General features: G+C 49.5%; 5 protein-coding genes across 14 annotated transcripts; 3 read left to right on the forward strand and 2 right to left on the reverse strand.

The window, feature by feature from the left end:
• Nucleotides 1-4,043: 4,043 nt before the first annotated feature.
• NRSN2 (neurensin 2) lies at nucleotides 4,044-12,174 on the forward strand. Of its 2 annotated transcripts, none has more exons than XM_063702499.1 (4): nucleotides 4,044-4,130; nucleotides 6,563-6,677; nucleotides 6,952-7,146; nucleotides 10,513-12,174. In XM_063702499.1, the coding sequence occupies exons 3-4, from the start codon at nucleotides 6,958-6,960 to the stop codon at nucleotides 10,936-10,938; spliced, it is 615 nt and encodes a 204-aa protein (XP_063558569.1). In that variant the 5' UTR covers nucleotides 4,044-4,130; nucleotides 6,563-6,677; nucleotides 6,952-6,957; the 3' UTR covers nucleotides 10,939-12,174. The 2 variants fall into 2 exon arrangements, with proteins under 2 accessions (XP_063558569.1, XP_055228344.2); XM_055372369.2 differs by lacking the exon at nucleotides 4,044-4,130 and adding an exon at nucleotides 4,208-4,452 and having other exon boundaries at nucleotides 6,930-7,146.
• Nucleotides 12,175-38,061: 25,887 nt separating this feature from the next.
• Nucleotides 38,062-54,743, forward strand: TRIB3 (tribbles pseudokinase 3). 2 transcript variants are annotated; one of them, XM_004061635.5, is made up of 4 exons: nucleotides 38,062-38,337; nucleotides 45,224-45,514; nucleotides 48,480-48,772; nucleotides 53,398-54,743. In XM_004061635.5, exons 2-4 carry the CDS (start codon nucleotides 45,224-45,226, stop codon nucleotides 53,888-53,890), a joined length of 1,077 nt encoding a protein of 358 aa, XP_004061683.1. In that variant the 5' UTR covers nucleotides 38,062-38,337; the 3' UTR covers nucleotides 53,891-54,743. The 2 variants fall into 2 exon arrangements, with proteins under 2 accessions (XP_004061683.1, XP_004061684.2); XM_004061636.5 differs by lacking the exon at nucleotides 38,062-38,337 and adding an exon at nucleotides 39,311-39,814.
• Nucleotides 54,744-65,310: 10,567 nt separating this feature from the next.
• Nucleotides 65,311-88,168, forward strand: RBCK1 (RANBP2-type and C3HC4-type zinc finger containing 1). 3 transcript variants are annotated; one of them, XM_031004811.3, is made up of 12 exons: nucleotides 65,311-66,065; nucleotides 67,158-67,302; nucleotides 74,791-74,884; nucleotides 74,997-75,195; nucleotides 76,615-76,736; nucleotides 76,826-76,999; nucleotides 78,023-78,183; nucleotides 79,288-79,399; nucleotides 84,461-84,640; nucleotides 85,633-85,731; nucleotides 86,093-86,236; nucleotides 87,494-88,168. In XM_031004811.3, the coding sequence occupies exons 1-12, from the start codon at nucleotides 66,044-66,046 to the stop codon at nucleotides 87,572-87,574; spliced, it is 1,533 nt and encodes a 510-aa protein (XP_030860671.1). In that variant the 5' UTR covers nucleotides 65,311-66,043; the 3' UTR covers nucleotides 87,575-88,168. The 3 variants fall into 3 exon arrangements, with proteins under 3 accessions (XP_030860671.1, XP_030860672.2, XP_055228347.1); XM_031004812.3 differs by lacking the exon at nucleotides 67,158-67,302 and having other exon boundaries at nucleotides 65,330-66,065; XM_055372372.1 differs by lacking the exons at nucleotides 65,311-66,065; nucleotides 67,158-67,302; nucleotides 74,791-74,884; nucleotides 78,023-78,183.
• A 428-nt stretch (nucleotides 88,169-88,596) lies between these two features.
• LOC134757830 (uncharacterized) lies at nucleotides 88,597-92,620 on the reverse strand. Its single transcript, XM_063702501.1, has 6 exons — nucleotides 92,568-92,620; nucleotides 92,039-92,194; nucleotides 90,759-90,859; nucleotides 90,271-90,379; nucleotides 89,542-89,693; nucleotides 88,597-89,053 (listed from the first exon to the last, which is right to left on the reverse strand). Exons 1-6 carry the CDS (start codon nucleotides 92,618-92,620, stop codon nucleotides 88,668-88,670), a joined length of 957 nt encoding a protein of 318 aa, XP_063558571.1. The 3' UTR covers nucleotides 88,597-88,667.
• A 36-nt stretch (nucleotides 92,621-92,656) lies between these two features.
• TBC1D20 (TBC1 domain family member 20) lies at nucleotides 92,657-119,595 on the reverse strand. Of its 6 annotated transcripts, XR_010132278.1 has the most exons (10): nucleotides 119,384-119,595; nucleotides 105,086-105,271; nucleotides 102,243-102,323; nucleotides 99,034-99,220; nucleotides 98,765-98,866; nucleotides 97,439-97,580; nucleotides 96,298-96,485; nucleotides 95,742-96,033; nucleotides 94,634-94,792; nucleotides 92,657-92,937 (listed from the first exon to the last, which is right to left on the reverse strand). XR_010132278.1 is itself a non-coding variant. In XM_063702215.1 (9 exons), exons 1-8 carry the CDS (start codon nucleotides 119,451-119,453, stop codon nucleotides 95,778-95,780), a joined length of 1,212 nt encoding a protein of 403 aa, XP_063558285.1. In that variant the 5' UTR covers nucleotides 119,454-119,595; the 3' UTR covers nucleotides 92,657-94,792; nucleotides 95,742-95,777. The 6 variants fall into 6 exon arrangements, 4 of the variants coding, with proteins under 4 accessions (XP_063558285.1, XP_063558286.1, XP_055228349.1 ...); XM_063702215.1 differs by having other exon boundaries at nucleotides 92,657-94,792; XR_008674352.2 differs by lacking the exon at nucleotides 105,086-105,271 and having other exon boundaries at nucleotides 94,634-96,033; nucleotides 119,384-119,575.
• Nucleotides 119,596-121,896: the final 2,301 nt, after the last annotated feature.

A 121,896-nucleotide genomic window follows, 5' to 3' on the forward strand; every position in this document is an offset into this window, starting at 1 on the left:
GCCTCCGGAGTAGCTGGGACTACAGGCGCATGCCACCACGCCCGGCTGATTTTTGTATTTTTAGTAGAGACAGGGTTTCACCATGTTGGTCAGGCTGGTCTCAAACTCCTGACCTTGTGATCCACCTGCCTCAGCCTCCCAAAGTGCTGGGATTACAGGCATGAGCCACTGGGCCTGGCCCCACTGCCCTTTCTTACAGTAATAGTATTTCAATTTCCCTTTAGGGAAGCTCTTCAAGCAGGTTCTCAGTCCAAGAGGTTTCTCTGGGTTAACCACTGCCAGCCACCCAAAGGGTGAGCAAGTAACCAGCCCATCAGAGACACTCCAGTGGGTTCAGTAAATGACATATTATCTAACTGGGGTGAGGGGAATCAACATCAGGGCTTTTCCTGAGACTATAGGGAGAAACAGATTCTTTTCCCAGCAGTTAAATTTGAAGTCTGTGGCCATTTTGCTACCATATAGGGGAAATCTGCCTGACATTGAAGCCAACACAGATGAGGAAAGAGCCAAGAGATAAAGAGAAAGATCCTGAGCATCTGGATACAGCCATGCCTGAAGCCAGTGTCCCTTGACTTCTCAATTATGTGAGCCTTTATATTCCCTTTGTTTAAAGCCAGTTCAAGTTTAAAACTGCCATTTCCAGTGAGAACAATTCCCTATGTTGTATCTAAGGCCAAGACCTTGCCCCTGACTCTAGGCCAGTATGTCCTGTACAGTGCCATTCAACTCTGCCAAAAGCGAAGGGCATCAACTTCTCCACAACCTGGCTTTCCCTCATCTATTTTACATCTCTGTTAATGGGAGCATCACCCACCTGACCTATAAACATAAAAGTCAGCCTCTATCCTCTCTCTGTCAGCCTCTCTCTGTCTCTCTCTCTCTCTCTCTCTCAATCCCTGTCACTTCCCTTACTTCTTAGTAACCAAGAAGTTCTGCCAACTTAACTTTATGGACATTTTTCACACCTGCACCCTCCTTTCCATTTTTCCTGCCCAGTCCAATTCTTCATCATTTCTCACCTAAATTTTTACAAAATCAATAGATAACTAACATAGAGGTGTACAGTAAAAAGTGAATTTCGGCTGGGCACGGTGGCTCATGCCTGTAATCCCAGCACTTTCGGAGGCCGAGGCAGGCAGATCATGAGGTCAGGAGATAGAGACCATCCTGGCCAACATGGTGAAACCTCATCTGTACTAAAAATACAAAAAAAAAATTAGCTGGGCATGGTGGCATGTGCTTGTAGTCCCAGCTACTGGGGAGGCTGAGACAGGAGAATCGCTTGAACCCGGGAGGCGGAGGTTGCAGTGAGCTGAGATCGCACCACTGTGCTCCAGCCTGGTGACAGAGCGAGACTCCGTCTCAAAAAAAAAAAAAAAAAGTGAATTTCATTCCCACCCTTGCCATCAGTTACCCTCCCTCAAGACATCTACTGTTACCTCTTTCTTGTCTATTTTCCCAGAAGTTCTCTATATGTGCCATCTTTTTGAGAATTTCAAATGGAGGCATACTATCAAGACTTTTCAGAACACTGCATCCTTCTTCACTTGAAGTGTGATTAATATAAATAACTATAGACTAATTTCTTCTTTTTAATGGATGCATAGTATTCCACAAAGAGATATAATGTATATAACTTGTCTTCCATTGATGGATATTTAAGTTGTGTCCCAGTTATCTGTTAGCACAGAACAAAACCCTCCAAACCTAGTGGTATAACACAACAACCACTTGAATATCCTTGTGGGTTCTGTGTGTCAGGAATTCAGGCAGGACACAGTGAGGCCAGCTTGTTTCTACTCTGCAATGTTTGAGTCTTCAGCTAGGAAGATTTGAAGATTTGAAGGCTGAAGCTGATTCAAATGGCTGGCCACTGGAATCATCTTCCCCTTCCCCTTCCCCTTCCCCTTCCCCTTCCCCTTCCCCTTCTACAGTGCAATGGCATGATGTCGGCTCACTGCAACCTCTGCCTCCCGGGTTCAAGCAATTCTCCTGCCTCATCCTCCCTAGTAGCTGGGATTACAGGTGCACGCCACCATGCCCGGCTATTTTTGTATTTTTAGTAGAGACGGGGTTTTGCCATGTGGCCAGGCTGGTCTCGAACTCCTGAACTCAGGGGATCCACCCGCCTTGGCCTCCCAAAGTGCTGGGATTACAGGTGTGAGCCACCGTGCCCGGCCTCATTGGTTCTTCTTCACTCACTTCTTTTATGCTTGAACTGGGATGACTCAAAGCTAAGCTTAGCTGGGACTGTGGTGCCTTCATGTGTCCTCTCCTGATGGTCTTGGCATCCTCACAGCATGGCAGCCTCTAAGCAGACATGGAGCCCTAGGTAGGCATGGTGCCTCAGGCTCCAAGAGCTAGAGTTCTAGCAGAAGTTGCCTGTACTTTTATGTCTGGACCTTAGAAGTCAGAGTGTTACTTCCACCGTACTCCACTGGTTGAAGCAGTCATCAGCTCACCCAAGATTCAGAGAGGGTACAAGGATCCCACCTCTCTACAGAGGAGTGCTAAAGAATTTGCAGCTATATTTTAAAACCTCCACAGGTTGTTTCCAATCTGTAGCTATTCCTGTAGTTCATTTTACAGGCTAACATCTCTTGAATGTCTTCATTTCTCTGCACCAGGCCAAGACACTGTCATCTCTGATCTCTTCGCTGATCTCTTGCTGTCACTCTTGTGCTCAACATGCTGTTCTCTTGACAGCAGCCAGAGGTCTTTTCAGAATGAAAATCAGATCACATCCCACCCCTCTTCGTAACCCTTCCATGGCTCCCCACTACCCTTGGGCTGAAGCTCAAACTCCTTACCTTGGCTTATGAGGCCCTACAAGGTCTCACTTCTGCCTGCCTCTCCAGTGCCATCTCCTGTCACCATTTGGGGCCTTTAGTTTTGAGCTGCAAGAGTTCCTCCCATCACACACACACACACACACACACACACACACACACTTAAATGAGTAAGTAAATAGAACATACAAAACGCTTAAACACTTTGCACATAATGAGCATAATATGTTTGCTACTATTATTAGACTGTCTTCAGTAAATATTTACTGGGCTGCCTACTCAGTGCCAAGCACTATGGGAGCCTCAGAGATAAAACACGAACAAGAAATATGTGGCCTTGGCCAGACGCGGTGGCTCACGCTTACAATCCCAGCACTTTGGGAGGCCGAGGCAGGTGGATCACTTGAGCTCAGGAGTTCAAGACCAGCCTGGGCATCATGGCAAAACCCTGTCTCTATTAAAAATATAAAAAATTAGCTAGGCATGGTAGTGTGTGTCTGTAGTCCCAGCTCCTCAAGCGACTGAGGTGGGAGGATCACCTGAGCCTTGGGAGATCGAGGCTGCAGTGAGCCGTGATCATGCCACCGCACTCCAGCCTGGACAACAGAGTGAGACGCTGTCTCAAAAAAATAAAAATTAAAAAAAAAGAAAAAGAAAAACTAAAAAGGAAGATGTGGCCCTATCTTGCAGAGCTCATTCATCTGTGTGTCCCCAGCCCCTAGCACAAGGAGAAACAGAATAGATGCTCAAGACACAAAGGCATGTTTGTGCAAGGGTGCTTGATGAAGGTTGGAGGGGCACAATGACTTTCCCAAGATCACACAGCAAAAGTGGGACAAAATCAAGGCCGACAGCTCATGACAGGGTGTGAAGCAGATGCAGCTGCCTGGCACAGGCTGGCTCTCCAGGGAGATGGGCAGTGGGCACACATTGCCCAGGGCAGAACTGGGGCTAGGGGAGGAAAGAACAAGGGAGGCTGTGCCATTAGCTCCTTCCAAAGTGGAAGTCACTTCTCTCCCAACCCCGAATCCTCCACCCAAACTCCCCTCTCAAGGTACAAGGGCTGATCCTGTACCAGGGATGGGTAGGGACTCAAAGAGGAAAAGAGGATGAAAAGAGGATGGGGACTGAGTGAGAAGTGAGGACTTCAGAGAGATTAGGGGCTCTCAAGGCAAGTGGGAGGGGACTTCCCGGTAGGAGCCCGGAGAGAGATGGGAGCCTGTGAAGAGGGCGGGGGCCCAGCGAGGAGATGCCGGTTTCTACGCTGGGGTGGGGCTCCATGAGGAGGATGGAGACCTGGAAAAGGGACTGACGGTGCAGCGAGGAGATGAAGGCTCAGTTAAGGGACGGGTCTTCCATGAGAGGGGTGGGGAGCTGCGGGGGATGATGGGCGCTTCGGTGAGGAGTTTGAGGGACTGCATGAGGGGTTGGGGCCCAGGGAGTCCCAGGGGTCCCTGTGAGGGAGCTGGGGTGTCCGAGCGAGCAGGGAACTCTGGAAGGGGACAGGAGCTGGGGGAGCTGCAGGCGGCCGCTGTCTGCAGAGCCAGGCCCCGAGGCGGGCCGACGCCCCCTCCCCCGTCCCCGTGTCACCCCCGCCCCGAACTGCGGCGCAGGCGCGAGCCGAACCCGCTTTTGCTCGGCGGAGACAGCAGGCAGAGAGGTGAGCTTAGCCCTGCCCCGCGCGCGGCCGGACCCCAGCCCCAGCCCCTGGAGAATCCCCGCGCTCTGCCCGCATCCTCAGCCCGGGCTGTGTCCCGCCAGGGCCGGGACCTTTGCGCCTGAGCCTCGGCTTTGGGAGGTGGGGGGGTCTCAGGGAAGTAGCAGGGGCAGGAGACAGCAACAGCCCCATCGCCCCTCGACGCCTCAGGGTTGATAGGCTGGGTAGAGGCTTCAAAGGACACGCCCCACCCCCGCCAACTCTTCAAACCGAAAACCCATTCCTACCCCTGTCCGCCTCAGTTTCTCTCTAGGGAAAAGGACGCAGTTGGTGTGGACCGGGGGATCGGTGGTCCTGGCAGAAAGAGTGGCGCGGGTGCAGGTGGGGAAGGGAGGCGGGAAATGGCCTGATTTCCCCGGCCGACACCCCCTACCCATCCCCCTCGGGAGGGCGCCCCTTCTCCCCCGCCCAGGCAGCGCGGGACGCCGTAGCGGGCGAGTCTGAGGGTCTGGGAAGGACAACTGAATGAGGCTGCGCAGAGGCGACAGATTCCATCCATCTTCGGGCCCTGGCTCCTGTCACTTCCGCCCGTGCCTCCCGCCCCTCGCCTCCTCCCTCCGCCGCAGTCTCCCCACGTCGGACAGCGCAGCCCCCTCCTCTTCCCGCTCGCTTCCCACCAAGCTCCTCCCGGCTCCCGGCTGGGGACGCCTCCCTAGCGGTTCCCGTGGCAACCCTCGTCCCGGGTGCCTGCGCCCCGCCCCCCGCCAGCTAGACCTGCTCCCTGCAACCCTAAAACGCCAGGCGGAGGGGCCAGGCCGAGGGGGAGGCACCGTCAGGGTCACCTTCCTTCTCCAGTACCAGCAGGACTGAGTGATTACGTCTGTTTGGAGTAGGGGAAGCGGAGAACTGGAGGGGAGGAGCTGACCCAGGTCAACCGTCCCGAAGCCCCCTCCACGCCTCCTCACCTGTGGCCTTTAACAATGGTCTCCGCACGGAGGCTCCTACCGCCCCCAGGCCCCGTTTATTCCCCCCTCCCGGGCCTCCCCAGCGCCTCGCCGGGGCGGATACCGCGCTGGCCGCCCCCTCCGCACAGCCCGCCCCGCCCACCTCCTCCGGTGAGCCCTCCCCTCCAGACCTCTCGCCCTCCTCCTCCGACGGTCCTTCGCTTTCAGTCTCTGCCTTTTCCCGTGCTCTGTCATGGCTTTTGTTGTTGTTGTTGTTGTTTTTCCTCCTTTTCTTCCCCGCTCTTCTTTTCCCTGAATTGTAAGTGAGGAGGGTGTACAGCCACTATTTATGGACAGGCTTTCTTGACAGCAATCTTGTGTGCCGTGTGACTCCAAGCAGAACCTCCAACCGTGTGTGTGTGTGTGTGTGTGTGTGTGTGTGTGTGTGTGTCGTACCTATCTGGGTATGTCTCTGTGTGCTTTGTGAGCATGTCTGTGTGTTTCTCTGTGCCGTTTCGGTGAGTTTCCCTATGCAGGGATTTGAGCACCACATCTGATTGGAAGTGAGGGGCAGCTGTCAGGACCTTTATCTTACCCTTTGGAACAAGCACATTGTTTCATTTTGCAGGAGGCTGCTAATTAAGGCTGAGGGCCATCATGGAGACTGGGGTAGAAGCCCAGTCCTCCCCCAACACCTCCTGGCTTTGGTTTGGGCCAAACCTGTATATGGATATACAAGTACCTTCCATTCCCAAGATCCGTGTCCACTTTTGTGGAAAAAAAAAAAAGGTTATTTGATAGGTTTCTCTGGAAATCTAACAGCCCTTAAGCCTAAGAGCCTTTAATCCTGAGGGACCCTGACTTTCACTTCCAATGGAGTCAAAATTCATTGGAATCTGGAGGCTTTCAGGGGCAGTCCTGGGGAGGACCTTTTATAGCCTTGCAGCTTGGGAACTCCAGCCCAAGTGTCAGCCATGACAATTACCCCCAGGAGGGGGTCTGAAGGGGAGCGGAGGGTGAGGCTCTCTCATTCCGGATATGGAGACTAAAAAGTTCAAGATGGAAGTAATAACAAAAAAATTACAGTACTAATCACAACAGCTACCATTTCTCAGCATTAGACACAATAACTGTATGAAACAAGTATGATTATTAGGTCTGTTTTACAGATGAGGAAACTGAGACCCAGAAAGGTGGAAGCACTTGTCTAAGGTCACGCCTCCAGGAAGCAGTGTGTCCACGACTCCAGTCCAAGTGGTCAGGCTCCAGAGCCCACAGTCCCAGGTACTGGGTGGCCTCCAGAGTAAACATGCACATTTATTGACACCTCCAATTGCCAGGCACTGGGCTAAGGCCTTCAGTGCATTGGCTCATTCGCAGTGTGCTTTGGGAAGGACAGGCTGGGATTCCAAAAGGCCAGACTGTGCTATGAGTGTAGGGTGTCTCAAGTGGGAGGAGAAGCGGGTGGGGCACAAAGATTTAGGGGGCTTATGAAGGTCACCATGAGCAGCTCCCACTAATCCCTCCCTCCGTCAGCTGCACCTTACCTGCTCCCCAGGGGTCCATGATGCCGAGCTGCAATCGTTCCTGCAGCTGCAGCCGCGGCCCCAGCGTGGAGGATGGCAAGTGGTATGGGGTCCGCTCCTACCTGCACCTCTTCTATGAGGACTGTGCAGGCACTGCTCTCAGCGACGACCCTGAGGGACCTCCGGTCCTGTGCCCCCGCCGGCCCTGGCCCTCACTGTGTTGGAAGGTAAGGCCACATGAGCAACTCCCATGATTCCTCTGCCTTGATGGAGGAAATGAGTCTGAATTTGAGGCTCAGAGGAAAAAAGAAGAGATAGCGTAGTAGTTAGGAGTCTTGCACATTCAAGCAACAGAAAACCCAATTCAAATGGGTTTAAATAATGAAGGGAGCCTTCATTGTATTTGTATTTACATACAAATTATTTACATAATTATTTACATATTTATTGTATGTAAATAATGGTGGCTCATGCCTGTAATCCCAGCACTTTGGGAGGCTGAGGTGGGCAGATCACCTGAGGTCTGGAGTTCAACACCCGCTCTGTCAGCATGGCAAAACCCTTTCTCTACTAAAAATACAAAAATGGACCGGGTGCGGTAGCTCACGCCTGTAATCCCAGCACTTTGGGAGGCGGAGGCTGAGGCTGGCGGATCTCGAGGTCAGGAGTTGGAGACCAGCCTGGCCAACATAGTGAAACCCTGTCTGTACTAAAAATACAAAAATTAGCTGGCTGTGGTGGCGGGCGCCTGTAATCCCGGCTACTCGGGAGGCTGAGGCAGGAGAATCACTTGAAACCAAAAGGTGGAGGTTGCAGTGAGCCGAGATCAATCCATTGCACTCCAGCCTGGGTGAAAGAGCAAAACTCCCTCCAAAAAAAAAAAAAAAAGAGCCGGGCGTGGTGGCAGGCGCCTGTAATCCCAGTTACTTAGGAGACTGAGGCAGGAGAATTGCTTGAACCCAGGAGGCAGAGGTTGCAGTGAGCCAAGTTTGCACCATTGCACTCCAGCTGGGCGACAGAACAAGACTCTGTCTCAAAAAAAAAAAAAAAAAAAAAAGAAGGGAAAATGTTGCTCATTTTTTAGAAGAGAACCAAGGTCCAAGGTTGCATACTATCAGGCAAAGTTTGATCCAGCAGTTCAACCCTTTATACCAAGGACTTTGCAAGTTTTCTTAGTCTTCAGCCTCCTCATGGTGCGCCTACCCTGGTAGCCTGTTAGCTTCAGACTCTCCCCACATGTTCCCCAAATGGCCACTACTGTGTGGACTCTCAGGTCTTCACTCCACACCATCTAAGGGAAGTCAGCATTTCCTGTGGTATTTCCTTCAGAAAAGAAAATAGCCTGTAGTCCCATCATTTTGGGAGGCCAAGGTGGGTGGATCACCTGAGGTCAGGAGTTCGAGACCAGCTTAGCCAACGTGGTGAAACCTCATCTCTACTAGAAATACAAAAATTAGCTGGGTGTGGTGATGGGCGCCTATAATCCCAGCTACTCTGGAGGCTGAGGCAGGATAATCACTAGAACCCGGGAGACAGCGGTTGCAGTGAGCAGAGATCGTGCCATTGCACTCCAGCCTGCACAACAAGAGTGAAACTCTGTCTTAAAAAAACAAACAAACAAAAAATGGCCACGGGTACTGGCTCACACCTGTAATCCCAGCACTTTGAGAGGCTGAGGCAGGAGGATTGCTTGAGCCCAGGAATTCAAGATCAGCCTGGGCAACATAGTGAGACTTCATCTCTACTAAAAATAAAAAATTAGCTGGCTGTAGTGGCGCGGGCCTGTGATGCCTGCTACTCAAGAGGCTGAGCCAGGAGGATCGTTTGAGCCCAGGAGGTTGAAGCTGCAGTGACCCATGATTGTGCCACTGCACTCCAGCCTGGGCAACAGAGTGAGACTCTGTCAAGAAAAGAAAAGAGAGAAGAAAGGAAGAGAGAAAGCAAAATAGTAAGATATTAAAAACATGTTACCATTTACCTTAGCACCAAAGAAGAGAGAAATACTTAGGTGTAAATCTAACAAAATATCTGCAATATGAGAAGAACTACAAAACTCAAAAGATATCAAATAACTAAATAAATGGAGAAATAGTTCATATTCGTGGATTGGAATAGTCAAGATGTTAGTTCTTCCCAACCTGATCTTTGATTCAATGCAATGCCAATCAAAACCCCAGCACGTTATTTTGTGGACGTCAAAATGTCACCTCCTCAGGGAGGAGATCCCTGGACTGAGTCGGGTCCCTTGCTTTACTCTGGGCAAACTCTGTGCCTATTCATTCCTCAATACACTTACCACTTTGCACACTTGTAGTTTATATGGAGAGGTAAAAGATTCAGGATAGCCAGAAATTTAAAAATCATTTATAAGAAACAATGCTTTTCATTCCCAGAAGTCCTGACAAGCATTGCATTGGCTCTCATTGGGTCACTTGCCAGCCTTGAACTAATTACTATGGTTAAGAGATGGACTATGCTGACTGGCAGGAAGTGAGGTTCATCTCACTTAAATCTTACTGTGGTTTCTCAATGGTAGACTGGAGTACCTTGCCAGGGCAGAGAAAAAATGTGAAGAATTGATGTCTGTAACAGCCAAGGAGACTAGTCGGCCAGGGTGCACCAATGGGTCAAGGTGTAGAGGTGGCAATGAGCTGAGTGCCTGCTATGGGCATAGCTCTTTGCTAAATATTCTTGGGAGACTGAGGCAGAGGGTCCCTTCTTCTGCTTTCAAAGGCCTTCACTCTAGTGAGGAGGTAAGGTGCCAACCTCTGCAGAGAGGCCAACTTACATAACTTCAGGTCAGGTCTGTAGGGAACACCAGGAGAGGAAATGATCAAGGAAGACTTCCAAGGAAAGGTTAGTGTGTATCTAAAATTTTTAAGCATCTTCTTATTGCGAGGCACTGTGCTAGGCTCTTGGGAACACAGAATTTAAGACATGAGGTCCCTGTCTTCGAGGAACTCTTTTAGCTGTGGTTTATTTAATCATTCAGCAAACATTTATTCAGCCTTTGCTCTGTGCCGGCACGTGCTAGGTACAGAAGACTCCTAGTGAGCCAAAACAGGCACAGTCTGCTCTCATGGAGCTCTCAGTACTGCGGGAGAGGCAGACGTCACTTACATAGCAACCAAAATACATGTCCAAGTGTGCACAATGGTAAGTGTATTGAAGAATGAATAGGCACAGTTTGCCCAGAGTAAAGCAAGAGACCTGACTCGGTCCAGGGGTCTTCTCCCTGAGGAGGTGAGGTTTGAGATGAGATCTGATGGTGCATAGGAGTTAACCCAACAGAGACAGGGAAGGTAGAAAGGATAAAGAGATGAGTTGGGATGGAGGGAAACGCAGGGTTGGCCGGAGAAACCCACTGCTAGGTGGGAGCTGGGAAGGAAATTAAGAGGCCTCAGGATTCCAAATAAAACATGACAGTTTATGCCTCCTGTCAGTTAGACCCCAGCAAGTGTGTTCTGTGATTCCCATCTCCTGAGGATGGATCAAGGGGTTACCCTTAAGTCTGGTGAGGATCCAAGGTGATCCCTTGGTCAGGGGCCCCTGGCTGACCCTGACTGCTTCCTGGTCTGTCTGCTTCTCCCTAGATCAGCCTGTCCTCGGGGACCCTGCTTCTGCTGCTGGGTGTGGCGGCTCTGACCACTGGCTATGCAGTGCCCCCCAAGCTGGAGGGCATCGGTGAGGGTGAGTTCCTGGTGTTGGATCAGCGGGCAGCCGACTACAACCAGGCCCTGGGCACCTGTCGCCTGGCAGGCACAGCGCTCTGTGTGGCAGCTGGAGTTCTGCTCGCCATCTGCCTCTTCTGGGCCATGACAGGCTGGCTGAGCCAGGACACCAAGGCAGAGCCCTTGGACCCCGAAGCCGACAGCCATGTGGAGGTCTTCGGGGATGAGCCAGAGCAGCAGTTGTCACCCATTTTCCGCAATGCCAGTGGCCAATCATGGTTCTCGCCACCCGCCAGCCCCTTTGGGCAATCTTCTGTGCAGACTATCCAGCCCAAGAGGGACTCCTGAGCTGCCCACATGGCCTAAGGAAGAGCCAGATGTGGGTCCTGGATCCTTCCCCCTTCTCACCATAACCCCCTCTCAGTGTTTCCCCAACTTCTCCCTTTCAGCAGGGTCCCTTTAGAGCCCAACTCCAGGTCAAATCTGGAGCTCAAATCCCAGTGCTCCCTCCCCAGGGGTGGGGCCCCAACTCTTCAAAGATGCCAGCATTCCTCAAGTCCTCCCAAAACTTCCTACCCACACCCTCTTCCCAAGGCCCTCAGGGACAGAAAACATCTCCTTCAACCCGTCCCCACTCCTTCCTCTGCATGACCTTGGGCAAGCCCTTGCCCTTTCAAGCCATCAGCTCCTGCCTCTCTGCCATGAGGGCTTTGGATCAGATTCCTCTTCTCGCCAGGATGAGGACACGCACTGCCCTCCATAGACACAGATGAAGGGGTGGGGGTCATTCAGCTCGAATGGGTCCCAGATGCTCACTTGGACTTTCCCTGCAGGATGAGTGAAGATGTTTGCCTCTCACCGTGTGTCTTCTACCTGCATTTTGGCATCAGAGCCCCCCAGCCCACCCACCATAGGCAATTACTAGCCCTAGTTGATAGGTGAGGTGGGTGAAGAAGGCTGGAGGTGACATGTCCGAGGTCACACAACAAAGCAGCATGCAGGAACTAGAAACACATCTTCAGCCTCCTCCTGGGCCAGCTCTTGTGCTGCAGGTGGGGCGGAGCCAGCCTGCACCTTCCTGGTTCCCTGAGGGTCCTCAGGGTGGAGGACAGGTTTGGCCCAGAAAGACTAGCCAGAGGCCTGATGGTCCCAGGTGGCTCTGGATATACTTTGGATATGGATTTAAATGGTCTCTAAGAGCCGGGGGTAGGGGGCAGGAAAAGTGGGTTGTCTTTGCCCCTCAAAGTCCACCTACCTAGAAACCAAGCCCACAGGTCTTGGCCGTGACCCTGATAATAAATGTGCTCTCTCAGAGGCACCAGCCCCTCCCTCCCCAGCCGGAGGCGTCGTCTCTCTTCTGTACCACTAGAAGGAGCTCTGATGCAGCTGGAGAGCAGCGCTCAAGGCTCTCGCCCCCGCCCCTCCCTAACCCTTACCTTCAGTCTCCACCAGCCTGAAGGGCCTCCTAGGGGATCCTCAGGCAGTCCCCACCAGGGCACACCCTACTGTCCTTGTGCCTCACGCCCCCTCATCCTGCACCCCTTCCATCCCACCTTCCCTTTCAATAAACAGCTGGGATGGATACTGACTTTGTTTCCTTTCTCCCTGGCCACTGGGGCGTGGGGAGGAGAAAGACACAGACTCAGGAGCACCTACTGTGTGCTGGGCACGACCCATTATTTCTCATTCGCTCCTCAGGATAACCTGTTGAGAAAGGAATTATTGTCTTCTTCTTTTTCTTTTTTTAAAGATGTTGTCTCGCTCTGTCGCCCAGGCTGGAATGCAGTGGGGCGATCTTGGCTCTCTGCAACCTCTGCCTCCTGGGTTCAACCAATTCTCCTGCCTCAGCCTCCCAAGTAGCTGATATTACAGGTGCACGCCACCACGCCTGGCTAATTTTTGTATTTATAGTGGAGACGGGGTTTCACCATGTTGGCCAGGCTGGTCTTGAACTCCTGACCTCAAATGATCCACCTGCCTCGGCCTCCCAAAGTGCTGGGATTACAGGGTGAGCCACCATACCCAGACTTATTGTCTTCATTTTACAGATGCGGTAACTGATGATCAGAGAGGTGAGTGACTTATTTTTTTTTTTATTTTTAATTCTTTTTTATTTTTTTCGAGAGGGAGTCTGGCTCTGTCACCCAGGCTGGAGTGCAGTGGCACGAGCTCAGCTCACTGCAAGCTCCGCCTCCCGGGTTCATGCCATTCTCCTGCCTCAGCCTCCCGAGTAGCTGGGACTATGAGTAGCTGGGACTACAGGTGCCTGCCAACACACCCAGCTAATTTTTTGTATTTTTAGTAGAGACGGAGTTTCACCATGTTAGCCAGCATGGTCTCAAATCTCCTGACCTCGTGATCCGCCCGCCTCGGCCTCCCAAAGTGCTGGGATTACAGGCGTGAGCCACCGCGCCCGGCCTATTTTTAATTCTTTTTATTTCAGTAGCCTTTGGGGTCAAAGTGGGTTTTGGTTACATGAATTAGTTCTATAGTGATTCTGAGATTTTAGTACACCCATGACCTGAGCAGTGTATACTGTACCCAATACGCAGTTTTTTATCCCTCATCCCCTCCCAGCCTCCCTGGACTCAGTCCCCAAAGTTCGTTATATCACTCTGGATGCCTATGCATCCTCATAGCTTAGCTTCCGCTTATAGAAGTGAGAACCTACCGGATCTGGATTTCCGTTCCTGAGTTACTTCACTTAGGATAATGGTCTCCAGCTCCACCCAAGTCCTGCAGTGGATTTAAATGCTCAGCCTAGGGCCTGGAGGGGTGGCTGGGCCAGGCGAGGTGGCTCACGCCTATAATCCCAGGACTTCGGGAGGCCGAGGTGGGTGGATCACCTGAGGTCAGGAGTTCAAGACCAGCCTGGCCAACATGGTAAAACCCCATAACTACTAAAAATACAAAAATCAGCTGAGCATGGTGGTGCATGCCTGTAATCCCAGCTACTCGGGAGACTGAGGCAGGAGAATTGCTTGAACCCGGGTGGTGGAGGTTGCAGTGAACCAAGATCACACCATTGCACTCCAGCCTGGACAACAGAGTGAGACTCTGTCTCAAAAAAAAAAAAAAGTGCTTAGCCTGATTGGCCTATTGCCTGAGTGTGGAGCTCCTGTCTTTGGGTGGGAAGGAGATTTCTCAGCCACCTTGAGAACACACTTCCCCTAGTTCTGAAAGGAATGTGAGGGCCAGGGAGTGGGAGAGGGGGCTGAAGCCAAAGGTGAGATCTTTTCCAGGCCTGGAAGAGTAATTAACCCCTTTTGGCACTCACCAGGGGCTGGGCCTTGTTCTTAGTGCCTTACAGAATTCGGGAATTCATTCAACCAGGACGACAACCTCTGAGGTGGCGGCTATTATTCTCAAACCTAGTTTTTCCTAAACTCCAGGCTTGCGTTTCCATCTGCATTCACCTGGATGTTGAATTTAAACTCAACTATCTCAAACTGTTCTCCTTATTACCACCTCCCCGACCAAACCTGCCTCTACTATGCTGCCCACATCTTAGAGAGTAGCGTCCCCATTCTTCTGGCTGCTCCAGCCAAAACCTCCTCTCTTTCCTCACACCCTGTATCCAATCCATCAGCAAGTCCTGTCAACTCAACCTTGGAAATATATCCTGTACCCAACTACACCTCGACATCCCCGTGGCTGATTCCATGGTCTGAGCCACCAGCGCCTCCATCTGGATCATTGCACCAGCTTCCCCCGGTCTCCTGGCTTCTGAGTTTTGAACCCCACCCTACTCCACGCCTTGACTCCCCAAGTCTAATTACTACACAGTAGCCAGACAGATCTTGTTAGAACATAAACTAGGTCATGTTCCTCTTCCGCTCCAAACCTTCCCATGGCTCCCACCTAACTTAGAGTAGCCAAAACCCTCCCTGTGGCCTCCAAGGCCCTACACAATTTGCTGATTTCCACTCCCCCTGCACCTTCCTCTGTAACCCCAACTCCCACCACTCTCCAGGTTCCTGTGTCCTCTCCAGCCAGGATCCTGACTCAGGGCCTTTGCCTCACTGTTCCCTCTGCTGGGGTGCTCCTCCCCAGTTGACGACATGGGCAATTCCTTCAAGTCATTGCTCAAACATCACCTTCTCAGCAAGGCCTTCCCTGAGCAGCCTATTTAGAATTGCAACCAGGCCAGGCGCAGTGGCTCAAGCCAGTAATCCCAGCACTTTGGGAGGCCGAAGCAGGTGGATCTCCTAAGGTTGGGAGTTCGAGACCAGCCTGACCAACATGGAGAAACCCCGTCTCTACTAAAAATACAAAATTACCCAGGCATGGTGGCACATGCCTGTAATCCCAGCTACTCGGGAAGCTGAGGCAGGAGAATCACTTGAACCCGGGAGGCGGAGATTGTGGTGAGCTGAGATCGCACCATTGCACTCCAGCCTGGGCAACAAGAGCGAAACCCCATCTCAAAAAAAGGAAAAACAAAAAACAAAAAAATGCAACCATGCCGGCCAGGTGGAGTGGCTCACACCTGTAATCCCAGCACTTTGGGAGGCCAACGTGGGCAGATCACCTGAGGTCAGGAGTTGGAGACCAGCCTTGGCAACATGGTGAAACCCTATCTCTACTGAAAATACAAAAATTACCCAGGCATGGTGGCACGTGTCTGTAATCCCAGCTACTTGAGAGGCTGAGGCATGACAATCACTTGAACTCGGGAGGTGGAGGTTGCAGTGAGCCAAGATCGCGCCATTGCATTCCAGCTTGTGCAACAGAGCAAAACTCCGTCTCAAAAAAATAAAAGGAAGCTAACACAGAGTATAAATGGTGCAGGCAGTTTGACAATATCAAAATAGAAAATACACATGCCCTTTGATTTCTCCCTCTTATGCAGGTGGATCTATAGATTCAACTCTACATGTTGGAACACTATAGTATTATTTGTAATTAAAGCATTTGGAAACAACCTAAATGCTCATGGTAGGGGACTATTAATAAAATACGGTAAGGCTGAGTGCAGTGGCTCACGCCTGTCATCCCAGTGCTTTGGGAGGCCAAGGCAGGAGGATCACTTGAGGCCAGGAGTTCAAGACCAACCTGGGCAACATAGGGCAACATAGCAAGGCCCCATCTCTACAAAAAATTAAAAATTAGCTGGGCATGGTGGCACATGTCTGTAGTCTCAGCTATTAATATTTGGGAGGCTGAGGCAGGAGGATCACACCACTGCACTTTAGCCTGAATACTGAGTAACAAAGCAAAACCCTGTCTCTCTTAAAAAAAAAATTGGGGGGAAGGACAAGTCTTTTTTCTTTTCTTTTCTTCTTTTTTTTTTTTTGAGATGGAGTTTCACTGTTGTTGCCCAGGCTGGAGTGCAATGGTGTGATCTCGGCTCACGGCAACCTCCGCCTCCTGGGTTCAAGCAGTTCTCCTGCTTCAGCCTCCCGAGTAGCTGGGATTATAGTTATGCGCCACCACACCTGGCTAATTTTGTATTTTAGGTAGAGACGGGGTTTCTCCATGTTGGTCAGGCTGGTCTTGAACTCCCAACTCCTGGCCTCGGCCTCCCAAAGTGCTGGGATTAGAGGTGTGAGCCACCGTGCCCAGCCAGGACAAGTCTTCTTACAGAAGAATTCCAATTAGTAAATGTAGAAGGATTGAGAGAAATTGAAAAATCATCATTAGAACACCGGAATAATAATTGCTGCAGGCAACATCTACCAATGAACAATAAAATGAGTGGGTGAAACCTTAAGGAGAAACAAGGATTTTTTTTTTAGAAATGGGATCTTACTACATTGTCCAGGCTGGTCTGGAACTCCTAGGCTCAATGGGATCCTCCCACCTCATGCTCCCCAGTAGCTGCTACTACAGGCACATACCACCCCACCAGGCTTGAAACAAAATATCTGCATAGCCTCAAAGTATCTACCCCCAAATATGTATTAATTAGTATGGTGGTTTTAACATATGCATTCAAGTTCTTTGATGCTCTGCCATCTAGGAAATGGAGCTTAATTTTTCTCCTCTTGAGTGTGGGCTGGACTCAGCAACTTGCTTCTGACAAGTAGAATGTGGAAAGGCAAAAACAGTGACTTCACAGTGGAAAAATCTGGCAGACACCACCTTAACCAAATGAAGGCTGGCACCACCAGTCAAAAGTCTTGTTGATATCACAGCCTCTGAACTGATGTGGTGAGAAGGGCACTTTGCCTGAGTGGCATTCTTCCCCCAAATCCGTAACGTCAGCCTAATCATGAGAAGACACATTCTACAAAAGATCTGACCAGCACTCTTCAAATGTGTCCAGGTCACGAAAGACAAGGAAAGGACAAGAAACGGTCTCAGGTTGGAGGAGACTAAGGAGACGTGGCTGAAGGATACACAGGATCTCCCTGTACTGTCCATGTAACTCTTCAATAAATCTACAATTATTTCAAAATAGCAAAAAATACGATTGCTGGCCGGGCACAGTGGCTCACGCCTGTAATCCCAGCACTTTGGGAGGCCAAGAAGGGCAGATCACTCGAGGTCAGGAGTTGAGATCAGCCTGGCCAACATGGTGAAACCCTGTCTCTACTAAAAATGCAAAAATTAGCTGGGCGTGGTGGCAGGTGTCTGTAATTCCAGCTGCTCGAGTCGCTGAGGCAGGAGAATCTCTTGAACCCAGGAGGAAGAGCTTGCAGTGAGCTGAGATCATACCATTGCACTCCAGCCTGGGCGACAGAGCGAGACACTGTCTCAAAAAAAAAAAAAAAAAAAAAATTACTGTGGTCAAGATGGAATAACAGGGATCTGGTTTACCACACCCCAAAAAGGACCTAAGAAAGGACCATTCCCTCTCCTCTGTGAGGTGGGAAGATCTGGGAAGGAGAGGAGGCTGACCAGTGGGGTCTACCTTCTGCTCCACCCCTCTTCTATCCAAGAGTCTGAGCACCCAACCCCCACACCACCCTGGAGGCTCCCTCCCTCATGCTGAGTCTGGCATGCCCTCCCCATCCCTACTGACCCAGGGGACTAGGTTAGCTCAGAGAAGCCCTTCTAACTCACCCACAACTGGACCAAAGAAGGATTGATCTGGGGCCACTGCCTGGTCCCTGGGAGCACTGTGCCAGGGCAGGGGGCTGAGATGCCCCAGGGTAAGAGACAGAACAGTGATTTTTTTTTTTTCTGAGACAGAGTTTCGCTCTTATTGCCCAGGCTGGAGTGCAATGCGCGATCTTGGCTCACCGCAATCTCCGCCTCCCAGGTTCGAGCGATTCTCCTGCCTCAGCCTCCCCCCGAGTAGCTGGGATTACAGGCATGTGCCACCACACCCCCCGGCTAATTTTGTACTTTTAGTAGACACAGGGCTTCTCCATGTTGGTCAGGCTGGTCTCAAACTCCTGACCTCAGGTGATCCTCCCGCCTTGGCCTCCCAAAGTGCTGGGATTACAGGCATGTGCCACCGCACCCGGCCAAAAACAGTGATATTCATGTAGATGGGGGAGGGATTAATGGGGGTGGAGTGAGAGAGAGCCTGCTGGAGCAGTCCGAAAGGCAGGCATTCCCTCTGTTCAGCAACATTCCTGCCCCCACAATCTCCTCCCACAACTTATATCTAGTGCAGGCTGAGAGTGAATCTGTCTGCCAGTGTTCAAGCCACTGTGTGAACCTGAGTTTCTTAACCGTTCTGAGTGTCAGGGGTTTTTTTCATCTCCAAAATAGGAGCAACAAGGATACCAATCCCTCGAGGTTGTTTGAAGCTTAATGCACTTAACACAGCACCTGACACGTAGACATGCTCCCTAAATGCCAGCTGTTATTATGAAAGAGAGAAGTCTGAGGTTCAGAACTAGCAGGCAACACATAATCTATAATGATGGATGGCTCAGACAGGGTCCTGTCCTATAGGGACTCACAGTCTAGTGGAAAGGACAGTCCTGTGGACAGCAAATGGCAATATACCTGGGTAAGTACTGTAATAGAATAACAAAGTAATATCCTATCACAGGGGCAGTCATGGGGGCAGTGAGAGACAAGTGCTTGTCCATGCCAGGCTCTGTACTCAGTCCATTAGGTCTTGCGGTCCTCATACCACCATAAGGTGGTTACTATTATCTCCAATTCACAGAAGAGCAAACAGTATCGAGTGTTTAAGCGTCCTGTCCGAGATGGCATAGCTAGCGGAGTTGAAATTTGAACCCAAGTAATCCGGGTCCAGAATGCCCCGGATGCAGAAATGACCACACAGATTCTACCAATGAACTAACCTGATAAGGTTGGAGGTCATACTCATAACCCCTCACACAGGTCCACACAGACACAGGCAAGCACACCCATGTCTATTCAGATACACACCAATTCCTGTCTCTGACAAGCTCTCAGAAAATCCTCCACAACACCACACCAGGAATGATGTGCGTTTTGAGAAAAAAAAAGTCAGCTCTGAAGACCTCACAGACACATGCAGTGAAATGTAAATGGATGGACCCACCCAAGTTCTTGAATAGCACATTACATGCCTGGATGCACACCAGCGGGCATGTAAATGATGGCGAGGAGGTCTGCAGACACTGACACGCTGCATTTGCACTCACTCTGCTACTGAATTTTTTAGCAGCTGCACTTACTGAGCACCTACTGTATGTAAGGAAAGATAAAGCAGCCGGGAGCTGTGGCTCATGCCTGTAATCTCAGCGCTTTGGGAGGCCAAGGCAGGTGGATCATCTGAGCTCAGGAGACCAGCCTGGCCAACATGGTAAAACCTTGTCTCTACTAAAAATAATACAAAAATTAGCTGAGTGTGGTGGCACGCACCTGTAATCCCAGCTACTCAGGAGGCTGAGGCAGGAGAATCGCTTGAACCCAGGAGGTGGAGGTTGCAGTGAGCCAAGATCACACCATTGCACTCCAGCCTGGGTGACAGAATGAAACTCTGTCTCAAAGAAAAAAAGATAAAAAAGATGAAGCTCAGAGAAGTGAAGTGGCTTGCCCAAAGTCAAATGGCTGAGATTCAAACCCTGGCCCTATAATATTAGGCAATGGTGTCTCCCTCCACCACTGTGCAGATGCATCCATGAGTGAAGAGATGTGCTATGGCTGGATTCCCTCATTGACATTCCCTGTGACCTTGGACATGGCATGGCCTTGTCTGGCCCACATTCTCATGTTGAGTCCATTCACAAGTGTGCTCCATGGATGTGCATGGATGGGACCGGCAACCCTGGCCTTGCTCTGAGTCTCAGCTTGGCTTGGTGTCACCAGGGCTGTGAGCTTCCAATCCCAGCCTTGCCATGTCCCAGAGCACATGGCTCAAAACCAAGCTCTGGGCATCAGGCCAGCAGGGCCCCTGCGATGGAAGAACTGACAGGATTTCCTAAGCATCCGGCCCGGGACACGTGGTCAGGGCAGGGAGAAGGGAGAAAAACAGGGTGTCCACCAGGGTGTGCACCGGGCAGGGTCCATGGACCAGGTGTGGCAGGAGAAGAGCTGTCAGGACTTGGCATCTGATGGGCACTCAGCAGATACAGGCTGTGTGAGGGGAGGAGTTTGTGGGGAGGCAGGGCTGCAGCTTTGCTCCCATCCTGGAGGCCAGGAATGAGGGAGTAAGTGAGCCATTGACTCAATGAATGAATGAATGAGCGAGTGAGTGAAGGAAGGAAGGGGTAAGTAAGTAAGTGAAGAATGGAACGGGGGAGGGAGTGAATTTATTTATTTATTTATTTATTTATTTTGAGACAGGGTCTTGCTCTGTCGCCCAGGCTGGAGTGCAGTCTTAGCTCACTGCAACCTCTACCTCTCAGGCTCAAGGGATTCTCCCACCTCAGCCCCCAGCATAGCTGGGACTACAGGCGCGTGCCACCACGTCCCGCTAATTTTTGTATTTTCTGTAGAGATGGGGTTTCGCTATGTCGGCCAGGCTGGTCTCAAACTCCTGGGCTCAAGCGATCTGCCTGCCTCAGCCTCTGCAGGGCTGAGATTACAGGTGTGAGCCACCGTGCTGAGCTGTGAATTTATTTTTTACACAAATCTGAGTGCTCACTCTGTGCTGGCCCTGGACGGGTCTCTGTGGATGTCTGGTGAGCAGGATGGACACAGCCCGGTCATTGCAACGCTAAAAGCTTGAATGACACCAGTCAGGCTGGGGAACTGGGAGGGCCCTTGACATGCAGAGTGACTCAGCCGGTGTGAGCAGGGGTTGTCAGCATGCCTAGGGGAGCAAGAGACTGTGAGAGATGTGTGTGTATACTTGTGTGCCTGTGTGTGTCTGTGTGTACACATGTGTGCGCCAGCACAGCCAGGTGTTGGCCAATGCAGGTGTGGTGTCCTCAAGAGCACAGTGCATCCTGATTCTTCACCCTCCCAGGCCTCCCCTGCCCCTGTTGTGTGCCAGCTGGGCCTGCCCCATGTTATGCCTGACACCCACGCAAAAGCTGCTTCTTCCAGTCACAGGAGAAAGGCATTCTCAGCCCAGACCCTGTACCCCAGGGGTAAAGACCTCTCAGACCCCTAGTGCTCCTCAGCATGGACCTCTCCACCAGGAGCCCCAGAGTTGTGAGAAGCACACGCACCCAAAGCCCACCGCCCTGTGTCCATGTGCATGGAGTGTGCCCAGGTACACGCGAGGGCTGGAGATGCCCCAGGGCGGTCCAGACAGATGTGCAGATGACACACTGGCCACTGAGTTTCCACAGACACTGAGCTAAGTGCTTTCGAGACACACTGGGTGACCTTAGGCATATCACCCTCTCTGAGCCTCAGTTTCTAATCTAAAAGTAGGGTAATTATACTCACTTCCAGTCTTGTCAGAATAACTCAATGCATCATCAGCTCAACACATCATGATTATTTTTCCTGAGTTCCTGCCTTCCCAGCTATATTGTCTATTCCTCAGCAGTACCCACTGAGTCTTATATCCCCGTTTCTCCTGTGATACTCCATTACACAGGACTCAAATAACTACCTGCTCTAAGAATTGCTGAGTGACATGTAGTCCTCATAAATAGCAATAATAGTCACTAACATTTATATAACAACAAGAGCCAGCAATTTTGATTTTTTATTGTGTCAGGCATTGTGCTGAACACTTTACATTCCTTCATTCATTTGACAAACATTCACTGAACACCTGGTAGGTGCTGGGCTTTGTGCCAGACCTGCAGATGCAGCATCTCTGCCCTCAAGGTTCTTACATTCTGACGGGGAAGAAGAGACAGACAAAAGACAATTTGGCGGGGCACAGTGGCTCACGCCTGTAATCCCAGCACTTTGGGAAGCCGAGGCAGGCAGATCACTTGAGGTCAGGAGTTTGAGACCAGCCTGGTCAACATGGTGAAACCCCTGTCTCTACTGAAAAAATACAAAAATTAGCCAAGTGTGGAGGTAGGCATCTGTAATCCCAGCTACTCCAGAGGCTGAGGCACAAGAATGACTTGAACCTAGAAGGTGGAGGTTGTAGTGAGCAGAGATTGAGCCACTGCACTCCAGCCTGGGTGACAGAGTGAGACTCAGCCTCAAAAAAAAAAAAAAAAAAAAAGATAATTTAATACATAAATGGGATAATTTCAAACCTTGACAAGTGCTACAAATAAAATAAGGAAGAGTTACGGATTAGAGACAAACTGCAGGGATTAGGTGGGGCATGACGCTTGATGAGTGGTCAGGGAGGGCCTCTCTGAGGAGCAGATATTTGATCTGAGACCTGAAGAAGAAGGAAGAGCCTGGAAAGATATAGGAAAAGTTCCAGGCAGATGGCATAGCAAGGGCAAAGGCCCTGGGGCAGGAAGAACTTGGTAGGTTCGAGGACTAGGAGAAAGGGACCATAGCTGGAGGATGATTCAGCAAACCTGGCAGGTCTGTCCTGGATGACTCAGCAAGCCTGGAAGGTCTGTCCTGGATGACTCAGCAAGCCTGGCAGGTCTGTCCTGGATGACTCAGCAAGCCTGGCAGGTCTGTCCTGGATGACTCAGCAAGCCTTGCAGGTCTGTTCTGGTTTCAGAACCCAGGCATTTTGTCCTTCACTCCAGGCTGCCTCAGAGACATGCATCCCTGCCATACACAACAATGTGTGCACGTTGGCACACATGCACACGCATGCACACACACACTCTGCATGCTGACACACAACTAAGGGCCGGACCAGCCATGATAGTCTAAGACACTAACATTTTTCTCTAGTGTCTTGTGGGGCCAAGTAGAAGGGCTAGATGTCACCTTTGCCCAGCCTTCCAGAAGTTCTGGGCCAAAGAAAGATTAAATGGCAGGAAGAGAAAAATGGCTTAATAAGGAGGTGACGGGGAACTCGGGTGGCCTGTGGGGGTGCGGAGATGGGGGGAGATGATAGAGATGTGAGAGCCCATGGGCACATCCCCTCTGGGGAAGTGAGGGAGCACCGAGAACAGAGAAGCAGAGGGAGTGGAGACGGTTCTCAGAAGCACAGGGCCTCCACACTCACCACAGCCCCTACTCAGCCGACATGCCTTGCTTCCTCTCACCTCCCCTGGTTCACCTCAGAGATGGGACACTCATTGCCCACCAGGGCAGCCTGGGTGGTGCCAACTGTGAGAGAGCTCCCCTTCCACATCTGCCTTTGTGGCTGTAAAATGTGGAAAGAATAAGAGAAATACCTATGAAAGCTGCAGGAAGATACTTTCTTTTTTTTTTTTTTTTTGAGATGGAGTTTAGTTCTTGTCGCCCAGGCTGGAGTGCAGTGGAGCGATCTCAGCTCACTGCAACCTCCTCCTCCCAGGTTCAAGCAATTCTCCTGCCTCAGTCTCCCGAGTAGCTGGGATTACAGGTGCTCGCCATCACACCCAGCTAATTTTTTTGTATTTTTAGTAGAGATGGGGTTTCACCATGTTGGGCAAGCTGGTCTCGAACTCCTAACCTCAGCTGATCCACCCACCTCAGCCTCCCAAAGCGCTGGGATTACATTTTTCTAAATCAGTTTGGTAAGAATCAAAAATTTTGAGAACACCTGGTGTAGCTCTGGGAAGCAGGTACTCACACTCTCTGCTGGCAGGAGGTAGATTGATAAGTCTCTATAGAGGAGGAGCCAGAGATCTCTCTTAAAAGTGCAAATGCACAAACTTTTGACTTAGAAATTCTGCTTCTGGGCAGGGCGCGGTGGCTCACGCCTGTGATCCCTGCCTCCCAGGCCGAGGTTGCAGTGAGCTGAGATCGCGCCATTGCGCTCCAGCCTGGGCAACAAGAGCGAAACTCTGTCTCAAAAAAGAAAGAAAGAAAGAAAGAAAAATTCTACTTCTAGGAAATTAGCTCAGAACTTCTCTCCACACCCCCATGTATGAACACTGCAGCATTTTTTGTTATAGCAAAAGACTGGAAATAATTAAATGTTCATTGACAAGGGATGGTTTAAATAAACCAGCACATTCCTAACCATGGAATAGGACCAAGCTGCAAAAACTGACCAGGCAGGTCTTTCTGGACTGACACGGAAGAGTCCCCAAGATAAATTGTTAAATAGGAAGGAAAAAGGCAATCTGAAGGACATGGAGTGTGCTCCCATCTGTGTAAAAAAGTGACAATAAATCGTCATATTTTATGTCTTGAAGGAAACACGAGAAAATGGCTTGACCCCAGGAAGATGAACTAGGAGCTGGGGATAGGAGTGGGAGGGAGACTTCTCAAGTATTACCCTTCTGTGCCTTTGAATTTTGAGCTAAAATATTTAAATAAAATATTAATATAATTAATATAATACAATTAATAATTAATATTGAATAAAATAAAATATTTAAAAATCTGCTCCCCGGGTGCGGTGGCTCACGCCTATAATCCCAGCACTTTGGGAGGCCAAGGCTGGTGGATCACCTGAGGTCGAGAGTTCGAGACCAGCCTGACCAACATGGAGAAACCCCGTCTCTACTAAAAGTACAAAATAATTAACCGGGAGAGGTGGCGCATGCTTGTAATCCCAGCTACTCAGGAGGCTGAGGCAGAAGAATCGCTTGAACCCGGAAGGCGGAGGTTGCAGTGAGCCAAGATCACACCATTGCACTCCAGCCTGGGCAACAGAAGCAAAACTTCGTCTCCAAAAACAAACAAACAAACAAAAAAACAAAACAAACAAACAAAAAACACAACTGTCTGCTCAAAAGTGCCATACTCCTACACACTCCTTGCCCTCAGCTAAGTTCTGTCCCCATGGAACTCTCCCTGGAAGAGACAATCTGTCTCCCAAGAGAGCAGACCTATGTGTGAGTCCTGGTTCCATCACTGACCCTAAGTGTGACCTCAGGCAAGACACTCCCACCCCTGACTTGTACTAGACAGTTCTCCCCAGCACTGACATTCTGTCTCTCCTGCTGGAGGGGCAGGAGGGCAGGCACAGTGTCTTCTTGCTCTGTAATTCATTCAGTTCACTGAAACTGAGTTACCTACTCCAGGCCAGAGTTTGGGTTCATCCATTTCTTGCCCTCCATGCCCACCCCAGTGTGTGGCATGGCAGTTGGTACCGTATAGGAGTTCTGAACAGACTCAGCTTACGGATGAGGAACAGATGGTGGGTCAGATGCACAGTAAGGATGGTCAGGTACACGGCCCATGGCGATCGAATGGATTCATGGGTGGGTCTTTAGGACAACCGCCTTCACTCAATCCTAAGCCCTCCCCACAGCTACCACCCTATTTTTTCTCCCCTTTGCAGAAAAGGGCTTTGAGAAAATTGTCTATCCTCGCTGTTTTTAATTAGTCTTCTCTCTCTCTCTCCCTCTGAGACAGGATCTGCTCTCTCACCCAAGCTGGAGTGCAGTGGCGTGATCATGGCTCACTGCAGCCTCAACCTCCTGGGCTCAAACGATCTTCCCACCTCAGCCTCCTGAGTAGCTGGGACTACAGGTGTGCACTACCATGCCTGGCTAATTTTTGTATTTTTTGTAGAGACTGGGTTTTGCCATGTTGCCCAGGCTGGTTTTGAACTCCCAGGCTCAAGTGATCCATCCACCTCAGCCTCCCAAAGTGCTGGGACTGCAGGTGTGAGCCACCACACCTGGCCCTCTTGTCTCTTAAGTCCATTTAATCATGCTTCTACCTGTCACTTCCCTAGTTGAAACTGCTCTTGTCAATTTCAACACATTGCTAAATCCAATGTGTTCAGTTCTCATTCTTCATCTTTTTTTTTTTTTTTTTTTTTTTTTGAGACAGAGTCTTGCTCTGTCACCCAGGCTGGAATACAGTGGCACGATCTTGGCTCACTGCAACCTCTGCCTCCTGGGTTCAAGCGATTCTCCTGCCTCAGCCTCCCGAGTAGTTGGGACTACAGGCACAAGCCACCAAACCCAGCTAATTTTTGTATTTTTAGTTGAGATGGCATTTCACCATGTTGGCCAGGATGGTCTCAATCTCTTGACCTCGTGATCCGCCCACCTTGGCCTCCAAAAGTGCTGGGATTACAGGTGTGAGCCACCGCACCTGGCCGATTCTTCATCTTCTTAACTGATCAACAGTTTGACACAGCTGACCACTCCCTGCTCTTTGATGTACTTCTTTTCACTTGGTGACCAGGCCTCCACTCTCTGCTGGTTTTCCTCCTTCTCAGGCTCCCTGCTTCTCCCACTCCTGTTGGAGCAGTGAGGACTTGGTCCCTGGAGCTCTCATCCAGTCTCACGTCCATGACTCCCAACACTGTATCCTCAGCGCAGACCTCTCCCCTGAACTCCAGCCCCTACATTCAAATACCTACCTGATGTCTCTTTGAGGATGTCAAAAGACATCACAGACTCCACAGAACCAAAGCTGAACCTGGGCTTCCCCCAAACACCTCGCTCCATGTCATTTGATGGCAGTTCCATACCTGTCACTGTTCAGGCCAAGAAACCTTGGAAGCACCTTGACACCTTCTTTTCCCTCAAACTCCACATCTAGACCATCAGCAATCCTGTTGGCTCCACCTTTAAAATATACCCAGAATCCAGTCACAGCTCACCCCTAGCATGGCCACTGCCCTGCTCTGAGCCACTGGAGTTTAAGAGAATTATTGCAACACCTGCTCCCTTGTCTTCCTGTCCTTGCCTCATTCAGTCTATTCCAAGTACAGATCCCTAAATGATTTTATTTTAAAAGTAAGTCAAGGCTGGGCATGGTAGCTCATGCCTGTAATCCTAGCGCTTGGGGAGGCCGAGGAAGGAGGATCACTTGGGTGTAGGAGTTTGAGACCCACCTGGGCAATGTGGCAAAACCCTGTCTCTACTTAAAAAAAAAAAATGGCTGGGCATGGTGGCTCACCCTGTAATCTTAGCACTTTGGGAGGCTGAGGCGGGTGAATCACCTGAGGTCAGGAGTTCGAGACCAGCCTGGCCAACATGATGAAACCCTGTCTCTACTAAAAATACAAAAATTAGCCGGGCAAGGTGGTGCATGCCTGTAGTCCCAGCTACTCAGGAGGCTAAGGAAGAAGAATCACTGGAACCCAGGAGGTGGAGGTTGCAGTGAGCCAAGATCACGCCACTGCACTCCAGCCTGCATGACAGGAGCGAGACTCCATCTCAAAAAAAAAAAAAAAAGGTAAGTGAGATCACTTCCCTCCTCTCCTTAAACCCTCCCCTGCCTCCCCATGACTCCTCAGCGTCCTTTCAAAGGCCTCCAAAGCTCCAGATTATCTGAAGCCCCTTTACCTCTCTGGCCTCATCTCCCACCGCCTCCCTGTCACTTGCTGCACTCCAGCCACATTGACCTTCTCCGACGGCACACCAGTCAGCTAGTCAGCTTCCTTTTGGAGCTTTTGCATGAGCTGTTCCTCTTCCTGAAGAATTTGCCCTTCAGATAGTCTCAGGGCATCCACTGAACACTCCACTCAATACAGCCACTGCCTGCCCACCCAACACTCCTCATGTCTGTACTTACTCTTTTCTTCCCTTGCATTCATCACCCCCTAACATGTGCTATAATGTACTTATTATGGTAATTATTTCTTGCATGTTTCTTTCTTTCTTTTTTTTTTTTTTTGAGACGGGGTCTCACTCTGTTGCCCAGTCTGGAGTGCAGCGGCATGATCTCAGCTCACTGAAATCTTGGCCTACCTGGCTCAGGCCATCCTCCCTCCTCTGCCTCCTGAGTAGCTGGGACTACAGGCACTCACCACCATGCCTGGCTAGTTGTTGTACTTTTTTGTAGAGATGAGGTTTCACCATGTTGCCTAAGCTAGTCTAAAACTCCTAGGCTCAAGTGATCCTCCCGCCTCAGCCTCCCGAAGTACTGGGATTGCAGGTGTGAGCCACTGTGCCTGGCTGCACTTTTCCTTATGTAAGCACCACTTTTGTCTGTTATTTTCACTGTACTATCCCCAGCCTTTGGAATGTTGCCTGGCAAGTAGTAGGTACTCAGTAAATATTTGTTGAAGAAATGGATGATTGTATAAATAGCATGGATTGATATGGGAAAGCTATGTAGGTGGATGGATGGATGCTTGTCGGATGGAGGGTAGATGAAAGAACAGCGAGAAATTCGAATGGCTAGATGGTGGGGATGCATTATAAAATAATAATTCATAGATGGAAAAGGAATGAATAGATGGGTGGAGGGAGTTAATCCCTTCAACTACTATTTACTGACCACTTGCCATGTGCCAGGCACTGTATGAGGTGCTAGAGACACTGGTGAGCCACACAGGCAAGGTGCCTGTCCTAAGGGAGCCTGTAGTTCAGTGGGTGAGGCAGACACTAAACAAATAACAAATATATACATAATTCCAATTATAGTTAAGTGTTCTGGTGGAAAAGAACAGGATGCTCTGGGAGAGAATAATATGGATAAGTGATGGAAAAATGGACAATAAATGGGTAGATGGAGATGGATAGGATCGGGGTTATTTGCCTTAAAGGGCCTGGCTTTAGGACTGGAGCTGCTTTACCTTAAAGGGCCTGTCGGACTACATGTACCATCCCACATCCCAGACCAGCTCTGCCCTCAGAGACTGTCCCTCTCTCCCTGCCCTGACTCAGCACCTGCCTGGCCTATCCCCAGTGGACCTGCCTGACTCTACCTCCAGCTCCCACCCTGCTGAGTCACAGTCAGGCTGGTCAGGGGGCTGTCCCATGTTCAGTCCAGCCCCTCAGCCTTCCTCGACCTGGGGGGGGTATGGGGAGCAGGTCAGAGGGGAGGGGAGCAGGTGCCAAGCTCTTGATGCCTGTGCCTGAGCACTGCCCTGTTGAGACCAGAGAGAGAATCTATGGCTAGGGTATCTGGGGCTACAGTTGGGGTTTATCTGGGGCCTGGGTCACACATGATGGATTAGAGCTAAATCTATCTCCAGGGTTATAACTCAATCAGGAGCTAGAATTCAAATTCAGTTTATGGATCATGTGGGGAAAAAGTGACCAAGACGCTGTTCAGTTTGGGACCTGGGTCGGGGTTAGCTGTGGCTAGGGCTCAGGGCTTAGTGATCACAGGTCAGACCATGTTCAAGGTTTCAGGCCAGAGTGCAGTTGAAGTGCAAAGTCAGGCAATAGGGTTCACCCTAGGACCACAGTCAAGGATCTGGGTCAGTTAGTGTCCAGGGCACTGGCCTTGTCTCCTCTTCTTTGGGAGAGAAGCCAGGTGGATGAGTTGGATCTAAATGCCCTGAGGAGCAACTTCCAGCTCAAGTTCCTTCACCCAGGCAGCCTAAGCCCTCTCAGCACTGGCCCCAAAGCCTTCCTTCATCCCTCAACTTCGTCCATCACTCCCTGACAGCCTGGCCTTGCTCAGTGTCCCTCACAAGGCTGAACAGTCCTCATTCTGGCACCTCAGGGGACAGGGTAGGGGTGGGGACTATGGGACAGGGCTCAGTGCTGGACCCAGGAGGGCGCCTTGCGCAAGGTTTTCTGATGCAACTGGCTGAGTGCTTCAGCACTCCACCCCCACCCCCCAAGCTTTTCTCAGAAAGGCAAGGCCTGGGCAGTTATCCAGACTGAACATATAATCCCCTTCCTTCTCTGGCCTTTGATGGCTTCAGGACCTGCAGGCAAAAGGAAGGCAGGAAGGCAGGCAGGAAGGAAGGAAGGTCAGGTGACTCAGCAATGTGTCCAGCACTGGGAGCTGGCAGATCTGGGGCTCCCTCATCCTCCAGCTGAGAGGCGAGAAAGAGAATCAGGATCCCTGGAAGTTTGGAGATCCTAACCCCTTATACATACAAAGCAGCAATTATGTGCCTAAGCCCGGGGAGAGACCTGTAGCTGCCCAAGGTCAGAGGCAAGGTCAGAACCAGACCAGCTGTCTTCAGCCCATGGCTACGGTCTAGCTATTTCCACTACACAGAAGGAGAGAACCCTTCACCCTTGAGGAGGGCACGGGACTTCCCCAGGAACCTCCCGTCAATCCTGTTGAGGCTCCTGAAATGGTGGAATGACGTGGACTTTGGAACCACGCAGACCTGGGTTTAAATCCCAGGCCAGGCACGGTGGCTCATGCCTGTAATCCCAACACTTTGGGAGGCTGAGGCAGGCAGATCACTTGTGGTCAGGAGTTTGAGACCAGCCTGGCCAACGTGGTAAAACCCCATCTCTACTAAAAATACAAAAATTAGCCAGGCATGGTGGCACACGCCTGTAATCCCAGCTACTCAGGAGGCAGAAGCGTGAGAATCGCTTGAACCCGGGAGGCGGAGGTTGCAGTGAGCTGAGATCATGCCACCGCACTCCTAGGTGAGAGTGAGACTCCGTCTCAAAAAGCCACACTGGCTAGCTGTGTAACGCCGGGCAGGTTACTTTCACTCTTTGACACTGGATTTGCTCACTTGCAAAGTGGGCGTAAATGCATCCTTAGCTCACAGGGCTGTGGTGAGGCTGACATGAGGAAGCACTGGAAGGCACAGCCTAGGCTCCACATGGGCCACTCTCAGGAAGTGTGTCCCCACCTCCCCCTTTATCCTCAGCTCTCACTGGGTGTGTTTGCTGGGGGAGGAGGTGCAGCAGCCCTGGGGCCTTGGAAATAATAATAGCCACTCACCCTCCAGTGCTTACCATGTGCTGGGAACTCTCCTAAGCGGTGAACTTAACCTGTATTAGCCCATTTAACCCTCCATTTAATCCAATAACAGTTCCCAGGCCAGGCATGGTGGTGCATGCCCATAGTCCCAGCTACTCAGGAAGCTGAGGCGGGAGGATCGCTCGAGCCTGGGAGGTTGAGGCTACAGTGAGTCATGATCACCCTACTGCACTGCAGCCTGGGCAACAGAGTGAGATCTTCTCTCAAAAGAAAAGAAAAGAAAAGAAAAGAGGGAAGGAAGGAAGGAAGGGAGGGAGGGAAATCCCAATGACAATAAGCAGTTCAATAACCCTACAGGAAAACACTGTCATCAATCCCACTTTCTAGATAGGGCTGTGGGTCTGAGTAGCTAAGTGACTTTGTCCAAGACAGTGGACAAGAGACCACATGGATTTTGAGCCAGGCCAGCTGGCTCTGAATCCCACTGTCTCCTCCCTCCTTAAACTAGTGATGTCACTGCTCTGAGCCCTGGTTTCCTCATCTGTCTCCAGGGATAAAAATAGCAGCTTCATGGGGAAGTTTGAGGATGACACAAGATGACGTAAGGGAGGTCCCCACACAGGGCTCCACCCACAGGCATGAGAAGAGCCTTTCTCAGGAAGAATCCCAGGCCGTCCCTGGGGCAACCACCGGGCTGACCTTCCTGCCTCTCCTTAGGCCCAGCCTAGCGTGATCTGGATGGTGAGAGATTTCTGCAAAGCCCCCAGGGGCCTCCAGAGAAGGGAGGTGCCCGGTCTCCATTCTTGAATCACCCACTGTCTTCCCCAAGTTGATTGGTCTGAATCCATGTACTTATTTTTTATATTAGTTCCACAATGGCTTCCTTCCAACCAGCTCATCTTTTACTTATTTATTTATTTATTTATTTAATTTATTTTTTTATACAGAGTCTTCCTCTGTCACCCAGGCTGAAGTGCAGTGGTATGATCTCGGCTCACTGCAATCTCTGCCTCCTGGGTTCAAGCGATTCTCATGCCTCAGCCTCCCAAGTAGCTGGGACTACAGGTGCATGCCACCACGTCCAGCTAATTTTTGTATTTTTAGTGGAGATAGGTTTTTGCCATGTTGGCCAGGCTGGTCTCAAACTCCTGACCTCAGGTGATCCACTCACCTCTGCCTCCCAAAGTGCTGGGATTACAGGCATGGGCCACTGTGCTTGATCACAACCACCTCATTTTAAAAAACTTATCTAAATTTATTTAACATGGAAATTTTAAATCACTGACCTCAAATAGAAAACTACTATGATTTGCCATAAAGAAGAGGTAAGCATACAATTACATACAAAAAAAACAGAACAAGGTTATTTCATTCCAGCTAAATCCTGTTTCTTGCTGAAGGCTCCAAGCTGAACTCTGCTGTCTCATTCTTAAGAAGAGAGGTGTTAAAAACATAGAAGCTGTTAGGCCGGGCACGGTGGCTCATGCCTGTAATCCCAGCACTTTGGGAGGCCGAGCGAGTAGATCACGAGGTCAGGAGATCGAGACCATCCTGGCTAGCACAGTGAAACCCTGTCTCTACTAAAAACAACAACAACAACAACAACAAAAATTAGCCAGGCGTGGTGGCACATGCCTGTAATCCTAGCTGCTTGGGAGGCTGAGGCAGGAGAATCGCTTGAACCCGGGAGGCAGAGATTGCAGTGAGCTGAGATCATACCACTGCATTTCAGCCTGGGTGACAGAGCAAGAGCAAGACTCCATCTCAAAAACAAACAAAACAACAACAACAACAACCGTACAAGCTGTTGGCCGGGCGCAGTGGCTCACGCCTATAATCCCAGCAGTTTAGGAGGCCGAGGTGGGCGGATCATTTAAGGTCAGGAGTTCAAGACCAGCGTGGCCAACTTGGTGAAACCCCGTCTGTACTAAAAATACAAAAACATTAGCCAGGTGTGGTAGTCCACACCTGTAATGCCAGCTACTCAGGGAGCTGAGGCAGGAGAATTGCTTGAACCCGGGAGACAGAGGTTGCAGTGAGCCAAGATCACATGTCACTTCCCTCCAGCCTGGGCGGCAGAGTGAGACACTGCCTCAAAACAAAAAACAAAAAACAAAAAACAAACAAAAAAAACCTATAGGAAAGAGAAAAGCAGCCTTCTGGGCTCAGAAATCTGAGTAGAAAGATGTTCTGAGCCTGGAGAAAGAAATTCATAAAAGCCTGACTCTGTCTCCAGAAAAGAGTACATTTCTGCATTTAATTTTGGGAGGTTGGTCACCATTCTTTTTCTCGCTTCTAAATAAATGCTTATATAGCATTTATATTCCAGTCACTTTACAAATATTGTCATTTAATTCTCATGCAAACCAACGAAGTAGGAACTATCGTTATCCCCATTTTACAGATGGGGAAACTGAAGTACAAAGAGCTGAAGTAACTTTTCCAAAATAGATGTGGTTTTGAACCCAAGAAATGTGATATAACTATGACATGAGGCAGTCTCAATGCATTTAATGCTTATGACTGCAATGCAAGGGAGGTATAATTAATTGCATTTTATAGATGCAGAAACTGAGGCTTGAGGCTATTTGGTGTTTATGGTGTAGATCTAGGAGCCAAACTCCAGCCTACCTAGACTCTTTGCCTCTGCTGTACCCCTGGACCATGTGTTAGGAATTCTTGGTACAGGGTGGTAGTGCTCAATATGGTAGTGGTTTTAGTCTGTTTTCTGTTGCTTATAACAGAATGTCTGAAACTGAACAATTTTGAAAGAAAAGGAATTTATTCCTTACAGCTATGGAGGATGGGAAGTCCAAGATTGAGGGGGCACTTCTGGTGAGGGCCTTATTCCTGGTCTCTGAAGTGTCTGGAGGTGGCACAGGGCATAGCGTGGAGAGGGGACTGGGCATGCTGACATGCTATGCTTTGGTCTCTCTTCCTCTTCTTATAAAGCCACCAGTTCTCCTCCTGTGAAAACCCACAAATCCGTTAATCCATGAGTGGGTTAGTCCATTCATAAGGGCAGAGGCTTCATGATCCAATCACTTCTTAAAAGTCCCAGCCGCTCAGTACTGCCACATTGGGGAATTAAGTTTCCAGCACATGACATCTGGGGCCACATTTAAACCATAGCAGTAGCCATTTGCCACATGTGGCTATTGAGCACTTCAAGTATGGCTAATGTGGCTAGTGTGACTGAGAATTTTTTATTTTATTGAATATTTTAATTCTTTTTTTTTTTTTTTTTTGAGATGGAGTCTCGCTCTGTCGCCCAGGTCAGAGTGCAGTGTCATGATCTGGGCTCACTGCAACCTCCGCCTCCCGGGGTCAAGTGATTCTCCTGCCTCAACACCCTGAGTAGCTGGGATTACAGGTGTGTGCCACCATGCCTGGCAAATTTTTGTATTTTTAGTAGAGACAGGGTTTCACCATGTTGGCCAAGGATGGTCTTGAACTGCTGACCTCAAGTGATCCACCTGCCTTGGCCTCCCAAAGTGCTGGGATTACAGGTGTGAGCCACCGTGCCCGGCTGAATTTTAAATTTAAAACCAAAGCAGGTAAAATATTTTTATCTATTAAATACAATTTAATTGCTTTGGTAGGACTACATTTCACTTTAACCATTGGCAGTCTAGCTTTCACACTCATGTGTGTCCAAACTAAGCATAAAATACACACCAGATTTTGTTTTCTTTTGTTTTAGAGACAGGATCTCTCACTCTGTCATCTAGCCTAGAGTTCAGTGATGCGATCATAGCTCACCGCAGTCTCTGAACTCCTGGGCTAAAGCAATCCTCTTGCCTCAGCCTCCTGAGTAGCTAGCACTACAGACATGCATCATCATACCTGGCTAACTTTTTAAATTTTTTGTAGAGATGAGATGTCACTGCATTGCCCAGGTTGGCCTTGAACTCCTGGCTTCAAGCAATCCTCCCACGTCAGCCTCCCAAAGCGCTGGGATTACAACCGTGACCCACTACATTCAGCCTACACCAGATTTTGAAGACATTAGCACGAAAAATAGTTTTAGTGATGTCATTACTGATTTTTATATTATCAGTTGGCATAATACTATGTTGAGTATATGGGGTTAAATAGAGTGGGTTTTTAAAATTAATTTCACCAGTTTGTTTAGTGCGTGACTAAGTTCAAATTACATATGTGGCTCACATTATATTTCCTTTTTTTTTTTTTTGAGACGGAGTCTCGCTCTGTCGCCCAGGCTGGAGTGCAGTGGCGTGATCTCGGCTCACTGCAAGCTCCTCCTCCCAGGTTCAGGCCATTCTCCTGCCTCAGCCTCCTGAGGAGCTGGGACTACAGGTGCCTGCAGCCACGCCCGGCTAATGTTTTGTATTTTTGGTAGAGACAGGGTTTCACTGTGTTAGCCAGGACGATCTTGATCTTCTGACCTCATGATCCACCCACCTCCGCCTCCCAAAGTGCTGGGATTACAGGAATGAGCCACTGCGCCCAGCCTCACATTATATTTCTATTGGAACACAGAATGGTCTAGAGAATTGGGATTTGACAACCCCAGCTGTGACAAGTCACCAAAATTTGGGGGCCATACCCAGGGTGCCATTCCTGTCACCATACCCATAGGTCCATGTGGAGGCTGCAGGGATACAAAGCTCGTGAAATATCCCAGGATGGCATGGGCACTGGAGTCAGCTGCCCCAAGTTCAAATCTGAAATCAGTCTTTTTTTTTTTTTTTTTTTTTTTTGAGATGCAGTTTCACTCTTGTTGCCCAAGCTGGAATGCAGTGGCGCAACTGGCTCACTGCAACCTCCGCCTCCTGGGTTCAAGCGATTCTCCTGTCTCAGCCTCCCGAGTAGCTGGGATTACAGGTACATGCCATCACGCCCGGCTAAATTTTTATATTCTTAGCAGAAACCGGGTTTCACCACATTAGCCAGGCTGGTCTCCGTCTCCTGACTTCAGGTGATCCGCCTGCCTCAGCCTCCCAAAGTGTTGGGATTACAGGCGTGAGCCACCGCACCCAGCCTGAAATCAGTCTTATATGACCAGCTGGGTGGTCTTGGGTAGGTCCCTTACCTTAACTCTTCTTGTCTGCAGAATGGAGGTGACTTACTGTTTTTCTCTGTCTCCCTTTGACATCTTTGCACTCTTCACCCCTTCTCTTCCCTCAGCTTTTAGTTTAAACATCACCTTTCTGATAAGCCCTGCTGAAAACGGCCACCCTCAGTCATGACGGAGAATGAGTCTTTCCTATTTTATTCAAGAAAATGCATGATGCAATCTATTTTAAATGATCATGGTTTTAATTTTATTTTCCTGATAATGGTCTATCTCTCCATTGATTTATAAGATTTGTAAGAGCAGGGGTGGATCATTCTGGTCACTGCTGAGTCCCCAGTATTTAGAACAGGGGCTGACACAGCACAAAACAACGTTAGTTGGGAATGTACAAGCAAACTCAGCACACCTTCAGAGGGGTGCTCAGGAAACAGCCCTCCCACCTTTCTTCACCCCTTACAGCTGTGGGATCTTCCGAACCATTTCGGTGTCCCAGGATAGAGGATGAGTTTATTCACCCCTCCCCAGCAGGGGAGTTGCCAGGATTAAATGAGATCCCAGAATGCCCTGGTATACCCTGAAGGCTCTGGGACCCAGGTGAGCTGGTCCCCAGGGATTTGGAAACAGGAAAACAAATATGACTCCACCCTGCCTCCCATCCAGCCTCTGCCTAGAGGAGTTATTTTATTTTATTTTACTTTTTTTTTTTTTTGAGACGGAGTCTTGCTCTGTCGCCCAGGCTGGAGTGCAATGGCGCAATCTCAGCTCATTGCAACTCCTGCCTCCTGGGTTCAAGCGATTCTCCTGCCTCAGCCTCCCGAGTAGCTGGGACTACAGGTGTGTTTTTTGTATTTTTAGTAATTTTTTGTACTTTTAGTTTTTTTTACTTTTAGTTTCACCGTGTTAGCCGGGATGGTCTTGATCTCCTGACCTCGTGATCTGCCTGCCTCAGCCTCCCAAAGTGCTGGGATTACAGGCATAAGCCACCACGCCCAGCCTCTAGAGGAGTTATTTTATTTATTTATTTATTTATTTATTTATTTATTTATTTATTTATTACACAGGATCTCACTCTGTCACCCAAGCTGGAGTGCAGTGGCACAATCACGTTTCACTGTAACCTGAACTCCTGGGCTCAAGTGATCCTCCTACCTCAGCTTCCTAAGTAGCTGGGACCACAAGTTCGTACCACCATGCCCGCTATCTTTTTCTCTTTGTAAAGACAGGGTCTTACTATGTCATCCAGGCTGTTCTCAAACTCCTGGCCTCAAGCAATCCTCCCGTCTTGGCCTCCCAAAGTGCTAGGATTACAGACATGAGCCAGCTCACCCAGCTGAGGAGTTATTTTTTGACACTGGTGAATTCAGATCAAAAGGGATTTCTAAAAAAGGTGCTGGACCCAGGCCGGGCGCGGTGGCTCATGCCTGTAATCCCAGCACTTTGGGAGGCCGAGGCAGGTGGATTATCTGAGGTCAGGAGTTCGAGACCAGCCTGACCAACATGGAGAAACCCTGTCTCTACCAAAAATACAAAATTAGCCAGGCATAGTAGCGCATGCCTGTAATCCCAGCTACTTGGGAGGCTGAGGCAGGAGAATCGCTTGAACCCGGGAGGTGGAGGTTGCAGTGAGCCAAGATCGTGCCATCGCACTCAATCCTGGGCAACGAGTGAAACTCCGCCTCAAAAAAAGAAAAAAAAAGAAAGATGCTGGACCCCTAGGACGCAGAGGGGTGTTTCACCCCAAAGCAAGTAGCACCAAGCCCTCCCAGGCCTAGGGTGCAAGCATATTAAAGGCCTCTTTCCCTCTCTGTCTCCATTGTTTACACTCCATTGAGCATCCGCAATGTGCCACACACTGTTCTAAGCGTCTTACACATATTAAATTAAATTATTTAATCCTCACAACAACTTTATGAAGTGAGCGCAATTATGAGCCCATTTTATGGAGCAGGAAGTTGAGGCAGGGTTTTAGGTAGCTTTTCTGGGGTAGCACTGTGGGTTGGAGCGGAGATGGAGTGCACTCTTAGGCCAGCTGGCTCTAGCGGCTCTTCACCACTAGGCTGCACTGCCTCTAGCAAAGGGACGCGGGGAAGCTCACCAGACCTTAGGCCTCCCAAGGGCGCCACAGTGGTTCTTTTGAGCCCAGAGTCAGCTCTTAAGTCCATAGGCCTTCCTGAAGCTTCTGAACCACTTGCCCATAACTGGGCCTCAGGCTGGCTCTCAGTAGAATGTGGAGAATGGAGATTCCCGCATGTCCACTTCTCCTAAAGGTTTTATAAGGCAGTGCTGGGAATGTGCTTTATAAACGGGGAAGCACCCTGACAACAGTCACTGTTTGCTCTTTTAAGCACCATCCTGAGAAGGAGGAATGTTCTTCCCATTTCATAGGTGGGGAAACTGAGGCTCAGAAAAGCAAATTTTTTTTTCCAAGGTGATAGGGAGAGTCCGTGGCTGATGTCTGCACTGACCAGACACCCCCAGTGGGCCAGCGAGGGCGGGGTCCCCAGGTGCAGCGGATGCGGAGGAGAGAGGCTCGGGCGGGGCGCGCCCTGGCGGCGACCCGGAGAGGCGGGGCGCGGGGGATGGTGCAATCCCGGGCCTGAGGGCGTCAGACGGCGGCTGATTAGCTCAGGTTTACATCACCCGGACCGGGGGCCGGGCGCGCACGAGACTCGCGGCGGAAGTGGAGGCGGCTCCGCACGCGTCCGCTGCTAGGACCCGGGCAGGGCTGGAGCTGGGCTGGGATCCCGAGCTCGGCAGCAGCGCAGCGGGCCGGCCCACCTGCTGGTGCCCTGGAGGCTCTGAGCACCGGCGGCGCCAGGACCCACGCGGAACGACGGGGCAAGGTACTCGGCGGGGTGCGGACTGTGGACTCGCCCGGAGGCTGGGGGGTGGGAGGGGGCGGCCAGGGAAGGGGGCGCCGGAAGCCTCTGGGCGCCTGCGTGTTGCTGCGTGTTACACGCACACACACACCTTACACACCTTTTAACAGACCCTGCCGTCGGGGGACGGCCAGATCAGATCCCTTTTGATCTGGGCCTGGGCTGAGTGCCCCCCCCGGGCTTCAGGTGACGCGGCCCCGCAGAGCGTGGGGTCGCCCGAGTTGGGCTGGGGAAGCCAGGGACGGAGGTGTCCGGCTGTCACCCCTAGAGGAGGGTGTGCGGGGGTCTGCTTTGCGTGAGTGTGGGCTAGGGGAGTCGTGTGGTGAGGTGAGGGGCTTGTGGGGGGCACTGGAGGACTCTGTGGGGGTGGCGGGGGACCTGAGGGGGTCCTCGTGAACCCGTAGGGGAGAGTTCTGGGTGAGGGTGGGTCCCGGGGACCTGTGTCTCAGGAGATGGTGAGAGCTGTCTGGAGGGCTGGGCACTTGGTGGCAGGGGTTGGCGGTGCAGGGGACACCGCCGGGACAGGGCTGGGGTGCCCTGGGAGCGGGCCGCGGACCGAGCGAGGGGTGCGGGAGCCGAGGGAGTGGGAGCGAGGGCGCAGCGCGCGATCTCTGGCCGGGCAGGGCCGCTGGTTCTCCCCAATGCGTGGCTCCGGGTTTGCAGGTGGACGGTGCGCGCGTGTATGCGGTGTGTGCTGTGCCTGCGGACCGGGGAGGGCGGGGGACGACAGCCACCTCCTTCCCTCTGCCTCACCCCCCTCCTGTCCCAGGGCCGCGCTTCAATTTCCGCTGAAACTTCTGACTCGGACACCCGCCGCCTTTCGCTTTGGCTCCCACGGGAGGGGCCTGGCTGCGGGGGGCGGGGCGGGGTGGGGGTGTGGCCTTGCTTGTGTAGACCATGGGTGTGATAGCTGGGAGGGCTGTATGTGTGTGTGTGTGTGTGTGTGTGCGCGCGCGCGCGCGCTTGATGTAACCCGCCCTCATTTCCCTGGGTCCCGAGTGTGGCAGGGAGCAGCAAGAGGTAGATATTAGGGGCTGCTTTCATTCCACATCACAAATTCTATTCTGCAGTGTGGTCTGCAAAATGCCTTGCCCAAGATTTATAGACTCAGTTACCGCATCTGTCCCCATCTGGGTGGAGCTTATCCCAGGCCCCAACAGGCTCTGAGGGATGGCCGGGGCCAAGGCAGCCTGGACTACTGATGTGGCACAGGCCAGAGGGGCTCCAGGCAGTCTCCTGCTGCACAGGGCACAAAGCATGTGCACAGCCAGGTATCATCCTGCGTGACTCAGAACAGCCTTGAGATGTAAGGAGTGTCATCCCAGCTTGGAACCTGGGGAGCTTTCTAAGACTCCCAAGGATGGTACTTATGCATCTTGCTATGAAGAATAACAGGATGAGTGCTAATAATGACCATTTCCTGACACCTACCTGGCAACAGGTCCATAAGCTCTACATGCTTCATTTGTGTTTTCATTTCATCATCACGAAAAACCTGTAAGCTTTGCATCCTGTTCCCACTTTACAGGAACTGAGGCTCAGAAAGCTTGAGGAACTTGACCAGGGGTACCCCCCAGCTAGAAAGGGTTTGAGACAGGATTAGAACCCAGGAATATCTGACTACAGCCACTCCTTACTGCATTCTTACCAAGCCAAAGTCATGACCTTTCACTCATGTGGGGAGGCCTTCCCTTCCAAGGCAGCTCTTCCATTTGGGAGCAGCGTACTTGGAGAGGTGGGCCTCTGTCTGGTAACTGACTCATGTTTCCCTGTTAATCCTGCCTTGAACTGTTGGGAAGGTCTTTAACCAGGCTGAGGTCTCTCGCACCAATGCCCATACCTGGGCATGCACCTCCTTGGAATGGAGTTTAAGTGGGTGGGCAGATGGGTTCTAGAGAGAACCTGCCTGCCCTGACCATGCCCTACTGCCCTCTCCTTCAGCGACCACACACACAGTCACACAGCTGCATGAATGGTGGCTTTCTTTTCACTTAACAGTTCACTCTGGAGATCCTTCCAATTACCCTATAAAGAGCATCCTCAACCTTTTAAATGGCTGCACATTGTTCCGTTGTGTGGATGAAGTATAATTTATGTAACCAGCCCTGTAATTATAGACAGCCAATTATTTCTGTCAAAAGGGCTGCAGGAATAACTGTGTATTTGCATGCTTACACACACACACCTCTACAGAATAAATTCTTAGCAATGGGATTAATTGCTGAATCAAAGCTCACACGCTTTTCATCGTTGTTTTTGTTTTGTTTTGTTTTGCTTTGTTTTGAGACAGTCTCACTTTGTTGCACAGGCTGTGGAGTTCCTGACCATGGCTCACTGAAGCCTTTACCTTCTGGGCTCAAGTGATTCCCCTACTTCAACCTCCTGCGTGGCTGGGACTACAGCTGTGTGCCATCATGACCAGATAATTTTTTTTTTCTTAGGGACAGGGTCTCGCTATGTTGCCTCGGCTGGTCTTGCACTCCTGGGCTCAAGTGATCTTCCTGCTTCAGCCTCCCAAAGTGCTGGGATTACAGGCATGAAGCAGTGCACCCAGCCTGTTTTTCATTTTGATATTGTCAAAATGCACTCCTCAAAGGTCGCACCTCTCATCCTCCCACTAGCACTGTCTTCACTGTTAGTGGCTGCACTGCCACTATTCCACAGGATAAACCCACTTTTCATGACACTGCGGACATAACGGGTCTGAAATTAAACTTAACAGTTTTCTTCCACAGTCCCCAAAATACAGGCTTCTCCCCCAGCTCAGGACATGAAGCCATCATCCCTCCTCGTTGCAGGAGCCAAAGGCTGGACCTCACCTCGATTCCACCCTCTCCCTCACCCCTCACATCCAATCCATCCAGTCCGTCCAGTCCATCCAGTCCATCCAGTCTGCCACTGAGTCCTCTTGATCTTCCTCCTATGAGCCCTTAACTTCGTGTCTCCATCTAGCACCCCCCTAGTCCAGGTCACCTTCTCCTGCCTGGACTCGTGCTTGTGTGGGCCTCCTAGCTAGTCTCACTGCCCCTGTCTTGTACTTTCAAATCCACCCTAAAAGCATGATGTCCCCCTGCTGAAATCCTTCAGTGGCTCCCCACTGCCTTTGGATAATTCCAAATCCTATTGTGTGTTAATTAGGATTAGGCTCAGCTGTAATATAGAAACAGCCACTTAATAGCTAAAATGAAATAGACGTTTCTTTCTTTCTTTTTCTCTTTTTTTGAGACAGAGTCTTGCTCTGTCCCCAGGCTGGAGTGCAATGGCGAGATCTCAGCTCACTACAACCTCTGCCTCCCAGGCTCAAGTGATTCTCCTGCCTCAGCCTCCCAAGTAGCTGGGACTACAGGCACGCACCACCATGCCCACCTAATTTTTGTATGTTTAGTAGATATGGGGTTTCACCATGTTGGCCAAGATGGTCTCGATCTCCTGACGTTGTGATCTGCCTGCCTCGGCCTCCCAAAGTGCTGGGATTACAGGCGTGAGCCACCGCGCCCGGCCTTCAATAGATGTTTATTTCTCTCCTGTGTAAAAAACCTGGAGGTCTGGCCTGACAACTCCATGTGTCAGGGACCCAGGCTCCTCTCTCGCTCTACTCTATGTGGCACTTCTGAAGCCAAGGTAGATGCTGGAGCTCCAGCAGTTAGGTCCACATTCCAGCGTACAGGAAAGGAGGAAATGAGGAAGTTAGGCCCTCCCTTTAAGAACACTGTCCTGGGCATTGTACACAACACTTCCACTTGTGTCCTACTAGCCATATGCTGATACAAGGATACAAGGGAGACAGGAAATGTAGTTTATTCTAGGTGTCCTTGTGCTCAGCTGAAAATCTCAGGTTCTAATCCTATGTAAGGAGGGGAGACCCGAAACTGGGGACCACTAACCACCTCTGCCATGTGATGCTTGTAGAGCCCTTCACAATAGGGCCTCTACTAACCTCACCTTATTTTTATTTATGTATTTATTTTTGAGACGGAGTTTCACTCTTGTCGCCCAGGCCAGAGTGCAATGACACTATCTCAGCTCACTGCAACCTTTGCCTCCTGGGTTCAAGCCACTCTCCTGCCTCAGACTCCTGAGTAGCTGGGATTACAGGCGTGCGCCACCATGCCCGGCTAATTTTTGTAGTTTTAGTAGAGACGGGGTTTCACCATGTTGGTCAGGCTGGTCTCAAACTCCTGACCTCAGGTGACCTGCCTGCCTTGGCCTCCCAAAGTGCTGGGATTACAGGTGTGAGCCACCGCACCCGGCCTATTTTTTTTTTTTTTTTTAAACTTTTCACTTTTTTTGCAGTCACGCTCATTCTTCAACATGTTCTTGGGGAACACGCAGCACGTTCTTTTGCCTCTTCCCTCACCCCAGAACAGGGGTTACTGGACAGCGGCATCACCTTCACCTGGGAACTGGATAGAAATGCAGATTCTGACCTTCTGAATGAGCTACTTTGGGAGTAGGGCCCAGCAATGTATGTTGAAACAGGCCTCCAGATGATCTCAATGCTTGCTCAAGTTTGAGAACCACTGAACCGCAGTATGACTCTCCATGTCACCTGGCTAACTCTGCCTCACTTTCAGGTCTCAGTGTAGACACCACCTCTTCTAGGAAGACCTCTCTTGACCCACCAGCCCAGGAGAGAGGCCTCTCTGGGTTCCTAGAGGCCCACGCTTCTCTGTATAATAGGGCTGATCACACTGTATGTGATTTTTTTGTTTTTTTTTTTGAGACAGAGTCTTTACTCTGTCACCCAGTCTGGAGTGCAGTGGCACAAACATGGCTCACTGAAGCTTCAACCTCCCAGGCTCAAGCAATCTTCCCACCTCAGCCTCCCAAGTAGCTGGGACTACAGGCATCCACCACCACACTCAGCTAATTAAAAAAAAATTTTTTTGTAGAGACAGGGTCTCACTATGTTGCCCAAGCTGGTCTTGAACTTTTGGGTTCAAGCAATCTTCCCACCATGGCCTTCCAAAGTGCTAGGATTACAGGTGTGGGCCACTGCACCTAGCCTTGGACGTGATTTTATTACTCATCTGCCCTCCAAATTGACTGGAAGATCCTGATGGCAAGACTGCTGTCTAACCTACTTCTCTTCCTAGCACCCAGTGTTAAGTGAATGAACAAGATCATATCTCTCATCTGTGAATGTACTAGAGCCATGGATTATGAGATTAGTTGATTTTCTTAACTATAATTTTTAGGAACAAGCTGTGTTTTTAAGCAGGTATTTATTTCCTTAAATGTACATTTCTGATTACGAAATACTTTTTTTTGAGACAGAGTCTTGCTCTGTCACCCAGGCTGGAGTGTAGTGGCACAATCTCGGCTCATTACAACCTCTGCCTCCTGGGTTCAAGCAATTCTTCTGCCTCAGCCTTCCCAGTAGCTGGGATTACAGGTATGCACCACCACGCCCGGCTAATTTTTTTTTTCTCCCGTGACGGAGTCTTGCTCTGTTGGCCAGGCTGAAGTGCAGTGGTGCGATCTCAGCTCACTGCAACCTCCACCTCCCGGGTTCAGGTGATTCTCCTGTCTCAGCCTCCCAAGTAGCTGGGATTACAGGCCCACGCCACCACGCCTGGCTAATTTTTCTATTTTTAGTAGAGATGGGGTTTCACCATATTGGCCAGGCTGGTCTCGAACTCCTGACCTCATGATCCACCACCTTGGCCTCCCAAAGTGCTGCCGTGGGCTGCACTTTGGCATTGCCTTGGTCACGTGCTGCTACCTGGGATTACAGGCATAAACCACTGTGTCTGGCCTAATTTTTGTATTTTTTAGTAGAGACAGGGTTTCACCATGTTGGCCAGGCTGGTCTTGAACTCCCAGCCTCATGATTTGCCCACCTTGGCCTCCCAAAGTGCTGGGATTACCGGCGTGAGCCACCGCGCCTGGCCAGGAAATACATTTACATGGCTCAAATTCAAAACTATAAAAGTCGACCAAACATGGTGACTCACATCTGTAATCCTAACACTTTGGGAGGCTGAGGCAGGAGGATTGCTTGAGCTCAGGTGAGACCAGCCTAGGCAATGTAGGGAGACCCCCATCTCTACAAAGAATAAAAAAATTAGTCAGGCATCATAGTGCACACCTGTAGTCCCAGCTACTTGGGAGGCTGAGGTGGGAGAATCACCTGAACCCTGAGGTCGAGGCTGCAAGTGAACTGTGATAGTAAGAGTCTCCTCCTAATCTTGTGCATCCTTTCAGAGAGAGAGATTATAGATATTCAAACAAATACATACATATATATAACACATTTATATATATTCTTTTTTAACATAAAAGTATAGCCAGGTGTGGTGGTTCACTCCTAGAGTCCCAGCTACTTAGGAAGCTGAGGTGGGAGGTTCACTTGAGGCCACGAGTTTGAGACCAATGTGGGCAACATATCTTGGGAAAAAAAAAAAACCCCACCATAAAAGCATTCTATAACACGTAATTCTGTGTTTGTCTTTCTTCTCTTAATACATCTTGGAGATCAGTACACATCAGTATATAGAGAGCTTCCTTGTCCTTTTTCAGGGCTGTGTAGTATTCTGCTGTATGGCTATACCATGATGTTTTCACTAGCTTTCTACTACCTGACATTTGGGATATTTCCTGCTTTTGCTATTGGACACAAGGCTCTGATGAACAGCCTTTACTATATTTAATTTTTTTGTGAGAAGTTTAACTGGAAGATAAATTCCCAGAAGTGGGTCACCCAGTTAAGGATATGTGACTTTGTCATTTTAACACACACTGCCAGATCACCCCCTATAAATGTTGTGCCACGTATCCTCCCACCAGCAGGGGAAAGGAGGGGCCACCAAGCAGTCTCACTTTAGTGCTTTTCTCTCCTTTTTGCCAGATGCGAGCCACCCCTCTGGCTGCTCCTGCGGGCTCCCTGTCCAGGAAGAAGCAGTTGGAGTTGGATGACAACTTAGATACCGAGCGTCCCGTCCAGAAACGAGCTCGAAGTGGGCCCCAGCCCAGACTGCCCCCCTGCCTGTTGCCCCTGAGCACACCTACTGCTCCAGATCGTGCAACCGCTGTGGCCACTGCCTCCCGTCTTGGGCCCTATGTCCTCCTGGAGCCCGAGGAGGGCGGGCGGGCCTACCGGGCCCTGCACTGCCCTACAGGCACTGAGTATACCTGCAAGGTACGTGCCCATGGGCGGCTGTCCCCCAGCATCACAGGAGGCCTGGGAAGGAGGCCTCCAAAGGATTGCCAGGGTGCAGAGGGGTCCTTATGTTCATTCATTCTTGTGTTTGTTTAGTGGGGAAGCATCCAGTGAGCCCCTGCTGGACTGATACTAGAGAGGCAAACCAGAGGTCATCCCAGTCCTGGGGGAGTTCACAGCTTAGGCCCTACAGTGTGATAAATGCTGCAGGGGTAGAGCTTAGGGATCATGGGCACAGAAAAGGCTGAGCAGAAGTTAGCCAGGTAGAAGTGGGAGATGGGAGTTGCAGGCAGGGGGAACAGCTGTTCAAAGGCCTAGAAAAGTGAGGGGATAGCACTTTAGAGAATGAAAAGGACTTCTCTGTGGCCAGAGTGGAGAGGATGTGTAGAAAGGGGCAGGAGATGAAGGTTGGCAGCAGCTGGTCATGAAGGTGTTAACAAGGGGCCTCCACTGGGCTGTGCGGAGCTACTGAAGATGTTTGCACAAGAGAAGGGTAGGGCATGGTAGACATCAAAACTCCTGGGACCTCGGAGGTGATTGAGCCTAACCTGTGGCCATTTTACAGATAGGAAGACTGAGATGAAGACAGGAGAAGGGCCATGCGTGAAGTCACATAGCACTGGGCCTGGCTCCTGGGGTAAACTAAGGGGTAGAAAAGTCTGAGGATTCCTGGCAGAAACCAGGAAATGGACAGGGTCAAGGCCCCTGAGGGTCAGCCCATGCAGGACACTGACAAGTGACAGTCCAAGAAGACAGAGATGAGAATAAAAAGTGTAACAATAGGTATTCACTGTGCACCAGGTCCTATGATGATTGCTTAGTGTGCGCGATCTCTTTTAATCTTGACACAACCAATGAGGTGGTTTCTATCATTGTGCCCCTTTTATAGATAGAGGACACTGAGACTCGGAAAGCCATGGTTACTTGCCACATGACAGAGCCAGGTGGTATCAGAGCTGGGATTGGGCCCAGGAGGCTGAGCCCAGAGTCCTGTGCCTGTACTAGGATAAGCGTTTCGCACAGGCAAGCATAAGGAAGATAAGGGGGACCTGGAAACCCAAGGGAGAGTAGCGGGGGCCTGGGTCCCTTGGGAACGCACAGAGAAGCAGAAGGACTTAAGCCTCCTCCTGGGGCAGCAGCAGAGCTTTGCTCTGTTGATGGAGATGCAGTGAGCAGCGGGGCAGATCCAGACAGGGTCCAGCCCCTAGCTTCACCTGGCCTCTTGTGCACAGATCTCCAGTGCTCTTACCAGGTGCCCTAAGGAGCCCAGAACTCTGGGTCCCCTTCCTGCAGCATCACAGGCTGTTTTCCACTCCCGTTGGGGAGGTGAGTCCATGATGAGAGGAAGAACCCAAGCAGGCTCAGGAGAGAAGCGCCATGCATTCACAGGGCCCTGATTCTCAAGAAACATTTGGGAAAATCCACTGGAACATACTCACCCCTATGCCAATGTGCACCATGGGTGCTGAATGGTCATTTCCACACTTCCTCAGCTTTTCTGGTCAGTGTGTAGAAAGATCAAAATCTTGTCTTTGTAAATGATCAACTTATTCATTAATTCAACACAACTTCATTGAGCACCCGTATTTGCCATGTACCATGCTGTGGTTAAAAAGCAAAGTTCTGTTCTCATCAAGCTGACATTCTAGTGGGAGATACAGACACTAAACAAGTGAATAAGTAAAATATGTGTCAGGTGGCCGGGCGCGGTGGCTCACACCTGTAATCCCAGCACTTTGGGAGGCCGAGGCAGGCAGATCACCTGAAGTCAGGAGTTCGAGACTATCCTGGCCAACATGGTGAAACCTTGTTTCTATTAAAAATACAAAAAATTAGCCGGGCATGGTGGCAGGGGCCTGTAATCCCAGCTACTCGAGAGGCTGAGGCAGGAGAATCTCTTGAACCTGGGAGGTGGAGGTTGCAGTGAGCCGAGATCACACCACTGCACTCCAGCCTGGGCAACAAGAGCAAAACTCCGTCTCAAAAAAACAAAAAAGAAACAGGAAAACCCTTATTCCAGCATCTTTCTTGGTTCCTTTGCAATGCTTATCAGCATTTGTCAATATTTGGTTTCTGGGCATGTTTGCATGGCCTCCCAGTGGGCACCGGAGAGCAGAGCCCATGGCTGTCAGTCTAGCTGGACATGTGGCTGGCCCATGCAGGCCCAGGGCCAGCATACTGAATGAATGAAAGCGTGGATGGGCAAAGAGGACGGGAGCTGTGATGGTGATGAGCATCAGGTGCCTTCTGCATCATCCGCCCTTCTGGATTCCTCCTGCTTTGTGGGTTATTTTTCTGTTTGGGTGACCTGTTACTTTTCAGTTATCTGATGTTTGAGGCCATATAGCGTAGCAGTTAAGAGCACAGACAAAAGGCCAGGTGCAGTGGCTCACACCTGTAATCCCAGCCCTTCGGAAGGCTGAGGCGGGAGGATCACCTGAGGTCAGGAGTTCGAGACCAGCTTAGCCAACATGATGAAACCCCATCTCTACTAAAAATACAAAAATTAGCTAGGTGCGGTGGCACATGCCTGTAATCCCAGCTACACTGGGGGCTGAAGCAGGAGAATCACTTGAATCCAGGAGGCGGAGTTTGCAGTGAGCTGAGATTGCGCCAGTGTGCTCCAGCCTGGGTGACAGAGCGAGACTCCGTCTCAAAAAAAAAAAAAAAAAAAAAAAAAAAGCACAGACAGTGGAGTGCATATGTTCAAATCTCAGCCGTGCTGTTTGCTGGCTGTGTGGCCTCTCAGCTTCGTTAACTGTAAAATGGAGCAAGTCATCCTACCTCATAGGGCTGTGGTCAGGGCTGAGTGAATCGGTAAGTGAAGCGCTTAGTGTGATGCCTAGCACATGGTAGTGTCTAATAGGTCAGCTGTGACTGTTTGCAATGCCAGCCTCAGCTCCCGGGAGTCCCCAGCTGTGCTAACACCATGCTCTGCCCACAGGTGTACCCCATCCAGGAAGCCCTGGCCGTGCTGGAGCCCTACGCGCGGCTGCCCCCGCACAAGCATGTGGCTCGGCCCACTGAGGTCCTGGCTGGTACCCAGCTCCTCTATGCCTTTTTCACTCGGACCCACGGGGACATGCACAGCCTGGTGCGAAGCCGCCGCCGCATCCCTGAGCCTGAGGCTGCTGTGCTCTTCCGCCAGATGGCCACCACCCTGGCGCACTGTCACCAGCACGGTCTGGTCCTGCGTGATCTCAAGCTGTGTCGCTTTGTCTTCACTGACCGTGAGAGGTGAGTGTGGTCTCAGAGACCCCAGCCACAGACACACCCAGGGGGTGGGCCATGATGGAGAGAAACCGAGGCCCAGGAAGGCAAAGTAACTTAGGCAAGAAGTGGGAGAAACTGAAGTAACCAGCAGCCCCTGTCTAGTTCCCTGAGAAGAGTTGACTCAGGCCAGGGGAAGTGGCTCATGCCTTTAATCCCAGCACTTTGGGAGGCCGAGGTGGGTGAATCACTTGAAGTCAGGAGTTCCAGACCAGCCTGGCCAACATGGTGAAACTCCGTCTCTACTAAAAATACAAAAATTAGCCTAGTGTGGTGGCGCACACCTGTAATCCCAGCTACTCTGAAGGCTGAGGCAGGAGAACTGCTTGAACCTGGGAGGCGGAAGTTGCAGTGAGCCAAGATCATGCCACTGCACTCCAGCCTTGGCAAAAAAAAAAAAAAAAAGAGTTGACTCAGTCCTCTTGGGAGCCCCTTGGGATTCTGGGATGGAGCACTGAGATGTGAAAGTCATAGCAGCCGACAGTGACGAAAGCATCGCCACATTATCTAACGTGGTCTTCCATCCTTACAAACACGAGGCAGGTACTGTTATTATCTCCATATGATCAAGGAAACTGAGGCCCAGAGAGCTCAAGTAACTTGCCCAAGATCCCACAGCAAAATCAATGGTAGAGCTGGGATTTGAACCTAGATCTGACTCCAGAGCCTGGGTCTTAATTCAATCTGAGCTTGAGAGGCAGGGGCCTGGCTGGGCTTACCAACTGACTTTGGGTGACCTAGTGTCTCTGAGCCTCAGTTTCTCCGTTGGTAAGGAAAAGGGCTGGATTGTTAGGGTGTTTTCAGGATTCCAAGACCACAGACAAAACAGGGTCTGAGGTTCCCCACACAGGAACTTTTTCTGTGAAACTGAGAATTAGCACTTTTTGGTTAAAAGAATCTTCCTTCTCTAGGTTGGGATGCTAAGAATTTTTTTTTTTTTTAATTGAGACAGAGTCTCACTCTGTCACCCAGGCTGGAATGCAGTGGCGCGATCTTGGCTCACTGCAACCTCTGCTGCCTGGGTTCAAGTGATACTCCTGCCTCAGCCTCCCGAATAGCTGGGACTACAGGCATGCGCCACCATGCCTGGCTCATTTTTTCTATGTTTAGTAGAAACGGGGTTTTGCCATGTTGGCCAGGCTGGTCTTGAACTCTTGACCTTAGGTGATCCGCCTGCCTTGGCCTCCCAAAGTGCTGGGATTACAGGTGTGAGGTACTGCACCCAGCCTAGACGCTAAGAAAAATTTTTAAAAGATAATTCTGGGGAGAAGGGCAGAGAGACTCGCCTCCTGTTCCCTCTCCAGATTCCTGGGGGAAGTCAAGATGTGTCAGGGAGTGCACTAAGCTGCCAGTTACACAGGAGTTTTCTGTGGAGAAAGGAGTGTGACCCCATTGCATTTTTAAAAACTTTTTATCTTGAAATAATTTTAGACTTTTAGAAAACCTACAAAAATAGTTCAAAGAGTTTCTATATATCCTTTAACCAGTGTCCTCCAGTGTTAACACCTGACATAGCTATGGTACAATTACCCAAACTAAGAAATCAACCTTGGTAGAGTGCTATTAACTAAGCCACAGATTGATTCCAACTTCCCGAGTTTCCCACTAACACCCCTTGCTGTGCAGGATCCAGTGAGGATCCCAGTTTAGTCATCAGTGGTTTCCTTGGTCTCTTCCAATCTGAGACAGTTCCTCAGTCTTTCCCTGTCTTTGAAGACCCATGACCTTGACACTTGTTTTTTTTTGAGGCAGGGTCTCACTCTGTCACCCAGGCTGGAGTGCAGTGGTGTGATCGCAGCTCACTGCAGCCTCGACCTCCCGGGCTCAAGTGATCCTCCCACCTCAGCCTCCTGAGTAGTTGGTTCTACAGGTGTGTGCCACCCCACCTGGTTAATTGAGATGGGGTCTTGCTATGTTGCCCAGGCTGGTCTCAGACTCCTGAGCTCAAGCAATCTGCCTGTCTCAGCCTCCCAAAATCCTGGGATTATAGGCGTGAGCCACTGCTCCTGGCCATAACCTTGAGACTTTTGAAGAGTACTGATCAGTTACTTTGTATGTCCCTCAATTTGGATTTGATTGATGTTTTCTCACAGTTAGATTGCAGTTAGATATTTTTGGCAAGAACAACACAGAATCGATAGGCCCCTCTCCACATCATATCAAGAGATACTTGAGTTGATAGTCATTCCTGTGTCGTAACCTTGATCACTTGGTTAGGGTAGGACCTACCAGGTTTCTCTACTGTAAGTTCCTAATTTACCCTTTGTAATTGACAAATACCTTGGGGGAGGTAAGCTAAGCATATAAGTATCCTGTTTTTCCTCAACTTTCACCCACTAATTTTAGCAGCCATCCATCTTGCCTATAGCAGTTATTATTGTGGTGCTTGCCTAAGTCTAATTTTCTTTTTCTTTTTTTTCTTTCTTTTTTTTTGAGACAGAGTCTCGCTCTGTTGCCCAGGCTGGAGTGCAGTGGCGCTATCTCGGCTCACTGCAACCTCCACCTCCCGGGTTCAAGTGATTCTCGTGCCTCAGCCTCTTGAGCAGCTGGGATTACAGGCACACACCACCACACTTGGCTAATTTTTGTATTTTTAGTAGAGATGGGGTTTTGCCATGTTGGCCAGGCTGGTCTCAAAATCCGCCTGCCTTGGCCTCCCAAAGTGCTGGGATTATAGGCATGGGCCGCTGCGCCCAGCCCCTAAGGCTGATTTTCTGTTAATATTTCCTTCTACATTTTATATTAGAACAAGCATGCCTTTTTTAAAGAAGTAACATTTATAATGATTTTTAAGCTAGTACGTAACTTCAAACACATTTTAGGCTTAGGGTAGATACAACTACCCCGGACCTCCTGGAGGAGACAGCGTGCTTCCTGCTCTTTTCAAGAAGTCACTTGGTAGCTCACACCTGTTATCCCAGTGCTTCGGGAGGCCGAAGTAGGAGGATTGCTTGAGCCCAGGAGTTCGAGGCCAGCCTCGGCAACACAGAAAACCCCATCTGTACAAAAAATTTATAAAAATTAGCCAGGTGTGGTGATGCACACCTGTGATCCCAGCTACTTGGGAGGCTGAGGCAGGAGGATTGCTTGAGTCCAGAAGTTTGAGGCTGCAGTGAGCTAGGATTGCACCACTGCACTCCAGCCTGGGTGGCAGAGTGAGACCCTATCTCTAAAGAAAAAAAGAAAAAAAAAAAGAAAAATCACATGAGAGTCATTGGTAGAAGAGGGACTGTGAGTTAGATAGACCTGCGTTTAAATCCTGGGTTCTGCTTCTTACCTGCTTTTTGGCCCTGAGCAAATGACTTCACCTGCCTGAGCCTTTGTTTCTTCATCTGTAAAATGGGCTAATAATGCTGACACCCCTTGTCCCCCAATACTGTGATTCATAGGATTGGTCAGTATTTGTGAAATGCCACTGGATACCCAGGAAGTAATGCCATAAAGAAGAAACTAATAGCAGTGGTAATAGAATGATTACTATTAAAGTCATCTTAGAGTGCTCAGTGGAAGTTGTTTAAAGTAGAAATTGCAAATGGCAGGACACACTTTTTTTTTTTTTTTTTTTTTTGAGACAGGGTCTCACTCTGTCACCCAGGCCGGAGTGCAGTGGCGCGATCTCAGCTCACTGCAACCTCCACCTCCTGGGCTCAAGTCATATCCTTCTGCCTCAGCCTCCCAAGTAGCTGGGACTACAGGTGTGAATCACCATGCCTGCTAATTTTCGTATTTTTTGTAGAGAGAGGTTTTTACCGTGTTGCCCAGGCTGGTCTCGAACTCCTGAACTCAAGTGATCCCCCTACCTCGGCCTCCCAAAGTGCTAGGATTACCGGCATGAGCCACTGCGCCCAGCCTTACACGCTTTTTTTTTTGCCCTGCTTACCTGTTTGTGTTTTTTATATAAACTGGTTGCCAATATTTTTTAAATGGGGACCTTTTCATTAAAATACAATTCCTGGCTTCTCTTGGGGAAAACAATGGGAATGTGGGGCCATCTTGGGAACTACAAGAGTGGGTCACAGCCCTGGCTCTGAGTGTCTGCCAGCCAGGGTTCCCATCCCAGGCCAATGCTCTACAGCTGTAAAATGGTGTCTTCCTTGCAGGCTGTAGCCTAGATAGAATGAGATGAGCCAGGTAATGAGCTGGGCCAAGGGCCAGGAACACAGCAGACACTTGATAAACCCTAGAATGCGTTGTTTAGTGGTACCCTTTTTAGGTAGGGCTTGTGCTGAGATGTCAGGCACACTTCCTGTTTCTCTCATCTTATTACCTGCCTGGACCCTAAGTTTGTATCTGGTTTAAGAGAGGCTTAACCCTCTCAGCCCCATCAGCCCCCTCCCCAAGGGACTGTTGAAAAATGTATTCCTTTCAGAATTTTAGTTTAAATTTAACTGCTCTGTGGCCTTAAATGACTTAACCTCTCTGAGCCTGGGCTTGGGTATCTGTAAAACAGGATCAGACATCACAGGACTGGCTTGTGTCTGTCAAAGGCCAGCAGGCACTTGGAAAGTGGGTGCCACAAGGGTGATAGTATGGGGTGGTGGCATGGGGGTTCTGGGTAGGACCTGACCCTTCTGTTTCTCCCCATGTCCCAGGAAGAAGCTGGTGCTGGAGAACCTGGAGGACTCCTGTGTGCTGACTGGGCCAGATGATTCCCTGTGGGACAAGCACGCATGCCCAGCCTACGTGGGACCTGAGATACTCAGCTCACGGGCATCATACTCAGGCAAGGCAGCAGATGTCTGGAGCCTGGGCGTGGCGCTCTTCACCATGCTGGCCGGCCACTACCCCTTCCAGGACTCGGAGCCTGTCCTGCTCTTTGGCAAGATCCGCCGCGGGGCCTACGCCTTGCCTGCAGGCCTCTCAGCCCCTGCCCGCTGTCTGGTTCGCTGCCTCCTTCGTCGGGAGCCAGCTGAACGGCTCACAGCCACAGGCATCCTCCTGCACCCCTGGCTGCGAGAGGACCCGATCCCCTTAGCCCCAACCCGATCCCATCTCTGGGAGGCTGCCCAGGTGGTCCCTGATGGACTGGGGCTGGACGAAGCCAGGGAAGAGGAGGGAAACAGAGAAGTGGTTCTGTATGGCTAGGACCACCCTACTACATGCTCAGCTGCCAACAGTGGATTGAAGCTCCAAGCCTTCTCCTGCCTCTGAACTGAGCCAAACCTTCAGTGCCTTCCAGAAGGGAGAAAGGCAGAAGCCTGTGTGGAGTGCGCTGTGTACACATCTGCTTTGTTCCACACACATGCAATTCCTGCTTGGGTGCTTATCAGGTGCCAAGCCCTGTTCTAGGTGCTGGGAATACAGCAATGAGCAAAGGAGACAATATTCCCTGCTCACAGAGATGACAAACTGGCATTCTTGAGCTGACAACACTTTTCCATGACCATAGGTCACTGTCTACACTGGGTACACTTTGTACCAGTGTCGGCCTCCACTGATGCTGGTGCTCAGGCACCTCTGTCCAAGGACAATCCCTTTCACAAACAAACCAGCTGCCTTTGTATCTTGTACCTTTTCAGAGAAAGGGAGGTATCCCTGTGCCAAAGGCTCCAGGCCTCTCCCCTGCAACTCAGGACCCAAGCCCAGCTCACTCTGGGAACTGTGTTCCCAGCATCTCTGTCCTCTTGATTAAGAGATTCTCCTTCCAGGCCTAAGCCTGGGATTTGAGCCAGAGATAAGAATCCAAACTATGAGGCTAGTTCTTGTCTAACTCAAGACTGTTCTGGAATGAGGGTCCAGGCCTGTCAACCATGGGGCTTCAGGCACCAAGGTTGAGGGACAGGATTAGGCAGGGTCTGTCCTGTGGCCACCTGGAAAGTCCCAGGTGGGACTCTTCTGGGGACACTTGGGGTCCACAATCCCAGGTCCATACTCTAGGTTTTGGATACCATGAGTATGTATTTTTACCTGTGCCTAATAAAGGAGAATTATGAAATAATTTTATTTTTCTATGCAATTTCTTCCATCCTTTCCAACCATCTCTTACCAGTTTTTCCTGCCTTCAAAACTGGCCCCCATGGTGAAAGGCCGTAGAGTTGTGTCTTAACCTGGGCTGAGTGGTTTGAGAGAACAGATTACCTGGAGCCCAGTGGGTCTTCCTGCACTCCTTCTGTTTCTTCTGGCAGCAGCAGTGTCTCTATTAGGGTACTTTCTGAGTCAAAATGGCTTCAACAAGATGGAAATATGTTTCACACAAAACAAGAAGTCAGCAGATAGGGTGGGCTTCAGTGCTGGTCCATTCAACTCCCAAAGCTGCGCACAGGGACCCCGGCTCTCCAGGCTCCTTCTGTCTCTTGGCTGTATTGTCTCGAGACTGCTGGCCCAATGGCTACAGCAGGTGTCACATTAAAGAGGTCCATGACCAGAGGAAGAAGCCAGGGGTCATTGTAGTACCTGAGAACTCAGAACTCTGGAGTCAGGCTGCCTGGAATTAAATCCTGGCTCCAGCACTCAATAGCTGTTTGACCCTTGGCAAGTTTCTTAACCACTCTATGCCTCAGATTCTTCATCTGTAAAATGGGGGACAATGACAGTACCTAACTTATGAGAACTAAATGACTTATTTTGTGTAAAGCAATTAGAACAAGCAGCGCCTGGCATAATACGCCCACAATAAAAGTTACTCCCGGCTGGGCACGGTGGCTCACGCCTGTAATCCCAGCACTTTGGGAGGCCAAGGTGGGCAGATCACAAGGTCAGGAGATCAAGACCAACCTGACCAACATGGTGAAACCCCGTCTCTACTAAAAATACAAAAATTTTTAGTAGAGACGGGGCGTGGTGGTGCGTGCCTGTAGTCCCAGCTACTCGGGAGGCTGAGGCAGGAGAATTGCTTGAACCCGGGAGGTGGAGGTTGCAGTGAGCCAAGATCGCGCCACTGCACTCTAGCCTGGGCAATAGAGCGAGACTCCGTCTCAAAAAAAAAAAAAAAAAAAATGGTGCTCTCACATTTCTTTCTTGGGATGGAGGAAGCTTTCCCAGAAGCGCTCCTGACTGACTTTCCCACACATCTCATTGGTCAGAACTGCATCACTTGCCGTTTCTGACCAATCACCAGCTTACATTCATGGGGCACGTGCTTACACTAACCATGGCACGCCTCGAGCTAAGTGGAGCTCATGCGTCATATGGAGGGGGAGTGACTCCTGAGCAAAACCAGGTTCAAAGAGGGAGGGGATCGTAGGGAAAAGAATGTGCGGAAGTGCGGAGGCCCAGCCAACAGCCTGCTAACTGCAGATACTCGAGAGCGGCCACCCTAGATCATCTGACCCAGGCTGGCCCACACTAGAATTGCCCAGTGACCCGCAAGGTCATGAGCTCATTGAGCTAAATAAAATCATTGTGTTTGTTTTGTTTTTGTTGTTTTGTTTTTTGAGACAGAGTCTCACTCTGTCACCCAGGCTGGAGTGCAGTGGTGCGATCTTGGCTCACTGCAACCTCTGCCTCCCGGGTTTTCAAACGATTCTTCTGCCTCAGCCTCCCGAGTAGCTGGGATTACAGGCACGCGCCACTACAACCGGCTAATTTTTATATTTTTAGTAGAGACGGGGGTTTCGCCATGTTGGCCAGGCTGGTCTCCAACTCCTGACCTCAGGTGATAGGCCCACCTCGGCCACCCAAAGTGCTGTTATTACAAGCGTGAGCCACCGCGCCCGGCCAATCATTGTGGTTTTAAGTCACTAAGTTTGAGGCTATTTTGTTTTACAGCAAAAGCTAACTGATGCAGACAGGGACAAGTCAGTCTCATCTCTGTGCACCCAGCATTGCCCGGAACAGGGCCTAGTTGTGTCTAGGGTCTCATGGGGCAGCCCCTGACCTCTATGTTGCCCCTCCCAGCTTCCAACAGACCCTGTCCCAGCTCCCTCCAAGCTGAGTGTTGGCCTGATACCTACCAGTGGAGCAAGGGGAACAGGAGGGCTGCCAAGGGCAGGTACCGTGCCAACACTTTACTCCATTACACAAAGAGACTCATTTACTCCTCATGACAATCCAGTGAGGCAGATGTTCCTGTCACTTTACAGATAAGACAAATGAGCTTTAGAGAGAGCAGAAGACTCATCCAAGACCTCACAACAGAGAAAAAGACTCCTCTGGTTTTTGCCTTGGAGCAGGAACTTTTGACAAGGCTGCACAGATGCAGCCACATGAAAACCGCCCATTAAAAATGTAATATCGGCCCGGAGCAGGGGCTCACGCCTGTAATCCCAGCACTTTGGGAGGCCGAGGCAGGCAGATCACTTGAGGTCAGGAGTTCAAGACCAGCCTGGCCAACATGGTGAAACCCCATCTCTACTAAAAATACAAAAAATAGCCAGGCGTGGTGGGGCTTGCCTGTAATCCCAGCTACTTGGGAAGCTGAGGGAGGAGAATCACTTGAACCCAGGAGGCAGAGATTGCAGTGAGTCAAGATTGCACCACTGCACTCCAGCCTGAGCGACAGAGCAAGACTCTGTCTCAAAATAATAATAAAATGTAATATTCACTCTTATCAAATAATGGATGTCACCACACCCCTGACCCTAATTAGTGAGGACTTTCATGTTCTACTTGTCTTCATTTAAACATCATTGTATAAGAGTTTTACAATATCAAATTAGTACATGTATATTACTGAAAGGGAAGGACTGTTAGAAATTTACTTGAGGAATGTCTGCCACTGGGGGCTGAACACAAAAGATCCTATTGTGACCTGCCAGATTATTCACTCACTTAGCAATTCAACAACCATCGCTGAATGCCTACTATAGGCCAGGTGCCATGCAAGACAGATGTGCTCCCACCCTCAAGGGTTCACAGTCTAATAGAGGAGAGAGATGTTAAACAGATAACCGTACAGATGGCATAGCTAATTATATTCGTGGAAGTTCGTTGTGGCAAAGACAGGCATCTCAATATTTCAGGAGCTCCCCTACATTTTCTAGCCTCCCTTACAGTCACATGACTAGTTCTGACCAGTGGGGTGTGTGTAGGAGTGGCAGGCTGAAGCAATGGAGAGCTAGTGAGCCTCATCCCTCTCTTCCCCTGCCACAGCCATCTTGCGCCCACGAGTTCCCTTATCTACAAGCTGGAGGAGAACCACCAGATCCACCTTAGATTTCACTGAGCAAGAAATAAAGCTTCTTGTGTTAAGTCTTTCAGATTTGGAGTTTGTCTGGTAGATAGTGTTAATTACCATGACTAAGGAAAATTTGCCATTAGTGAAGGGAGGAAAAATATTCTCCACCAGTAACAAGGCCATGTCAGTCTGCTGCATTACAAACCCCAAACAGTAGTTTATGATCCTCTGGGCTGGCAATTTGGGCTGAATTCAGCTGGGTCACTCCTGCAGCTGCAGGCAGCAAGCAGCTCGAATGTCTACCTTGCCAGGAAGGCTCTACTCTGCTCCACATGGCCTCATCCTCCAATAGGCATAGCCTACTCCTTCCTATGGTGGTCTCAGGGTTTCAGAAAGCAACAAGAGAGGACAAATTCCAGTGTTCAAGCTGCACTAGTGTCAAAGCATATCAAATAGCATGTCAAATTCCACATCAAATTCAGGATGCAGGCAAATTGATTCTTTCTCTTGATGGGAAGAGCTGAAAATAATGTGTGGTCTTGTTTTTCAATGTACAGTGGTCCCATTTATCCAGAGGGGATACATTCCAAGACCCCAGTGGATGCCTGAAACCACAGATAGTACAGAATTCTGTATATACCATGTTTTTTACTATACATACATACCTACGATAAGGTTTAATTTGTAAATTAAACTCTTACAAATTAAGAGTTAACAACAGCTGGGCACAGTGGCTCACGCCTGTAATCCCAGCACTTTGGGAGGCCGAGGTGGGCGGATCATGAGGTCAAGAGATCGAGACCATCATGACCAACATGGTGAAACTCCATCTCTACTAAAAATACAAAAATTATCTGGGTGTGGTGGCACATGCCTGTAATCCCAGCTACTTGGGAGGCTGAGGCAGGAGAATCATTTGAACCCGGGAGGCGGAGGTTGCAGTGAGCTGAGATCACGCCACTGCACTCCAGCCTGGTGACAGAGCGAGACTCCACCTCAAAAAAAAAAAAAAAAAAGAAAGAGTTAACAATAAATAGAACAGTTATAACAGTATGCTGTAATAAAAGTTATGTGAATGTGGTCTCTCCCTCAAAATGTCCTATTGTACTGTACTCACCCTTCTTGTGATGATGGGAGATAATAAAATGCCTACATGATGAGATGAAGGTAAATGAATGACATGGGCATTGTGATCTAGCGTTAGACTACTACTGACCTGACGATACGTCAGAAGGAGAATCATCTCCTTTGGGTGATCCAGGATCATGAAGCCGTGACAATGTCCATGGTTGGATGTCAGGAGCGGATGGTGTTAATGATTAACCGTGGGTAATATCTACAATATGGATACAGGGGAAAAGGGATGATTCACATCCTACGTGGAATAGTGCAGGATAGCGTGAGATTTCATCATGTGGTTGGCTGCCGGTAACTGACATTGCAGAAGGCAAAACCACAGATCATGGGGGTGGGGGTGGGGAACTACTGTACAACATGAGATATATTTGATCAAATAAGATGAGGTGCACCTAAAACTGTCCCTACAGGTTGTATGCCCCTGAGTAAATTGCTTGGTGCCTCTGGATCTCCAGCTGTTCCCCTTCTCTCTGCATGGCTAAGCCCTGTCCATCTCTTGGGGCTGGACCTAGAGCCCTGCCTGGCCACTAAGCCCTCAGAACAGGGTTTCTTTTTTAAAAGACAGGGTCGGGAGGCGGAGGTTGCAATGAGCCAAGGTCGCACCATTGCACTCCAGCCTGGGTGACAAGAGTGAAACTCCATCTCAAAAAAAAAAAAAAAAAAGACAGGGTCTCACTCTGTCACCCAGGCTGGAGTACAGTGGTGTGATCATGGCTCGCCGCAGCCTTGAACACCTGGGCTCAAGCTGTCCCCCAACCTCAGCTTCCTGAGTAGCTGGGAGTGCCACCACACCTAGCTAGTTTTTTAAAAAATTGTTTTGTAGAGACAGGGGCCTCACTATTTTGCCCAGGCTGGTCTTGAATGCCTGGCCTTAAATGATCCTCCTGCCTTGGCCTCCCAAAACACTGGGGTTACAGGCATGACCACTACCCACAACCAGAACATTTCTCAAATGTGATTGGTTGATCTCCTGCATCCATCCCTGGGGTGCTTGTTTAAAATGCAGAGCCCTGGACCCTCCCCCAACCTAGAGAGTCAGAACATCTGGGCTTCTGCATCTTAACAAGCTCCCTGGGTGATGCTGCTGGGCCTCCAAGTTGGAGAACCTCTGTATTTGAAGAAATAGACTCCCTGGGGACTCAAATCTTATTTCAGCTTTTCTCTGGACCAGTCTGACTTTAGCCTCGGTGTAAAATGGGTATACATTTTACATGCCTGTGACGCCAGGACGCACTCACAGGGGAGGGAGGGCTTTATCAGAGGTCAGAATCTAAGCCACCACTACAGTTGTACTAGATCCAAGGAGAAAGACTCCCAGGCCTCATTTCCTCATCGTTCTCTCTTCTCTTACCTGGCTTTATGGTTCTTCATAGCACTGAGCACCACCAGGCAGTGTATTTTATGTTTTTTTTTAGCTTTATAACGCCAGGGACTATGTTTTGTTTATAACTGTTCACCCAGTTCCTAGAACAGTGCCTGGTACACAGGAGTGCTCAATAAATGTTTGTGGAATGACTGAATAAAAGTTGTTCCTGTACAGATTCCACCTGCCTAGAGCAAAGCCAGGACACTGATTGGGATGAACACATAGCACATGCCAGACATGGCTTTGAGTGCTTTACCTGGATCATCTCACTTTATATGTGACAGCCAAATGGTCCCCAGTGACCTTCATCAGCTGGTATTCATGCCTTTGTACAGTTTCCTCCCATCCTAAGCTGGGCTGACCAGTGTAATGAATACAATATTGTGAAATGAGAAAGTATGACTTTTAAGATTAGGTCATAAAATATGTTATGGCTTCTGCCTTGCTCTTCTGGATCATCTGCTCTGGGGATAGCCAGCTGCCATGTTGCGAGGACACTCAATTACCCCCGTGGAAACTTACATGTGGTGAGGATCGTAGGCATTCTGCAAATAACCAGCACCACCCAGGTACATAAAAGAGCTTTCTTGAGTCAATCCTCCAGCCCCAGTCAAGCCTTCAGATGACTGCAGCCCCAGCCGACATCTTAACTACAACCTCATGAGTGACCCTGAGCCAGAACCATCTATGTAGCTGCTCCCCAGTTCCTAACCCACAGAAACTGTGTGATAGCATACATGTTGATTGCTGTTTTAAGCAATTAATTTGGGGAAATTTGCTACATATCAATAATTAATAACTTGTACAGATTCTCACAACAGCCTATGTGGGAGGAGCCATCATAATTACCATTGTACAGAGAAAGAAACTGAGGCCCAGATAGGGGGAATCTTTGTCCAGGGTCACACAGATAGTGAACTGTAGCACTGAGATTGGAACCCAAGTTTGAATGACTAGAGTCTACCCACTGAGGTGAAGGTGTTCAAGTTGAATGCCAGCTCTTCCCCTGAAGGGCCAAGGCTGAGACCAGAAAACCTGAAACAATATAGCTGCACCCAATATAAATATATGCAGGTAACTCAGGGCTGATGGTACATGACCATAATAAATCAGCAGGGTCATCAGGAGAAAACAAGACAACAGGAGCGAAAACAGATAGAAACAAATATGCCCATAGTTTGTATATCAGTATTATCAGACGCAGATTATAAAACAAAATGTTGGCCGGGCACGGGGGCTTATGCCTGTAATCCCAGCACTTTGGGAGGCCAAGGCGCATGGATCACCTGAGGTCAGGAGTTCAAGACCAGCCTGACCAACATAGGGAAACCCCGTCTCAAATAAAAATACAAAAAAATTAGCTGGGCCTGGTGGCGGGCTCCTGTAATCCCAGGTACTTCAGGAGGCTGAGGTAGGAGAATCGCTTGTACCCGGGAGGGAGAGGTTGCAGTGAGCTGAGATCGCACCATCGCACTCCAGCCTGGGCAACAAGAGTGAAACTCTGTCTAAAAAAAAAAAAAAAAAGTTCACTGTGTTTAAATAAATAAATAACCTAGAAACATTGCCAAAGTATAGAAAACTATATCACATGACAACAAATTTTAAAATAACCTAACAGAACTTCTAAAATAAAATAATACAATAATCAAAATTTTTAGGCCAGGCACAGTGGCTCACACCTGTAATCCCAGCACTTTGGGAAGCCGAGGTGGGTGGATCACTTGAGGTCAGGAGTTCGAGACCAGCCTGGCCAATATGGTGAAACCCTGTCTCTACTAAAAATACAAAAAATTAGCCAGGAGTGGTGGCAGATGCCTGTAATCCCAGCTACTCAGGAGGCTGAGGCAGGAGAATCACCCGAACCCGGGAGGCAGAGGTTTCAGTGAGCTAAGATCGTGCCATTTGCACTCCAGCCTGGGCAACAAGAGTGAAACTCTGTCACACACACACACACACACACAAATTAAATTTAAAAGATGGGCTAAACAGCAAATTAGATATGGCTAAAGAGGGAATTAGTGAGACAGAAATCAGACACCAATCACAGATTCAAGAAACTCCATAAGTTTTACACATAGACACATCATAGTAAAAATGCAAAAAGCCAAAGATTTTTTTAAAAAATTCTTAAAAGCACTCAGAGGAAAAGAATCAGAGATTCTAAAAACAAAAAACAAAGCAAAACAAAAAAACCCCAAAACAACAACAACAAAAAACAAACAAAAAACCAGTACTACAACATGGATAAACCTCAAATACGTTATGTCAAGAAAAACCCCAAAGTTATGCCAAGTGAAAGAAGCCAGTCACAAAGGTTCACATATTGTCAAAACCTAATTTTCTTTTTGAGACAGGGTCTCACTCTGTCACCCAGGCTGGAGTGCGATGGGACGATCACTGCTCTACAGGTGCACGCCATCACACTCGGCTAATTTTTGTATTTTTTGTAGAGATGGGGTTTCACCATGTTGCCCAGGCTGGTCTTGAATTCCTGGGCTCAAGCGATCCACCTGGCTTGGCCTCCCCAAGTGCTGGGATTACTGGCATGAGCCACTGTGGCCCATCAGTAAGATCTAATTTGTATAAAATATCAAGAAGAGGAAAGTCTATAGAGACATAAAGTGTATTAGTGCTGTCAGTTGGAGGATGGGAAACAGGGAATGTCTGCTAATGAGTACAGGTCTATTTTGGGGTGATAAAAATGTTCTTTTTTTTTTTTTGTCTGAGACAGAGTCTCGCTCTATCACGCAGGCTGGAGTACAACGGTGCGATCTCAGCTCACTGCAACCTCTGCCTCCCAGGTTCAAGCCATTCTCATGCCTCAGGCTCTGCAGTAGCTAGGATTACAGTTGTCCGCCACCACACCTGGCTAATTTTTGTATTTTTAGTAGAGACAGGGTTTCACCATGTTGGCCAGGCTGGTCTCGAACTCCTGACCTCAAGTGATCCGCCCACCTCGGCCTCTCAAAGTGCTGGGATTGTAGGTGTGAGCCACCATGCTCAGCCAAAAATGTCCTAAAATTTGATTGTGATGATGGGTGTACAATTCTGTAAATGTTACTAAAAACTATTGAATTGTATATTTTAGGTGGGTGGATTTTACGGCATATAAATTATATCTCAATAAAGCTGTTTATAAAAAGAACAGCAGTTAGATCGACAGGTGATGATATCTCAATAAAGCTGTTTATAAAAAGAACAGCAGTTAGATTGACAGGTGATGATATCTCAACAGCAACCATTTCCCAGCATTTTGGGAGGCCGAGGTGGGCCGATCATTTGAGCCCAGGAGTTCAAGACCAGCCTGGGCAACATGACCAAACCCTGTCTCTACAAAAATTAGCCAGGTGTGGTGGCACGTGCCCGTGGTTTGCAGCTACTCGGGAAGCTGAGCCCGGGAGTTGGAGGCTGTAGTGAGCCATGATCACGCCACTGCACTCCAGCCTGGGCAACAAGAGTGAAACTCCATCTCAAAAAAAAAAAAAAAAAAAAAAAAGGCTTCCCCAGGCCATTTAAATGTACAGCCAAAGTTAAGAAACATTGTCTAAAGGGATGTGTTTCCGGCAAAAGAAAAATTATCCCAGATGAAGGTCTGAGGTTCATTCCTTCATTCAACATATGGAGCCTCCATTATGTGTTTGGAACTGTTCTAGACACCAGGAACACAGCAGTGAGCAAAACAAACCAAAGTCCCTGCCCTCTAGGAGAGGAAAACAGACCCAGAATAACATAAATAAGTAAAATATGCTCCGTTAGACAGTAATAGATGCTGAGAAGAAAAAAATGAAGCCAGGAAAGCGGATGTGAAATGCTGGATACGTGTGTCTGTGAAATTTCAGATGGAGTAGCTAGGGAAGATTTTTGGGTAAAGACCAAAATAAAGGGAAGGAGGGAGCCATGCAGACGTTTGGGTTATGGCAGGTGCAAAGGCCCTAAGGCGGGAGTGTGTCTGACTTACTCCAGGACCCAGCAGGTCAATGGGACTTGAGTGGAATGAGGCAGGGGCAGGGCAGTCAGCTACGAAGACAGAGATCGGGAGGCAATTTGCAAGCCCTGGGGAAGATCTCGGATTTTGCTTTAAGTGAGATGGGAGTACTTGGGTCGGGGAGTGGCATGGGTTTGATTTACATTTTAACAGGACTCTCCGGCAGCTAGGTGGAAATGGACGGTAGGGGGCAAAAAGAGAAGCAAGGAGGCCCAGGAGGAGGCTGGTTCAAGACCCCTGAGATGATGGAGCACTGATGGAGCTGGAGCGGGATGGGGCCGGAGGAGGTGAGGGATGAGATTCTGCAAGTGGAGCCCGCAGGATCTGCTGATCGATGGGACGAGGAACGGGAGAAAAATTAAAGCGGCGCCTGAGGCAGACGAATGCAAACTTCACCAATAGCTCAACGAAAAGACAGACGGTGACCGCTGAGAGGCAGCGTCGGATCTGGGTAAGGGCGGGTTCCTGAGCCTGCCAGGCCTGGATTCAAACCTCGGCCGAGTGGCCTTGGACAGGTCATCAACAAACAGAGCCTTCGTTTATTCACGTGCAAACGGAGCCAAGGACCGGGCCTGCCCCGCGGTATGCCTGAGGCTTGGGTGAGCAGGCGCCGGGCTCGCAGGGCGCGCTCCTAACCCGTCCCCAGCGGCTCGACGCTGTGGACCCCGCCGCCCTCCAGCCCCGGCTCCGGCGCCGGCTCCTGCTCCTGCCCCCGCCCACCCCGCCTCGCGGCCCCGGGCCCCGCCCACCCCCGCCCCCGGGCCCCGCCCACCCCGCCTCGCGGCCCCGGGCCCCGCCCACCCCCGCCCCCGCCCCCGCCCACCCCGCCTCTCGGCCCCGGGCCCCGCCCACCCCCGCCCCCGCCCCCGCCCACCCCGCCTCTCGGCCCCGGGCCCCGCCCACCCCCGCCCCCGCCCCCGCCCACCCCGCCTCTCGGCCCCGGGCCCCGCCCACCCCCGCCCCCGGCCCCGGGCCCCGCCCACCCCGCCTCGCGGCCCAGCTCCTTCCCGCGGCTCTGCGATGCGGCCCGCAGGGTGACCCCGGGCGGGAGTCCGGGGATCCGCAATCAGCCCCGGAGGACGGGGTGGGGTCGCCCCAAACAGGAGCGCCGGGACCGCTGGGACCCCGCACTCGGCGTCCGCCGCCGCCGGGTAGCCGGGCAGTGGAGGTCCCGGATGAGGCGACAATTTTTTTCCGGCCCCCCCCTCCCAGTCCCGCCCCACTTCCGGGGCCGCCACTTTCACTTTCTCTTCCGCCGAAGCCGCTCCCCTTGCGAAGAACTGGGGCCTCCCGGGAGGAGAGAGGGCTTTGCCTTGAAACCCGGGACGCCAGGGGCGCTCCCGCAAGTGGGGGTCCTCCGGGACTTGGAACGCCCCGGCTGGGTGGTGTCCGGGCGTCCTTTCCCCGCTTCTTCCCACCTCGGCTGGTCCCGTTTCCTCCTGCGCCCAGTGCGGACCTGTCTCGGCGCCCGCTGCCCTCTCACCGCCCCACGCAGGATCCCGGCCTGGTCACCGGGCAGTGTGATGCTTCCCGACTGCCGCGGGGACAGCGAGGCACACACAGGGCTTGGGCCGCGCCGGAGGCCACACGGCCTGGCTGAGTTGCTCCTGGTCTCCCGCCTCTCCCAGGCGACCCGGAGGTAGCATTTCCCAGGAGGCACGGTCCCCCCCAGGGGGATGGGCACAGCCACGCCAGATGGACGAGAAGACCAAGAAAGGTGGGCACAGGCTGGAGGTGGCTGGGGAACTTCCGGTGGGAAGTGGGCCCCGCAGGACCTGGCCTTGCCTCTGCCCAGAAGGGCCTTGGAGAGGGGGCTTTAGCCTGCCCTCCCTCTACCCTCCTCCCCATCAGTTTCCTCCTTTGGTACCTGCTGGCTTCCAGAGCCATCTTGGGGCCCTGAGAACTCCTTGGGCTGGCTCTGTGCTGAGATGGGGCTAGGGGACTCGCAGAGGACACAGGGCATTGAACTTGGAGACCTCCTGGGCTGGTGGGAGACAGACGTCAGTTGACCCGAGAAGCAGGGGTACTTGCCTCTTCTCTTGTCCCCTGCACCTAGGGTTGTAGAACGGAAGTCAGTCACTGCCTTGCTGGAAACCCTCCCATGCCCCCCTCCAAACAAAACCCAGAGCCCCTGGGTGGCCCACAGGATATCTGTCCTCAGTCACCCCGCCATGCTCACTCTACTGGAGCCCCACTGGCTTCCTTCGGTTCTCATCCAACCATTTTTTGGCCAAGGCCCTTACTCTTCCTTCCACCTGGACCACTCTTCCCCACTGGAGCTTGGCACGTGCAGCTTCTCCTTCAGGTCTTAGCTTCAGTGTCACCCCCTCCCAGAGGCCTCCCCTGGTCTCCTTAACCTGTTTATTTCCCTGCCAGCAAGGATCGCAATCTGACTTTTTTTTTTTTTTCTTGTTAAACTTGTTCATTGTCTCCCCACTGGGCAGGGAGATCCATAAGGAGAGGGGCCCTGTTTATAAATCCCTGTGGGATTCCAGTTCCTGGGACAGTGGGTGGCACACAGTAGGAGCTCAATAACTGCTTGTTGGATAAATGAATAGAAATACGAGGGACCCTGGGAATGGGAAGGACAAACAACCAAATGAGCCTAGTGTGAGGAGGAGTGGGGAATATTAGAGAACCCCTCCCGGAGAAAGGGACTTTTAGTCTGGGTGCTGAAGGATATGTAGGAGTTCACCAGGAAGACAGAGAAAGCAGCACACACAAAGGATCGCCTCCTTTCCTACCCCATTACGCCCAGCTCCTGAAAATAAACCCTGTGCTAACTGGCTCCTGCTGTGCTGGCTTTCAGCAGAGGAAATGGCCCTGAGCCTCACCCGAGCAGTGGCGGGCGGGGATGAACAGGTGGCAATGAAGTGTGCCATCTGGCTGGCAGAGCAACGGGTGCCCCTGAGTGTGCAGCTGAAGCCTGAGGTCTCCCCAACGCAGGACATCAGGTGAGGAGTGCATGGCTGGCCTGAACCCAAGGGACAGCAGGACAGGATATTCTTGCCTGTAGAACAGTTCTTCCTAATGGCACATTCTGGCTTCAGGAGGCCTGGCTTCTAACCCTAGTTATGTCATTAATCAACTGTGAAATACAGAGCAGGTCACTTCACCTCTCAGTGTGTCCTCATTTTAAAAATCAGACCGTAACAGTAGCTATCTCATAGGGTTGTTAGGAGGTGTACTGTATTAGGATGTTAGGCCTTATACAACAGAAGAAAACGGAACAGTGACGTAAACAAATTCGATGGCAGGGAGTCCAGATAGGGAGGTTCTGCTCCCGACAGTCCTCAGAGGCTCATATTGCTTCTCTCACTATTCTGCCATTCATTCCCAGATTCCTCATGGTGCAAAATGGCCATTCCAGCTCCATCCAGCCATCACATCACAGGAGGAAGGGAAGAAAGACACCCTCCACACTCCTCTAAAGAGCATAGCTCAAAAATTGTACACACTTCTTCCGTTAATTCCTGTGGACCAGAACTGATTCCCACAGCTACAGTTCAGCTTGAGGGGAGACTGTATAGCCAAGATATTCAGCTAGAATTCAGGGGTTCGCTTGGTAAGGGAAGGGAAGAGAATGGATACTGTCGGTCTGTGCTCCAGGAGACTTAAACTCAATGCTGAAACACTTTGCACAATGCCTGGCATGTGTTATGCACTCAGTAAACATTAGTGTCTATCGTTCTTTTTTGACTGCTTTTTCATTACTGGATAGTAAGGCAATAGTTTTATGGTTTCTGATTTTTGGTTCTCTTGGTGGGTCCCATTTGGTTTTTCTTAAAACAGTTTTATTTATTTATTTATCCTTACAGTTCAACCATTTAAAGTATACAGTTCAATGGCTTTTAGTATATTCGAGGTTGTGCAACCATTGCCACAATCAATTTTAGAACATTTTCATCATCCTGTAAAGAAACCTGGTACTCATTAGCAGTCAGTCCCCATCTCTCTACCTTTTCCCTAACTCCCCAACCTTAGGCAACCACTAATCTACTTTTTATCTCTAGGGATCTACCTTCTGGAAATTTCATATAAGTTGAATCATGCAATATGTGGCCTTTTGTATCTGGCTTCTTTCACTTAGGATCATGTTTTCTAGATTCATCCATGTTGTAGCATGTCTAACAACTTCATTCCCCCTTTTTTTTTTTTTGACATGGGGTCTCTTGTCTAGGTTGAAGTGCAGTGGTGCCATCATCGCTCACTACAGCGTCAACTTCCTGGATTCAGGCAGTCCTCCTGCCTTGGCCTCCCAGGTAGCTGGGACTACTGGCATGTACCACCACACCCGGCTGATTTTTTTTTTCTTTGAGATGGAGTCTCACTCTGTCCCCCAGGCTGGAGTGCAGTGGCGTGATCTCGGCTCACTGCAAGCTCCACCTCTCAGGTTCATGCCATTCTCCTGCCTCAGCCTCCCGAGTAGCTGGGACTACAGGCGCCCGCCACCACGCCCAGCTAATTTTTTGTATTTTTAGTAGAGACGGGGTTTCACCGTGTTAACCAGGATGGTCTCCATCTCCTGACCTCGTGATCCGCCCGCCTCTGCCTCCCAATGTGCTGGGATTACAGGCGTGAGCCACCGCACCCAGCCACACCTGGCTAATTTTTAAAAAATCTGTAGACATAAGGTCTTGCTTTGTTGCCTGGGCTGGTCTTGAACTTCTGGCTTAAGCAGTCTTCCCACCTCAGCCTCTCAAAGTGCTGGGATTACAGGTGTGAGCCACCATGCCCAGCCAGAACTTTATTCCTTTTTATTGCCAAATAATAATCTATTGTATGGACATATCTCATTATCTTTACTCATTAAATCAGTTGATGGACATTTGGGTGTTTCTATTTTTTGGCTATTATAAACAATGCTGCCGTGAACATTTGTGTCCAACTTTTTGTGTGGACACGTTTTCATTTCTCTTGGATACACACTAGCAGTGGAATTCCTGGGTCATATGGTAACTCTATGTTTAACCTTTTGAAGAAATGCCAGACAGTTTTCCAAAGTGGCTGCACCATTTTACATTCCCACCAGCATATATGAGGGTTCTAGTTTCTCCACATCGTCTCTAATACTTGTTGTTGTTTATCTTTTTGATTATAGCCATCCTAGTAAGTTTGAAGAGGTATCTCACTGTGGTTTTGATTTGCAATTTCCTAACCATTTGATGACAAATGATGTTAAGCATCTTTTCATGCACATATTTTCTTTGGAGGTTTGCCTATTCAGGTCTTTTGCCCATTTTAAAATGGGTTTATCTTTTTTTTTTTTTGAGATGGAGTCTCGCTCTGTCGCCCAAGCAGGAGTGCAATGGTGCAGTCTCGGCTCACTGCAACCTCTGCCTCCCAGGTTCAAGTGATTCTCCTGCCCCAGCCTCCTGAGTAGCTGGATTACAGGTGCCCACCACTACACTGGCTGATTTTTGTATTTTTAGGAGAGACGGGTCTTACCATGTTGGCCAGGCTGGTCTTGAACTCCTGACCTCAGGTGATCCACCCACCTTGGCCTTTCCAAAGTGTTGGGATTACAGGCATGAGCCACTGCACCCGGCTGTGTTTATGTTTTTATTATTGAGTTGTAGGAGTACTTTATTCATTTTAGATAGAAGTGTCTTATCAGCTACATGATTTGCAAAAATTTTCTCTCATTCTGTGGATTGTCTTCTCACTTTGTTGATGGTATCCTTTGAAGCACAAAAGTTTTACATTTTGATGATGTCCAGTTAGTCTATGTTTTATTTTGTTGTTTGTGCTTTTGGTGTCATATCTAAGAAATCATTGCCTCATCCAAGGTCATGAAGATTTACCTCTATATTTTCTTCTAAAGATTTTATGGTTTTAGCTCTTACATTTAGGTCTTTGGTCCATTTTGATTTTTTATATAAGGTGTGAGGTAAGGGTCCAACTTCATTCTTTTGCACGTGGATATTGAGTTGTGCCGGCACTATTTGTTAAGGCTGTTTTCCTCTGTTTAATCATCTTAACCCTTTTTGGAAATTAATTGACCATAAATGTGAGTGCTTATTTCTGGACTCTCATTTCTATACCATTGAACTATAATATATATCTGCCCTTACGCCAGTACCACACTAATTACTATAGCTTCATAGTATTTGAAATCAGGAAATACAAGTTCTCCAACTTTTGTTCTTTTTCAATACTGTTTTGGTTATTGGAAGTCTCTTGAATTTCCATATAAATTTTACAATCAGCTTGTCTGTTTCTGCAAAAAAAAAAAAAAAAAAAAAAAACTGGGGATTTTGGTAGGGATTTCATTGAATCTGTAGATCATTGGCCACTTGATTTTAAACAAAATATTGAGATATCTACTTCTTGAAATGATTGCTTGAGACAGTACCTGTGTACTCCTTGCTATGAAAAATGAGGAAGTTAACATACTCATCTTCCACCTTTCCTTTTCCTTACTTTTTTTGTTGAAGTATCATTGTGGACACCTTCCCAGTTGACTTCCACTTGATCCCCTGAATTAACTAACTGGCACTGGCGTTTCCTTTGTAAAATGTACAGTGTCAGCCACCATCTTGCTACTAAAGTGTGGCCTGTGGACCACAACATGGGGGGAATCTCAGGTCCCACCTCAGACTTGCTGGATCGGAACCTGAGTTTTGAGAGGCTCTGGGCAACTGGCACCTCTCAGACCTGCTGTTGGGTTCTCATCGATGGACCCGATGCTTCCTAGCAAATGATACCTGTTGTATGTGTTATTGGTAATAACATAGTTTACTTAGCTATTACATTAATTAATAAAACATGAGCGCTGAAAGAGTTGTTTCTGTGAAAATAAGCTGATTGCTTTAAAAAGATAAGAGACAAATCACCAAAAAAAAAAAAAAAAAAAAGATTAACACTTTTGGGTGAGACAGTAGTAAGGAAATACAGTAAAAATCCAGAAAGGCTCTGTGCTCTGATGCTTCAGGAGTGTGTCTAAGTTCTTGCTCACTTTAAAGAAGCTGCTACTAGAAATTATAGATCATGATTATCGATGTGGTTCATACAAAAAAAAAAAAAAGAAAAATCCCTGGGAAACTCCAATGAGCAGGTATAAACTCACGCTGGGCATGGTGGCTCAGCACTTTGGGAGGCTCAGGCAGGAGAATGGCTTGAACTCGAGTTTAAGACCAGCCTGGGCAACACAGTGAGACCTTGTCTCTGCAAAAAATAAAAAAATTAGCCAGGCTGGGTGGCACACACCTGTAGTCCCAGCTATTTGAGAGGCTGAGACGAGAGGATTACTAGACCCTGGGTGGTTGAGGTTGCAGTAAGCCGTGATCATGCCCGAGTGACAAGGTGAAACCCTGTCTCAAAGAAAGAAAGAGAGAAAAGCCATTGGCTGTACACCTAGAGACTGGCCAGTGAATATGCATTTATAGTATGTAAGTTAAAATTAAGTGTTTAAGCTTTGTCTGCAGCTGTTTTTGTGATTCTCTGCTGTTCACCAGCGATCCTGATGTCACATTGGATGAGAGAGCTCCAGCTGTATTTTTTTGTTGATAGTGTTAAGATTATAGCTTTAAAAAATTTTGTTTTCTAACATAATTAAGGCCTTTATGCTTTGCCTCTAGGTTGATTCTAAAAGTGTAACACTACTAGAAAGGATTTATAGTATTTTGATTATGGAAATATTATTCACTATAGAATAACTAGTGCAGTTGAAACCATATGCACTTTTATGTTTCAAAACCCTTATTGCTGGAAGAACATTTTGGGGTTAAGATCCAGTCCTTTTCATTTTTTACTTTTCTTCTATTCTCCTGTATCAGACTCATCTATTTTTGTTTTTCAAGAACTTTTCACGTGGAAAATGTGGTAAACTTTTAGAGTCTTTGCATGTTTAAAAATTTCTATATTTTGCTCTGTCAATTCATTGATAGTTGACTGGGTATTCAAATTGTTTACCTGAAGAATTTTGAGAGCATTTTCTGGACTGCTTTTAAATAAATTTCAGATATTATTTTATCCTTAAATACTTTAGTATGTGTCTTCAAAAAATTAGGACTTGGCGGGGCACGGTGGATGATGCTTGTAATCCTAGCACTTTGGGAGGCTGAGGCAGGTGGACTGCTTGAACCCATGAGTTCAAAACCAGCCTGGGCAACATAGTGAAACCTTGTCTCTACAAAACATTAGCTAGGCATGGTGGTGCGCCCATCTAGTCCCAGCTACCCAGGAGGCTGAGGTGGGAGGGTCACCTCAGTCCAGGAGATTGAAGCTGCAGTGAGCCAAGATCATGCCACTACACTCCATCCTGGGTGACAGAAGTGGGACCCTGTCTCAAAAAAAACAAAAACAAACAAACAAAACCCCTCAATACTGTTATCACACCTTAGAAAAGGAATAAGAATTCCTTAAAATCTGCTAATGCCCTGTTTATATTCAAATTTTCCTATTTCATTAGTGCTTTTTACAATTGGTTTCTTCAAATCAGGAGCCAAACAAGATCTACATATAGCATTTCTTAATATGTCTTAAGTCCCTTTTATTCTCCTCTATTTTTATGCCACTAGTTTTTTTTTAAGAAACCTGGTCTTTTGACCTCTAGAATTTTCCCCATATTCTGGATCTATCCATTACCTCTTCATGGTATGTATTAGACCACTCTAGCATTGCTACAAAGAAATATCTGAGACTGGGTAATTTGTAAAGAAAAGAGGTTTAATTGACTCAGTTCTGCAGGTGGTATAGGAAGCATGGTCCTGACATTTGCTTGGCTTCTGGGGAGGCCTCAGTGAGCTTTTACTGAAGCGGGAGCAGGCACTTCACATGGTGAGAGAGGGAGCAAGAGAGAGAGTTGGTGGGGAGGTGCCACACTTTACAACAGCCAGATCTCACGAGGACTCACTATGGCGAGAAGTCACTACAGTGAGCGCAGCACCAGGCGGTGAGGGAGCTGCCCCTATGACCCAAACACCTCCCACCAGGCCTCACCTTCAACACTGAGGATTACAGTTCAAGATAAGATTTGGGCAGGGACAAATACCCAGACTATCATGGTGTCATTTACTATCTCCCGTTTTTCCTGTAACTGGTAGTTAGAGATAAAGTTTCAGTTAGTCAGCAGTCACTTTTTTTTTTTTTTTTTGAGGCAGAGTTTCACTCTGTTGCCCAGGCTAGAGTGCAGTGGCGCGATCTTGGCTCACTGCACGCTCCGCCTCCCAGGTCCACGCCATTCTCCTGCCTCAATCTCCTGAGTAGCTGGGACTACAGGCACCCGCCACCGTGCCCGGCTAATTTTTTTTTTGTATTTTTAGTAGAGACGGGGTTTCACCGTGTTAGCCAGGATGGTCTCGATCTCCTGACCTCATGATCCACCCACCTTGGCCTCCCAAAGTGCTGGGATTCAGCAGTCACTTTTAATGTGCAGGAACTCTTCCTCATTTTTTGGTTGCTTCATGCCTTTTCTTGCTTTCTGAATGCAGTGTTTTCCCAAATCTCTCTGAAGGTACTAGTTAGACTTCACTGTTGCTTATTGTTCCATACCCTAAATGATCTCTGTTTCCTTTGGGGTCGGTTCTGTTTTTTCATCTTTTCATGCTTTTGGTTTTCCAAACATGTTGGAGGATCCTCAAGAAAGTTAAAACCACTTTCTCTGGAATAATACCATGTGGATTTAAATCCTGCCTCTGGCTGAACACAGTGGCTTACTCCTGTAATCCCACTTCGGGAGGCCAAGGCAGGAGGATCACTTGAGGCCAAGAGTTCAAGACCAGCTTTGGCAACATAGTGAGACCCTGTCTCTACAAAAACTTAAAAAATTAGCCAGGCATGGTGGCATGAGCCTGTGGTCCCAGCTACTTGGGAGGCTGAGATGGGAAGATCCCTTGAGCCCAGGAGGTTGATACTGCAGTGAGCCAAGGTAGCACTACTGCACTCCAGCCTGGGCCACAGAAAGAGAGCCTGTGTCTTAAAATTAAATCAAGACATACAAATGAATCCTGCCTCTAACAGTTATTAGTTGCTTAGTTTGGCAGAGTCACTGGAACCCATCTGTGCCTCACATTTTTATCTATAAAACAGGGATACGGCAGTACCTGTCTGATGGGTTCATTGAGAGGATTAAATGAGTTAATACACATGAAGTGCATTGAATAGCCTTAGCACGTAGTTAACAACAACTTTTGGTGGTTTGACTAAGGAGCAGGGGAGAGAAGACAGAAGAGGTTGGAGAGGCCAGGGAGGCGCCAGGTCATGGAGGCCCTCGTGTGCTGCCATGAGTTGATTCTAAGAGTAGCATGGAGCCATTGGAGGGGCCTAACTGGTGGGTTCTAATAAAGGAAGAAGCATGGGTGGGGCCTACCCCAGACTGGGGGGTGTGTGTGTGTGTGCATGGCCATGTGCCTGTGTGCAAATATGTACATGTCTGTAGCCGGTGGCTGAGGCTGGACCCCTGGCCAGAGCCCATGCTGAGCCCCTGCTGTTCTCTGCAGGCTGTGGGTAAGCGTGGAGGATGCTCAGATGCACACCGTCACCATCTGGCTCACAGTGCGCCCTGATATGACAGTGGCGTCTCTCAAGGACATGGTGAGTGAGGAGGCTGAGGGCGACACTGGGGTGAAGGCTCTCCCTTTCACTCCTGCTTCCTCTCTCTCCTCTGGCCCTCCCTTCCCACTCTCCCTCTCTTTGCCCCCACCAGGTTTTTCTGGACTATGGCTTCCCACCAGTCTTGCAGCAGTGGGTGATTGGGCAGCGGCTGGCACGAGACCAGGAGACCCTGCACTCCCATGGGGTGCGGCAGAATGGGGACAGTGCCTACCTCTATCTGCTGTCAGCCCGCAACACCTCCCTCAACCCTCAGGAGCTGCAGCGGGAGCGGCAGCTGCGGATGCTGGAAGGTGAGGCTCTGCCCTGAGCACCGCAGCACCCAGCGGGGGCCCTGGACTCGCTTGAGGGCATAGGGCAAGCAGGGGCAGAGCCCCTGGGTTTTTAGTCAGGGACTCACCCAGAGGACCCTGTCCAAGTGGGGGAGAGAGGACCTAAGACACATGGGAGGGAGCATTTCAGGGACCCATCGTGAGAACAGCCGGCATGGGGAGGGTGGACTCCGTCCAGGCTCTGGCATTCCCAGCTGTGTGACCTTGGGCAAGGTTGCTCCTATCTGCTGCCCAGTTTGCTAAAATCATAAATTGGGTATGACAGTGATGGTGATAACTAGTGTTTATTCTTAATTTTTAACTTCTGAAATGTTTCAGACCTACAGAAAAGTTGCTAAATTTTACAAAGTAGTATATAAAGAATTCCCGTGTACCTTTCATGTGGGTTTTACCACATGTGCTTTCTTTTTTTTTTTTTTTGAGACGGAGTCTTGCTTTGTCGCCCAGGCTGGAGTGCAGTGGCGCGATCTCGGCTCACTGCAAGCTCCGCCTCCCGGGTTCACGCCATTCTCCTGCCTCAGCCTCTGGAGTAGCTGGGACTACAGGCGCCCGCCACCACGCCCGACTAATTTTTTATATTTTTAGTAGAGACGGGGTTTCACCGTGTTAGCCAGGATGGTCTCGATCTCCTGACTTTGTGATCCGCCCGCCTCTGCCTCCCAATGTGCTGGGATCACAGGCGTGAGCCACCGCGCCCAACCCACATTTGCTTTCTTTTATCATTCTCTTTCTATATAAAATTATTTTTTTTCTGAACCATTTTGAGAGTAAGTTGCAGACATGATGTCTCTTTCCCCTAAATAATTCAGTGTGCATTTCCTTGAAAAGAAAGGTCCTTTTCTTACATTACTAGGTATAACAATCCAACTCAGGAAACTAATGCTGATACAGTACTGGTATCCAGTCTACAGATCTTACTCAGATTTTACCAGTTGTCCCACTATTGTCATTTATAGCAAAAGACTTGGCATTCTGCTGTCATGTCTCAGTCCCTTTCAAAGAGTCCAGGCCAGTTTCTTTTTTTTGGCGGGGGTTGGGGGCTGATGTTTCCTCCGGAATGGATCAAGTCACTGTTTTGGCAGGACCGCCTCAGCGGTGCTCTTGGGTCCCTCTTGGTGCATCCTTCAGGAGGCCCAGAAGGGCTGGTGTTATGCTGGACTTTGAAGCTCAAAGGACATAGAAGCATTTATCGGTGGAATAGGGACCCTGACCCTGGGGGAGCCAGGATGCCCACTTGGCCAGATGGAAGCTGGAGGTACCCCCAGGGAGGAGGGAGAGGATAGGGGGAGGGTCTGCCTGGCTGGCTCAGGGAGACCCACCCCCATGGGTGTGGACCAAGTGGGCCGCGAGGAACCACCACCCTTTAACCCTCCTCCACAGATCTGGGCTTCAAGGACCTCACGCTGCAGCCGCGGGGCCCTCTGGAGCCAGGCCCCCCAAAGCCCGGGGTCCCCCAGGAACCCGGACGGGGGCAGCCAGATGCAGTGCCTGAGCCCCCACCGGTAAGCTGTCCTTGGCCTCAGTATCCTCTTCTGTGCCCCTCCCTTGCCTCACCCTGCCCAGTCGGGCTCACAGCACCCTCTGCTCCCAGGTGGGCTGGCAGTGCCCCGGGTGCACCTTCATCAACAAGCCCACGCGGCCTGGCTGTGAGATGTGCTGCCGGGCGCGCCCCGAGGCCTACCAGGTCCCCGCCTCATACCAGCCCGACGAGGAGGAGCGAGCGCGCCTGGCGGGCGAGGAGGAGGCGCTGCGTCAGTACCAGCAGGTGGGCGCGGAAGTCCCTGGACAGACACCTGCAGACCGCACGGGGGAGGTGTAGGCCAGGAAGGGAGACACCTGCGCATTGCCGCTCCTCTCCGTTACTGCCTTGCCCCTCCCAACCATGCTGCTGGCAGTGACCCTGCACCTGGCTGTGACCTGCCCTCTCTCAAAGGTCACCCTGTGGCTGAGACCCGCCCCCTGGCTGTGGCGCACATCCAGGTTCACATGCCCCACTCCCACGTGGGCTGTGGCTCCATCCCCAGCTTTGACACACCACACGAGTATGGCTGGCTATGACCCCAGCACCCTAGCCATGACCGCACCTCAGCTCGGACCTCACCCCCACCTGTCTGTGACCCAACCCTGCTCCACCTCGCCGTGACCTCACCCTGGACTCTCCTACTCCTGACCTCTTCCCTCTCGGGCTGGGCCCACCCCTGACTTCCTGAGAGCCTGGCCTGGCCCCTCGCTGCCCCCTGGGGGGCTGACCCCCGACCCCGGTCCTACGCCTTAGCCCTACCCCGCCCCCATCGTGACACACGCACTAATGACACAGACATTGATCCCCGAGTGCTCCCCATTCTGATTTCACCCCTGGCCCCACCTGCATTCCCCTTGGCCCCGGTGCTGCCCCTGGCCACCCCACTCCTGTTCCCGTCTCAGCTCCCCGGCTTCGTCACTTCCCCACCCCTGACCTGGAGGTGGTGAGTCAGGTGACTCACCACTCAGACCCCGGCCCCCTTCCTTACCTTGCTGCCATTGCTCTCTCTCCTGGCGCCTTCCCTGGCTACCTGGCCGGCCTCCCCTCCCTTGGCTTCCCCACCTCCACCTGGCCTCACTCCCAGCCCCGCCCCTCCCAACCTGCCTGCTCCTGCCCATCCCCCACCCCCCCATCCCTACTGGCTCCCGGCTTTGCCTGTTGCTGGTCTGACCCAGCCCTGACCACGCCCCCTGGCCCTTCCCCCTTCGCGGTCTGACCCGCCCCCGAGGCCCTGACCCGCCCCGTGGCCCCGCCCCGTGTGCCCAGCGGAAGCAGCAGCAGCAGGAGGGGAACTACCTGCAGCACGTCCAGCTGGACCAGAGGAGCCTGGTGCTGAACACCGAGCCCGCCGAGTGCCCCGTGTGCTACTCGGTGCTGGCGCCCGGCGAGGCCGTGGTGCTGCGTGAGTGTCTGCACACCTTCTGCAGGTGCGGCCCCCAGTCCCACCCCCGGCAATGCAGCTTTATCAAAGCCGCCAGTTACGCAGGGCTGGACGTGGGTGGGGCCCTGTGCTCTGATACCTCATTGGACGCCCGCGAAAACCTACGAGGTAGGCTCCGTCTCCCCATTTTGCAATGAGGAACCCGAGGGAAAGAGAGGCCCAGCACCTTACCCAAGGCCACACGGCTCATAAGAGAAGCAGCCTAGACGTGAACGCAGGCGTGGGTGGAGACTCCAGAGCCTCCCTTCCCCTCTACCTTTCACCGCCCGGGCTCCTGCAGCCACGCTGCTCTCAGCCTCGCTGTGGGCATCTGCCAGTTTCTGAGTCTCCTGTCATGGCCCTTCCACCCCTGAATGTGGGGAACACAGACCCACGCACCACAGCGGACCCTTGTGGAGCAGCCCCTGGGTGACAGGCTCCGTGCCTGCCTCCTGCAGCTTACATTCCAGCAGAGAGGCTGATGAGAATCGGATAATCACTGGTTGATGTCCTTGTGAATTGTGTCAAATGCTACATACAGTACATTAAGAGACAACAGGAGTCCTTCCCAGAGAGGGTGGTCTGGAAGCTTCCAAGGAGGTAGCCCCAGAGCAGGGACCGGAAGGCCTGCTGTAGGTGTGGGGTGTGGGCCTGGCCTGTTGGAGGAGACTGAGGAGGTCTCTTGGTGGCTGGAGCAGAGGGATGAAGGGGGTGATCAGAGCAGGATAGAGAGGTGTTGGGTCCGTGAGCAGCAGTGAGGAGTTGGGATTTGTTCTGGGTGGGATGGGGGTCACTGGGGAGACATGGCTGCTGTTCTGAGATAGACTTTAGGGGCCAGATGGATGCAGGGAGCCCAGCGAGGAGGCTCCTGGAGTCACCCAGGTGGGGGATGTGGGGCCTGGACCAGAGAATCAGAGCGGCAGTATGGAGACAGGGTGGAGGCCTTGGTGATGGGTTGGTGAGAGGGATGGGAAGGAAGGAGATATTGAGGAGAAGTCCACCTGGGGTGACTGAGTGAGGCCTCTGGGGTCAGGCCTTGCCATGTGAGGGGTGGAGTCCCCAGTGAAGGGGGTTCCTATGATCCTAACTCTTTTCCCCTCCCCTCCCCTAGGGAGTGCCTGCAGGGCACCATCCGCAACAGCCAGGAGGCAGAGGTCTCCTGCCCCTTCATTGACAACACCTACTCGTGCTCGGGCAAGCTGCTGGAGAGGGAGATCAAGGCGGTAAGGCCTCAGGGTGGGAGACATACCCCAAGTCCTAAGGAACTGGGCCCTGAGCAGGCAGCAGACATCTTTCTTTTCTTTCTTTTTTTTTTTTTGGAGATGGGGTCTCACTATGTTGTCCAAGCTGGTCTCAAACTCCTGGGCTTAAGCGATCATTCATCTTCAGCCCCCCTGACATTTTTCAAGAGCTTTGTCCATGTGGGGTATTGAGACCCCAAGCAGAAAAAGAATTGAGGGGAGTAGCTAGTCAAGAAACCACATCTATGAAGGAAGGACAGCAGAGTTGTTAAGAGTCAGGGACTCGGCTGGGCGTGGCAGCTCACACCTGTAATCCCAGCACTTTGGGAGGATGAAGTGGGCAGATGGCTTGAACCTATGAGTTCCAGACCAACCTGGGCAACATGGCAAAAAATATTCAAAAAACAGCCAGGCGTGGGGGCATGCGCCTGTAGTCCTAGCTACTTGGGTGGGGTCTGGGATGAGTGGGCTGAGGTGGGAGGATTGCTTGAGCCTAGGAAGTCAAGGTTGCAGTGAGCTGTGATTGTGCCACTGCACTCCAGCCTGGGCAACAGAGTGAGACCTTGCCTCAAAAAAAGAAAAAAAAAATTAGTCGGGGAACTCTGGAGCCTGGTGGCCTGGGTGTGTGACCACAAGTCAGATATTGAACCTCTCTATGCCTCTATCTCATCTCTGTTAGAGTCAGAGTTGCAGCTTCTATTTCCAGGATTGCAAAGATTACAGTAGAGGATATGTGTATAGAATTTAGAGTAGTACATCCAGGCGCAGTGGCTCATTCCTGTAATCCCAGCGCTTTGGGAGGCCAAGGCGGGCGGATCACCTGAGGTCAGGAATTCGAGATCAGCCTGACTAACATGGAGAAACCCCATCTCTACTAAAAATAGAAAATTAGCCGGGTGTGGTGGCGCATGCCTGTAATCCCAGCTACTCAGGAGGCTGAGGCAGGGGAATCGCTTGAACCCGGGAGGCAGAGGTTGTGGTGAACAGAGATCACGCCATTGCACTCCAGCCTGGGCAACCAGAGCGAAACTCCGTCTGAAAAAATATATATACATATTTAGAGTAGTGCTTGTCACATAGTAAGCCTTTGTTGTTGTTAGCGCTTACTGTGTAACAAATCACTGCAGGCTCAAAACAACAGTCATTTATTCAGCTCATAAATCTGCAAGTTAGGACAGTTGGCCCTCTGTATCTGTGGGTACCACACTGGAGAATTCAGCAACAGTGGATAGAACATATTCTTAAAAAAACAAAAAAAAATACAATAAAAAACAAATTTAAAAAACAATACAGCATAAACTATTTGTATAACATTTATGTTATATTAGGTATTATAAATAATCTACAGATGATTTAAAGTGTATGGGAGGATGTTGGTAGGTTGTATGCAAATACTGCACCATTTTATATAAGGGGTTTGAGCATCCATGGATTTGGGCATCTGCAGGGATCTTGGAACCAATTCTCTCTGGATACCGAGGGATGACTATAATTTGGGTTGGACTTACCCGGATGGTTCTTCTGGTCTGGGCAGGGCCTCGCTGATTTCACCTGGGCCTGGCTGGTGGGTCAGCCGCAGTGGCCTGGTTTATAATGGTCTCATCTGTGATGACTGGGATGACTGGGGCCTCCTTCCACTTCAGTGTCTCACCCACCAGCAGGCTGCCCGGGCCTTCTCATGTCATGGTGGTCTCGAGGTTCCAAGAGCAGCCATGGGGAGCCCCAGTGCATGTGTACTTTCTAAGTCTGCTCGTTTCTCACTTGACACTGTCCCATTGGCCAAAGCAAGTCCCATGCTCAAGCACAGAGTCCATTGGGAAGGGACCACCCAAAAGTGTGGAATCGGGGAGACAGAAACAAATTGGAGTCACCACTCCGCCAGTCTGTCACAGCGTTACGTGTGTCTGCGTACGTGTGTGCTTGCCGCTGGCGCTCTTCATGAATTCGTTAGCAGGTTCTCTGCCTGGCTGCTGGTGATCTCGAGCAGGTTGTTTCCCTTCTGTGGGACTCCATTTCCTCATCTGAAAAGTGGACAGTTGGGCTTGATTCATGGTTTTCAAACTGCTGGGAAATGACCTTCCCAGACTTGGGCACTGTGGGTTCCCAGGCCAAAACATGGCAGCCGAGGCCCAAATGGGAGACCCCCACAAAACACATACACCAGACATCCTCTTTATTTCTGTCCCCCCTGCCTCTCTCCTATGCCCCTATTTCTCCTGAGAATGCTCCCAACTTCACCAAGTGTTTGTGGAGCCCAAGAGGTTCTGCCCCTGGGAAAAAGGGGGAGACAGAAGAGGTAGAACTTTGGGAGTTCACAGCTCTGATATCAGGAGCAGCCCCATTTTTCTCTGTTGTCTCTGGGTGGTTGCTGAGGCTCCTTCGCTCTGGCCTGGAGAAACCTCATGACCAGTCATTCCATATGTCCTCAGCACCCATAGCCATTTGCTTAGAGGTTTCCCTGTGCAGTCCACCCCAGCCAAGGGGCATTATGCTGGGGGCCAGGTTCATGCCAAAGGGCTGCATGAACTTCCCTGGAGCCCACTGGAGTTGATGTGAGTCTCAGAAAATGGTCAAGTGTGACAGAGAGAAGGAGGCAGGGATCAGCCAAGTAATGTAGTGGAGGTTGTTTTTACAAAAACAGAAAAATATGCCTCACCACATAGAACCAGAGCAGAAATCAGAGAGAAAATCACCCACAAACCCAGGAAATCCTCCAATTGCATTTTATCCTATTTCCTTCAGTATCTCTGGGCAAATTTTTTTTTTTTTTTTTCCTTTTTGAGATGAAGTCTCACTCTGTCATCCAGGCTGGAGTGCAATGGCGCGATCTCAGCCCACTGCAAGCTCCGCCTCCCGGGTTCACGCCATTCTCCTGCCTCAGCCTCCTAAGTAGCTGGGATTACAGGCGCACACCGCCATGCCCAGCTAATTTTTGTATTTTCAGTACAGACGAGTTTTCACCATGTTGGCCAGGCTGGTCTTGAACTCCTGACCTCAGGTGATCCACCCACCTCGGCCTCCCAAAGTGCTAGGATTACAGGCATGAGCCACCGTGCCCAGCCAGATATGAATTTTTAAGTCAACTTTACTTAAGTATACTTTGCACACAATAAAATGTACTCATTGTAAGTATGCAGTCAGGTAAATTTTAACAAATGTAACTCTCGTAACCACCAACCACTGTTACATATAACATAGGCATTTCTGCCTCATTGTAACCAGCATGGATACAATAGCTTTAGCTTTTGTTATTTTGCTATAGAATTTTTCTGAAGATTATTACAAATCTCAATAGCACATATACTGTTTATACCTCTTAGTTCTAGTTTCTCAGTTTGTAATACTCCTTCAAGGAATGTTTTGCATGGTGTATTTTTTTTTTTTTTTTTTTTTTTTTTTTTGAGACGAAGTCTCACTCTGTTGCCTAAGTTGGAGTACATTGGTGTGATCTCGGCTCACTGCAACCTCCACCTCCCGGGTTCAAACGATTCTCCTGCCTCAGCCTCCCGAGTAGCTGGGACTACAGGCAGATGCCACCACGCCCAGCTAATTTTTGTATTTTTAGTAGAGATGGGGTTTCACTATGTTGGCCAAGCTAGTCTTGAACTCCCGACCTCGTGATGCGCCCGCCTCGGCCTCCCAGAGTGTTCAGATTACAGGCGTGATCCATCGTTCCTGGCTGGTGCATCTTATATATTATTTCCTTGGGATAAAGTTAAAGAAGTGGGATGGGTACCAAAGGGTCAGAAAAGTTTGGGATGGTTGAAACGTTATTGCCACATTGCTTTCTCAGTGCTATGTACTAGCTTACTAGTTTGTTTAATTTTTATTTTTTATTTTTGCGGGTACATAGTTGGTGTATATATTTCTGGGGTACATGAAATACTTTGATACAGGCATGCAATGCGTAATAATCACATCATGGAGAATGGGGAATCCATCCCCTCAAGCATTTATCCTTTGTGTTACAGACAATCCAGTTAACCTCTCTTAGTTATTAAAAATGTACAATTAAATTATTGACTACAGTCTGTTGTGCTATCAAATACTAGGTCTTACTCTATTTTTTTGTACCAATTTACCATCCCCACTCCCCTGCCACGCCCCACTACCCTTTGCAGCCTCTGGTAAGCATCCTTTTACTGTCTGTCCTCATTAGTTCAGTTGTTTTGATTTTTAGCACCTGCAAATAAGTGAGAACATGTAATGTTTGTCTGTCTGTGCCTGGCTTATTTCATTTAACATAATGACCTCCAGTTCTTCCATGTTGCTGTAAATGACAGGATTGCATTCTTTTTTGTGGCCGAATAGTACTCCATTGTATATATGTGCCACGTTTTCTTTATAGGATACTAGTTTAATCATGTCTTTCCCAACATTGCTTATTATTTATGTTCTTTTCTTTATTGTGAGAAAATAGACATAACATTTACCATTTTAACCAGTTTTTAGTGTACAGTTCAGTGGCATTACGTACATTCACACTGTTGTGCAACCATCACCACCATCCACCTCCAGAACTTTTAGAAATTCCCCCCACTTTCTTTCACTTTCTTTTTACTTTTCTTTTCCTTTTAGCTAGGATTTCATTCTGTCACCCAGGTTGGAGTGCAGTGCATCAGTCACGGCTCACTGCAGCCTTGACCTTCTGGGCTCAAGCGATCCTCACAACCCAGCCTCCCAAGTAGCTGGGACTACAGGTGTGAGCACCACACCTGGTTATTTTATTTTTTTAAAAATTTTTTGGTAGAGATGAGGTCTCACTGTATTTCTCAGGCTGGTCTGAAACTCTTGGCCTCAAGGAATCCTCCTGCCTTGACTGACCTCCCAAAGTGCTGGGATTACAGGTGTAAGCCACCACACCTGGCCTAAAATCCACTCTTTGAATGGAGTTTTTCAACACTATGAGGATTACATGAAGAAAAGAGCCCGGGGCTGGGTTGGAGTTTCTGGGCTGGGGGCTTTCTGGAGGGTATTGAGTGGTCAAGGGTCATATGTCAGGTGTTCTGAATCCTGAGCAGCAAGGACATGGTGTGTTGGCAGCTCCTGACCCCTGAGGATTACCAGCGATTTCTAGACCTGGGCATCTCCATTGCTGAAAACCGCAGTGCCTTCAGCTACCATTGCAAGACCCCAGATTGCAAGGGATGGTGCTTCTTTGAGGATGATGTCAATGAGTTCACCTGCCCTGTGTGTTTCCACGTCAACTGCCTGCTCTGCAAGGTGGGGCAGGGACTCACCCCCCCTAGTCACTGTCATCTTGCCTGGAGCTCACCACACTGCAGTGCTTGTTCTCCTGGGAAGGGAGCTGTGACACTGGCCTGCTGGTCATGACTTAGAGCTGCATGTCAGTGGGAGAGTGTGGCTTGAGCCTGAACCGAGCCCTGGCCCCACAGACGGAGTCCCAGCCCCAGCCCCAGATGGAGCCTCAAACCTAGGCAGCCCTGGTTCACAATGGAGCCCTGACCCTGGGCCAGTCTGACCCCAGTCACAGACTGAATCCCAGTCCCACAGTGAGCCCTGATCCCATCCAAGTCCATAGACTTGGCCTCTGACCAAACCTGACCCTGCACTTGTCAGTTAAGGTGGTCCCATATTCAGCTCAGACCCTGAACCGAGCTCTGACCCTGGCTTCTGTCTGAATCTGTGACAGACTAAGGCCTGACCCTGGCCCTATACCACGTCTCCACCCGTGTCCTCAACTGAGTGCTGACCCCAAACCTAGACAGCCCTACCTGATCCTTCCCCCAGGCCTGTCCCCGCCGCTTCATCTCAAAAGTTGAAGGTGAGGAGCCGGTAAACAGGTCTGGAGCCTGGTCTCAGACTCAGCCTGAGCAAGCTCAGTCTGGGGTCATTGGGCCTGTAACCCCGGGCAGGCCCTTGGCAGGGATGCAGGGTCTCACCCTAGGGGTATAAGGGATTTCTGTGCCCATCAGAACTTAAATAAGCTGGGTGTGGCCGCACCTGTCAGTGGTCCCAGCTACTCAGGAGGCTGAGGTATATTTTGCTGTTAGCATATGTGATGACCTTGACTTCACCTCCCTGGCGCCAATATCCTCTTCTGTAAAATGGCTTGTGCATCACAAAGTGAGGTCCTGCCAGTGACTACAGCTAGAGGCATTAAGTGCCTTTGTGGCCTCCTGCCCTGCACCTCACCTCTCCCAGCTTCTTAACCCCGAGGAACCTTCTTACCTTGAGTCCCTCACCCGCTACAGGCCATCCATGAGCAGATGAACTGCAAGGAGTATCAGGAGGACCTGGCCCTGCGGGCTCAGAACGATGTGGCTGCCCGGCAGACGACAGAGATGCTGAAGGTGAGGCTGGGACAGGGCCGAGGCCTAGGGATTTTAAGTTCTGGGATCCAGGTGGGGGCTGGGGGCTTCTCAGTAAGGGCTGTGCTCACACATCCCTGGAGGCTCTGACCTCCCTTCTGGCTGTCACTCCCATCCGGAGGTGGGACTTAGGCCGAATGGTCATGTCAGGAAGAGCGTCTGGGTGGAGGGTGGAGACCACAGGAATGAAGAGGGGGTTGCTGGATGGAGCCTGGCCTGGCAGAGCCACACAGGAGAGACTCCACAGCTCTAGAGGGTCACCAGCTTCTCCCTGCCATGGGGAGGGGCCAGGCTGGGTGACTGCCCCAGCCCCGCCCCAAGGCCAGCCCCTGCCCCGCTCCAGGTGATGCTGCAGCAGGGCGAGGCCATGCGCTGCCCTCAGTGTCAGATCGTGGTGCAGAAGAAGGACGGCTGCGACTGGATCCGCTGCACCGTCTGCCACACCGAGATCTGCTGGGTCACCAAGGGCCCACGCTGGGGCCCTGGGGTGAGTCTTTGCTCGTGGTGGTGTGGAGAGGGTGCCCTTGTGGGGTTTGCCTTAGAGGAGGGCTGGGAAGACTACAGCCCATGGGCCATATCCAACCCAGCACCTGAATTTGTACAGCTCCCGAGGTAAGAATTTTTTTTTTTTTTTTTTTTTGAAGCGGAGTTTCACTCTTGTTGCCCAGGCTGGAGTGCAATAGCGCAACCTCAGCTCACTGCAACCTCTGCCTTCCGGGTTCAAGCAATTCTCCTGCCTCAGCCTCCCAAGTAGCTGGGATTACAGGCATGCGCCACCACGCCCGGCTAATTTTGTATTTTTAGGAGAGACGGGGTTTCTCCATGTTGGTCAGGCTGGTCTCAAATTCCCAACCGCAGGTGATCCACCTGCCTCGGCCTGCCAAAGTGCTAGGATTACAGGCGTGAGCCACCGTGCCGCAAGAATGTTCTTTACATCTTTAAATGGTTGAAAAAATACCAAAAGATGACTGTTTTGTGACGTGAAAATTACATGAAATCCACGTTTCAGTGTCCGTAGGTAAAGTGCTTTGGAGCACAGCCGTGTTCATTCATTCACATGTTGGCTGTGGTTGCTTTTACACTAGAGGCAGAGGCCGTATGGCTGCCCGGCCCAAAATGACTGGCCCTTTGCAGAAAAGGTTTGCCCACCCCTGCCCTAGAGGACAGCAAGTAAAGGTTCGATCTGGAGTCGGAGGTGGATTGGCCCCTGGCTCTGGCACATACTGACTGTGTGATTAGGCTGCCTGCCACTCACCTCTGTCAGCCCCATTTCCTCTGTGAAATGGAGATGATAGCTGGGCTTATCTCAGGCTTGTTGTCAGAATCAAGTGGGAAAATTGCAAGAGAAGTGCTTAGAGAGCCTGTCACTTGGTGAGCACTCTTGCAGATGGTAGCTGTCGTTATTGGGGGTGTGCTCTGGAACTGGGGGCCTGTTGTTACGTTCAGGTAGACTTTCAGACAGGTGGAGGCAGAGGAAACTGCCCTCTTGCATGCTGGCATGTCTAGAATATGCAGAGTGGTCAGATCCTCTCCTTGGCCTGTTCCCGGATCTAGGCGTGGGTAGACTGAGTGCTGTGGGAGCCCAGAAAAGGCCTCAGTGACTCTCCATCAGGTAGCTGAGGCTGACCAGGCCATTCTTGCAGGAGGACCTGCAGAGGCAAAGGCCCGGGGTGGGAGAGTGCTCGGCTGTGGGGGCAGTCTCTGCACTGCGCTGACATTCTCTTCTCTTCCTCCCATCCTCTAGGGCCCAGGAGACACCAGCGGGGGCTGCCGCTGCAGGGTAAATGGGATTCCTTGCCACCCAAGCTGTCAGAACTGCCACTGAGCTAAAGATGGTGGGGCCACATGCTGACCCAGCCCCACACCCACGTTCTGTTATGGGGCAGGGTTGGGCTCGGGGCTCTGGTTCCAACTTCTGCCTGGGAGGTGCTTTTGTGCAGAGGCCAAGTCCCTGAGCTTCATGGACGGCCTTGCTTGCTGTAGCGTTGTAGGGGCCCTGCCTGCACTGCGGTTGTCCACGGTCACATCTGCCCCAGTGCCTTTGTCCTTCCCTTGGGGCTTGCCGGCCAGACTTCTCTCCCCTGCAGCTCCCGCCTCTGCCTGACCCCAGCCTTAAACATAGCCCCTGGCCAGAGGCCTTGCTGGGTGGAGCCTCTGTGTGACTCCATACTCCTCCCACAACACTCATCTGTCAAACACCAAGCACTCTCAGCCTCCCCGCCTTCAGCTGTCAGCTTTCTGGGGCTAACTTCTCTGCCTTTGTGGTTGGAGGCCTGGGGCCTCTTAGAACTCTTGCTAACCTGTTCAGAGCCAGGAAGGAGACTGCACAGTTTTGAAAGCACAGCCCGTCAGGTCCGGCTCTGCGTCTCCCTCTCTGCAGCCTGTGTAAGCTATTACAATTAAAATGGTTTTCCGGGAAGGGATGAGTGTGATGTCCTTGAGAGGAAGTGAATGTCCTGGCCTGGGACTCTACACACAGGCAGGATCCTGAGGTCTCTGGGAACTGCATCATCAGAAAGTTGACTTGTCAGTCCATCTGTGGTAGAATGAGGCTGTGACTGAGCACTGGGACCTTTCTACCAGACGTGGACCCCATGCCCAGCCTCAGGGGCAAGGATGCTCTTGGGTCACCGTCAGCCAGGACAGGTGGAGTGTGCAGTGTGTCAAGTCTGCAGAGAAGGATGGGCTTAGGGATGGGAGGGGAAGTCTTGCCACTCCTGCTCCCTTTTGACCTCTCAGCAGGCATCTAGGGTTGGCAGGTAGATAGTTCAAGAAGGAACGAAGCTGCTGCAGTTGAGGGGTGAGGTTGTCCATCCTAATTTTCTCATCTCAAGCAAGATGGCAAAGTATCGATTCAGCAGTATTTATTAGAACCCACTCTGTGCTGGTCGGAGGTTACTAAGACGGTCCTGGGATGTTCATTCTGTAAGTCTTTCCTCCATTCTGTGACCCACCCCCCTTCCCCTTTTGAGATCTGGTATTTGATGCGCAACACATTGTCCACGCTGTGACGTGACCATCATCATAGCAGGCAGAGGGCGCCTCTGCTGCTGAAGGCCTGTGATTTTGTTGGGAAGGGCCTGTTCTAGCAACTGGAAAGGCACTGCCACCTGCCGTTGGATGCCAGGACTCAAGAGCTGGCCCCAGTCACTGTGCGCAGAGCTGTCTGAGAATGTGTGAGTGGACTGGGTCCTTCGGCACTGCCTGCATTGGCTCAGGGCAGTCAACCGTCGCAGAGGATGAGGGGCACACTCAGGCAGCCCCCCCGGCCCTGGAGGCAGAAAGGCCCAGGCAGAAACACTGACTGGGAGGAAACAGAAAAAGCAGAGGAGAGCCAGGCTGCAGGCGTGTGGATGGGACCAGCTCAGGCAGACGCTGTCTCATACCCACTCTCCCCTCTCTTGCCAGAGCCTGGCCTGATGTCTCTCAGGAGCCTGGGCATGAGACAAAAGCAGAGATTGTTCTCTTGTGGTGCCACAGGCTGTAACCAGTCCACCCAGTGTTGTTTTAGAAATTTAAATTGGTTGCCAATCTTTTTAAATTGGCAACATCTTTTACCACATTCAAATCTACATGCCCCGCTTCTCTTGAAAATGTCAAAGCTTGCTAATGCCAGGTCCTCACTTCCACCTGGGGGGAATGGAGTCACAGAGATGTCAAATCTCTTCATGGGGTGTACACCCTCCAGTTTGCCACAGTCCTCACCACCCCAGGACTCACGCTGAGGCCTTTCCAGTGCCCTTGCACCATCCTTTTTCTCGTAAGAGGAAAATGAAGTGGGGCTCTACGCACCGCGTATCACAGGTGAGGGCGAGACCAGCAGAGAGGGCTGTGCTGGCTGTGGCTTTGCTCGGCCTGCCCCATCCATGCTGCAGTGGTGCGGAGGAGCAGGGAGCTGTGTAGGGCCAACCTCGGTTCCTGCCTCAGCTCCACCCGCCTTGCACCTGCAAGTGAAAGGTCTTAAGATGAGCAGGCCCAGGGCACCCTCTACTGCAGGGTCAGGTGGAGGTGCCTCCATCTCCCAAGGCTCGCCCCATGCCAGGGGCCCAGAACTTGAGAGGCTAGCACCAACTCTCCAGGGCCGAACGAAAACCAAACCCCAGGGCTTTGCACTCAAACCATCCAGAGGAAGCAGCAGGAGGTCCCAAAGATACTTGAGTGACACAATGATCATTCTCTCCTCAGGGGCAGGACAGGGGCAGGGGAAGGTGAGTGGAAGCCCATTGCTCAGATAAAGAGCAGCTGCCACTGAGGGTAGCCCGTCGGCCTAGGCCGGTGCTCACTGGTGTCTTCCTCTAGTGCTTGGGGCTGGCATGGAATCTGCTCAAATGCAGGCAGCTGAAGGTGAGCCCGCAGCCTGGTGATCCCAAGTGCCAACCATGAGGAAGTCTGGAGAAAAGACTAGGGAGCAGGGGCCCTCGTGAGGAGCAGGAATTGGCAGCAGGGGCCACCAGCAGAACACCAGAGGGGACAGTGGCAGGGGGAGGAAGATACAGCCAGGCTGGGTCTCAGCCCCGTTACCTCTTAGCTGCTGAAGGCTCCGGCCTGTTCCTGCTTTCGGTCACCACTTCATCCCTGGGTGATCGTGGGCCCGGTGCAGGGCTGGCTACAGGTGTTTGTTGATTGGTAACTGCTCATGAAAATGGCAACAGCACTAGCACAGCTTCACAAATAGAAACACATTTCACCAACACCCTTGCAGGAAGCCCTCCAGGAGGGCCAAGACCATCCCTGCTTTACTGTTGTGGACGTGAGCCTCTGAGAGGCAGTGACTTAGATGCTCACCCAGCCAGGGAGGAAGGGACACACTCGACCCTCAGTCTAAGACCCTCAGGCCACTAATAATTCTCCCTCCAAACCCAGCTCAGGTCAAGGCCTATCTTCACCCCCAAATCCTCCCTAAGGCAGCCTCAACTCTCCACAGCACTACAGCCACCCTGCCCGGCCCCAGTGCTCCACAGAGCCTAAACCCGAGCCCTCCTGGGCTTTGTTGGCCCCAAACCACCTACGCTTGTTGCGTGTTATTTTTACACTGGCGTTTCCCCTCAGCCTCGCATACTGTGTGGTGGTTTCTGACACCACTTTTCCAGCTCTCTGACACCAACTGGGGCTAGCGTCAGGTTCCACAGATTAAAGGGCTCAGTCCCACACTTCCGATGGAGTCACAGATGGGGTGCCCAGGCTACCCACACTTCCTGGCCAACTACACATTCAGGGGTTCCCATGACTCCATCCCCTCAGGTTCAGTAATTTGCCTGAGTGACTCAGAACTGAAGATCACCCTGCCCTGACGCTTCCTGGTGTGGTGTCCTCAAGGATGCAGTGTGGGCAGGAACAGCCACGCTTGAGATGAACAGGGTAAGGGATGGGAGCGACTGGCAGCCACTGCAATCTCAAGTTTTGGGTTTTTTTTTTTTTTTTTTTTTGAGACGGAGTTTTGCTCTGTTGCCCAGGCTGGAGTGCAGTGGTGCAGTCCTGGCTCACTGCAACCTCCGCCTCCCAAGTTCAAGTAATTCTCCTGCCTCAGCCTCCCGAGTAGCTGGGATTACAGGCACCCGCCATCATGCCCGGCTAATTTTTGTATTTTAGTAGAGATGGGATTTCACCATGTTGGCCAGGCTGGTCTCGAACTCCTGACCTCAGGTGATCCACCTGCCTCGGCCTCCCAAAGTGCTGGAATTACAGGCGTGAGCCACCGCGCCCAGCCCTGAATCTCGTTTGTAAAGTGCTCCGCCTCTGTCACTCCGACTCCCAGGAGTCACTGCTTGGGATTGAAAGTTTCCGCCCTCGAATCACCTGGTCTTTCTGGTGCAGGAGCGACCCCGAGGCAATCTAGGGGCCCTGCTCTAACGAATTCATTAGCATGAACTCAAATAGGCTGGAAAGGGATTATGAATAACAAAAGACACTCACCACTCACGAAATTCCAAGGGTTGTAGGAGCCCCGTGTTAGGAACCCAGGAGGAAGACCAAATATTTCTTAGTATCCCACACATACCCTTCCTTTAGTTCTCCAATTATCATAATTCTATTCATCCTTCACATTCCACCCTCACCTTCTATGAAAGTGCCCTGAATTTGCTGCAGGATACAGATTGCTCCTGGAGTGCAGCTCTGGTGTGAGCTTTCAGAGGCAGCGCAGTGCCCTGGGCAGCCCTGCGTAATCCACGACTGTCAGATCAAAGGGCAATGTGACCCTGGCCCACAGTGGCAGGAGCTGAGTGCCACTGGCTTGGCCCTGGGAACCTGCGCATCTCCCCTCTGAGCCAAGGAAACAAACAACACAGACAACAGTGTCTCCCCGATGGCCCCATCCCCAGGGTGGAGGCCCTGCACCGGGCACTGCTCTGCGCTGGGCACTTGCTCTGCGCGCGTGCGCTCCCCAGCAGCCAGCAGTGTCTGGAGGATACTGGAAAGCTTGGCAAGAGTAGGCTGAGCAGCTCCTCTGTGGACAGAAAGGGCATGTGGAGAAGCGGCACATCAAGCTCTGGTTAGGATCCAAAACCAAATGCCAGCTCCTAGGATCCCCAGACCAGGGTGTGAAACACAGCCAAGAGCACCGCAGACCCGCACCAGTTGTGTCAACTGTGACAGCACCCAGAGTGGAAAAAACATGAACTCAAACTGTGTTTTCCTCCACTGCTCTCTCAATACCAACAGACATCTGTGGCCAAATGTGTTGGGGATTTCTCCCCTGACACCAAGCAAGCAAGCAATTCTGCAGCCTACATCAGCTGGGTATCCTCCAATTCAATTCAGCGCTCACCCCACCTATAGTGTCTGGAAATGGAATCCACAGGTTCAAGGCTCTATCCCACAAGACCGCCGCCTCTGCCACAACATTGGACTGACCCCCCTCTTTGGGTGGCATGATTTGCCAAGAGTGGCCCACAGAACTCAGGGAAACTTAGGTTTACCAGTTTATTACAAACGTTATTAGAAAAGGATACAAATAAGTAAACAGCCAGATGAAGATACACACAGGGTGAGGTGTGGACGGGTCCTGGGCAAATGCTGGAGCTTCTGTCCCCGTGGAGTGCGGGTGCGCCACCCTCTTGGCACATGGACGAGTTCTCGTTCCCTCCCTCCGCATGTTCAGCTCTTCAGAAGCTCCCGTGTTCCTGGGCCTTTTATGGAGACGTCATTGGATAGGCATGGCTGAAGCATGGCAACTGTGCTGCAATGAAACTGGACAAAAAGCACAAGGTCTAAACCCAGCAAGGCCTGTCTGTCCAGATGCTTCCTGGCCTCTCTGTGCAGCGTTCCTCCTTCCGGGTATGGGGCAGCATCCTCTCTGGAATGAGGGTCTTATGAGCTACAGTCAGATTAAAGTCTGCTGTTGAGCAAGTGAAATGGGGCAGGAGAAGGTCACAGACAGAGATTCCGTTTTCTGAGGCCTGCAGTGTCCCAACATTATAACAAAGGGTTATGGGACTGATGAACCAGGAACTGTGGACAAAAACATCTACACACGTATAAAATATCACAGTGCCCTGGGCTGCAGCTGGAGTGTGTGGATCATAATTCTTGCAGATGAAACAGAAATAGCAAGACTGTAGGTACTGCCCAAGGTCTCCTAGCCAGTCAAGGCCGACCAGGAGTCCACAGACCATGGCACAGTTCTGGGCCTGACATGGAAGGTGGGAGCATCCAGATCAGAGACCATTCCCACCGAGCTGTGGCCAAGGACGGAATGACAGAAGAGGTGATTAGTAACCACATATGGCTGTTTATTTAATACAGGGCTCTGTACAAAATATTTACACATATTCTTTACAGAATAAGTAAACCACCTGAAGGTAATTAGATAATGCTTTCTTCTCAATGACAGGGAGAATCCTGGTGTCAGCAAAGTTAGAAAACAGATAAACATTCTCCTTCCGAGGCCACAACTCAAGCAAATGCCACTTGCTTCCTAGGATCTGAAAAGCTGTGGCCTTGGGACCCTGGTCACATGCACCTCCTTTCCTCAACCCCTTCAATTCCTTCAGTATTTACAAACAGGCTCGAGTACTTGTGGAAGGAGGGGCAGCTGGTGCCGCCCACTGAGAGGATGACAAGAGGGCCAGCTTGCTTTGGGAGAGCACTGGGAATATCTGCCGCATCATCACCTCTGGAAGAATTTCCTTTGCCCTGATGAATACACCACTGTCTAAATTAATCCATCGACATCACACTTACCCCACGGTGGGGGTCCTGAGCCATGGACAATGATCCATCCCTTTGAGCTTTTTTTGGTTTTAAAGTGCGTAGTGGTGGCTGGGCACGGTGGCTCACGCCTGTAATCCCAGCACTTTGGGAGGACGAGACAGGCAGATCACCTGAGGTCAGGAGTTCGAGACCAGCCTGGCCAACGTGGCGAAACCCCATCTCTACTAAAAATACAAAAATTAGCCAGGCATGGTAGCAGGTGCCTGTAGTCCCAGCTACTCGGGAGGCTGAGGCAGCGAGAATTGCCTGAACTTGGGAGGCGGAGGTTGCAGTGAGCTGAGACTGCACCACTGCACTCCAGCCTGGGCAACAGAGTGAGACTCCATCTCAGAAAAAAGAAAATAATAATAAAATAAATAAAAATAAAGTGCTTAGTGTAACTCAGCGGACAGGGCTCCCAGCTGCTCTGGCTCACCAGCTGCCTGGCATGTGGGACACCCTCCACCCTGCACACAACAGGCATGCAAAGAGGACTGGATATGGTGGGGTGGAGTGCTTCTGGTGTGTTCACTTTAAGAAAACATCTGCCAAGAGAGAAGAGTGCCCAGGAAAGACTAGGAAAATACAAGTACATGGCTGCTTCATACCATATACCCCAATTCTTTAAAGCAGCAAAAGGCACTTTTTTTTTTTCAGGCCAGAGTTAATCTAAAACAAACCTGGCTTTGCTTACAGGGAAGCTGTCCCAGAAGGACTGAGTGATGCCTCTTGTTCCCTAAGGTCTGGAGAGTCTTTGCAAGTTTCCAATGACATTTCCAACCAGGTGGGAGAGACCAGCAGTTGACGAGACAAGTCAGACCCAAAAAATGACGCCAAGGTAGTGAGTGGGTGCCTATTTGGGAGTAGGATGATTTGAGGAAAACAGGAAGAAACACCGGTCAGAAAGTGGCACTTTGGAAGTGGAAAGCTGTTTGCAAATAGCAACTCTGGCTAAAGCGAAAATGTTAATCAAGTAGAAGGTAAAAATCAGGATCTTAGAAGCTCATCCTTTTGATGAGAACTATTTTTTTTTCCGTGAAGGAACTATTATTACTTTAAAAGTGAGGGTAATTTACATATGGGGTGTATATATTCTAAAAATAGTAATAAAAGTACCTTTTATAAGCAATGTTGTGTGGCTTGTAGAAGAAAACAGGGAGGAAAAAAAAGGCAGGCAAAACTAGTCTAGGTCTAGGCCCTAAAAATGAGCATTCCTTCCCACTTGACTGGAAATGCCCATGTGATTTCTAGGCTGAAAATAGGATTTAACGAGTAACCTAGTTCCCTTCTGTCTCTGATTTCTGATCAGCTGATGGAGCTGCTAGTAAGAGGGGCCGATCATGCTCCCAGATGAGTCCCTTGGCCTCTTGCTCTCCATCCCAAGCCTGACTCCTTCAGCAGCAGCCCCCTCCTTCTGTGTCCATCTGATGCAGGCAAGCAGGAGCAGTAAGACGGCATCCCATGTTCCAGTTCACTTTCTACGGGGTGACTAGGAGGTTCCCGGTAACTGGGGCAGCCCAGGCCCAGCAGGTTGCAAAGGCAGCTGCAAGCTTCAGAAACCCACTTCCTCCAACACCGGGGAGGTGGCAGAGAGCCCATCCAAAAGCCCACTGGGAGAGGCATAAGATTCTGTGCCAGGCCCCCAAGTCCCCTCTGTGTCAGGTAGGCTCTGCTATTGGCCTCTGAAGTAAAGGCAAACACAAACGGGCAGGGCAGGGTGGCAGGAATAAAAAACTCTGGACAGAAACCCTTTTAATAAAGGAAATTCCACCCCTCCCAATCCTTCCATGGAAGGGTGAGACCTTAATGTGATGTAAGAGGAAGGTCTTCTCTGGCTTTCAGGGAAACAGCTGCAGCTGAAACTTAGGGGCCCATTCCAGGGCACTTTTCACCACAGCCAGTGCAGCCGCTCCAAGTGCCACTGTCAGCCCCATCACTGCCAGTTTCACAAAGCGGTTGGTCCTTGGCTTGGTCAGGACATCTTTTGTTCCATCTTCAGGCCGCAGAAGTCCCCGAAACCGCTGCCGCAGCACCATATCAGGCCTCTGCTGGGCTGATGCCAGCTCAAAGTCTTTGAAAGTGGAGGCTGCCGTCCTGCAGGGGAAAGAGACGGAAGGAAGGAAGTGGTATGAGAGGGGGAGGAAAGCAAAACTACACCACATAGGCCGCGGGCAGAGCCTTTCATTGCTGGGAAAGCTCTTTTTGATAAAGACCCGTATGTCTACAGTGGGGATTCCACTGGCCTAAGCTCAGATCTCTGGAAACGTGCCCCAACCCTATCCCACCAGACACAAACCTTCCCTCGCTTCTGCTCATTTACAGCCACCCCCATTCAACCAGTGTCCCAGCCTTGCTCACCTCTCAGCTTGCTGTTGGGCGGCGGCCTCCCGAGCAAGTTCGGATGGGGGAAACTGAACAAAAAGGTCTCCTGCTCTGCTGATCAGTGTCTCATAGGGCAAGTCCTGAGGGATCTGGGACAACAGGTGGTGGACCGAGGCCATGTCACAGTCACAGTCCAGGACTTCCTGCTCGCGATACAACACAATCTGTGGGGAGGTAGTAAAGCCTTTTGCAGTCAGAGGCCAGACACACAGGGCCTGGGCCACCTGCACTCCATTATCCTTGCAGATGAATTTAAACTGGTAACAGACAGGACTCAGCCCAAATGTTCAGCAAACTCTTGTATCCATCAAGGAAGTAATAACATATATATGCTCAGTGCTACTCCTACTCTCTGGCCCTTCCTGCAAACTTCCGCCACATGACATGAAAGGCTGACCAGTTACAATCTAAGTCCTTCGGGCATGCTGGGCTGCTCAGGTGTCCCTTTAAGTCTTGAAAGAAATGAAGGAGATTCTTTTAGGAGAAAGAAGAATTATTGGGAGATTCCTGGAGCTCCAGCATAGAAGAAATGGTTCAAAACAGTAGAAAGAACAGTCTTGCTCCCTTTAAGCATCTTCCTTCTGACTGTTGGTCCACAAATCCACAGATGCTCAAGGGACCAGTGGTCATTGAAGGACTTCCCTGAATTCCCATCTCCACCCCATCCCTCAAGACCCTTCTACTAACTGAAGCCCCTATCCTCCACCGCAAGCCGCCTCCCTTGTCTGTCATGACACCAGGTCTCTTCTTTTCTTAAATCTGGAGTTGACAGCTTGTACTACTATTTCCCTAATTGTGTTCGTCAGCTGAACATATATTCCGGACAATGTCAACAGGAACCCTGACAATTCACAATGCAGATTTTAGCATTTTAAAGGTTCAGAAGTGTCATGCGGCAAGAAAAATCTGATTTTGTTTACGCCCAGCATTTCCCAACTTACTATTTTTTGTGTGTGACACCCCCATGAATATTGCACAGAATGGTGTCCAGGGACACCAGCCTGGGAAGTGCTGTCTTTTGCATCTTTCCATAATCCCCAGGTTTCCCTTCAGGGAAAATGACCACAGTGGGATGGGTGATGGTGAACCCAGCTGCTGGCTCGTGGCCTGTACCTACCACGGCTGCAAAGTAAATCGGCATCAGTGGGTGGCAGGCCAGGAAGAAGTCATATAACCGCACGACGTGCCTGAAGTCAGACAGGACATGCCCAAACCAGGTGATGAGCCAGCTGAGGGCAAAGATGGTCCCTACCTCAGCACTAGAAACAAAGGAAAGGCAGGTGTCAGGTCCTGTGGGCCATCCCTTCCCTCTCTCTGGGCCTTATAGTGCTGGTGAGAAGGAAGCATTTAGGAATAAGATTTCTGGAAAATTCAGTTACCTAGGAATTCAGCATCTTCTCCTTACAAAATATTTAATACAAAGTCTTTAAGGTGTACCACAACAGGGTCCTGGCTGCTTTATCTCACTGGGTGCTCGCCTAATGGCCAACAAATGTCAACTACAGGAACGAGAAGCAGTTGTTTTCAGAGAACTACGCCATGATTCTCCTTCTGACTAAGTCTTACCCTTCTCGGGGGCACAGGTACATATTCCCAAGCCTGAAAACATGACTGCATTAATTTTTCAATTAACACGAGACAACTGAAATATCTTAAGATGTAGCTGCCAGACACGGTGAGTCACGCCTATAATCTCAGCACTTTGGGAGGCCAAAGCGGGCGGATCACCTAACATTGGGAGCTCGAGACCAGCCTGACCAACATGGAGAAACCCTGTCTCTACTAAAAATACAAAATTAGCCGAGCGTGGCGGCGCATGCCTGTAATCCCAGCTACTTGAGGCTGAGGCAGAAGAATCGCTTGAACCCGGAAGATAGAGGTTGCAGTGAGCCAAGATCATGCCATTGCACTCCAGCCTGGGCAACAAGAGAAAATACTCCATCTCAAAAAAAAAGAAGGCATAGCCATTACCTTTTAAAAAATTTAAAAAAAAGAGGCATTGGCCAAGAACACATTTCCAACTAAACAGAGAAGAAACAAAACATCACATGGGATTTGCCAAAAAATATTTCTTCTCTTTGGTACTTGGGAAATAAAACAACCCATTGTTGGCCTTCCCCTTCTCGCCGCTGGATCCCACAGGACTTTGTGTTTCTCTTGTGGCAATAACCTCAACATCTTACCTTGGCATACATACCTTATCCACCTCTCCCCACTAGATGTAAACTCAAGGGATGGGCTATGTCCCCCAAAGAGCACAGTCCCCCAAAATGCTCCAAGAACTGAATTACCCAGATTGCTGGTGACTGGAACAACTGGGGAGAACTTAACAAATCCACCCAAGACAATGAGGAAACTGCGCTCGGCTTGTGAGGAGTGTTTCAGGTGTGGGGGGGTGTGGGCGTGTGTATGCATGCACACAGAAATGCAGACACATATGTACCTCTGCATGAAGTCATGGAGCTCTGGATTCACCTGGTCAATGATGGGCATCAGATAGTTTAATATATGCTTGGTGTTGTCCATTGTTGGATCCATAAAATCCCTGGAGGGAGACAATTCAATAAGCCTGGTTACCAAACACTTAGATCAGGGCTCAGGGTGGCGAGGGCTCAAACTCCTAAAAAAGCTGACCAGAAAACGGGCCAGTGAGTTATCCCCAGGACGGCTGAGGAGTGATGCCTGTCGTCTCATGTTCCTCTCTACTGGTACCTGAGGTGGTGGGTAGATAATTTTTCTACCAGGGATGTTGCCAGCCTCTCGCCTACCACCAGCAGAAATGTGACCACAATGTCATGGTAGCCCTGGTAGTAGTGCAGCTGAGGGTTGCGCTCCAAGATGAGGAGGATGATGTCAATCAGTTCTTCCTGGAGCCCTTCTCTCTGTTCCTCTGGCATGCCTGGGGACAGGAACAGAGATGCCTTTGAACATACCAAGCAGCCTAGTTAACAAGGAGGTCGAAGAAGGCCAGCAATGAATTTTCAGAGAAAAAAGGAAAATGAATTACAAATAATTTGGCAACGCATATCAAGATCCACTGTTGATACCACCTGGCATACAGGAAAAGGCAGCCGCTAGCTTTCCAGTGGGGGAAGCCGCAGACACCACCCTAACCAAGTTGCTGCAGTTAATACTGCTGGGACACAGTATTTAACTGCAGTATTTCAACTATGCGAGCCACAGACGGCCTCTGCCTCCCGATGTGATGCACTGACAGAGCTCAGCATCATGTCTGCAGGATTTCTATCAACAGCGCACAGACCTCAATCTCACAATGAAGAAATACCCAATATACCCAAAGTAAGAGAAATTTAACTCTCATACAATACAAAGGAACTGTTCCAGATTAAAAATGGCTAAAGATATATGACAACAGCATGAGAAACGCATAAATCTATATTTCCTTTTCCAGTGAAGCACGTTACTCGAAGAAATGGTGAAATGTGAATAAAATCTGTGGATTAATTAGTTAACTATTTTTCAGTGTTGTTATTGATGTTGCTCAGTGTACTGTGATTACATGAGAGCCTTATATTTAGGAAATATATCTGAAACACTTGGGGTAAAAAGATGTCATGTTTGCAACTTACTCTTAAATAGTTCAGAGAAAAAGTGTATGTCTATGTGTAAAGTGAAGGAAAGACAGAAAGCAGCTAAAAAAGCAAATGTAGGCCGGGCGCGGTGGCTCACGCCTGTAATCCCAGCACTTTGGGAGGCAGAGGCAGGTGGATCACGAGGTCAGGAGATCGAGACCATCCTGGCTAATATGGTGAAAAACCCCGTCTCTAATAAAAAATACAAAAAATTAGCTGGGCGTGGTGGCAGGTGCCTGTAGTCCCAGCTACTTGGGAGGCTGAGGCAGGAGAATGGCATGAACCCAGGAACCAGAGCTTGCAGTGAGCTGAGATCATGCCACTGCACTCCAGCCCGGGCAAGAGAGCAAGACTCCGTCTCCAAAAAAAAAAAAAAAGCAAATGTAGTAAAATGTGAAAACAAAAGGAAATCTGGGTAAAAGGTATCTGGGGAATTCTTTGTCCTATTTTTACAACTTTTCAGTAAGTATGAAATTATATAAAAATAAAAAAATTTTAAAGTTACACGGTCCCCTTTAAACCAAAGCAACCATTACAGGAAAAACTGATCCTCTTGATCCAAAGATGTATTATAGCTGGAAATAGGGAAGCCTGTCTCAGGAGTTCTTTCAGGGAGTTCTTTTACTGCTGGAGCTAGTGCTGCCAGCAGTAAAAATGCCAAGCCTTGGCCTTATGAGCCAGGTTAGAAGAATGGCACATGCACAGCTTCTCCACACCATTAGCTTTTAGTTACAAACACATACTCAGAGAGAGAAAGCAGCTAATGTAAGGGCCCAAACTAAACCGGACAAAGGATTGCAGGTAAGAGCAAAACTCACCTCTTGCCCATATTTACCCCACCCTTTCTCAAGTAAAAAGCATACCCTAAAAGATAAATAAGGAAACGAAGCAAACCCAGGGCTGCTGATAGGTGAAGCAGGGAAAGGAGTGAGAGTAAAAATTAAACCCTGTGTGAATTTTCAGCAGAAAAGCAGTGAGCCAAGCCCAGAAGACCATGAATGGAAAAAGAATATGAAGCCACACTGTAAGTTCAGCCTACAGAAAGCGTATCACAGATATTACATCAATGGAAGAGGAATAAAGGGTTCAGAGGGAAAACAGGTTACCTAGGAAAAAATGGGGGCTGGGCACGGTGACTCTTGCCTGTAATCCCAGCACTTTGGGAGGCTGAGGTACGTGCATCACCTGAGGTCAGGAGTTCGAGAGCAGCCTGGCCAACATGGTGAAACCCCATCTCTATTAAAAACATACACAAACAAAATTAGCCGGGCGTGGTGGCGGGCACCTGTAATCCCAGCTACTTGGGAGGCTGAGGCAGGAGAACTGCCTGAACCTGGGAGGCGGAGGTTGTAGTGAGCTGAGACAGTGCCATTGCACTCCAGCCTGGGCAACAAGAGTGAAACTCTGTCTTTAAAAAAAAAAAAAAAAAAAAAAAAAAGGGAGGCATCTGTCCTATATGATCTCATCCAAACCAGCAGGCTAGGAAAAGGGAATGGACCGTGGGCATGTGCTTTTATCAAAACCACGCTGGCAGGCTACTGCTACCTGGGGATTGCAAGAATCTGTCCAGGGAGCAAGAATGCCAGCAGGAAAGCAGCCCCTTCAACAACAAAAGCCAGGCCAGAGCACAGCGCAGAAGAGGGAGGCAGCCAGCTTAGAGGCTCCTGTTCCCTTTAGCAATTCTCCTCTCTTCATGACCTAAAGGTGGAGTTGCCAGAGGAAGAAAAATAGGTCATCCATGTGAGGTTTGTTGCCCAGTTCCCTTCACTGTGAAAATTGAGACAACGGTCCTTCTTTTCTTTCTTCCTGAAATGAAGAGGTAATTTTAGGAATACATTCTTTTGTTTTTTGTTTTTATTTATTTATTTTTTATCTATTGCTGCTGAACAAATTAAGGAATATACTCTTACACAAACAGGGAATGGCCTCTCTTCCCTCTAAGGAATCTTACATATGTATGCGCAAGGTATCATCGTTTTTAAACCTAATTAAGATATTACTCATTCTTGTTGGTGCCCAGTTCCACACCAATCTGCTCTTTAATGCCAGACTGATGGCTCTAACAATCCTTATTAACTCCTTTTTGTGGCTTCAAGGAAAAACAAAAACCTCTTCTCTCATTCACCACCTCTAGGCCAGGAGAAATTATTTTTGGTTCAGGCTTTCACAGTGGGGGTCTGAAAGTGACCAGTCAAGAAAAGGATGACTCAGCAAAAGGAGAGCTCTGAAGGTCCCTGAGGAGGCAGGGTCCAGCATATTAGGTCACATGGTATGACCTGGAACAGATACAGTCTTTCCAAATGTGGCAGGACCGGGAGAGCTTCTCACCAGGAGGGAACCGCCGCAACGACCGCCGGACGTCCAGCAACACTTGTTGGTAGTCCTTGCTCATCTGCCGTAGGTTCTTCCCTATTGAAGGAAGAGGCACGTTATTGCAGGAATGCCTGAGAAGCCAGACCAGAGGCAAAACATTCTGGGATGACACAAAAGGCCTAGAGGGCACATGTCAGCTTCTCCTGAAGAGGATGATATGACTCAAGATACAACATTTGGCAGGGAATCCCTAGTTTAGTTCCAAACATTATGTTTCCTGCAAGTCACGATGACCCTAAGAGAAGGGAGCACAGACTGCCCAGGAGACAATACAGCAGGGTGGAAAGGAGAGCAAAGACGTAAGGAGGCCAGGCGCCTCATGCAGAAGGCCAATGTGCATCACTGGGAACTGCTCTTAATTTCAAAGTCCACAGCTACAAAATGAGGATATTCCAAGGATCAAATAAAATCATGAATGTGGGAACAACAGACCACTGAAAAAAACCCTAACACCTATAAAGTTGTGGGAGCACCAAGCTGTTTAGAAAGGTATATTGAGACTCACATAAAGAACCACCTGACAACTCTTGACCCAGCAATTCTAAAACTAAAGAGCTGCAAAGAGGAGGCAGTCCTTGTGTTCAGCTGCTAAGTCCAACACAGTGTGAAAGTAAGGAGGCAGCCTCTAGCCATTATACATATAACGAGTGTACATTTCCTCCAACCAAACCAAGCGCTGTATAATAAGCGTACATTTCCCTCACAACCCAAATCAAAAGCTAGAAAGGCTGGGCAACACTTCCTCACACGCGGGCTTCACGGTATAAAAAGATGAGGGAAGTTTGGAACCTGATAGAAGAACATCGTCTCAGGATTCAGGGTGTGAACATGGCACTGCCTTAGCCTTCCAGCAAAAAGCTGACTGCTCTGAAGCAGCCAATTGCAAGGATGATAACCAGTGGCAACTCAACACCTACTGGGTAACATCATGGCGCTGTGAACTTTTTGGTGGCAGAAGTCCTGTTTCAATCATCTCCGGTACCTGGCAATCATAGCACAACTGATATTTGCCAACTGAATTAAAGAATCCTCAGCACCTGGCATTTTGCCACGATGGCAGGAAAGCTACAAGGTGAGTGCACTGAGTGAATGAGCAGCAGAGTGGATTCACTGTTCTACAGGACTTTTACTATTTTGAACTTCATTCCAAGGAACTCTTTTTACCACATGGGCCTTGCACATTAGTTAGGTAACTCTTTTCACAGAATTACAGGATTTTAGAACTCCAAAGGATTTCAGTATTTCCCAATAAAAAGAGGGTGTTTTCTTTTTTTTTGAGTATCTCACTCGGTCGCCCAGGCTGGAGTATACTGGCGCAATCTCGGCTCATTGCAACTTCCGCCTCCTCGGTTCAAGCGATTCTCCTGCCTCAGCTTCCCTAGTAGCTGGAATTACAGGTGTGCGCCACCGTACTCAGCTTATTTTTGTATTTTTAGTAGAGACGGGGTTTCACCATGTTGGCCGGGCTGGTCTCGAACTGCTGACCTCAAGTGATTCACCTGCCTCACCCTCCCAAAATGCTAGGATTACAGGCGTGAGCCACTGTGCCCGGATAAAACAGCGTGTTTTTGTGTGTGTTTAATTTTACTTTACTTTTAGAGACTGGATCTTGCCATGTTGCCCAGGCTGGCCTCAAACTCCTGGGCTCAAGTAATCCTGCCTCGTCCTCCCAAGCAGCTAAGACCAGCCGTGCACCAGCATGTCTGGCTAGTTTTAAAATTTTTGTAGAGACAGGGTTTCGCAATGTTGCCCATGCTGGCCTCAAACTTCCAGTCTCAAGTGATCCTCCTGCCTCAGCGTCCGAAAGTGCTGGAATTACAGGTGTGAGTCACCTCGCCCAGCCACAAAATACGCGTTTTTTTTTTTTTTTTTTTTTTGAGACGGAGTCTCACTCTGTCACCCAGGCTGGAGGACAGTGGCGCAATCTCTGCTCACTGCAACCTCCACCTTCCAGGTTCAAGCAATTCTCTGCCACAGCCTCCTGCGTAGCTGGGATTACAGGCACCTGCCACCATACCTGGCTAATGTTCGTATTTTTTTTTTTTTTAGTAGAGATGGGGTTTCACCATCTTGGCCAGGCTGGTCTTGAACTTCTGACCTCAAGATCCACCTGCCTCAGCCTCCCAAAGTGCTGGGATTACAGGCGTGAGCCACCACACCCGGCCCAAAATATGCATTTTAAAAAAACACTTGCCAAGCAAGTATGCAGAACAAAGCATATGCATTTTTAATAAATTCACTTGCCTAGCCAATATTTTAATCCCTAACAAAAAAAGAACTTGGCTGGGCGTGGTAGCTCACGCCTGTAATCTCAGCACTTTGGGAGGCCGAAGCAGGCTGATCACTTGAGGTCAGGAATTCGAGACCAGCCCGGTCAACATGGCAAAACCCCATCTCTACTAAAAATACAAAAATTAGCCAGGCATGGTAGCGCATGTCTGTAATCCCAGCTACTAGGAAGGCTGAGGCAGGAGAATTGCTTGAACCCAGGGGGCAGAGGTTGCAGTGAGCTGAGATTGTGCCACCGCACTCCAGCCTGGGTGACAGAGCAAGACTCCGTCTCAAAAATAAATAAATAAAATAAAAACAAGTAAAAAAAGAACTCATTCCACTTTTGAATAAAATTCTACTTATCGGTTTGGCCTGATTTTCAGAGTGGGCCCAAGCATTTCCCAAAACACCCTAGATTTATTCGTATACCCTTGGTTTGAAAGGACCATAAAAATTAAAGATCCTGGAATCCTTTTCTCCCTATCTCCTAGATAAGCGCCCCTCACAGCCTCCCCCACTCCCCTTACCTGACATAGGAGGTGGGTCATTGGCACTGACATTGAGGAGCTTGGGCCACACTTTTCGTCTGATCTCATCAGTCAGGAGCCCTCCTTCACTGATAGCCATGCGTCTAAGGGCAGCCACATCAGTGGGATCACTGTTCAGAGCCTGCTGTATCTCTGCCACTTTCTTTTTCCTTTTGGCGTTAAAGTCTGAAAATAAGGATAGGGAAGAATCAGGCGCACGTTCAGCACGTGCATGTTTTCTGCCTGGGACTCAATCTCCTTTTTGATATGAGGTCCAGGTAAGTATCTCCTCTTAGCTCTAAGACTGCCTGCTGGCATAAAGTCTCACAGCCAGATGCACTATTCATTTCAGGCCCAGTCTACCGGGCCTCATGGTGGGAGGCTTGGAGAGCCCATTATAAAACAGATTTTAAATCACCGATTTTTAAAAAGATAGTCTCTTTTTATAGGTCTGAACCAAAAATCATAGGCACAGACTGGAAATAATTATTAGTTGTTGTTGTTTTTAAGAGACAGTGTCGGCTGGGTGCGGTGGCTCACGCCTGTAATCCCAGCACTTTGGGAGGCCGAGGTGGGCGGATCACAAGGTCAGGAATTCGAGACCAGCCTGGCCAATATGGTGAACCCCCGTCTCTCCTAAAAATACAAAAATTAGCTGGGCATGGTGGTGCTCGCCTGTAGTCCCAGCTACTCAGGAGGCTGAGGCAGAAGAATCACTTAAACCTGGGAGGCGGAGGTTGCAGTGAGCCGAGATCATGCCACTGCACTCCAGCCAGGATGACAGAGCGAGACTCCGTCTCGGAAAAAAAAAAAAAAAAAAAAAAAAAGAGACATTGTCTCTCTAAGTCGCCCAGGCTGGCCTCAAACTCCTAGGCAAAACCGATCCTCCCACCTCAAGCCTCCCGAACAGCTGGGACTACAGGTGCATGCCACCACGCCTGGTCCAGAAATAATTACACGTACTTTTTTTTTTTTTTTTTTTGAGACGGAGTCTCGGTCTGTAGCCCAGGCTGGAGTGCAGTGGCGCAATCTCAGCTCACTGCAACCTCCGCCTCCTGGGTCCCGGTTCAAGCAATTCTCCTGCCTCAGCCTCCCAAGTAGCTGGGATTTCAGGCACGCACCACCATGCCCAGCTGTATTTTTGTATTTTTAGCAGAGAGAGCGTTCACAATGTTGGCCAGGGTGGTCATGAACTCCTGACCTCGTGATCCTCCTGCCTCAGTCTCCCAAAGTGCTGGGATTACAGATGTGAGCCACCACGCCCAGCCTATATGTACATTTTTCTTTTTTTTTTTTTTGAGAAGGACTCTTGCTCTGTCGCCAGGCTGGAGTGCAGTGGCACGATCTCGGCTCACTGCAACCTCTGCCTCCCGGGTTCAAGTGATTCTCCTGCCTCAGCCTCCCGATACATTAAAAAAAAAAAAAAAAAAAAAAAAGGTAAGTGAGGCTGGGCACGGTGGCTCATGCCTGTAATCCCAGCACTTTGGGAGGCCGAAGTGGGCAGATAATGAGGTCAGGAGTTCGAGACCAGCCTGGCCAACATGGCAAAACCTCATCTCTACTAAAAATACAAAAATTAGCCAGGCGTGGTGGCATGCACCTGTAATCCCAGCTACTCGGGAGGCTGAGGCAGGAGAGTCGCTTGAACCCAGGAGGCGGAAGTTGCAGTGAGCCAAGATCGTGCCACTGCACTCCAGCCTGGGCGACAGAGTGAGACTCCGTCTCAAAAAAAATGATAAGTGAAAAAAGAAATGTGTTAAAATCAGACAGATCTTGGTTCACATCCTGGCTCTGCCACTTATCTGATCCATAATCTTGGACAGATGACTTCCCTGCTCTGGGCCTCTGGACTGACACCGTCTTGTCAGGATAGTTACCATGGTACACAGTAGATACTTACTAAATATTAGCTCCCCTCCTCACTCTGAAACAACATGTATTTTACAAATCAACCTACAGATATTTAATTAGTACGTAATATGCAAAGCACTAAGGAGATATACTGTGTAAGTAACAAGCAAGGAATTACAACTATAATAAACGCTCAGTAAATTCAGGCATATCTAGCAGTTAGTGTCAATGTTTTCATACAAGAATGTCCATTCTTAATTCCCAAACTTCACAGAGCATATACATCTCTTACTGTAACAATTTTTTCCTGTTGTTTAGATAGGAAAAATACATGTCACCAAAACTCGATACTACATTGAAAACGTAACCACATGAAAAGGTCTCCTGTTACACGCTACTACAACTGGTAAAAACATTAGAACCACATAGAGATTTTTTTTTTTTTTTTTTTTTTGAGATGGAGTCTCACTGTCGCCCAGACTGGAGTGTAGTGGCGCGATCTCAGCTCACTGCAACCTCCCTGTCCCAGGTTCAAGTGATTTTCCTGCCTCAGCCTCCTGAGTAGCTGGGATTACAGGCATGCACCACCATGCTTTGCTAATTTTTTTTTTTTTTAGACAGGGTTTCACCATGTTGGCCAGGCTGGTCTCGAACTCCTGACCTCAAGTGATCCACCTGCCTCAGCCTCCCAAAGTGCTGAGATTACAAGCGTGAGCCACCACGCCTGGCCAACACAGAGATGTTTTCAAAACCAGTGTCAAAGGGTACTTGGGTTTCCAGTGTGGCTGGTGGGGTGAGAGGCTGTGACACTGCATACAAAGGAACTGTTTCTTAAAAACCATAGTAAGTAATGTTTTAAGCATCTTACATCCTTATGTGATAGTCTGTTATTCATAGACATTTTGCCATGTTTAAATTACTTTTTAGGACTGGTCCCTGAGTGGTGCTGTTTACAACTCATTGATTACAATCAGTTAGATTTCTTTGTTCCTTTTCCACGCCCACTGCTTCACTTGACTAGCCTTCAAATAAATAAATAAGTAACTTTTTTGGGAAATTGGTTGGGAATTTGTGGTTAGTAGCTATCATATCATTTTTCTATGTGAAATAACAGAGTATTGCTTTTTGGCCTTTGGCTAAGATCAGGGGAGATAAAGGAGTAAAAGGCTCTGAAAGTTTGCATGCAGAATGTCTGCTTTTAGGGATGGCTTGCGGAAGTTAAATGGATGATGCCTGTATTTCAGTTCTTTCTAGTTGCCAGTACCATTGAGAAAATATGTCAAAAACACAAGAAATGTTACACAAGACAACACCAAACGTCACAAGGCAGTAGACTATAATTGTCAAAAAAGGTGCATGGAGACAATAATGGCCAAGAGCTCAAAGAGACTGCAGTGGGTCAGGGCCAAGCTAACCTGAGAAGTGTACCTTAAAAAGGAAGAGGAGCAAAACTCTCTTGACATGCTTAATTGTGATGTTTAATGAACATCATTGCAGTGTAAGACGACCTTTTTAAAATACATTCTTGGCCGGGGACGGTGGCTCACGTCTGTAATCCCAGCACTTTGGGAGGCCAAGGCAGGCAGATCACCTGAGGTCAGGCGTTCGAGACCAGCCTGGCCAACATGGTGAAACCCTGTCTCTACTTTAAAAATACAAAAAACTAGCCGGGCATGGTGGCAGGCGCCTGTGGTCCCAGCTACTCAGGAGGCTGAGGCAGGAGAATCGCTTGAACCCGCAAGGTGGAGGTTATAGTGAGCCGAGATAGCATCACTGCACTCTAGCCTGGACGTCAGAGCAAGACTCTGTCTCAAAAGAAAAATAAATAAATAAATAAATAAATTCTCTCGGCTTCAGACCTACCTATCTTTGGTCTCTCAAGTTAAACCCAAAGCAGCACCCATCACATCTGCCTTTTCTTTACTTTTGTCTCCTATTGCTTCCGGATACCTTCTTCCTTTTCCTGCAAAGCCCATTCTGCTGGAGTGGAAAAGTCCAATGCCTTGATGCCAGGGTCTTGTTCAGTCACTCAAGATGGAGTGTAGTGGCACAGTCATGGCTCACTGCAGCCTCAACCATATATATATAGTTTAAATAAATCAATAAATCAATAAATTCTCTCTTAATGATGGTTTGAGCCTCACCACTTGATTAGGACAATCAGCATAACCTGTGGAATCTTATTTGGAATTGAATTCTGTATTGTAATTTTGTTCCTGTTCATTTCTAAATTTTATTTTTCTTTCACCGTAAAGATGATACTCTGTTTTAAATGTTAAAAGTGTATGAGCAAAAGGCCGGGCGCAGTGGCTCACACCTGTAATCCCAGCACTTTGGGAGGCCGAGGCAGGCAGATCACGAGGTCAGGTGTTCGAGACCAGCCTGACCAACATGAGGAAACCCCGTCTCTACTAAAAATACAAAAATTAGCCTGGCCTGGTGGCGCACGCCTGTAATCCCAGCTACTCATGAGGCTGAAAGAGGAGAATTGCTTGAACCCCGGTGGCAGAGGCTGGAGTGAGCCAAGATCGCACAACTGCACTCCAGCCTGGGCGCGACATAACGAGACTCCATCTCAAAAACAAACAAACAAAAAAAAGTGTACAAGTTAAGGAAGCCAGGTACAATGGCTCACGCCTGTAATCCCAGTGCTGTGGAGGACCAAGGTGTGAGAATCACTTGAGTCCACAAAATCGAGAACAGCCTGGGCAACAAAGTGAGACCCTGTCTCTACAAAAAGTATGAAAAGTTAGCCAGGCATGGTGGTCCCAGCTACTCAGGAGGCTGGGGCGAGAGGATCACTTGAGCCCAGGAGTACAAGGCTGTGGTGAGCTATGATAGCACCACTGCACTTCAGCCTAGGTGACAGAGCAATACCCTATTATCAAGGCACTGGACTTTTCCACTCCAGCAGAATGGGCTTGGCAGGAAAAGGAGGAAGGTGTCCTGGTGACCTGTCTCTAAAAACAAAAACAAGGCTGGGCACGGTGGTTCATGCCTGTAATCCCAGCATTTTGGGAGGCCGAGGTGGGCAGACCACCTGAGATTGCGAGTTTGAGACCAGCCTGACCAACACGGAGAAACCCCGTCTCTACTAAAAATACAAAATCAGCCGGGCGTGGTGGCGCAGGCCGGTAATGCCAGCTACTCAGGAGGCTGAAGCAGAATCGCTTGAACCCAGGGGGCGGAGATTGCGGTAAACTGAGATTGCGGTAAGCTGAGATTGCAGATCGCGCCATTGCACTCCAGCCTGGGCAACAAGAGCGAAACTCCGTTTCAAAAAAAAAAAAAAACCAGGCTGGGCGCAGTGGCTCACGCCTGTAATCCTCGCACTTTGGGAGGCCGAAGTGGGCAGATCATCTGAGGTCGGGAGTTCGAGATCAGCCTGACTAACATGGAGAAACCCCGTCTCTACTAAAAATACAAAAAATTAGCCGGGCATGGTGGCGCATGCCTGTAATCCCAGCTACTCGGGAGGCTGAGGCAGGAGAATTGCTTGAACCTGGGAGGCAGAGGTTGCAGTGAGCCGAGATCATGCTATATGCCACTGCACTCTAGCCTGGGCAACAAGAGCGAAACTCCGTCTCAAAAACAACAACAACAACAACAACAGCAGCAGCAGCAGCAGCAGCAGCCAGGGACGGTGGCTCATGCCTATAATCCAGCACTTTGTTTTTTTGTTTTTTTTTCGAGACGGAGTCTCACCCTATTGCCCAGACTGGAGTGCAGAGGCGCAATCTCGGCTTACTGCAACCTCCACCTCCCAGGTTCAAGTGATTCTCCTGCCTCAGTCTCCTGAGTAGCTGGGATTACAGGCACGTGCCACCATGCCTGGCTAATTTTTTTTTTTGTATTTTTAGTAGAGACAGGGTTTCACCATGTTGGTCAGGCTAGTCTCAAACTCCTGACCTCGTGACCCACCAGTCTCAGCCTCCCAAAGTACTGAGATTACAGGCGTGAGCCACCACACCTGGCCTATCCCAGCACTTTGGGAGGCCGGGGTGGATGGATCACTGAGGTCAGGAGATCGAGACGAGCCTGGCCAACATGGTGAAACTCCATCTCTATTAAAAATACAATAATTAGGCCAGGTGCGGTGGCTCATGCCTGCAATTCCAGCACTTTGGGAGGCCGAGGTGGGCAGATCATGAGGTCAGGAGATCGAGACCATCTTGGCTAACACGGTGAAACCCTGTCTTTACTAAAAAAATACAAAAAAATTAGCCAGGCGTGGTGGCGGGCGCCTGTAGTCCCAGCTACTCGAGAGGCTGAGGCAGGAGAATGAGGTGAACCTGGGAGGCCGAGCTTGCAGTGAGCTGAGATCACACCACTGCACTCTAGCCTGGGTGACAAGAGCAAAATTCTGCCTCAAAAAAAAAAAAAAGGCAGAAAGAACATGGATTCACCTGCTTATACAAGAAAAAAGGAAAAAAAAAAAGTGTACGAGTTGCCTTGTTACAATAAAACTAAATGTGTATACACACAAAGGAAATGGAGGACATTCAGGGGCTGGGATAAAGGGTACAGAAGAAAGGCCAGGAGATTCGGCCCTTCCATTTGACAGTAAATAGACTAATTAAAAAATATTTATGTAGTATATATTAGGTGCAAGGCACCAGAGAAGTGGAAGATATCACCAGAAGGTAGGGCAGATTTTAGAAATAACTAACAGAAGGTACATTAGGTTTTAGAAGGGACACCAAGCATCTTCCCCAGCAATGTTCTAGTCTGAGACCACAGTGAGTCTACAAACTGTTTCTATGACAAAGCTGTACATTATTATTTTTTTTTATTTTTATTTTTTGAGACAGAGTCTTGCTTTGTCTCCCAGGCTGGAGTGCAGTGAAGCAATCTTGGCTCACTGGAACCTCTGTCTCTTGGGTTCAAACCATTCTCGGGCCTCAGCCTCCCAGGTAGCCAGGATTACAGGCGCATGCTGCCACCACGCCTAGCTAATTTTTTGTATTTTTAGTAGAGACAGGGTTTCACCATGCCAGGCTGGTCTCGAACTCCTGACCTCAAGTGATCTGCCTGCCTCAGGCTCCCAAAGTGCTGGGATTATAGGCATGAGCCATCACGTCCGGCCCATTATTAACATAAAGTTGGTACTAGTAAGTCACAGGTGAGCTACCTATGAGACCTGAAACATAAAAACCACATAAACAGAGGCACTAACTGGTTTGGAGCCATGTGCAATTGGAGGTGCGACAGAAAGATAATAGGAGTAACTTTTCACCTCAGTAAACCTGTCCTCCTGGCTTGACTGCTGTTTCCTGGTAACCTAGTAGGGTGACCATTTGTCCTCATCTGTCTGAGATCTTCCTGGTTTATACCTAGAGTCCTGGCACAATTGTTCACAGCAAACCCTTTCTGCTCACTGTATTCTCACATATGTCCCAGTTTGGAAGCCAAATTAAATGGTTACCTACCTAGAAATCATTACAAATAAAACCCCTTCTGGGCACGCCTATAATCCCAGTACTTTGGGAGGCCAAGGTGGGCAGATTACCTGAAGTCAGGAGATCGAGACCAGCCTGACCAACATGGTGAAACCCTGTCTCTACTAAAAATATAAAAATTAGCCGGGTGTGGTGGTGCACGCTTGTAGTCCCATCTACTCAGGAGGATGAAGCAGGAGAATCGCTCGAACCCGGGAGGCGGAGGTTACAGTGTGCCGAGATCGTGCCACTGTACTCCAGACTGGGCAACAGAGTGACACTCTGTCTCATAAAATAAATAAATAAAAAATAAAATAAAATAGGCCAGGCGTGGTGGCTCATGCCTGTAATCCCAGCACTTTGGGAAGTCGAGGCAAGCGGATCACCTGAGGTCAGGCGTTCGAGACCAGCCTGACCAACATGGCGAAACTCCGTCTCCACTAAAAATACAAAATTAGCCAGGTGTGGTGGCAGGTGCCTGTAATCCTAGTTACTTGGGAGGCTGAGGCAGGAGAATCACTTGAACCCAGGAGGCGGAGGTTACAGTGAGCTGAGATCATGCCACTGCACTCCAGCCTGGGCAACGAGAGCAAAACTCCGTCTCAAAAAAATAAACAAAATAAAAATAAAAATATAATAAAATAAAAACCACTGCTGGGCATGGTTTTTAGTCGAGACGTGGCTCATGCTTATAATCCCAGCACTTTAGGAAGCCGAGGTGGGCGGATTGCTTGACCCCCGGATTTGGAGAGCAACCAGCCTGCGCAACATGGCAAAACCTTGTCTCTACAAAAAATAGGTGGGCGTGACGGCGTGCACCTGTAATTCCAGCTGCTTAGGAGGCAGAGGCGGGTTGTAGTGAGGCATGATTGTGCCACTGCACTCCAGCCTGGGTGACAGAGTAAGACTCTGTCTCAAAAACAAAAAAAAAATCTCCAATTTCTTCTGTCAGCATAGCACCTAGTCAATTGTTCATGAGATGTGTCAAGCTCTTGACTCAGGTGTGTCCTTTCATCCATTCATCCATTCATCCATTCATCCGCCTGCCCATTTGTCCAGTCATTCATCAGTCTGTCACTTAACGGGTGTCTACTTGTACTAAGCACTGTACTGGGGATAAAAAGATGAATTACTCCCTCCCAGCCCTTGAAGGGCTCACAGTAGGGACACAAACAATTATTACATATAATAGAATCTGAGGGATTGTGAAAATCCAGAGGAAAGAATGACTTTTTTTCTTCTTCTTTTTTTTTTGAGACGGAGTTACGCTCTTTGTTGCCCAGGCTGGAGCACAGTGTCGCGATCTCAGCTCACTGCAACCTCCACCTCCCGGGTTTGAGCAGTTCTGCCTCAGCCTCCCGAGTAGCTGGGATTACAGGCATTCACCACCACGCCTGACTAATTTTTTGTATTTTTAGTGGAGATGGGGTTTTGCCATGTTGGCCAGGCTGGTCTTGAAATCCTGACCTCAGGTGATCTGCCTGCCTCGGCCTCCCAAAGTGCTGGGATTACAGGAGTGAGCCACCGCACCTGGCCAAGAATGACTACTTCTAAAGCAGTCAGGAAAGGCTTCACCAAGAATATATTCTGGATCCTTCTTTTAATTTTTTTTTTTTTTTTTTTTTGAGACAGAGTTTCACTCTTGTTGCCCATGATGGAGTGCAATGGCACGATCTCAGCTCACCGCAACCTCCACCTCCCAGGTTCAAGCGATTCACCTGCCTCAGCCTCCCGAGTAGCTGGGATTACAGGCATGCACCACCACACCTGGCTAATTTTGTATTTTTAGTAGAGACAGGGTTTTTCCATGTTGGTCAGGCTGGTCTCGAACTCCCCACCTCAGGTGATCCGCCCACCTTGGCCTCCCAAAGTGCTAGGATTACAGGCATGAGCCACCGCATCTGGCCTTTCTTTTTAATTTTTATTTATTTATTTAGACAGGGTCTCACTCTGTTGCCTTGGCTGGAGTGCAGTGGCACAATCATAGCTCACTGCAGCCTCAACCTCTAGGGCTCAAGCGATCCTCCCACCTCAGCCTTCTATGCCACCATGCCTAATTTTTAAAAAATTTTTTGTAGAGGTGGGGTCTCATTATGTTGCCCAGACTGATCTTGAACTCCTGGGCTCAAGCAATCCTCTTGCCTCAACCTCCCAAAGTGCTAGGATCGCAGATGTGAGCCACCACACTGGGCTCTGGTACGTTCTTAAAGAAAATTTTGCCACAGGGAAGAGTGTGTTAAGGGGAAAGTACTCCAGGCAGAAGAGTTATGTGCAAAGACCTTGTCACATGAAAGAAACACCATGTCCAGGAAACAAAGAGTTCTATGAAGCTGAAGTGCCAGGTAAAGGGAGAGAACAGAAGCAGGTAGCACCGCAGTAAAAGAGGCTGGGCTGGATTCATCCCGCAAAGGAGTCTGGGTTTATCCTGTACTCAGGAGGAAGACAGGGAGGGATTTTACTTTGGGCCTGAGGGCCATCCTTTGGAAGACCAGGCTGTACGTTTTCAAGAGGGGTCAAAAACTCGCAGGAAACAGAGAAGACTTTTTATATAACATCGGTGGAGGCAAAACATGAGAAGAATTTAATTTCCAACAAAGAGAAAAAACCTAACATATTTAATTTTTTTTTAACTTGGGAGTATCCCCGCACTTTCCACACATCACAAATTGACAGCACTTGAGTGGCAATACTGAATACTGCTTGAGGGAAGCTGATATTCAGAAGTCTTGTTAACCTATTTGCTAAGAGTATGATAATTTTTCTTCAGTTTGTTTAGACATACATCCACCCCATCTCTCTTTCTAAATAAGCTATCCGGCAATCTGGGAGAAAGGAAATCTTGTATCTTGGGGAAAAAAACCACTATGCAGTCAACTGAATTTCCATGAGGTTTTGGCAAACCATTTGCCAGAATGTTACTTAATTCTGAACTCAAATCCTCAAATCATACCTCCCATAACTCATTTCTCTTAAGACTCTGTTCCAACTTTTTTTTTTTTTTTTTTTTTTTGAGACAGGGTCTTACTCTGTCACCCAGGCTGGAGAATAGTGGCACGAGCATGGCTCACTGCAGCCTCAACCTTCTGGGCTCAAGTGATCCTCCTGCCTTAGCCTCCCAGGTAGCTGGGACCACAGATAAGCTCCACTGGCCCAGCTAATTTTTGCGTATATATATTTTGTAGAGAAAAAAAGTGTTGCCCAGGGTGATCTCAAACTCCTGGGCTCTAGTGATCCACCCACCTCGACCTCCCAAAGTGCTGGGATTACAGGCGTTGAGCCACCATACCTGGCCTCCAATTCTACTTTTAATCCTGCATTTCAAAATTTACTTACTATTTCAAAATTTTTGGCACTCTGTGGGAACGCAACAAATACGTGCAGAATATAGTAAGTGATTTAGTTTAGTTATTGTTCCTCTGGGAAAAACTGGCTTGCGGTAAATGACATTATTTTTCCCATGCTGTTAAGATGATGCTCACTGCAGAACTCTCTAAACAGATCTGCAGACTCTTTGGCCTGTTTCTAAAACTACTGGTGTTTCCCAGAGTAGGATGCTGTCCCAATGTGGATTTCGGCTGCTGTTTTTTTCAGGCCCCAACACCACCTTCCTCAACCCCACACCCTAGTGATTAAATGTCAGTGGCAGATGGAGAAAGCACTCCCACGTGTGCCACTCTGACAAATACTTGATTCCAACTAAAGGTATAGGCTCTCACTGTGACATAAAAAGGGAAGAGGAAACAGAAAATTCAAGTGAGCTAAAGATGTATGAATTACAGAGTGAGCTCAACTGCTAGACGACACAGGGAGGGAGTTAGCAGCGTCTCCACTGAAAGACAAATTCACAGACATCCTGTTTATTTCCGAAAGAGAAACATCATAGAGCTATTCTTGGGATGTTCAGGAAAAGATTAAAATAAATGCCTATTATCTATTGTATTTCAAGATAAACTTTGTAGATGTAGAGCAGGACGCCCGTTTCTGGACTTGAGAATGCTATGTCTGGCTTGGAATAAAAGCTCACATTTCATCTAGGGGTAGAATGTACGTCATTCTAATCTCCCTCAATCCTTTCTTCTGCAATTTCTTTATTGCCCCACTTACAAGATAGTGCCCTATTATTCCAAAGCTGACACCTTCCAAATTCCTTTATAGTAGAGGTCTTGGCTATCATAACCATGATGGAACGAAATGACTGTCCTACAGCTGGCTGCAAAATATAAGACTGCTATAAATAAATCCCTGATGCCTGAAAAGTAATTCATTCAACAAAGGAAGAGAGGTGTGACTCCGGCCTACTCTTCATTAGAACGCTTACTTTTATTTATTTATTTATTTATAAAGAGGGCAAAGTAGACTTTATTTGAGGGGCACCACAGCAATAGGTATAGAAACAACTGCAACAGGGTTTTGTAGTCAGGGAGGGAGATCAGACTCAACTCCCTAAAATGCTAATTTTAACAATGGGACACTTTATCTGAACTGTGGTTCTTAATGGTTCAGATAAAGATGACACAACCCACTATTGGCTTAAACTTCTCCCAACTCTGGCTACAGAATCCAGGTAAAGATTTCTGCCTCCTCAGAGTAATAGGCATGTCCAAAATCACCTGGATTAGGGCACTTAATACACAGGGAAGGGACGATAACAACTAAAGATGACCACTATCCATGCCTCCTCTAAAAGTTTTTTCATATATTTTTTCATATCACCAAAACAAATACTAACTTGGATCAACTAATTTATATAATGGAATCTCGTGTGAGCGTACAAAATTCCATACTGATTATTTGGTTTAAGCCTGCATTATCATAAAGGCTTTACAGTCTTTAAACTGAAATTAAGCTCAAATTAAATGCTAGTCTTAAAACAATGGAAGGGGGGGCCGTTTTGTGTGGAGGGAGGGAGACAGACATACCCCTACACCCACCCACAACTACTGATATTGACATTGGAAATTAACTTGAAAATGTATGCCTGTAGTCCCAGCTACTCAGGAGGCTGAGGTGGGAGGATCACTTAAGTCCAGGAGTTGGGAGATGACAGTGAGCTTTGACTGTGACACTGCACTCCAACCCGGGTGACAGAGCAAGATCCCATCTCTCAAAAAAAAAAAAAAAAAAAAAAAAAAAATGCTTTAACTCCAAGTCTGTACCAGAAGACCACAGCAGGAGAGGAAAACCTTATTTCAGTCTGGGTAAGAGTTCTATTAAACACAAAATAAAACAAACTAGCCTCTGTTTTTGGAGGTCTTCATTAGTAGTTTCTACAAAACAGTATCCAAATTAGCAAAGATTCTGTTAACTACCTGGAAAAAGCAGGTACCAAGAAAGAATGTTTCACTACAATGGAAAAAAACAGTCTAGTAAGTAAACCAATCTGACTATAAACGCTACAAAAGAGGGATTGTAGCATTAGTAACTTTGCCAACAATACTCTGATATGATTAAAAAACAAAACAATAACAAAAACAAAAAACCTCATCTTTAAATTTGTCCCATTCATCCAGAGAAGCAAAATCAAGGAAACCAGAGGGGTAAGGTCTTGCAACAGATACACAGCTGCACTGCCAACAGGTCACAAGACCCATGCTGCCTAGGGCATTGACTGTTATGCCATGAGGACAGACATCACACAAACACCAGTAATTAAAGGGTTACGGTGCCAAAGGGTTCAGAGCTCCACTTCCATTCAGTATCAGAACATAAGAAAAAGGGAAAAACAGAAAATGAGCCCAAATAAAATATAGATACCAGGAGCTTCCTCAAAATATGTGGGTTGTATTAATAACGTGTTTGGCTCTGTTACGGGCACCATCCATCAGAGGACTGGAAATAGGGAAAGTCACCTTAGTCTTCCTCAAGGAAAAAAGATTATTTAACTTGGTTCACGGTGTACATTCATAATTTTAACTGTCATGTATTTATTGAATGTAAAACATTTGAGAACATAATGTGCAACAAAAACATGATTTCACAGAAATTGTCCGAACTAAAAGAGTATAAAAATAGAAGCGCTTTTTATACAATTATTTACTTATTATTATTATTGAGATAGGGTCTCCATCTGTCACCCAGGCTGGAGTGCAGTGGCGCAATCATAGAGTAGCCTCTAAGTCCTGGGCTCAAGCGATCCTCCTGCCTCAGCCTCCAGAGTCGTTGGGATCACAGGCTCGAGCCTCCACATCCGACTAACTTTTAAAAACTTTTTGTAGAGATGAGGCCTCGCTATGTTTCCCAGCCTGATCTCGAAATCCTGGCCTCAATCGATCCTCCAACCATGGTCTCCCAAAGCGCTGGGATTACAGGCGCGAGCCATAGTGCCCGGCCGCTTGTACACAATTGAATAACATTAAAATAGGTGGCAGAAGACAGACAGAAAGTCGATTCGTGGTTGCCAGGCGTGGTGAATACTGGGGAACGGGGAGTGCCTATTAATGGGTAAGGGTTTCGTTTTGGAATCAGACAGCGGCGATGGCTGCACAACTCTGTGAATTTTCTAAGAATCACTGAACTGTGCACCTTAAAGGAAGAACTGCGTGGTAATTAAATCGGCGGTACGCGGGCAGCGCGTCAATCAAGCCGGCGACAGTGAATGAGGTTCGGGAGAGCTGACATCCCTCGGGGAGGCGGCTCCGGGAGTCTGCGGACGTGGCGGACGCCTGGGACGGGGTGGGCCTGGCCTCCGCGCTCGAGGAGTCCCAGTCCTCTCCAGATGGAAGAAAGCCGGGGCGCGAAGCCCCCGCCCGCTCTTCTGCCTGGGGACGCGACTCTGCCGCCAGGCTCCCTCGGGTCAGCTCGGCACCCGCCCGAGCCCCCCCAGTTCCAGGCCCTCTCCTCATCAGACGTGCCCTGGGCCCTCAGCCTCTTCCTCTCTCGCCGCCCGGAAGCCCGCAGCAGCCCCGGGTCCCCAGCCCGCGCCCCTCCGGCGCCGCCTCCGCCGCCGGCTGCCCCTGCCCCCCGGGCCGCCCTCGCAGGCCGCTCCCGGCGCCCCGGTCGGCTTCCGTACCTGCCTTCTCCGCGCCGCCGTCCCAGTGGCCGGAGGTGGGGCCGTCGCCCTGCGCACTCCGAAGGGCCATGCCCCGGGGCCCCGGGCCCCCACCCGAGCCCCGGCTGGTGGCGGAGCCGGGAGAAGACGCGGCTCCGACCGCGGGACGTAGCGCCCGCTCGGCATCGGCAGCCTCCCCTGCGTCGGCCAGCGGCGCGCAGGCGCGCAGACGCCCCGCTGGCCCCGCCCCGCGCCGGCACGTGACCCCGCGCTACGCCTGGCGGGCGGCCCGGGAGGCTGCGGAAAGAGCGCGGTGAGCGCTCTGAGGAGTTAGCTTCGTCTGCGCTGCAGACTCTACGGTGTGGAGTGTGGCGCTCTTGAGCGAGTGTGCTCAAGACCAGCTGTCATTTCCTTTGCTTCTTTCATCTGTAAAATAGTATTGATGAGAATAAAAATATTGAACTCACAAGGTTATTGAGAGTGTTTAGAACATTACCAAGCGTATAGTAAATACTCCACAGTTATGACCAATTTTTGCTTGCCAAGGATTACTTTTTTACCTCCTGTCTCAGCTCCCCACACGAACTCCTGTCATCAGTTCTTGGGTACTTGGGGATCTAGCAGGTTCATGTCATACGGGTCCGCAGGTTATGCACTGCACAAGGCCTGGGGGCGCCATTTACGTAGACATTCATGTGAACAGTGCCCCCCTTAAGTTGTGCGAAATAGTGGCCACTCATCTAAAGCAGCGCTCTGGCTTATCGGGTCTGATTTCCTTCTCGTCTTCAGTGGTATTCCTTTCTTTCCAATTAGACATCCATTCCCTTAGTTATATCCCTGGTATTGTGATTGGGGCCTCCCGAATTCCTAGTGCTAGGTCTTCATGCTGAAGTTCCCATAATTCCAGTTGCTTGATGACTCTCTTCCACCTCCCGCCCCCAACCACACCAGTTCTTTATTATCCTGAGACCTCCAGCCCATGAAACTCCTGACCTCGTGATCCGCCCGCCTCAGCCTCTCAACGTGCTGGGATTACAGGCGTGAGCCACCGCGCACAGCCAAGTTTTACAGTTCTATTCATAAATCTAGTAAATTATATCAGTTATTTGGTCCCATTAATCAACTAAGCTAATTAAAATCCTTTGAACATTTGAAACTGCATTTATAAATTTAATTCGTTTTTCTAAGTATCACAGGTTTCTAACAAAGCCTTTTAAGTCCTTGTGTAATTCTTGTAAATGTAATAAATTTATAAGAATACTGAGTCATGAGTGCATTTAAATGTGTCAATACAAATGAGATTTCATCTTAAAATCAAAAGTCTAAATCTATTATTCAAATACATATTTGTAATTAGTACAAGAATAATCTGTTAGAATTCTCAAAATTATCTTTTGTTTTTTTTTGAGACAGAGTCTCACTCTATCACCCAGACTGGAGCGCAATAGCGATCATAGCTCACTGCAGCCTCAAGCTCCTGGGCTCAAGCTAGCCTCCTGTTGCAGCCTCCCAAGTAGCTGAGACTGTAGGCACACACTACCATGCCCGGCTAGTTTTTTTAGTTTTTATAGAGGGGGTGGGGAATCTCCTTATGTTGCCCAGGCCGATCTCAAACTGCCTTCGCCTCCCAAAGCTCTGGGATTACAGGCGTGAATCACAGTGCCAAGCTCTTGAAATTATCTTGAACATTATAGGAATTTAAAGTGTCACATTTACACAGATGCCTTAATGCAAAATTATTAATACTAGAAGTTTGAAAACATTTCTAGTCTTTGTTCTAAATCATCTGTGAGGCTCATGCCTGTAATCCCAGCACTTTGGGAGGTGAAGGCCTGCAGATCACTTGAGGTCAGGAGTTCAAGACCAGCCTCGCCAACATGGTGAAACCCCATCTCTACTAAAAATACAAAAATTAGCTGGGCATGGTGGTGCTTGCCTGTAATCCCAGCTACTTGGGAGGCTGAGGCAGGAGAATTGCTTGAACCTGGGAGGCAGAGGTTGCAGTGAGCCAAGATTGTGCCACTGCACTCCAGCCTAAGAGACAGAGTGAGACTCCATCTCAAAAAATAAATAAATAAAACGAAATAAATCATCATTGAGGTTAAAAGATGCTTAGTGCCCACCGAAGGAAGATTTAAGTCATCCCAGTTTAAGAGTAACCTGATCAAGCAATTTGAGGTATTTATTCCCTTCTCAGTTTACTGCGCTGGTCATCCAGCCAGCTGGATTCTTGCTTTTGGTAGTGATGGAACAGTGACCCCCAACCCATTCCCACCACCACAACTCTAGGACTAAACAGTTGTGTGGTCGTTGTGAAGCTTGGGCCAGAATTTACTTTCAAAAAATGTCCCGCTTCATGTATAATATAAAGACCTTACAATAAATTCCCATTTCTTCCCTCCTGTTCTTCTTGCTGTTGTCCTACATTTTACTTTTTAAAATCCCTTCCTTCTCTTGCTTTCTCCCCTCTACCCACCAACCACTTGCAAACAACCACTGATCTACATCCTGTCACTATAGATCGGTTTTCATTT

Source organism: Gorilla gorilla, chromosome 21 (genome assembly GCF_029281585.2).
Source record: "Gorilla gorilla gorilla isolate KB3781 chromosome 21, NHGRI_mGorGor1-v2.1_pri, whole genome shotgun sequence".
In the NCBI taxonomy this organism is placed as follows: domain Eukaryota; kingdom Metazoa; phylum Chordata; class Mammalia; order Primates; family Hominidae; genus Gorilla; species Gorilla gorilla.

Bases quoted from the DNA above. Each gene is read 5' to 3' on its own strand.
- NRSN2 (XM_055372369.2), top strand. From the start codon at position 4,212: ATGAGGGGTTGGGGCCCAGGGAGTCCCAGGGGTCCCTGTGAGGGAGCT. The intron at 6,678-6,929 runs GTACTGGGTGGC...TCCCTCCGTCAG, and splicing joins TCCAGAGCCCACAGTCCCAG to CTGCACCTTACCTGCTCCCC. The intron at 7,147-10,512 runs GTAAGGCCACAT...GCTTCTCCCTAG, and splicing joins GGCCCTCACTGTGTTGGAAG to ATCAGCCTGTCCTCGGGGAC.
- TRIB3 (XM_004061636.5), top strand. From the start codon at position 39,734: ATGGTACTTATGCATCTTGCTATGAAGAATAACAGGATGAGTGCTAAT. The intron at 39,815-45,223 runs GTCCATAAGCTC...CCTTTTTGCCAG, and splicing joins TGACACCTACCTGGCAACAG to ATGCGAGCCACCCCTCTGGC. The intron at 48,773-53,397 runs GTGAGTGTGGTC...CCCATGTCCCAG, and splicing joins GTCTTCACTGACCGTGAGAG to GAAGAAGCTGGTGCTGGAGA.
- RBCK1 (XM_031004811.3), top strand. From the start codon at position 66,044: ATGGACGAGAAGACCAAGAAAG. The intron at 75,196-76,614 runs GTGAGGCTCTGC...CCTCCTCCACAG, and splicing joins GCAGCTGCGGATGCTGGAAG to ATCTGGGCTTCAAGGACCTC. The intron at 77,000-78,022 runs GTGGGCGCGGAA...CCGTGTGCCCAG, and splicing joins CGCTGCGTCAGTACCAGCAG to CGGAAGCAGCAGCAGCAGGA.
- LOC134757830 (XM_063702501.1), bottom strand. From the start codon at position 92,620: ATGCCACCCAAAGAGGGGGGTCAGTCCAATGTTGTGGCAGAGGCGGCG. The intron at 92,195-92,567 runs GTGGGATAGAGC...TTCTGTCCACAG, and splicing joins GTGGCAGAGGCGGCGGTCTT to AGGAGCTGCTCAGCCTACTC. The intron at 89,054-89,541 runs GTGCGTAGAGCC...GTTTCCTCCCAG, and splicing joins GCCCTCACCTGTGATACGCG to TCAGTGTTTCTGCCTGGGCC.
- TBC1D20 (XM_063702215.1), bottom strand. From the start codon at position 119,453: ATGGCCCTTCGGAGTGCGCAGGGCGACGGCCCCACCTCCGGCCACTGG. The intron at 98,867-99,033 runs GTACCAGTAGAG...GTCTCCCTCCAG, and splicing joins TTATCTACCCACCACCTCAG to GGATTTTATGGATCCAACAA. The intron at 96,034-96,297 runs GTGAGCAAGGCT...TTTCCCCTGCAG, and splicing joins GCCCAACAGCAAGCTGAGAG to GACGGCAGCCTCCACTTTCA.